The 144179-nt window shown below is 41.7% G+C and overlaps 2 protein-coding genes across 5 annotated transcripts; both read right to left on the bottom strand.

The window, feature by feature from the left end:
* Positions 1–33189: 33189 nt before the first annotated feature.
* Positions 33190–97633, bottom strand: CDC5L (cell division cycle 5 like). The gene is made up of 16 exons (XM_034962199.3): positions 96270–97633; positions 93773–93876; positions 91157–91318; positions 90420–90547; positions 87540–87639; positions 79962–80180; positions 77515–77659; positions 75346–75534; positions 64709–64857; positions 61519–61681; positions 59745–59909; positions 58141–58221; positions 57600–57842; positions 54419–54616; positions 38415–38627; positions 33190–37675 (listed from the first exon to the last, which is right to left on the bottom strand). Exons 1-16 carry the CDS (start codon positions 96312–96314, stop codon positions 37571–37573), a joined length of 2409 nt encoding a protein of 802 aa, XP_034818090.1. The 5' UTR covers positions 96315–97633; the 3' UTR covers positions 33190–37570.
* Positions 97634–104488: 6855 nt separating this feature from the next.
* SPATS1 (spermatogenesis associated serine rich 1) lies at positions 104489–142573 on the bottom strand. Of its 4 annotated transcripts, none has more exons than XM_003833217.5 (9): positions 141301–142573; positions 140827–140965; positions 131198–131345; positions 123510–123634; positions 122088–122249; positions 115622–115742; positions 114021–114083; positions 107656–107771; positions 104489–107080 (listed from the first exon to the last, which is right to left on the bottom strand). In XM_003833217.5, the coding sequence occupies exons 1-9, from the start codon at positions 141505–141507 to the stop codon at positions 107052–107054; spliced, it is 1110 nt and encodes a 369-aa protein (XP_003833265.2). In that variant the 5' UTR covers positions 141508–142573; the 3' UTR covers positions 104489–107051. The 4 variants fall into 4 exon arrangements, with proteins under 4 accessions (XP_003833265.2, XP_057158492.1, XP_034818087.1 ...); XM_057302509.2 differs by having other exon boundaries at positions 141293–141411; XM_034962196.3 differs by having other exon boundaries at positions 104489–107771.
* Positions 142574–144179: the final 1606 nt, after the last annotated feature.

Raw genomic sequence — 144179 nt, 5'->3', positions numbered from 1 at the left:
GCTTGACCTACACACACCAACTATCAGATGGAAGTGAGTTTCTCTAAGTTAATTGGGCACAGCTGGGTGCGCAGTTAACACAGAGGTGTTCACTGCCGCACTGCTTGTGACAGCGGAAAAACGAGACACAATCTAGATGTCAACCAGTAGAAGATTAATACAAGAACTGGTATACACCCAAACAATACAGGACAGTGCAATTAAGAAGGAAAAAGAACTGTATGTTTGTGATCTATTGCTGAGTAAAAAGGCAGGATTACAGAGCAAAATGGGTAGTGTGATACCAGGCATGTAAGAAAAAGAAACCACACATATAGTTCATGTACGAATGGAAAAGTCTAGAAGGTTATAACCCAAACTGGGTTCACAGCAAACTGGAAGATAAAGGGAACTGAACTGGGAGCATGTAAGAAAAAGAAACCACACATATAGTTCATGTACGAATGGAAAAGTCTAGAAGGTTATAACCCAAACTGGGTTCACAGCAAACTGGAGGATAAAGGGAACTGAACTGGGAGCAGGGAAGAGGCTACTGCTTTCTCAATATTGTTTTAAATCTTATTAAAATGGATTAGAAAAAACTTAACATGCTGTATAAATTTGAGATATTATTACCATCATTATTTATAAGGTAGACATAGTAGCACTAGTGACTTTAGCCAGGAGAAATAATACATGCAAAACGTCGTGTCCCGCCATTTAGAGTTCCTAACCTCTGCCCAGAGCCAAGACACAGAGGCGTGAAGGCACTGCAACAGTGAGGCTGCAGGAGGTTCTCAAACTCAGCCCCGGAAGGAGGTGCGCTGCTACTTGAGTGAAGTACACGTACAGGGTAGAACATTTTCAGATGAAAGCATTCCCCTACTGTACACGTGTCTCTACTGAAATGCCACTGGCCCATGGTATAATACAGGTTAAAATGGCATCTGATTTAGAACAAAATTACACCACGCTCAGACATTTTGAGTACAATGTATCTGCATCTCCCGGTTGGGCGGGGAGGGCGGTGGGGGGCGGGGAGGGCGGTGGGGGGCGGGGAGGGCGGTGGGACGCGGTGGGGGGAGCTCCACGAAGTCCCGACTCCCACTCCCCGGTGAAGGGCCAGGGTGAGGGGTGCCAGATGAGGCCCAGAGGGCACGCAGCAGAGCACCACACCCAGCAGCCTAGGAGGCAGCCCCAGAGAGAAAGGGCACCTGGCACACTCCTCTCTCTGCCTCTGCTCAGTGACGACCAGGAAAGGCAGTCTATGCAACTCACCAAAGAAGGGAGACAATGGCAGGGGCCCTGGGAACCCCAAATCACACCACCAATGCCACCCACTTAGACCCACATGGAACACTGAGCCTGGGTTTGAGGGACAGCAGAGGAGCCCCAGAGGAGGCTAGAGGGGTCAGTCCCCAGGGGAGAGCAGGGTCTTTGGAGGAACTCGCCCCTTGCCCAGGGCCTCTGTGTCAGGCTGTCTGAGGGCACATGCAGGCAGGCAAGGGCTCAAGTCCAAGAAGCATATCTGAATATGCTGCCAGGTGAGGCAGGAATTGGGAATGGGTTCAGGCAGAGGAATGGGGGGCTGAGGACTGCGAGGGCATTAGAGTCAGGGGCAGGCTCAGCACCAACAAGCAGTTGGGCACACACAGAGACTGGGTGTTTACCAACAGCCTAGCATACTGTAGGTGCTCAGTAAATGATGGTGCACCCCCCCTTCCTCCCGCTACTGAAGAGGCTCCTCCTTCCTGCCACTTGTCAGTGCTTGAGGGACTGTCTCAAGACCAAGGATGGACAAGCCCTGATCTCCCCTAAGATAAGGAGTCCTCTCTAACCAAAAGGAAGGAGCCAGCTGGGGCCCCGGGACGCTCTGCCAGAACCCATTTCAAAGTCCCTTCTACATGTTCATCTCAGGTAGGCTGCCGGATAAAATGCAGGTAAAATATTGTATGGGACATGTTAATACTCAAAAATCATTCATTATCTGAAATTCATATTTAACTAACTAGGCATCCTACTTGGTTTTGTTTGTTTCATTCTTGTTTTGTTTGTTTGCTACAGCTGGTTAATCAAATCTCAGAACAATCTTACCAACAAACAGCAAAGACATCATTATGCCTACACTGCAAAGAGGAAAGCGAGGTCCAGGACATTTGTGCTCACCTTCTAGCGGGGCAGGGGCGGCTCTCAGGTTCTCAGGTTCCCAAGCTGTCCTTTCCCCCCCACACCAATAGTTCCCAGTCTGCCCATGCAGCATCTGGGAAGTGTATGAAAAATAAAATGAAGGCTGAAGAGGAAGGTGCTCCAAGATACACCCCAAACTGATGGTGCCAGTCTCTGGGGGATAGGCATGGCAGGGGAAACCAAAGACTGGGTGCTTTTGTTTCATACAGTCCTTATTGCTTGAGTATGCACTGCTTTTGTGATTCTAAAACTAAGAAAATAAATGAGCAAATGTTCCGTATTGGCAGGAGACGGGGTGGATACACTGGGGGGGAGTAGAATCCAGCACAAGGAAATGAGCTAAGCTAAGTGTTTAAAACTCTACTCTAGAGTTTTCTCACACACTTGGGAACCCATCTCGAGGAAATAATCAGACATGCAGACAAAGATTCCCTTATGCGCAGCCGGTACAAACCACGCTTTCAAAAAATATTAAATGTCATGGGAAAATACTCATGATGCTCAGAGGAAAATGACACCAAACTGAGTGTGCAGCACTAATCCGAATTTAAATGTATGCACAATAAAAAAGCCTGGAAGGAAAGTCGCAAAAATGTTCAATGCGAGTATCTAAGGGAAGGAACCATGATGGTTGACATTTTCTTAATTTTCTAGAGGAACATACATACTGAAGATACTTTGAAAGAAAAATAAAGATGCTTGAGTCCCACATCAGATGGACTAAGCCAGAATCTCCGAAGGCTATGAATCCTAGAGATCTGTACAGCACTTTTAAAGTGTTTGGAACTCTTCTGTGTCTACACCATGCCAGTGCTTTATAACTAACTGCTAAGAATCCACGGCCGAAAGAGGTCTTGCTCCCGCCTGTGCAAGACTCTGTCAACTTGATTCGCTTGGCCCCTGCAGGTGGTTCTAAGGGAGGGAGTGGCAGGGCAGAGGGCAGCCTGTGGGCAAAGCAGGGCACTTCACAGGCAAATGCTCCCTGGCATGTGACTTCCTCTGACTTGGAAACAAAGAGATCTCCATGGCTCTATGAAAATCGCTTTGCAAATGAAACGGAAAACAGGGCCTTGGAGATAGCCAACCCCAAAGCACACCCCTAGTCACTCACCTGGAAATACAGTTATAGCCAAACACACAGCACCACCAGGTGTAATTCGATCAGAGTGTCGCATCTGTGAGTTGACAAAGTAACAAAAACATTTCACACATTGCTCTGCCATGGGGCTGCCATTTTTAAACTTACAGTCGAGGAGGCCCTTGTGCTTCCCAAGAAGAAAGATATTTGGGTGCAATACAACCTAGTTACTCATGAGGCCCTCTTTAATCACCGCAGTTAGGGCCCAAGTGGCGCCTTGACAGGCGGGAGACAGAACAGGCAAATCCGAATGGCCCCGGGGCAAGCTGACCCTGGAGGTCTCCTCCAACCCCTACTCGGAATCTCTTCCCACTCCCTCACCTCCAACTGCCCAGATCCCTACCATAGGTTCCCCCAAGGCTGGGTCCCACTGAAGGTCTGTTTAGCAGAAACTCTCTCTTAATCAATCCTTTCACCCACAGTGCTAGCCCCTCAGTGGAAAGGGCTTGAGTACATAAGCAGAAAAAAATCAGATTAATTCATACTAAGGTGTGATTGACTGATGAACTGACCCCTGAGAGCCACAGGAAATTGGCTAGCCATGGAGAACACCTTGGCCCCAACCCACACTGGGCTTTGAGACTCCCGCGTCCTCCTGAGAGGCTGGAAGACAGCAAGGTTCCTCTGGACAATTTCAGCCCACGAGAAGGGAGGCTTCTTCCCGGGTCTCCTTGGTGAGCATCCGCAGGCCCGAAGCGCTGAGGAGAAACTCTTGGGGCAATTACATCAGCACAGGACGCCTTTGTTTTGAGCTAAGGCTGGTTTTCCCACAAGCGACTGAAATAAATTAGAGCGTTTTCAACGAGGGCGGTTGAAAGCGGTACTCTTGGAAAAATCTCAGCAGCTGCTCTTTATTGGATTATAACTAGGAGCAAAACACCCCAAACCACACAATCGCCTGCAAAGAAGGGGGGGGAAATCAAATCAAATACAACATTGTTGTAGGCTCTGGAAAATGTTTCCCCAGGAAACCCAGCCTGGGAACCTAGTCAATGTTCTCTTGCTCGGCTGCGAGGGGAGACAGACACTGCTTCTCGGGGGTCAGATACAGTTTGTCTACTTACAGGCAGCCAGAGACACCGACAGACAGCCACACACAGGCAGGCTGGAGACAGGGGACAGACGTCCCAGTGCAGGCTGCTGCCAGAGGGATGCACTGAGGCCCAAGGAGAATGTCCCGTCTGCTGGGGTGGCTCAGCCCAGAATGAGACACGCCAGGCTCTCTGCTGAGAGGTCTTTAAAAATAGATAAAACCACCCTGCTTGTGGGGTGAGTGCAGCCCGTCGTGCCCTGGAGCCCAGAGGTGGGATATGTTCCTTAGGAAATCCACAGAGGCATTGATCCATTATTGGTATCTAATTTGGCAGATGGCCTGAGATGGAAAGAAGGAGCTAGAAGACCAGAAACCTGGCTGGGTCTAACACTGCTAATACTTAGCTCTGTGAGCTCAGACAAGCCATTTCTCTTTAGCTGAGCCTTCATTCCCTCATCCATAAAATGGCTATAATCTGAGACACATGGAGGGGAACGGCACACAATGGGGCCAATCAGAGGGTGGAGGCTGGGAGGAGGGAGAAGATCAGGAAAAATAACTAATGGATACCAGGCTTAATACCTGGGTGATGAAATAATCTGTACCACAGATCCCCATGACACAAGTTTACCTGTGTAAGAAACCTTCAGATGTACCCCCCTGAACTTAAAATAAACATTAGAAAAAAGAAAAGAAGAAATGGGTATCACCACATTAGTCTTCCCTCTTTCCATGGTGGAGGTGGGAGATTGATTAGAAGCCTCAAACAAGAAGCAAAAGGAGACCAAAGTCAGAACAGTGGTTGTTTGGTGGGGGTGGGAATGGCCTGGGAGAGGGGCAGAGGGAACCCTCTGGGCTGAACGTAAAGGCACTAGATCTTGACTGGGGTTCCTCCGAGTTCCTCTGGCATATGCGTTGTCAAAATTGATCAAGCTATACATTTAAGATCAATGCATTCCACTGTATGTAAATTACACCCCGGTTTTTAAAAATGAGAAGTAAAACGAAAGCGCTGAACAAATGAAAGCTACTTCTGCCATAAAGGAGGCTTTATTGGCCTGCTGTGAACAGAACACTCTCAAGTAAATAAAGTCTCACTTTGCCCTCGGATAGGAGATTATTTTGAAGTTCAGGTTCAATAGTTTCAGAAAACACATATGTTTGTGTCTAGTTCGAACTGGTTTGGTAGGTATTTAAGAAAAAACATTAGTTCAATTCAGAGTTCAGTCAAAAAATAATAATATTTGGATTCGGTTTCGGGTTCAGTGAATCAGGGCAGTGTTTTCCAATTTGGGGGTCACGGTTCGGTTCAGTTCAAGTTCTTGTTAGAACAGCCCAGCATGGGGCTTGGCCCCTGGGACACAGCCAGCCTGGCCCACCAGCCATTGTCCACACACTCCCATCCCTTCCCGATCAGCAGCAGTCAAGGGGGCCCTTTCCAGCCTCTTTCCTGCACCTCCCAAAAGGAGAAACCAGAACTTAAGAGGAAAAGAAAATAGTTAAATTTTTTGGCAAATCAAACCTCGATCTGTACTCTTGCACACGTGGGTGAGGCAAGACTTGGCCCCTCAGATGCTGCCACCCACCAGGAGGAAGAGTAAATAATCAAGGCATTGGGGCAGTTTACGCCCTGGGCCCTGGGTGGGTGGGGGCTGCTATACCCTTTTGCAGGTGGAGGAACTAAGGGAGGGGGTGTGATTCATCCAGTGCCTCAGTCAGGGGTGGAGACTGTGCTCATACCCAGGTGTGCACAAGCAGTGGGCACGGTATGAGAAGTCCTCCCAGACCACCCCAAGCACAGCAGCAGCGGCTTACTCTTCCCAACCCCCCACTGCACCCTCTGTCCCCAGTTAGTCCCAGCAGACACATGTGTGTGGTCATGACTTCCCTTTTTAGCCTTGGCATTTCTGCTTAAGAGTAAGGCTCCAACTTCTGTTTCCAAGATTCCCAGCAGAAGCTGGCACAATGGGCAGAAGACAGAGCTCAGAACTATTGCTGGAGGCTTCTGGGAATATCATTGATGTGGTATGGAAATAAGCCTCTAGAGGAGCCTACGAAAAGGAAGGTTACCTCCCACCTGGCTCTCCCTTGCTGCCCTCTTCCCTCCAGCCTGGCACATAGCTCCCTGAGCCTCAAATACAGAACAGCCTACAGAAGACCAGGCCTTTAACTCTGGCCCCTGCCCACCTCATCTCCTGCTGTCCCCACCTTGCACCCTACTCTCTAGTCAATGGGGAAGTTTTATGCCCCTGTGCATTTGCACGTTACATTTCTTCACCCAATGCACTTGTCCTCCTTATCCTCCTGTATAGCTTCTCCTGGATGCTTCCTAGGAAGAGTTGACCACTCTGAGCACAGAAGGGACCAGATGGGGAGGGCATCACCCAGGTCTCAGGTACCTCCTGCTTCCCGCCTGCAAAAGAGTTATCAGTCCTTGATACAAACAGCCTCTGCTGGCAGGACCGTCATGTACAGTTGTGCAGTTTATGCACTGCACAAATGTGTCCAGCTAAGAGGGTTAGCGGGGACTGAACTCCACTTGCAAAGCTGTGCTGCTGAAGGTTGTGCCCATCCAGAGAGGGCTCTTTTTCCTAATTCTCCCTGTCAAGGGAGCAGCAGCCTTGCCCAGCAGACATGTGCAGATCCTAGGAGGAGGCATTTGGTGCCTTGACCAGCCGTCTTGATAAGCTTGTCACTCATCCTCACTGCAGTGACTTGCAGAAAGGCCTGTCTGCTGCTGGGCTGGTTGCTTTCTTCCACAGGCCCTGGAGGGCTGGGGCTTCTCTCTGTAATAGTAGCCCTGAGCACAGCATCCAGCCTGCCAGCTGCCTGGCTGCTACAAGAGCTGATTTTACCCAATGAATCGAGGACCTGGCGAATCCTTTCATTTTGGCTTCCATGCTCAGGCTGAATGTCCATCCAGCATCTGTCAGAAGCTGACACCATTTCATGGCCCCCTGTGGAAGTGGCCGATGCTGTCCCTGGCCACCTGGCAAAGGGAGACTGGGTGAACTCCTACCAGCATCTGCTTCTGCCTACATAGCCCCCACCCCGGCCAGCCAGACACCGCCAGGTCCTCGGCTCACCAGGCTTAGGGGTTTGGCTCTTGTCCTAAAAGATATTTTAGATAAGCGTCTGGGCCGTGGAGGAGGCACGTGCAGGTATCGGGGCCTTCTTGACGGTGGTATCCCCCTTCCAGGCCCTGTCAGCCTGGCTGTGCCCCCTCAGCCTGGCCCAGTGTGTGCTTTTCTGCTACCTGTGCTCTGACCATGGGGTCCTAAAAGTCCCCACATCCCTTGTTTCTGATGTGCTGCTCCCCTCAGACCTCCATGCCCTCAAGGGACTCCTGGGCTGCTGCCCCAGTTCAGGCGACCACCACAGCACACAGCATAATTGTCCATGCCCGTGGCCCACAGCTGCCTACCATTTGGGCATCACAGATTCATGCCTGTGAATGCCACTTCTCATCTCTCAACCTCAGAGGCATCCAGGAGAAACAGCATAGGTCAGGTGGTCCTAAATTCAAATGTCCACTCTTCCCTCCCCATCCAGAGAGTTTGGGCAGCTTGTTTAGCCTCTTCCAACCTTAGTTTCTCTTTACAATGGGGAGACAACACGACCAACAATGTGCATTAGGCAAAGTGATGTCTGAAAAGTGGCCGGTACCTGGCCCGAATGACCACCTCGTTGGGTTGCCCAGGATTTTCTGAGTTTAGCACCAAAGCTGTGCATCCAGGAACTCCTCAGTGATGAGCAAACTAGAACAGCCGGTCCGCCTACAGCCCCACACACGGGAGCCGCTTCCTCTTCACCCACCACTCAGAGGAGCAACTGACAACCTGGAGCAAGACCATCCGCGAAGCCTTCGGAGTGAGGAGAGGCGGCCAGGAAGGAGGATTCACCGTGCCAGACCCAGGCTGGGCCTCGCTTTGTAACACCTACCAACACCCCTTCAAGTTGCCCCATGTCCCTGCAGAAGTATGAAGTCCATAGGGCTGTGGGCCCCAGAGCTCCCAGGGCAAAGCCCGGCAGGCAGTGGGTGCCCAGGAGCCCCAGCTGCTGGGTGCTCCCACATGCCCTGGCCAGGCCAGTGAGGGGGGCGCAGCCCAGCAGGCCTCCATGGGGTCCTTTGGAGGGAAGGAGGAGAAGGGCTTTTACTCCTTTCCTTGGGCAGAAGTGCAGGTAAACAGGCTCCTAACCCTGCTGTAAGGTAAAGCCTGTGAAGCAGGAACAAAGCGGTTTGTTCTAGCTCACCGTGTCGCCACAGCCCGTGGCCGGCCGTCTCTGGGGCAGCAGTGACACCTGCTGGCCGCCGGATGCACCTTGCTCCAGATTCCCTGCGGGAGCCTCCTTGCCTGCAACCCTAAGGAAGCTCGGGACCTGGTCAGCTGCACAGGAGAGGCCAGTTCGCCCAACCCTGCAGCCCTGGGGGGCATCGGCTACAGACAGCAGCTGGCTGGAGATGCTGCTGGAGCTGCGGGCTCTGGGTCCTTGGGGAGGGGAGGACAAGTGGCCGCTGCATCTGTCCTCTTTGGAGCGTGGGCCCCGCACAGCCTTCAAGAACTTGGAGGAAGAGGGACCTGGACAGAGCTGAGGGTGCAGGGAGCTAGACCAGCTTGCAGTGGCAAGCACCCTCTCCTAGATTTACCTATTTCCTCCCCTAAATGCTCCAAGAACACATCGTTTCCCCCATAACACTTCTTGATTCTAAGAACAATCACTTTCTCAGAATCTTCATTTTCTCTTTGTTTCAATCCTAGTACTAACAGCTGGTTTTCTCTTCAGTGCTTCCTCCAGAAGCAAATGTCTCTGCAGCTCATGAGCAGGATGGAACATGCCTGAAAGGTGGTACCATAAAAGTCTTATGGGGACAAGGGCACCCTGTCGTCAGCCACCTCCCTGGTGGCCAGCTGATCACTGCCCACACTCCAGCCTCAGACGAGCAGCTATTTAAAAACGAGGCCTCAGCAGAATCTCAGGCTCTCATATGCCTCAAAGTCCAAAGGTCTATGCTCTTCCTAGTAGACATCTGGGGAAATCGAGGCTGAGAGAAGTAGAACGGCTTGTCCCAGATCTCACAGCTGGCTCAGCCTCACCCTCTGTGCCTCCCACTGCTCTGTGCCTGCTTCAGGCTTCCAGAAGAAATCATGTATTGTGTTTGGGGATGCCTTGATATCAAAGGGAAAAACTGAATACAACATTAAATGTTTATCCATAGGGGGACTGATTACATAAATAATCTATACCCACCCACTGGAATGCTGTAAAATAGCACACTGGCCTTAGAATGGCCACTCCTCTGTTTATTTTGTGACTGTGAGCAGATTACCCACCCTCTCTGAGCCTCTGTTTCCTAATCAATAACGGGGTGATGCAGTAACATCCTTCTAAGGGTTTATCTGAGGCCCCCAGGACTTCATGACTTTACAGGATATTTATATATAATAACTCCTTTTTACACACACACACGCACACACAGATTACAAAACAATATATGTGCTTATTCTCAGTCAAGATTCTGAAAAACTTGGGGTGGGGTGACTTGAAAAGAGTTTACTTATAGGGTTTAAGGAAATCAACAAGGGAAGAAGGGCCAGTAACCATCCGCAGGGCTGAAGGGTAAAGGGAAGAGGTCATTATGGGAATCCAGAGAGGGAAAATGTGTGAAGGGGCCACCTGACAGGAGCTACGACTCCCAGCAGAGGGCCGCCACTAGCCCCCTGACCATGAGGGCTGCCACCAGCCCTCTGACCCCGGGGTCTGCCACCAGCCCTCTGACCCCGGGGTCTGCCATCAGCCCTCTGACCCCAGGATCTGCCACCAGCCCTCTGACCACGGGGTCTGCCACCAGCCCTCTGACAACGGGGTCTGCCACCATCCCTCTGACCACGGAGTTTGCCACCATCCCTCTGACCACAAGGTCTGACCTGGCACAGAGGAAGCCAGCGAGAGGAATATCCTAGCCACACGTCCTGCCCCTTGCAGAGGCTGAGCCCTTTGATGCAGTGCACACCGGTCAGCTTCTGCGCAGAGAGTACGGTGGAGGAGGCAGCCAGGGTACAGGCCCAGACAGCTTGTATGCATATGAGAATGTCCAAAAGAGACACCCCAACATGTCCAACTGTGTTCATCTTGGGTTGGGGGCCAATTGCGGTTGCCAGGAGTAGGGGAAATGACACTTGGATCTTTTACCTCCTATTTCTCTATATTTGCATTTATAACAACTAGCAGATATAAAACGTGTCATCGGCAGCAGTAATTAAAATGTTCCATTTGAGGAACAGCACCTAGATTTCAGTGAGGTCCTGGTGGAAAGAGCCCCATTCAGGGGTCCGCAGTCTCAGCAGCTGTTCACGCCTCCTTCAAGAAGTGAGCCTGCCCCCTACTCCAACCCACTTGCGGCAATGGCTGCACAGAGCTCCAGGTCAGCTTCAAGTCGAAGGACCGTACCTCACGTTGGGCTGCTCTGTACCGTTCTACTTAAATGAGGCATGTGTATCCACAGCTAGACAGCGGCCACCTCAATGTCCTTTTCACAGCCCTGGGCTGGGCACAGAAGAGGTGCCCAGGAATATGTGGCCACGACAGACTGATCGAATGCACCAGCTCCGTGTCTTACCAGTGGGATGACCTGCGGGGTAAGCCATTTAACTTCAGCGTCCTCATCTCTCAGGTGCAGAGATGGATGGAGGCCTTGCTCACCTCCCAAGGCTGCCAGGAAGTGAAAACATTCTGAAAAGGCAAAAGCACATGCAAAACCGATGTGTCAGGAGCACACTTGGATTCATGCACCTTTGCAAATGCTTTTCTTTTCAGTGTTTAAAAAAAAAAAGTGTGTTTAAGAAGAGCGATCACTTCTCTTCATTTCCTGCCCTCTCCCCTTCGCAGGGGCATGAGACATTTCATTCAGGGTCACAGATTCTGTTTCTGTCTGGGGGAGGCCGGCCTCGGGGGATTGGCGCCCTTTAGGAATTTATACTGGGGGAAATATAATCCAGTGTTTTTCAGCCACCATTTAGCAAAAAGTTGTCATCGGAGTAGTTTCCTCCCAGCGATACTGCCTTCACCTTACCCCCACCCCGCCCCCCAAAGGACCGACTTGGTGACTCTCTTCATAGTTACGAACAAGCAAATCTGCGAAAACTTAGGAGGCCTCGGCTGAACCAAAACGTTTTTCAAAGAAACACTTTCCAGCCTAAGAAAGGTAATATCCTGGAGGGCTGCCCGCCTTCCTGCAATTAACTAGAATACCACCCAACGGCGCTTTTGTTGGCTACCATTTCCCATGGAAATACCTCAAATGCTTTTCCTCCTGGTGGTTCAGCAACCAGAGACATGGAAACAGGCTGCAGCTCTAAAATGGGACCTTTGTCTTTTCCTGTTCAAGTCACAGAAGGGTAGTCTGGACCAGAGAGCCCTTCCTCTGCCACCCACGGCAGCCTAGGCATGGGCAAGGGGCAAGGGTCCTGGCTCCCGGGTGGGCTCTGGGCCCAGGCCTGAAGCAGGATGGGAGGGGAGGGGGCGATGTCATGAGGAGGGGCCTAGGGACTGAGACTCTACCAAAAGTGTGTTCAAGTCCAGCCCCACCACAAAGCCTCCAGCTCTGTGAACTTGACTGCTTGACTGTACCTCCCTAAACCCCCAGGCCTCCACTTTCCTATCTGTTAACTAGGGAAGCAAAACCTTGCAGGGTTGTAGTGAAGATTAAATGAACAACACTTGTGCAAGCTCCTGATACCCAGTAGGTGCGTGTTACAGCATAGTTTTCATTTTACTATTTGAGTTAGAGTGTCTGCTCCACTGTCTCCTTTTAAAATATAAATGCGGCAGGAGGAATAATCTTTGAAGGTTTCTAGAAGCCCATCAGGAAGAGGAAAGGAGGTGGTGGTGCCAGGTGGAGGGGGCCAAAGGAGAGATGTCAGAAAAACCAAGCCACAGAGCAGCTGATCTATCCTATCAGGGGCAATGGCAGAGAGATCTTCCAAAGAAAGTGTTAAGGCTTCTGAACCCCCCTGGAAACATAATGCAAGGGCTGTCCCCTGACCAGGTGGTCTGTACCATGCCATCAGTGACAAGGACACTCGGAGTTTCACCACTAACAGGATCCAGAAAAGGAATTGGTATGCAAAGTATGTCCCTCCAGCTTCAAGCCTGCCCTGAGTGTCCTCCATGACCTCAAGCCACGCCGCTGCCCTCCTTCCCGGCCAACGCCAACACCGGTCTGCAACTGCACTGATACTAGGTTATCAGCACCAGGCCTCTCGCTTCCCAGAGGCACGCTCTTGTCCACCTAGAGCAGCCTGACCAGCCCTGGGAAGGACCTCCGGCCCCGATGACCTGTCCAACTGAGTGTCTGCACCTGAAATTCTACCAGCAGCTGTTCATTTCTTTAAGCAGGAACTGTACAGTTTTGAAAATGTTCAAACTATGGAGGAGACTAGATAAGTAAAAGGAAAAAATGGGGTGGGGAAAAGGGAGTTTGCTATCATTTACAAGGAGCACGAAGATAGAGGCGTGAAGTAATTTTGTAATTTTATATCTCGTGCTATCTTTTGCTCACTGAATCATCTCATTTGACATTATCTCTGATCCTTTTTGGACTGAGACAATGTATTCATTTGTTATTTAATATCAAGTTGAATATATTACATTTAAAGATACTTAGCAAATAATAAATTTGCCAATTGAATTTCATTTTTACTTCGTTTTAAAATGGGGCTACAAGCTGCTAATCTTCTATAAATCTGGCATCTTGACTTTTGTTTCTGAAAAGCAGTTTTTATAAAATCATAATCAAGAAGGCTCAGCTATCACAGAGCAAAACTTTGGATGTGTGCATGTCCTTTGATCATCTTCAGGGAAGGAACAATTCTGAGCCCCAAATCAAGAATAAAACAACTGAAGGCCAGGTGAATGAGGAAGAGGTCACAGCACACCTTTTTGTACAGGAAACTCACAAGTGGCAGCATTTGCACCACGGGGAACAGGAGCAGCCACTGGGACATGATAACGGGCAGGGCAGGGCACAGGGACTAGAATGAGGAATTTGGAAGGTAAAATTTGTGTAACTTGCAATTTTGCTAAAGAATGCTGCTGTTGCCAAGTGACATTTTAGTAGTTTTCTTTGTTTATGCTGATTTTTTAAAGATATCCTCTAGTCTTTCAAAAACGCATTGGATGATCCAAATTGTCTCTGAGAATTTTTTTAATTTATTACAAAGGAGTATAAAGAGTAACAATGCTCATATCCACGCCACTTTGAGTTAAGCGTTCTTCATTTTTGGAGGCCAAGGCAGGTGGATCATTTGAGGTCAGGAGTTCGAGACCAGCTTGGCCAACATGATGAGACACCCCGTCTCGACCCCCATCTCGACTAAAAAAATACAAAAATTAGCCAGGCGTGGTGGTGCATGCCTGTAATCCCAGCTACTCAGGAGGCTGAAGTAGGAGAATCTCTTGAACCCAGGAGATGGAGATTGCAGTGAGCCGAGATCATGCCACTGCACTCCAGCCTGGGCGACAGAGTGAGAGTTCATCTCAAAAAAAAAAAAAAGAGTTCTTCAATTTCACTGGGAACATTACTACGGGGCATGAACTGCTATAATCATGCCTATTCAGCTTTTGTTACACATCCATGACAAGGGATCTGTGTTTGTGTAGTGCCCAGCTGTATTAGTTGGCAAAAAATCAAAGTTCTTACGTACAGGTTGGTGAATGGCCCTCGCCACCTGAGCCTTTCCCCAGGGCTCCTGCACCTGGCTACAATCCAGCAACTAAAGAGTTGACATCTGTCACGGAGCCTCCAGCACCTAGGTTACTGTCCCAGAGGGCCTGGCTGGGGAGCCCCTGCACCCACTAAACCTCTGAAGCTCCTGCGCGAGATTCTATCCCAACATGCCTCTTTGGCCCAGCAGCCTGGACACTCCTTGGCAGTGGTGCAGCCATCCCCTGACCCCCACACCCAAAGGCTGTGGCTGCCCCATAAACCGGCACTCTCCTGGCATCGCCCTCACGTGGCCACGTGTGGAACTGCGGCCTCTGAGCTCTGCCAGGTAGGAGAGCAAGTAGCCAGGCAGTGACTTGGCCGGCGCTGGTTAATGCTGCTGGTTCTGACAGCAGAGGCACCCGTGCGACAGAAGGAGGGATGCGGGCCCAAGTCTGTAGGGGCATTGAGGGCCACGTCCCCTCAGGGGTAGGTCCCTCTTTCATCAGGGGTAGGTCCCTGTTGAATTTCATCTTTTTTTTTCTTTTTTCTTTTTCTTTTTCTTTTCTTTTTTTTTTTTTTTTTTTTTGAGACGGAGTCTTGCTCTGTCGCCCAGGCTGGAGTGCAGTGGCGCGATCTCGGCTCACAGCAAGCTCCGCCTCCCGGGTTCACGCCATTCTCCTGCCTCAGCCTCTTGAGCAGCTGGGACTACAGGCGCCCGCCACCACACCGGGCTGATGTTGTTTTTGTAATTTTAGGAGAGACGGGGTTTCCCTATGTTAGCCAGGATGGTCTCGATCTCCTGAACTCGTGATCCGCCCGCCTAGGCCTCCCAAAATGCTGGGATTACAGGCGTCAGCCACCGTGCCCGGCTGAATTTCACCTTTTTTTAATAAAACACGTATTAAAACATTGAAACACCCGCCCATCACTGGCATTAAGAATCTAAACTTAATAAAAATGAGAGCTGACATTTATGTAGTGATGCTCACTGCCAGGTACCATTTTAAGTGTTTCCTGCCTCACTAAGTACCATCCATATCATCACCATCATCACTGCCCCCCTTTACAAATGAGGAACCTGAAGACAGAGGTAATCAAAACTGACGCAGGAGAATCAGAATTCAAAACCAGGCAATCTGGCAACAAAGCCCACACATTGAGCATCTTCTCTCATCCACCTGAAAGATTGGACTTGATCTAATTAAATATGACGTTTCAAGAAAGGAATGTCAATGATTTCATCACTCATGGAGGTATGGAATATATGGAAACTTCTGACATTTTTATAGGCCTCGAAAATGTTTTATTTAGCTGCCGTTAGTTTAGCAGAAGCTGAGAAGAAATCAACACCACTTACAATATCTGATGTTCCAAAAGATTTTCCGCTTATTGAGACTAAAAGTTACCTCATGCCTATAATTTCGTGGGGAAATTCTTGGAAGAGTTTGCTGCCATCTCTTGTATCAAAGCATGGCCCAGACCAGTGCATCACTTACCGAGAGTCCACCACATCAAACAGAAGCTCACACCAGCAATTCCTGAAAATTAACAACTTGGAAATTATAAGATGTATTTGATAAACCATTTTTGCTAGAATTTAGGCAATAAAAGAGAATATTTTTAAATATTGGATGTATTTATTAAATTATGTAATTTACATTATCACTCCAGCTAAATATTTGCATATCAACTTCTGTCCCTACCAATAATAAGAAAGTTTCACCTGTGAATTAGATTGTCACAAATGCTCTCTTGCTAAGTATGTCATTCTGCATCCTCTTTTTTCTCAGTGGTCGCTTTTGATTGCTGCGCAGCAATTCCTCTTGAGACCCTCCCACATTTTATTTATTCTTTCCCTACTGATGGATGGAACGTCCAAAGGTAGGGAAAGAATAAATAAAATGTGGGAGGGTCTCAAGAGGATTTGCTGTGGAGCAATCAAGGGGGACCACTGAGTGGGGAAAAGTTAGAAAGATTTAATCGTTTCTAACCTTGTACACTTCTCCTTGTGCACAAGTTGAAGAATTTATCTTGTGTATAAATGCTGAATCAGAGTTGTTCAACCACAGAATACACCCATTTCACTAGATTCTACCAAAGTACTTTCTCTCACCCTCAGTGGATGAGATTGCCAATTTTCTTCTTTATCCTCATCAATCCTTGATATTATTAGACTTCAATTTTTTCAATCTGATGAGTGCAAATGGCAGCTCAACTTTTTCTTGTTTGTTTGTTTGTTTGTTTTTGTTTTTGTTTTTGTTTTTGAGACAGAGTCTCACTGTGTTGCCCAGGCTGGAGCGCAGTGGCACGATCTCGGCTCACTGAAACCTCTGCTTCCCAGGTTCAAGCGATTCTCCTGCCTTAGCCTCCTGAGTAGCTGGGACTGCAGGTGCGTGCCACAACCACTAGCTAATTTTTGTATTTTTACTAGAGACAAAGTTTTGCTGTGTTGGCCAGGCTGGTGGCGAACTCCTGACCTTAAGTGATCAGCCTGCCTCAGCTTCCCAAATTGCTGGTATTACAGGCATGTGCCACCGCACGCGGCCTAAATTTTTAAAAGTTCTTAAAGCACCTGGAATTTATTCTTGTGAATGGTGTGAGGTGGGGAGATAAGGTAAGGAGACACACAGAAGGGAATTTAGGAGCAAGATGACAGCCACTAAAAATAATATTGCAGAAAAAAATGAATTCCATAAAAACTTACCATGTAACATTTTTTAAAAGCCAATCACAAACTGCATGTCCATTACTAGTGCATTTTTATTAAACATTTATGTGTATTTTCAAAGGCTAAACCCAGGTCATTTTTAAATGTCTCCCTCCTGTTAGTCCCCCCTCTCCCATTAGAGTCACTATATCTCCCCCACGCACCTCTTCTCCCTCTTCTCTTCTGAGAAAGGAGGAAGAACTCTTTCCCCAAAAATCATCCTTTGACCTTTGGTCAGCAATGGAATGTCCTGGTTTGCCTGCGATAGCCCAGTTTTCCCAGATTTCCCAGTTGTTTAATCTGATGTGTCCCATACTATGGTATTTGTACCACCACCATGTACCACCAGTGGTATTGTTACCGCCATTATAGCATTGGTACCACCAATACCACAGTATGGGATACATCAGATTAAACAACTGGGAACTAATACCCCGACTCAGCATATGTGATACCCAGAATAAATCTTAGTTTAATACATCCCACTTTTTACATGTTGAAAATTTTTCAGTTATCAAATAAAAATATTACAATTCACAGTTTGCACTGTTTCAGTGTTTAGATTCTGAATACAAATAAAAATTCCAAGTGGTCACATAGAATGACAATTAAAGTAGCTCAATTCCTTTCATCTTTATGATAATCATTGCGTTATCATTGTTTATTTCAAATCTATTGTTTAAATGCAGGAGTAGGCTGGGCATGGTGGCTCACACCTGTAATCCCAGCACTTTGGGAGGCCGAGGTGGGCGGATCACCTGAGGTCAGGAGTTCGAGACCAGCCTGGCCAACAAGGTGAAACTCCATCTCTACTAAAAATACAAAATTAATCAGACATGGTGGTGCACGCCTGTAATCCCAGCTACTCAGGAGGCTGAAGCAGGAGAATCACTTGAACCCAGGAGGCAGATGTTGCAGTGAGCAGAGATCACACCACTGCACTCCAGCCTGGGCAAAAAGCGAAACTCTGTCTCAAAAAATAAATAAATAAAAATAAATCCAGGAGTTCTCTGCCAGGGGTTGGAGACATGAGCTGTTCACTAAGCCTGATGACTTTGAATAATTATGAATTTATTCACCAAAAAAATGTGTATAGTGTATGCCAGGGGTCAACTGTGTAACTGGGTGTTTGTCTAATTAACTTCCATGTAAAATATGTTTATTTAGTAAAAGGTAAGAAATTAGGCCAGGCGCAGTGGTTCACGCTTGTAATCCCAGCACTTTGGGAGGCTGAGGTGGGCAGATCACCTGAGGTCAGGAGTTCGAGACCAGCCTGGCCAACATGATGAAACCCCGTCTCTACTAAAACTACAAAAATTATCCAGGCATGGTGGCGGGTGCCTGTAATCCCAGCTACTTGGGAGGCTGAGGCAGGAGAATCGCTTGAACCTGGGAGGTGGAGGTTGCAGTGAGCTGAGATTGTGCCACTGCAGTCCAGCCTGGGCGACAAAGCTAGAGTCCCTCTCAAAAAAAAAAAAAAGTAAGAAATTAAAACAAGCCAATTTTAAGCTTACATGTATATTAACACAATAGTAACCACAGCAATTGTTTAAGAGTTAAACCAATTAAAGATTTTTTTTAAAGGAGGGGGTAGGTTATCACTGATATAGTTCAGAATTGCTGATTACTGCTGCATGGTGATAATGAAAAGCAGACCAATTCTTACCCATTTATATAGTCTTTAGTGAATGTATGTCCTGCTGGACTGCTTTCACCACCTGCACTGTTACCACTCTCAGAAGTGTCCCAGTTTAGATGATAAATTATTAAATATCTGGTCAGTGGTTTATTTGAATCTTTGTTTTTGCTTATATGGGGGCAGGAGGGGAAAAAATTGCTGTTGGGCACAACTGAGAGAGGAAAGAAGCCTGGAGCTACACAGCAAACAATGAGTTAATACTTTGAGGTCTTCTTGCTGGACTGGAATCTGCTTCCATGGCCCTGCTTCTCTTCCTCGGGGTCACGTGAAAGAAAATTAAGCCTCTTGCATGTGACAGCCCTTCAAATTGGGGAAGAGCTTGCTACAGTTTGAACTGTGTCTTCTCCAAAAAAGATGTTAGAGTCCTAACCCCAATACCTGTGAATGTGACCTTAACTGGAATAGGGTCTTTGCAGATGAGAAGGCTAAAATGAGGTCATTAGGGTGGGCCCTAATCCAACACACCTGGTGTCCTTACAAAAGAGGGAAGCATGGACAGAGGCAAGCACACAGGAAGAATGCCATGTGAAGATGAAAACAGAGACTGGGGTGATGGAGCTACAGTACAATGAATGCCAAAGATTGCCAGCAAACTGTCAGAAGCCAGGAGAGAGGCAAGGAACAGGTTCTCCCCCACAGCCCCCAGAAGAGCCAGCCCTGATGACACCTTGACCTTGGACTTTTAGCTTCCAAAACGGAGAGACAGTAAAGTCTGTTGTTTCAGCCCGCAGTGTGCAGCACTGTGTTACGGCAGCCCGAGGCACCTAACACGGGGCTCTTACGTCACTTTCCCACGCCCCACCAGCTCTCCGCCCAACCATGACTCCCATCTCTTCGCCCTGATGATTCTGTTTCCCCCAAAGTTCATAACTGAACACAATTCCCCTTCTAGTCTTATACAGAGGCCATTGGTATCTAGGAACCAAATCTGTCAGATTCTTCTATTCATCGTTATCTCATTTCATACTGTTACATTCAGCTCATTATTCTGTTTGGTCAAAATACTTTTTGCATCCTGCAATATTTTTCAAATCATGAGCTCTCCTGACCAGCTTCAAATCATCCCGGAATGTAATAAGTGTGCTTTTTAGGCTTTCCTGCAAGTGAATGCTTGGAATGTTAAGCAGTGCTGGGTCAAGGGCAGAGTCTGGGGCACACCGCCAGATACCACCCTTGGGGATGACACTATTCCCTTAATCAGCACAACTTTTTGTGCTGACCTTGTACCTTGGTGCTTTTATTTCTTTAAATATTGTCCTATCTTGACCATAGTTACATCAAGTTTTATAAAACAAAGTTTTATAAACACAAAGGTAGTAATTAAGTCTTTCTCTTGACTTTTACCATTATTTAATGAAAAGCTTTACTTTACATGAAAAGTAATATTGGCCGGAGTGTTCCCTCTTCCTGTTTCTCTCCGTTATTCACAGTTGGCCCAACCGCATCAGGCGCTCCTGAAGGCCTGGTTCCACCACCAGCAAGTTAAGTTCTGCATTGGGGAAAATAATTATGCTCTTTAGGGATATCTTTGCACATTCAGAAAGTCCAGAGATGGTCAATCCGGGCTGGCGTGGCACTCCCTGGTGTATGTGGACCTGGGCCCCTGCTGTCTTCTCCTCCCTCATGCCTGGCCACCCTTCCCAGTGTCTCCTTGTGGCAGGTACAGTGGCCACAGGGCTGCGAGCCTCTAGTGTCTGCCTCTAGCTGGCCGAAGAGAATAAGGAGGGTACAGCCTCTCCCATCTTAAGAACACGTCTCTTGCACTCATCATTCCTGTGCTGTTCCACTGGCCAGGACTTAGACATGCCACCTTCTTAATATGGGCTTTGAAGACTGACTGTTAAAGACTGCAGAGAATGTCCATTGAGAGAGTGCTGGTGATTTTGCTAAAATATGAAACACATTTGGAGACTAGGCCATGTATAGGAAATGTGGGGCTTGTAACTTTGGATTCCTTTCCAAAGTGTGGAATTTATCTGTAAAGTAAGTGTGTTCGTTGGAATTTAGTTCAGCTGTAACAGAAAACCCCGCAGTAACAGTGGTTTGCTTCTGTTTCCCGTGTATGAATGTTTTAAATGACAGTAATGCCTACCACTGACTGAAGGCCTACTGCGTGCCAGGAATGGCCCTAGATACTTTCCATTTCACCTTCTCGAGACCCAGTAAAGGAGGGCCCCCCTTTACAGGTGAAGAGCTAAAACTTGGAGAAGGGAAGTAACCTGTCCAAGGTCACACAGCTCCTTCATGGTAGAGCCTGCAGGAACTCAAAGCTCTTTCCACTCCACTGACCACACCAGAGGATGACAAGTGCCACCCTCACTGCACCCAGGTCAACTAGGTGGAAAGGGACCTCGCCCAGCTGACTGTTTGGTGACAGAAGCACGTTTTCCTGGACATGTGTGCTAAATGGTGAAAACTAAAATTGAAATGTGCATCCACACTCATCACCCCACACAGGCTCTTCCTGTTAATTTTTTTAAATACCACAGAGTGACTTATTTGGGTTACGCTTCTGGTTCACCAAGCACAACTGTGAACCAGATATGAGACACAAACCAATGCCAAGGACGTCTGAGACGAGACCTCATGGAATGATGAGTCTCCAGGCGCTCAAGTCCTCTCTTCCTCCCCAAGTACCAAGTTTTGGTCAAAACAACCAAACTCGTGGCCCTGAATCCGGTGTGAGGCTCACCCCTGGTATCTTTCTCTATGAACTAAGGCCCAGTATCATGAAGGGCATGGGCGGTATTAAAGCTTTCCAGGTGGGGGCACTTGGGGGCTCAGAGGCAAACAACCTGACTCACGACCCCTTTTACTCAAGCAGTAACAGCTGCACTTCACACAGGGCAGTCAAGGTCAGAGACGCCAAGTAATTTGTCTCAAGTCACACAGCCTAAAAATAACAGAGTCAGGACTCAAACCCAGGACTTCTGACTCTGAGAATAGAGCTTGTTCTTGTTCCCAAGAAGTTCCTCCTCAATGTCTCCCCCTCTTCCCATCCCCTGCTGTGTGGAGCAGCAAAAGTGGTGATTTCCAGAGTTGAAGCCCATCCATTGTGTGGGCGCTGGGGATGGAGACTGCAGAGGGGGCCTGATGTTTTATGGCCAGACATGCTGGGGGACAAGAGGGAGAGAGACAGAGACAGAGATGGAGAGAGAGGCTGAGCGAGCGGTCCCCTTTCTGGGCAGATAAGCAGAAGGCGTGATCTAAAGAAGCTTATGACCTAGCTAAGAAGCGAAGACATGACACAGGAAGAAACCACGACACGATGTGAAAGCCATGGACTGCCAGTCAGCAGACAGTAGGGCTGCCCTTCCACGGGGGTTCTGGGCAGAGGCTGGGCTGAAGCCGGCCCGGCCAGATTTGAACAAGGGAGAGAATGGAGAGGACCCAGTGAGAGAATGGAGAGGAGACTAGCCTGGAGTAGGGGATGACCCGGGAAGCACTCTCACCCTGAGGGCGGAGGCAGCACAGTCCTCCATCGTGTGGGTGTTATCATGAGTTTAATTCACTGAAGGACGTTTAGGTTGTTTCAGTCTTTTGTAATCACAATGCAATAATGATGGATTTCCCTTCCAGATCAATCCCTAAATGTGGAATTGCTCACTTAAAGAGCAAAAGCAAACAGTGTTTTCCAGGTTTTTGTTTGTTTGTTTTGTTTTGTTTTTATTTTTTGTTTTTGTTTTTGTTTTTTTTGAGGCAGGGTCTCACTCCAGCCCAGGCTGGAGTGGCAATCATAAGCTCACTGCAACCTTGAAATCCTGGGCTGCAGCCATCCTCCCAGCTCAGCCTCCTGAGTAGCTGAGACCACAGGTGTGTACCACCACACCCAGCAAATGTTTTAATTATTTGCAGAGACAGGGTCACCCTATGTTGCCCAGGGTGTTCTCAAACTCCTAGACTCAAGCGATCCTCCCACCTCAACCTCCCCAGTAGCTGGGACTATAGGCGCATACCACCACACTTGGCTACTTTTTGTAATTTTGGTAGAGATGGGGTTTCCTCACATTGTGCATATTGGTCTCAAACTACTGAGCTCAAGTGATCTGCCTATCTTGGCCTCTCAAAGTGCTGGGATTACAGGTGTGAGCCACCGTGCTGGCCTTTCCCAGGTGTTCTAATTGCATTCCGTGTTGCCGCATTTGATGGGTTTCTTCTGCCCTGCTCAGCTCTGTCTCTGCTGTGCTAAGACAGCCCCAGAGCTGCTGTCCTGCTTCTTGCCAGCTCAGTGAGGTGGTAATGTGTGAACTGAATATCTACTTTTATTTAAATTTATCTAATTTAAATACGTTTTTTGTTTGTTTGTTTGTTTGTTTTTGAGACGGAGTCTCACTCTGTCACCCAGGCTGGAGTGCAGTGGCGCCATCTCAGCTCACTGCAAGCTCCGTCTCCCGGGTTCACACCATTCTCCTGTCTCAGCCTCCCTAGTAGCTGGGACTACAGGCGCCCGCCACCACGCCCGGCTAATTTTTTGTATTTTTAGTAGAGACGGGGTTTCACCGTGTTAGCCAGGATGGTCTCTATCTCCTGACCTCATGATCCACCCGCTTCAGCCTCCCAAAGTGCTGGGATTACAGGCGTGAGCCACCGCGCCCGGCCTAAATTCCACTTTTAATAGCTGCACATAGCTAGTGGCTACCATATTGGACTGCAAACTTCTGGAAGAACCAGAACCTTTCTGAACTTTGATTTTTCCTTGGTTTTTTCTGACCCTTTGTCAAAGCACAAACATGGCAACTGTGGGTACAGCAAGAGTCCTTGTTCTCCCCTCCCTCACCCCAGCTCCCCTGCCCTTTCTACATTCCCCCTTCCACCCAACACCTTTAGAGCTTTCTAGGACAAAATATTATTTCTAATAACAGAACTTTCTCATTCAGTTATAATCACAAATCCCTCTGGGAAGAAAGTCTTATAGTGCAACAAATGGCCTATCCAAAGATTTCAGAAAATTACTTTTTAAAAACTCTTTGGAGTGGACTACGCAGGGAAATTAAATAAGTATCAAGTTGGTTTAAGTAAGTTATCACATATGCCCCATGAGTTTCAGGGCATGTTTTGAGAAGGCTTTTTTCACTGGTTGCAAATAACGGACAAATTGTTAATATCATGAGTGATCGAAGGAAGGGCCAGTTGCTGCCTTCAGAACAGGAAGACCTCTGCAGGGAGGAGAATATTAATCAAGCCATCTGGAGAGCAGAGGACAGCCAGGAGAAAAACAAGCTTTTCCTTCATCATGTATAGGCAGCTCCTGGGTGAGGCTCCAACAGTGTTTCCCAAACTTTCATGTGCATGCACACCACCTGCATTAAAAGGCAAATTCCCGTTCAGCAGAGCTGGATGATGCTGACACCATGGCCCATAGTGACGCTGCAGGCCTCGATGCCCTGAAGTTCACAGTGTCCACATCTTCCAGCCCTGACTCTCGGGTCTACCCTGCCTGCTGAAGGCTAGCTTCTCTTGAAATGAGCATCTTGAAGCCTGTCTCCTTCTAGGAATTCAGCTCCGCTTTATAAACTCACCTGCTGCAACTACCAATCTGCAGATCTCCAGGAAGTTTCCAGAACCCATCCAAATTTATAGGATAGGGCTGGGCATGGTGGCTTATACCTGTAATCCCAGTGCTTTGGGAGGCTGAGGCCAGGAGTTCAAGACCAACATAGGCAATATAGCAAGACCCCATGTCTACAAAAAAATTAAAAATTAGCCAGGTGTGGTGGTGCACGCGTGCAGTTCCAGCTACTTCCCAGGCTGAGGAAGGAGGATTGCTTGAGCCCAGGAAGGTCGAGGCTGCAGCAAGCTATGATCATGCCACCGCAGCCTCGGTGACAGAGGGAGATCCATTCTCTAAAACAAACAAGCAAACAAACAAACTTATAGTTCAGAAGCCCTGAGAGATTAGCTTTGGGAGATTTATATATACAGTCATCTTCCTGGATGCCCATGTACGTGAGAAACCTGGAGGTCATCCCTGATGCTGCCTGTTCCTAACTCCCCACAAGTTGTTGCCCTCGCCTTAGTGCCTCTTAGACCTGTCAGCGTCTTGTTCACCACCACTGCTGCCCCCATGGCTCAGGTTTGCATTGCTCTCTGCTCACCTGTAAGCTGGCCTCCAGCAGTCTTTGCCCATGCTGACTCCTCTTCCTTACGCCTCTGCTGGAAACTCTCCTTGTCCTCTAAGTACAGTTTTCCACCATTTTTTTTTCAGTCTTTCATTTTGGCGCTAGCTGGAATGGTTTGGTTCCAAGTAACAGTAACCAATACAAGAGGCCAGGTGCGGTGGCTTATGCCTGTAATCCCAGCACTTTGGGAGGCCAAGGCCAGTGGATCACCTGAGGTCAGGAGTTCGAGACCAGACTGACCAATATGGTGAAACCCCCGTCTCTACTAAAAATACAAAATTAGCCAGGCGTGGTGGCACATGCCTGTAATCCCAGCTATTTGGGAGGCTGAGGCAGGAGAATGGCTCAAACCCAGGAGGTGGACATTGCCGTGAGCCTAGATCACACCACTGCACTCCAACATGGGCAACAAGAGCAAAACTCCATCTCAAAAAAGAAGAAACCAACACAAGTTAGCTGATGTGTAGGGGCTCTCGCAGGAACCAAGGGAGGTCTGCAGCTAGTTTTCAAGAAGATCCTGAAAGCAAGACTGAAGCCACTAGAATTCTCCTTAGGTCTCATCTCTGCCCCTTTCTGGAGACAGCTTTCTATGTTCCTCTGTCCCCATGAGGAAACGTGGCAGCTCTTCTGCTCCTGGCTTTACACATTCATGCCACCATTAAGGGAAACTGAACTCTCTTTCAGCTCCAGATTCCCAGTAGAGAGGATTTTATTTGCCCAGATTAGGTCAAGAGTGTCAAATCAACTATGAAGAAATGGAAGAATAAAGAATTTTGGGGCCCTATTTCATTGTATGAAATTTTCATATAATGAAAATTTAGGGAAATAACTGATTGGAAATGAAGACATCAGGAAGGCTCTATGGAAGAAGTAGAGCTTACAGTATCTTTTAGGCACACACAAGGAAGCAGGGGGCCCGGTATCCCCATCACTCACTTGGCTTCACTACCTCCTGCATGTCCATCCCCACTGCCCCATATGGATCCATTACTGGGCTACCCACTGGAATTCTTGGTTGCAAGCCACAGAAACCACTACTGACCAGTCTCAGCACAAAGGGAGTTGATAGCTCACACTCTCTCAGGCAGGCCCAGAGAACCGGGCATGGTGGCTGTGTTGCCCGGAACAATGTCCAAAAGACACCCTGCAGAATCAGTCCTGTGCCCACTGGGTAGACACCCTGAGGCTCGCACCACCACCACCTCTGCCGGACATTCCTCCAGTGGTGATGGCTGTCTCTGAAACTGCATGCATGGGTCCTTCTGAGGTGGAAGGTGTGGATTCCACACAGCCTGGGCTCCTGTGCATCCCTGGTTCCTGAGCCAAAGTCCAGCAGCACCTGACTGGGGAGCTTTCACTGCCAGGAAGACGAGGAGAGCAAGTTTTCAGCTTCTATGGTAGGAAGCAAGGAGGGGATTCCACAAACGTACCAAGAGACTGTACATACTATGAGGCCGAAACGAATGATAAGCGTCAAGTCCAGCCCTGAAATCCTGAACTTCTCCCTGCCCTATCCACCCTAGGGAACCCACAGTGGCTGTTCACATCGCCATCCCTTTACTCATGCCTCAACCTAAATGAGCTTCTCTCCTCTTCTGCTGGTAAAAGCCCATCTGCCCTTCAGAACAACAAACACAACCCCACATGCACCACCTGCCCAGTCCAGGCTGCAGCTCCCGCCTGTGTTCCATGGCCCATGACTCTTAGCTCTGTTTTACAACCTGCTACATGATATTGTCACCATGTTGCCACACCTGACCTCCCCTCCCCACCTGCGGAGCAGACCTAGTTCCTCTGAACCAGGAATCGCATCTTGTTTGTCTTCTGAATGCAGCGTCGGCAATCATGTGTGCCCTCTGCAAGTTACTGAATTGTATTGGGAAGGCATGGGGAACACTCCTTCTCCATTCCTCTGCTTTCTAAGAGAGGGGTTTTCCCTAAACTCTCCTGGCCTCCTGCCTAGAGACGTAGGAGTAACCAGACTGGCGGGTGACAGCCAAAAGCCAAGAGTCCCAGGCCTCTTTCTCCTTTTCTTCTCGTCCTAGACCAGAATGAGGCATCAGTCTGGGTGAAGGAGTCCACTCTGCAAATTCACCCTGGCCCATAAGGGGCAGCTCTGAGGCCCAACAGTGGTGGGCGCTCTAGGAAGCCACTGCTAGCATGAATCTAAGCCCTATCTGCTTTTATCAGTAACCATGTTGATTTTTAATCTGTTTCTTTCTTCTTGTTTCCTCCTCTCTCTTACTTAATTTAGTCTTTGGTAGGAAGGAAATGGGTGGAATTTGCCCTTTCAAACTTGATCTCCATCTATAAGAGGAAGACAATCGAGTACTGACACTTCCATTTTGTGAGGATCATATCAGACAAGGAACAGGCGGGTTTAACCTCATCCCTAGTATGTCAGATGATTACTCAACACAAGCCATTAGAATTAGAGGTACCTACAATGTTTGTTCTATGTACAGATCAGTCTCCAAAAACGACCTCCCTCTTAACCTCCAGATCCATATTTTCCAACACCTGCTTGACATTTCTACTAATAGCAAACCTTTCATCTTTTCTCCAAAATCAGTTTCTCATGCCCTTCTGTCAGAGGTATCATTATTGTCCATCAGAGACATATCCAGGCACCAACACCTTCCACTCTGCCTCCCCAAAGCTCTTGAATACACCCCGCTTCCTTCTCCATTACCCCACCCTCATCATCTGCTCGCAGACTCCTGCAATAACTTCTCACGGTCTTCCTGCCTCAGTCTCTCTTTTCTCCAAACCCATTACGGGCCCTGCCTACAGGTTAGTCTTCCGAGCACTGCTGGAGGCATTCAAAACAATCCCAGTAATCAGCTCCAAAGATGTGGCACTTTAAAGTCACGTCCCAGTGACTCATTGCCTCCTCCACACCCCTGGAGCCCCCACTAGGGCTGGACGCTCAGGCTTCAGCAGTAAATACGGTGAGCCCCACCCTACACGCTCAGTCTGTTTTCGGGAGGCTTAAATCCCAGGTCGAATGAACCTCTGTTTTTCAAAGAGCATTGGTTTAGTTTAGGTTTTTCCCTGCACTTATTTGCTATGGTTTTGTCATCAAGCAAAAGCATTGCTTTTGTTTCATAATCTGCTAGGGATTTTAAGACCCGGTATTGTTTTGGAATTCATCTAGTTCAAAATAAATATTTTTTTAAAAAAAGCAAGTTTGCTTAAAAATAGTGATGACAGTTGAGAATGAACATGTTCTGCTTCTCGGATTTGAAGGTCAAAAAATCTTAACCCAGTTCTTGGTCCCTCGGTTAAAAGCCATTCCTCTGTTTAACCACCAGATGGCACTGGAGCCGCGGTGGGCTGGGCCAGCTGGCTCCAGAGTTTAGGACCACACCCCAAGAAGGCCTGGACAGAGAGGAGATGGGTGGAATTTGGAAGAGATGTCCCACCACTTCCTTAACCAACCATACAGGCATGTCACTTTTATTTTATTTTATTTTACTTATTTTATTTTATTTTATTTTATTTAAGACAGGGTCTTGCACTGCCGCGATCTCAGCTCACTGCAACCTCCGCCTCCCAGGTTCAAGTAATTCTCCTGCCTCAGCCTCCTGAGTAGCTGGGACTTCAGGCGTGTGCCACCACACCCATCTAATTTTTGTATTTTGAGTAGAGACGGGGTTTCCCCACGTTGGCCAGGCTGATCTGGAACTCCTGGCCTCAAGTGACCTGCCCACTTCAGCCTCCCACCACGCCCAGCCAGCATGTCACTTTAGAACCGATTTTTATTAAAGACAAGAACAAATATTAATAATTGATTACCATCGAAGCAATAGTGGGAAAAAAAACCCAAATATGTGATTTAGAAAATCCCAGTCTGTGGCTCACACAGTCTACATGTCATGATTCTCTTTAGTTCCACCTTCTTGTTCCATCTCACCCCCAGAAAATGACACCTTCTACAGAAGAAGCTGGAAAAAAAAATCCCTCTAGTTTAGTGCCTGTCCCATCTGCATGCTTACCACTAAGATCCTGCCATCCCTGGGAGCTCAGTTCTCCAAGGCTCAATTCCCAAGGTGTAATCCCTGAAGCATTTAGTAACTGTTCATCCACATGGGCTCCCCCTAACTCAGCAAGCAGAGATGAGGTGGCTCGCTCCCACCAAGCCTCTCGGTTCCCTGCCACTTGAACACTAAAATAAAACATGACCTGGCGCCTGTAATCCCATCACTTTGGAAGGCCCAGGCCGGTGGATCACTTGAGGTCAGAAGCTCAAGACCGCCCTGGACAACATGAGGAAACCCCTTCTCTACAAAAAATAATGTGGGCAGCTGCCATCCTCCTTTTTCTTCCACCAGATTTTCAGAACCAATTAAGAGAAGCTTGAGGGAAGACACTGGAAATTTCTATGGACGTTTGAAACTTCTAGCCTAGGCAGGGTGTGGTGGCTCACACCTATAATCCCAGCACTTTGGGAGACTGAGGCGGGAGAATCCTGTGAGGCCAGGAGTTCAAGACCAACCAGGGCAACACAGAGAGATCCTGTCACTACAAAAAAACTAACTTCTAGATTTCTCAAGCAAGCAAAGCCTACATCTGGGCAGGTTTTCTTGATCTCTCCTTCCTCAGATGAAGAGTTTTAAAACCCAAACTATAGTTGACATACCTGACCATTTTTGTGGGGAAGCAGGAAGCTCACCTTGGAGTAATCAAATAACCATCTCCCACATATCCTTTCTTTTATAAATTTTGTGTTTAACATAGACAACATGTTATGAAATATATGAAATACATATAGATAGTAAAAATCACTACTATAGTGAAGCAAGTTTGACATAGCCATCATCTCACAATTACCCTTCTTGTGTGGCAAGAGCAGCAAAAAGCTACTCATTTAGCAAAAATCCTGAGTACAATTCAGTATTAACTATAGTGCTCATACTGTACATTAGATGGCTAACTTGTCCATCCTACAGAGCTGCTACTTTGCATCCTTTGAATTAGATCTCCACATTTCCTACTCCCCCAATCCCTGGTAACCACCATTTTCATCTCTATGTGTTAGACTTTTTGTTTTTAGATTTCATGTGAGATGGTGCCGTATTTTTCTGTGTCTGCCTTATTTCACTTAGCATAATGTCCTCCAAGTTCATCCATGTTACAGCAAATGGCAGGATCTCCTTTTTTAAGGCAGAATATTACATCGTGTGTGTGTGTGTGTGTGTGTGTGTGTTCCCACATGAATCTGTCGATGGGCAGTTAGTTGTTCTTCTGTGTTTCCTATTGTGGATAATGCTGCAATGAACATGAGAGACCAGGTATCTTTATGAAGCAGTGATTGCATTTCCTGTGAGTGTATACCCAGAAGAGGGATTGCTGAGTCATATGGTAGGTTTACCTTTTACTTTTTTAGGAACCTCTGTACTGTTTTCCATAATGGCTGCACTAATCTACACTCCCACCAACAGCATACAAGGATTCACTTTCTCCACACCTTCTAGTTCCACCTCACCCCCAGGCTGGTCTCAAACTCCTGACCTCAAGTGATTTTCCCACTACAGGCTCCCAAAACACTTGGATTACAGGCATGGGCCACCACACCAGCCAGAATATGTTATTTTAAAAATCGTTAAGGGAGACAAAATATATCTAGAATTCATTAAGTGGAAGTGGATCATCATGAAGGTCTTCATCTGCATCATCTTCACATTGAGTGGGCCGAGGAGGAGGTGGAAGGGAAGGGACTGGTCTTGCTGTATTAGGGATGGCAGAGGAAAAAGAAAATCCTTGTATAATTAAACTGCAGTTCAAACCCATGTTGTTCAAGGGTCAACCATACTGTCATTTCAACATGTAAGCAATATAAAAAAATTGAGCTATATTACATTTACTTTCATATTGTCTTCAAAACCCAGTATTTTACACTTAATAGCATACCTCAAATTTTACAACAGCCATGTTTCAGGCAGTCAACAACCACGTGTGGCTAGTGGCTCCCATACGGGACAGCACAGCTCTACATGGTACATTAACACGTCTCTTATAACTGGTAATTTTAATACACATATATTACTAAGTTATTGTCTTTTTTCAAAGAAAAAAATCTTGAGACAGAACAAAGCTTTTGAAATATTTAAGCCTATCTTTAAAATGTTAGTCTATTAACCATTGAGATTACTAACCTCTCTTCAATGTTTTAGTGAACAATAGACATGTATGACAACGTCCCCATGAAGTTACAGCAGAGTTGAAAAATCTGTATCACCTAGTGATGTCATAGCTGTCATAAAGTGTAACACAATTACTTTACTTTTTAAATTTAGTGTAGCCTAAGTGTGCAGTGTTTGTAAGTCTACAGTAGTGTAATGTCCTAGCCTTCACATTCACTCACCACTCATTCACTGACTCACCCAGGGCAACTTCCAGTCCTGCAAGCTCCACTCATGGTAAGTGCCCTATACAGGTGCACCATTTAATCTTTTACACCATATTTTTACTGTATATTTTCTATATATATATATTTGTATACCTAACATAGGTATATTTATGTATGTATACCTATGTAAGGTATACAAATAGTTGACTGTTACACTTGCCTACAGTATTCAGTACAGTAACGTGCTGTACAGATTTGTGGCCTAGGTGTGTGGCAGGCTGCATCATCTGGGTTTGTGTTAAGTACACTCTAAGATGCTCCCACAACAACAGAGTCACCTACCAACACATTCCTCAAAAGGTATCCTCCCCATCAAGTGATGAGTAACTGTACTTTCTGATCTGATAGCAGAGCTGGCTAATGAGCCAGTAGTATACACAACCCGGATACACTGGACAATGGGATGATTCGCCTCCTGGGCAGGATGGAGTGAGACCATGAGAGATTTCATCACACTACTCAGAACTGCGTGTAATTTTAAAAGCACGAATTACTTCTTTCTTTCTGGAATTTTTGAGCTAATATTTTGGGGCCATGCTGACTACAGATTATAAATCTCAGAAAGTGAAACCTCAAGGGGGGACCTACTGTAATATTGCCTGAACTCCCCTCCTTGGCCTTATCTCTGGCAGCAAATGTGCAGACGAGACCCAAAGAAATAATGTAGGACTGCAGGAAAGATGAGGAACCAAGGAAACACTTTCAACAAATAATCCAAGCCCAAGAGGCCAGGCAGAGGTGAAAAACTTGGACCCAAACCAAGAGATTGGCCACCAGGGACAACCAGATGAAATAAACAGCCTTAAATAATGATGAATAGGATGCATACCCTGGAGATCCCCCAGAGACATATATAAGCCGTCCCCTGACCACAGTATAAAGGAGCTGCTAAAGGAATTAAAATTGGCTCAAACCACTGCTTCATTCTTTACTCAGAAGTCCAGAAAACTACAGGCTTGAGTGTGATTTTGAAAAACAACGGTTATTGTGCCAGCTCCAAATTCACCCTGCTTTATGATACAGGAGTTGTAACCTAGAAACGTTTCCGTTTTGCCAGTGGATCCAACAGCACAGCCACTGAGGGACAACAACAAGTGGAAGCGGCTTCACTTCTGGTTCTGGCGCTTTTCCTTCTTGCTCCTACTGTGTCACTGTCAGCATGTGGCTTCCTTGCCACCAGTGGCACCTCTCTCTGCCGGGGAGGCATGGGAGACCCAGTGGTGTGGGCGCTCTGGAGTTCTGCTAACGCCCCAGGAGGCAGGTTTCCTCCAAGTATCACGAGCACCCTCAGCAAGTGACTTCCTAGCGAGGTTCCCTGGCACCCTGGCACCTCAGCAAACTTCTCCACCCACACTCTCTTCAGTGAGATGTGAATCTCAGCCTTTGAGGAGGCGGGAAAGGGCTCTTCCAAGTCTTTCTTCGGTTACTCTGTCTGCATGTAGCAGCTGCTCCCTACATCTGCCATTCCTGTATTATTTAGAGATGTCTTTGTCCCTCTTAGTAGTTAACTCCCTACTACTGGTCAGTAATCTTCATATTGAGTCTTCCTTGTTCAAATTACTGGTTTGCTTTCTTTCTCCTGAACAGATCCTAAACCCTGAATGATACCATAATTATTTGTAAGATTTAAAAGACGATGTATATTTTCTAAATCACTAAGAAAATTAAAACCAAGAAATTACAGTCCATTTACAGACATCAGTGAGAAAGTATAAGACATGATTACAGAAGACTAAAGTCATTAATTAGCATGAAAAACAAAACAGACCCTATTAAAAGACAAAGACTCTCCAAATGGTTTGAAATACAAAATTCAACAAGGTATGCTGTTTAAGAGACAACTAAAAATTATATATGAAAGTTGAAAATAAAAGGATAGACAATTTATCATGCAAATATAAGCAAAGAAAGAAGAGAAATTCTAATAAAGAAAGTAAAATTCCAGGCAAAAGGCATAAACAAAACAAAAAGGATAGCTTTAGGCCATGAAGTCTTCCTTATGAATTGTATGTAACAGACACAAGTATTTTATACTAAATAACACTATCAAAATATACAAAGCAAAAGCTCTAGAGAAACAAATGAAATTGAGAGAAACAACTATAATCAGAGACTTTAAGAAAACACTATTCTAGGGTATCTATAACAACAATAAGAACATTAAATTTGAATAAATTGATTGAATGAATACACATTCACCTCTGTCCTATATAAACTAAATAAATCTTCATTTATAACATCCATAGAACACTTTTTAAAGATGCTAGGCCCCCAAACCTCAATAAACAGAAACTACATAAACCACATTTTTTTCCCACAAGGTAAAAATCCCACAACTAGCAAAAAAAAAAAAAAATTTAAGCCAACCATACAGATATTTTGAAAAACTTAATTATTGAACCAGAAATTTAAAACACAATGATAAACTACTTAGAAAACAAGACTACTGCATATCAAAATGGCTGGGATGTGAACATATTTGAACTTAAAGGACAGTTCAAAAGTCTTCAACACATTCATTTGTATACAAGCAAAAAATAAGCATCAGTCTCAAAAAGTCAAAAAACTACAGAAAACAAAATAATAAGCCTAAATTGAGAAATTAACATATTTTAAAACAAAATCACAATAGATAAGCCAATAAAAACACTAGTTTTCTGAACAGAAAATGTATATCCTTAACAAGTCTAGTCAAGTAAAAAGTGGTAGAATTAAGAGAAGGTAAATTTCCTAGAACTTAGAAATGGCAAAGTTAATAGAAAAGAAATTGCTATTAGAATTTTCTGCTAACAACAGATGTTTAAATTTGAACAAAATAAAAATATTTCTTAAAAAGTATACATTACCTAAATTTACTAAATAAACATAAAAGGAAGAATATATTTTAAAACAATTTTTTTAATTTAAAGTTGCTTAAATTTAAAAATAGATAACATAATAGTCACAAAAGAAACTGACAGTTATAAAGAAATTATTTCCAGAAAGCACTGTGAACTCAAAAGTTCTATAAGTACAGACTTTCAACCTTTCATGAACAAATCATTCCCATGTTATAACTGCTTAATGCACAGAAAAAGATATACAGTTATCCTATTTACTTTAGAGAGCTAGCAAAATCCCAATATCAAAATACAATAACCAGGCTGGGCATGGTGGCTCACACCCGTAATTCTAGCACTTTGGGAGGCCGAGCTAGGTGGATCACCTGAGGTCAGGAATTCAAGACCAGCCTGGCCAACATAGCGAAACCCCATCTCTACTAAAAATACAAAAATTAGCCAGGTGCGGTGGCACATGCCTGTAGTCCCAACTACTTGGAAGGCTGAGGCAGAGAATCACTTGAGCCCAGGAGGCAGAGGTTGCAGTGGGCCAAGATTGCACCACTGCACTCCAGCCTGGGTGAGAGAGCAAGACTCCATCTCAAAAAAAAAAAAAAGTACAATAGCCCAAAAGACCAATCTCACTAATGTAAAAATGTAAATTTCCTAAATAAAAGATTAGTAAATCAAATTCAAATGCGTTTCTAGGGAGGATGCATGGTTGGCCAACATTAAGTCTGCAGTCACTGTAGTGTAGTTTTTCTTTGATGTCGTTTTTTATTAGACAGCATTATGTCTCTAATATTTCAAAAAGGACTCTCCCTTGTGGTGGTTTCTTTCAGCTTTTTATCACATTTTATTTCTATCCCAAAGTTACTGAGACTTTAACATGCTTAACACAAGTTTTAACAATACCTTAATGAATGCCTTAACAACCAATACCTTAGTGAACAATACCAATGTGAATGTTATTTTTATTATTATTTTTTAATAGAGACAGGGTCTCACTATGTTACCCAGGCTAATCTTGAACTCCTGAGCTCAAATGATCCTCCCACCTTGGCCTCCCAAAGTGCTAGGATTACAGGCATGACTCACCACCCCTGGCCTCAGTGTGAATGTTAAAATAGTCACCAAAATCGCTGTATGGTGCTGGTAAAGAATCCTGAGCTTTACAGGATACTGACAAAGGATAACAGTGTGTCTGTTCACCATTTCAAGTGGCACCACTACCTGGCAAATGCATATGCAGTTTACAATGCGCCAGTTTTGAAATTTTGTAATTCCTGCCGATTTTTTTAGGCTGTAAGTATGTGAATTACTTCAAATTTTGAAAACAAAGTGAGCCTTTATTAATATTAGATCAACTTTTAAATCCATATAATTCAAGTCTACAAAAAATGCAAATAAACTATAAATCCTTTAAAATTTCTTTTAAAAATTAATCTACCTGATTCCAAGAGTGCAAAGATGATTTAATGTGGGAAAATCTATTAATATACCTCATCAAAACATCAAATGAGAACAATTATATGAATGCTTTAATAGATGCCCAAATGGTATATTGTTTAAAGTTCCAGAGCCATTTCTAATTCAAACTCTTTAAAAACTAAAAGAGAGACACTGTCTTTCAGATAAAGACTATCTAACTCCCAACAGCAAACTTAAAACTATGGACATTCCCATTAAAATAAGAAAAAAAAAATGTCTAACATCATTATTGTTAACATTGTCCTAAACATTTCAGATAACAAAACATGCAATAAAAGTGAAATAAAACTATCAGAAGAAACACTATCATTATTCACTGATGATACTGAAGTTTTTCCTAGAAAACCCAGAACTTACTGAAAAAAGTATTTGAATTAAGTGACTATACACCAGGAAAATATCAATTTATCGTCTGATAAGACTATTAAGTATATACCTATCATGTCTCTCCACATATCTCCACTACTATTACCTGGACTCTAGTTAGAATCACTATTATTTTTTTGTCTGGATCACTGCATCAGGCTCCTAATTGGACTGGCTTCCCTATCTCCAGCCTGGTGAGATTTTACACACTAAGGAGATAGTGATGTTTCTAAAACCAAATCTGATCATGTCATTCCTTTGCTTAGATCTTCTCATCGATTCTTACCATATTTAAAGTAAGATCCAAATTCCTTATTATAGCCTTATTTATGTGGCTCTATACAACGAGGTCTTATATACAGAAATGCCATTCTTGACATTCTAGCCGCATTGTCCTTTTTGTTCCTCAAACATACAAAAGAGGCTTTATGTTTGCTATTCACTCCACCTAGGATGTTCTTTCCTTGAATCTCACAAGGATAGCCCATTCTAAAATGTCAATCACATGTTATCTTAAATGTTACTTCTTTAAGAGGTCTCTTTGGCCGTGCAGCTTATAGTGGTACGGTGCGGCATAGTGCAGTGGTATAGTGGTGAGCATAGCTGCCTTCCAAGAGGTCTCTTTGATTGTCCAGTCTAAAATAGCCACTCATTCACTATCTCATAATCACCCTACTTTAATTTCCTCCACAGAATCTAAAACTCATGGTCTGATACTTTCCCTGGACATACTTAGTATCTCCTCCCCACTAATGTCACCTCCATGAGAGCAAGAACTCTGTCTTAATAACTGCTTATCTCCCAACACTTAAGTGTCTGACACATAAGAATCACCAAATAAACATTTGGATTTTAATTGTCTGTCATTCTCAAAAGACTATAAGCTCTACTAAACAAGAACTAGGCCTATTTTGTTTGTTGTTCTCTCTCTAAGACTCTGGCACAGGGTATACATTCAATATCGAATGAATGAATGAATCCCTTCCCTTCCTATAGTCCCTAGTATTCTAAGACTGGGCAAACGTTTTTGGTGATGTCAAAACATTGCTGGCCTATAATGAGCTTGTAGCCAACCGATACTGTAACTAAATCAATTTATATGAATTATATAAAATTAAATATCTCCACCTCTATCCATTCCCCAAATTCTACACTGATGTAACTGACTTCTTACGTTAAACATAGAGTTTTAAGTTTGATGGCCTTCTTGAAATTAACTTTTAAAATGCCTTTGTCAAAAAATACTTATAAGAAAATAATGGGGCAAGGAAGTTAAATCTTTTAAGCCCTGACCCATAAATTATTTAAGTAGCTGGCAGACAAGAGACCTTCTTTAAAGTGATATTTAAAAAAAAAAATTTTGAGGTACTAAAAAGTTAATCTAACTTGTCAGTGTATACAGAAATGACCACTCTTTGCTGAAACTAACAAAGCCACAAAGAACTGCCTCTTAAGTGTTTAAGATACTGCATCACCATTTTGATTACCCAAGAGTTACTCATTAAATATGACACAGAGTACATAGCTGCTGGTTTGCGGGCACTCTTAAGTATCTAATTACTTCAAACAAAAGGCTACATTCTCAATTTTTTATATTTTGTTTTTATTCAAGAGTTACTCACAGGCAGCACTTTAAAATTAGGCTTTTTAAATTAAAGGCCAAAACTAAAAAAGTTTGCAAATATGACATTACTAAAAGAATGATAGCCTTAATAATTTAAACTCTAAAATGTCCGTCCTGTGGAGTTAAGGTCTTTATACACAGAATGTGTAAGATCGATATCATTTAAAATAAACAACTGAAAAACCACAGATGGTGGGTAAATTTGTCAATGAAGATAAACATCAGTTTCAGCCTTCTAGAGTATGAAAACCGGCAATTAATTAATCCTGTGACAGAATATAAACTGTACTTCAGAATTTTGACTTTAAAGTCTCTTTCTCCAGCAGCAAATCAGCATATCTATGTTGAAGTTCCTTTTCTCTTTCTTGTTGTCGCTGAACGTCTTCTTTTAGACACTTAAAGAAAAAAAATTAAGTAATTATTTTAGATGTAACTATACTGAAAAAAATCTACAGTACTTTATTATCTTAAAAACCAGCTGAGTTAAATCATGATTCTTAAGAGTTAAATATTTCTCAAAGAGAAACAAACATATCAAATACTTTTGCTATAAAACCAGTATCACAGCCATTCTTTGATTTGGTCATATGAAATCCTGCTGCTACTTCAAATAAACAAACCACTACTGTCTTATCAATACCCACAAATGCACTTCAAGAAGCCCTGACTGCCCTTTAGCTGGACAGGAGCTATTATGCACATTTGGGAGATAAATTCAATCCAAACCTGGTCATAGGAATTTGATGGTTTGGAAGGACTAGCTATGTTCCCAGCAACATAAGGTATAAAACAAAAAGATACTGGTTTAGTTTCCCCTCACTGAGCTACATGAATGGGATGCAATTAAGTTTCAAGGGGACAAATTACAAGGGCTAAGTATTCCATTTCACAGTGTATCTACATATTGGAAACAGAAAATGAGTAAGGGAAGGCCTTTGTATCTACAACTTGCCTGGTCTATCCATCTACACAGAGGCAATTCTAGATTAGAAAGTCAAACACTTTAGGCTCTCATTTTTAAAAGCCTTACAGTACCAACTTCAGAGACAGTCTACATAGGAGAAGTAAAAGAGGACAGCCCTGATAATTCTTTGCAGCACTCTTTTTAAGCAACAGTTCAATATATAACATTACCTCTAGCCTCCGGGGAATAGCAGAATCTTCATGTTTCTTGAGTTCTTCAAAAGTGCGTAACTCCAAGTGAGCCTGTTCAATTTGGTCCCATAAGTCATTCAACTGTTTCATGAGCCCCATAGCACGAGACTGGTAACCCCCAAGCAAAATTTTCATCTTCTTTTCCATCTTTGCAGCCCTCTTGGCTTCTGTCGTCATGTGACCCCTGTTTATCTGGAGAGCAGGGGAAGATCACATCAGCATACATGAGAAAAGCAGGCTATTAAATAACAGGGCTAAAAAGGTACCATGCGTTCATGTATGTGTCTCAAAGCAAAAATACACTAGAACTCCTTATAGCTCAATTACTGTAACAAAATATCAAGCTTAAGAAGGATTTATCTTGCACCTAAAGGGTTTTATAGGTGAGTCCTAAATAATCTATAATCTATTTATAATAATTTGACCCATGATTGAACTTCAAAGAGGGCTTGAATGTCACAGTATGGGAAAAACTAATGTCTACTTTCTGAAAATGACTTCTGCTATCATTCAACGTATTTATTTTGGGACTAGCTGCAAGCCACCTTCATCATCTATATCCCAAAAATTTATTTCTGGGAGTCTGTTCACACATCAAGACCCCAACTTTTATAATTTCCATCCAAGGGCCTGCATCCTAAATCTCCTGGCTCTGGGAGCTGAGGGGTCTAGTGCAAGTCTTCCTAGATCACTAAATCCCTAGAACAAAAGAGATACTTTTAATTAAGCATGCAAGTACTTTCAGGGACTGCACCCTTTGGGGGCAGTGCAGAGAAGCAGCAAAGAATGTGAAGCTCCACATTTCTCCCTGGAAGGGGCTCATGGCACAGTCTACCAGTGGCTACTCGACAGCCTGGCTTTTAACTTGCATGGGGGAGTTAATGGGACAGTGCAAAAGTAGCCTTCTGGCAGCCTAAGCAGCAGCTGGACACTTTCCAAGCCTTTCCCCCTGGCCTGCCCCAGCAGTAACTTTAGGCCTACCAATTCCTCCTAGAAGGAGTTTGTCCACACATCAAATGCCTCAATTTGTACAGCATCCACCCAAAGGACTATATCCTAAATCTCCTAGATGTGGTAATGGAAGAGACTAGGCATATGCATGTCTCTCTAGATCAAAAAAACAAGGAGGTGGTTTTAAACAGGTGTGCAAATACTTTCTAGGGCTACACTCCCTGGGAGCAGTGAAGAAAAGAGTCTGGAACATGCAGCTCTCATTTTCTCTCCAAAAAGGGTTTATAACTGCATACTCTTCCAGTCGCTACTTGACAGCCTGGCCTCTAACTTGCATCAGAGAGCTAATGGGGGAGACAAACAGTACCCCTCAGGCAGCCTGAGCAGGAACTTGGCATATCCTGAGCCTTTCCCCCAGCACATCCCACTGATAATTCCAGGCCTACTCATTCTTCCTAAAAGGAGTTTGTCCACAGACTGAGTGCCACACTTTTATAGCTCCACACAGACAAGGGACTGTACCCTTCACAACCTAAGCTCTGGAAGTGACAGGGCTTTGCATTCCTGAATCTCCCTAAACCACAGAAAACAGAGGTGGACATACTACAAGCCCACTTCCAGCAGATATCTCCCCAGGATCGTAGAGTGCAGCCACAACACAAGCATAGGCATTTGCCACAGAGACGGCTTAGTGTAGAAAGAGTGGAAGAATCAAGCACTTGACTTCAACATGATGACAGAAGGAACTAGGACACATACCCAACACCTCAACCTTCCCAGCTACATCTATGCATCTGGCTTCTGCCTTACTGATCACAGGGTACTAATGGAATATGGCACCAAGAATAGAGACAACAGTCTGAACAAATACAAAGATTTAAAAGGTATCTTAAAATCTCTAGCTGGATGGATTGGTGAGATCCTTCTGCTACACAAGGCTAAGAAGACTGAGAGAGGCAGTTGTCTCATGTAATGCACAGAAACCAACACAGAGAGAGTCAAGAACGATTAAGAAATAGGAAAATATATTCCAAAAAAAAAAAAAAGCAACAAAATAAATCAACAGAAACCAACTCAAGTGAACTGGAGATATATGATTTACCCAACAGGAAATTCCAAATAATGGTCACAAAGATGCTCACCGAGGTCAAGAGAGCAATGCAAGAACAAACTAAGAACTTCCACAAAGAGACAGAAAATATTAAAAAGTATCAATGAGAAAACATAGATCTGAAAAATACCAAAACTGAACTGAAAAATTCAATATAGGGGTTTGACAGCAGACTAGATCAAGCAGATGAAAGGATCAGTAAACTACAAGACAGGTCACTGGAAACCATCTAATCTCAGGAGCAAAAAGAAAAAATAATGAAAAAGAGTGACTTAAGAGACTTATGGGACACCATCATGGAGAACAACTTATGCATTATCATGTGCCAGAAGGAGAAAAGAACAACTAACATATTCAAATAAATAATGGCAGAAAAATTCCCAAGGCTGGGGAAGGAAATGGAAAGCTAGATCCAGGAAGCCCAAAAGACACCAAATAAGATAAATTCAAAGAGACCCACCAAGACACATCACAATTAAAATGTCAAAAACTAATGGCAGAGTATTGAAAACTGCAAGAAAAAAGCATATCACCATGTATAAAGGAACCTCCATAAGACTATCAGATAATTTCTCAGCAGAAACCTTTCAGGCCAGAAGGGAGTGGGATGATATATTTAAAAATAGAAAAAAAAGAAAAGAAAAGAAAAGGAAGGAAGGAAAAGAAAAGAAAAGAAGGAAGGAAGGAAAAGAAAAGAAAGAGAGACAGGGACAGGACAGGACAGGGCAGGAGAGGAGAGGAGAGAGAAGAAAGAAAAAGAAAGAGAAGAAAGAGAGAGAAAAAACTGCCAACCAAGAATACTATACCCAGCAACCCTGTATTTCAAAACCAAATGGATGATAAAGACGTTTTCAATCAGAAGCTAACTTTATCACCACTAGACCTGCCTTACAGGAAATGCTAAAAGGAGTTCTTCAAGCTGAAGGAAGAGAACACTAATTAATAACATGAAAATTTATTAAAGTATAAAACTTTTTTTGTATATTTTGGATATTAACCCCTTATCCAGGTCAGGGCATGGTATATACATTGTCATATCCAAACATTCTAATACTCTAATGGCAGTGAGTAAATCAATTATATCTCTAGTATAAAGGTTAAAAGGCAAAACTATTAACAACTGAAGTGCAACAATTTGTTAAGGGAATAAATATTATATAAAAATTTTAAGTATAACATCAGAAACACAAAATATGGGAGAAAGGGGTGTAAAAGTGTATGGTTTGTGTATGCAATTAAAATTAAGTTGTTATCAACTTAAAATACCCTGTTATATAAGCTGTTTTATGTAAGCCTCAAGTTAACCACAAAGCAAAAGTCTGTAACAGACAGACAAGAGATAAAAAGATAAAATCCAAAGCATACCACTACAGAAAGCCATTAAGACACACACACACACACACACACACACACACACACACACAACATACACACACACACAAGCAAGAGAGGAGGAATAGAACAAAGGATCTATAAACAGAAAACAATTGGCACTGGTTAAGTCCTCACCTATCAATAATTACTCTGTAAATGGATTACATTCCCCAGTCAAAAGGCATAGAGTAGGCCAGGCATGGCGGCTCATGCCTGTAATCCCAGCACTTTGGGAGGCCGAGGTGGGTCTATCATGAGATCAAGAGATCAATACCATTCTGGCCAACACAGTGAAATCCCGTCTCTACTAAAAATATAAAAATTAGTCGGGCATGGTAGTGGGCGCCTGTAGTCCCAGCTACTCGGGAGGCTGAGGCAGCAGAATAGCTTGAACCCAGGAGGCAGAGGTTGCAGTGAGCCCAGATCGCACCACTGCACTCCACCCTGGCAACACAGGGAGGCTCCGTCTCAAAAAAAAAAAAAAACAAAAAAAACAACAACAACAACAAAAAAAGAACAAGACCTTACAAAGTGCTGGGATTACAGGTGTGGGCCACCACTCCCGGCCTGGATAAGGGGTTAATATTCAAAATATACAAACAAACAAAAAAATTCAAACTACTCAATAAAAAACAAGTAACCCTATTTTTAAAATGGGGAAAGGACCTGAATAGACATTTCTCAAAAGACGACATACAAGTGGTCAACAGGTACATGAAAAAAATGCTTAACATCTCTAATCATCAGAGAAATGCAAATCAAAACCACAATAAGGTATTACCTTACACCTGTTAGACTGGTTATTTAAAAAAATGAAAAACAGTATGTGTTGGCAAGGGATGTGGAGAAAAGGGAACCCCTGTTCACTGTTGGTGGTATTGCAAATTAGTACAGCCGTTATGGAAAACAGTATGGAGGTTCCTCAAAAAACTGAAAACAGAATTATCATTCAATCCAGCCATTCCACTTCTGGGTATACATATCCAAAGGAATTGAAATCAGTATGTCAAAGAGATGTCTGCACTTCCACGTTCTTTACAGCATTATCCACAACAGCCAAGATACGGATTTTTAAAATATGGTATACACATACAACGGAATACTATTCAGTCTTTAAAAAACAGGAAATCCTGTTATTTGCAACAACAGATGGACATAGAGGACATTCTGCTAACTATGATAAGCCAGGCACAGAAAGCTAAATACCATATGATGTAACTTGTATATGGAATCTAGAAATGTTAATCTCATAGAAGTAGAGAGTACAATGGTGGCTACCAGAGGATACTGGGGTAAAGGGTAGATAGGGAAAGGGGAGATGTTGGTCAAAGGTACAAAGTTTCAGTTAGACGGAAGAATAGGTTCTGGTGATCTATTACATAGCATGGTAATCACAGAATCATGTTTATTTCAAAATAGCTAAAAGAAGGGATTTTTAGGCTGGGCATGGTGGCTCACACCTGTAATCCCAACACTTTGGGAGGCTAAGGTGGATGGATCACTTGAGGTTAGGAGTTCACGACCAGCCTTGCCAAGATGGTGAAACGCCATCTCTATTAAAAATACAAAAATTAGCTAGGCAAGGTGGCACACGCCTGTAGTCCCAGCTACTCCAGAGGCTGAGGTGGGAGAATCGCTTGAACCCAGGAGGCAGAAGTTGCAGTGAACCTAGATCACACCACTGCACTCCAGCCTGGACAACACAGCAAGACTCCATAGCAAAAAAAAAAAAAAGGATTTTAAATGTTCTCTCCACAAAGAAGTGGTATGTATTTGAGGGGATTAATATGTTAATTAGCTGATTTAATCACTTCACATATGTGTATGGAAAAAATCACATCTTACTCCATAAACATATGCAATTATTATTTGTCAATTAAAATAGAACTTTTAAAAATATGGCCAGGTGCAGTGGCTCACAACTGTAATCCCAGCACTTTGGAAGGCCACGGTGGGCAGATCACCTGAGGTCAGGAGTTCGAGACCAGCCTGGCCAACATGACAAAACCCCCATCTCTACTAAAAATACAAAATTTAGCCAGGCATGGTGGTGCACACCTGTAGTCCCAGCTACTCGGGAGGCTGAGACAGGAGAATCACTTACACGCAGGAGGTGGAGGTTGCAATGAGCCAAGATCAGGCGACTGCACTCCAACCTGAGCAACAGAGCAAGATTCCATCTCAAAAAAAAAAAAAAAAAAAGTCTAAGTCAAGCCCATGGGAGGTGGAGGCAGGGGAGTAACACTGCGTGTATGTGCCTTACAAACATGAGATGGATCTAAAATTAATTTAAATGAAGAAGCTCCTTTAAAACCATTCATTTCTTCAGATTTTTATAAAAGTTAAGCTTTTATTCCTCTGCAATTTACTTGAACAATAAATTCATGAAAACTGTTAATGTCCTTTATAAATGAACCTCTGATAAATCAAACCAAGTTCCATGGCAATGATTATATGTCTCCTAAGGGAGTTAGGATATACTGGTTGAAGGCAGGCAGCACAGTACAGTGGGGTTAAGAGTGAGTCACTCTTACAACCCAGCATTGCCGCCCAGCTGTTTTGAGCTGATGCAAGTTATTTAACCTATGTGTCTCCATTTCTCCATCAGTAAAATGGCAGTCATTGCTACAAGTTGTTATGAAGCTTAAATAAGATCATAGACATAAAAAGCCTCAGCTGTCCAGTGCCTGGCACAGAATAAGCAGTCAACAAATGTCAGGTCTGATTACCATTATTATTTTCCAGATACTAAGAGTTCAAACATTTTGCTCTTTTCCCTAACAACTAAGGGAGTAAAAGGATGAGGCTTTAAAAGCTTCATTAAAATTCCAACTTCAATATAAGTCTATGTGGACCCTTTCCTGGAAACACAGCAAGGAAAAACAGCTGGTCCTTCTTTTAAGTGAGGAGTTTGCCCCTTGTGGACCACAAGACCAAACAACACACACTGGACCTCTGTCCTACAGTGTAAAAATAGCGTTAGAACATGGACTCGTGGTGCTTCCCAACTCTATGGGAAGATTTTCTAACCCTGAAGTTCAAATGAGGTGAAGGAAGTATCTAAGTAATTCCACTCCCAGTATTTCCCAAGAGAAATGAAAACATGTCCACACGAAAACCTGTACACGAATGTTCATAGCAACATTATTCATAATAGGTAAAAGTAGAAGCAACCCAAATATCCATCAACTGATAAATGGATAAATAAAATTTGGTATTATCCACACAATGGAATGGTACTCAGCCATAAAAAGAAATACTAATATATACTACCACATGGATGAACTTTGAAAACATTATGTTAAATAAAAGAAGCCCGTCACAAAAGACCACATATTACATGATTCCACTTATGTGAAATATCCAAAATAGGCAAATCTATTGATACAAAAGGTAGATTAATGGTTTCCTAGGGGTGAGCAGGTTGGGGGGAATGAGGAGTAACTGCTGATACAGAATCTCTTTCTGAGGTGATGTAAATGTTCCAATAATGGTTGCACAACTATGTCAATTTACTAAAAGCCACTGAACTATACACTTTAAATTGTCTTAACTTTATGGTATGTAATTTATATCTCAGTAAGGATATTATAAAAATAAGGTATACAAGGAGTAGAAACATTACCTCCACAGGAGAAAAAAAAATTCCTCATCTTCAATTCTTCTGGATACAAAATGCAAAAATACTTTTCCCCAGAAATCAAAAGCAGTACTTTCTAAGTTCTAGAAAGGCGGTAGTGGGATGGAGTTAGAGTTTAAAAAAAAAAAAAAAAAGACAAAACTTCCACCACATAAATTTTACAACACCATCAAGGAAAGAAGACAATAATTTGTACTCACTCTCTTCCACTTCAAATATTTCTGGAGTATGTCTTTTTACGCCAGTGGTTTTCAACCACAGCTAAACTTCAGAATTGCCAGTGGAGTTTTTAAAATCTACCAGCACCAGTGCCCTAACTCCAGAGACTCTGATTTAAATGGCCTCAGATCTTTGTGTCCTTAAAAACTCCCAAATGATTCTAACAGGCAATTAGGATGTCAAACTCTGTTTCAGCCAGAGTCATTACACAAGCTAGGTATCAGTTGTTTTCTCAACTATATCTACCAAAGAGTCCTCATTTCCAATAAGATATGAACAACTAAATCCATCAAGTTACATTCAAGTTCCTTCTTCTATAATTTAACATGTTCAGCCAGGCAACAGTGGTTCACACCTGTAATCCTAGCACTTTGGGAGGCCAAGGCAGGTGGATCGCTTGAGCCCAGGAGTTCGAGACCAACCTGGACAACAGAGTGAAACACTGTCTCTCAAAAAATACAAAAATTAGCCAGACATAGTGGCACATGCCTGTGGTTCCAGCTACTTGGGAGACTGAGGCGGGAATCACCCAAGCCTGAGAGGTTGGAGGCAGCAGTGAGCCATGATCGCGCCACTGCACTCCAGCCTGGTCAACAGAGAAAGACCCTGTCTCCAAAAAAGTAAAACAATTCAGCATGTTCTAAGAATACCCATTATTACATACTCCAATCACATTTGGATTCAAACACACATTCCAAAACCTTAACAGCAAAGAATTTCAAATTAATACATATAATGCTTTTTAAAAATTAATCATACGAATTAACATTTTCATTGATAACTCAGCTATACACTATGTTCCATGGATAGTCCATTTCCAGTTTGGTTTTACAGCATAATACCTATACTCAGAAACTGCTTAATTAGTCATCAAGGTACGTTTAGTATTATCAGTACCCATCAGTACCCTGTATCTTGGAATTACCTCACCTCATCCAATGGAGTCATTTCTTATTCTCAAACCATCAGAGATTTTAAAACTTCAAAGTTGTTAGCTTTCATTTAATGCCAACAATTTTATTTCATTTAGCTCAAGCTTTGTAAGTCTTCTGGCTCAAATATTGCGCTAAGGTTCCAAGCAAATATGGACATAAATTGTACAAAAATTAACTTAAGCACAGAAAAAAATTAATTTAGCCAAATAACTATATAGTCATTAAACGTATAAAGAAGAAATGGACTACAGCTTTTAATATTCAAGTTGAACTTAGTTATCTTACGCCTGTCATTTGATTATTAAAACACGAAGGAGGGTATCTGCATGCTTTGTAAAATGCTCAATCTATGACTGCTCAATATGCTTTAAGAGGAAAAATCCTAACCTACAGTTTCTGGTCTTTTTCAAGCCAATAAACCTCAAGCATGAAATGTACATGCATACAGGGACAGGACTAGCTTAAATCAGCCCAGCTCCTCCCAACACCCATCCACACACAGAAACAACACTGAGGTACAAGACAGTATAAAACTTTATTTCCTAAAATTCAAAGAAAAAGGGAAAATCAGACTCAGATTTAACCAGTCAGATTTCTAAATTAATTTTTTAAAACAAGCACTAGCAACTGCCCTGATGGACACCTTACTTTAGAAGCCACCACACTGTGCTTTAAATATGTACTGACAAAAAATTTCTAATAGTCTTAAATAAAATGAAGTTCACTATCACTGATAGGAATTTAAAGTAGACCGACACTTGATATAATTAAAGCTGACTTGATCAAATATGAAAGGGTAAACTTCAATTCAAAGCAGGAAATTAAGAATATATCCACATACAAATCGGTAGGAAGGCCAAGCTGACAAATTTCACGCACCGTAATTCTATTTCATAATACGGTATCTAAAATTTGCTTCAAAATAATAGCGGAAGGGGGGATAACAGGGGAAACAAGAGTGGCTATGATTGATGACTGTCATAGCTGGGTGAGAATACATGAGGATTCATTATACCAGTATACTCTGGGGTACATTTGAAAATTCTTTCAAGATTTTTTAAAAGTCAAATTCAATATTGTATCTACTCTAAAGGCTACTTTCTCAAGACCATACACCACAAACCATGAAACATCAATGTAGTGAAATATAATGAGACGTTAAAATTTACAAATATGTCAACTATTTCAACACACCAAAATGTATACATGAAATGTTAGATTAAAATCCACAATGATGTAAAATCTATTTACGCTAACCAAAATCTGAGTTTTAAGCTACACTCAGTACAACAATCTCTCTCCTAAAATCAGCCCATGTCTCAAATTTCAGACATTCCTCAAAATTTACAGAATATAAAAACTTAGCCACCCGATTGTTTAAAGTGAGGTTAGTTCCTAATACCTCATAGTATCAAACCAAGTATAATCCAATTTAGGTAACTCTAAGGGTGTTATAGACTTGAAGAGACATGGGAGGAGAATTCCCATTTACTAAAACCTGCTATTTGCTAATCATACAGTATCTCATTTAATCTTATCTTATCTCAAACTCATGCTTCCATCAAATAAAAACAATTACTCGGCTGGGCACGGTGGCTCACACCTGTAATCCCAGCACTTTGGGAGGCCAAGCTGGGTGGATCACTTGAGGTCAGGAGTTCAAGACCAGCCTGACCCATGGTGAAACCCGTCTCTACTAAAATACAAAAATTAGCCGAGCGTGGTGGCAGGCACCTGTAATCTCAGCTACTTGGGAGGCTGAGGCAAGAGAATTGCTTGAACCCTGGAGGCAGAGGTTGCAGCGAGCCAAGATCGTGCCATCGCACTCAGCCTGGGCAACAGGAGCAAAATTCTATCTCAAAAAAAAAAAAAAAAAAAACTATTACTCACCCAATTTTACAGATAAGGAAATGTGAGACCCAGAGAGGTTAAGTAGGGCACAACTGCATGGCATCATCCCCTGGTGGCTGTGGCCTAGGGCAAGCCACAAAGCCACTCGGTGATGATGCCAGCAGTTGTGCCCTACTTGAAAGTCCAATACACTGGTCACACCACTGCTGATAAACTGAATGTCCCCCTCCTTGGCTCAGCCCCCTGAAATGCAAACATGCCTGAAAAAATTTAAGCTGTGGAAATGAATGGCTTAAATTTCACCAGACAGCTCCCCGAAAAATAAATTATTCTAGACACATGTAAACAAGAAATAAGACCTTAATTAGCAATTCTGCCCATCATTCTTACCCTGATTTAGACTCTCACCTACATGTACCCACTTATAAGAATTTTGACACCTGAGAAAAGCTTTTACTTTCTTCAGTTTGTATTTTAAAATTCTAAATTCTTTTATTAACAAGCTATAAAACTATAAGAAAACAAATATCTCTCAAAAAAATTATACAGAAAAAAAGGTTCCACTTACCACCTTTTTAGAAGTAGGGTGGAATATAACTAGTGTTTAATCATATTTACAACTATTAAATGAAAAATGTAGAATATGATCCCAGTTTAGTTTTAAACACCTTCATCCAAACATTAAAAAAAAAAAAAAAAAGATATATGGGAGTATGGGGGGGGGGGGGGCAGGGTGCATATATACACCACAATGTTTAAGGTGATTATGTCTGGATAGTAGGTTCCTTTTCTTATGTTTTCTACTTCTTTTAAAACTTCTACAAAGCACAGGTATTATTTATAGAAAGATGCCTAGAAATGTTATTTTTTTAAATGCATAGAAGAGAAACTGTCTAAAAAAGACTGGCCAGAGACCAATGGAAAACTGATGGTCCCCAGGAGATGAATCAGTGGAACCATAAGTGTTTCCTCGGGTCATTACAAAAGGGAGCTGTATGGGACTTATGAAAGTGTAACTGTTACTTTCAAGCTCACTAAGTTTGTTAAGGTTACTAAGCTTAAGTAATTCCAAAATAAACACATTATCCTTGGGTCTCCAATACTGTCTTCAGTAAAAGTCCGTTACAGTGAGGTTCAGAAACATTAAGAGCACCCCTCACTGAAACTCTTGCTTGGGGGCCCAGAATATAACCTTATACCACTGGAAAAACAGGTTTAAGGATACCCAAAATAAACAGGCAGTCAATGGGAGCTCCACTTCCCAGTCCATCAATCAGCAATATGATCCCATATAATAGTCAAGATGTGGTTCAATCACCAAAACATTTGCAAACAACAGGAGTCTATGAGTGATTCTCCTTTAATCTCTACACCAATTACCAGCATTTTTATCAGTGAACCTTCTCTACTCTGATGAGATGCAGGTCCAAGGAAGTAATTATTGTTTGCATCTATGAGTTAGCAACCATCAGATTGCATCCCTGAAAAGCATGCTAACCAGGAAGGCAAAACCTTACTAAAAACCTTTATAAGGACAGTAATACATGAACAAAGCAATACAAGAGCACTGTACATCTGCATACATTAAGAAGTGAAACACGTAAACTGCATAAAACAAATTCAATTCATGTTGAGGTATAACAGAAGCAACCTGGTTGTATCAGGATGTCTGTTCCAGCTCATAAAGTTCTTACCAGAGACAACTACGAAATCTGTCAGTGCCTATAAGGGTCATAGCAAAGAACAGAATTTGGGAAAGAGAGAGTATTCCAAAGTACTGTGAATTCCTCTCCTGTACCACAAGTCACTTCCCCCACCTCTACACAAGGCAACATAAGCATAAACCTGCTGATATCTGACAACATATAGCACTCTACCCAGAACTGTCTACTAACTAAATCCTTGCCCTAAGTTTTCCCTCTTTAAAGTATTAAGGAAATTTTTTCCTGTGTAAAAATATCTGACTTTATAATGAAAATCACTGAGAAAATGAGATCTACTGTGCAGCCAATTTTGCAGAAATATAACCTTCAGACAAGTCAGGGGTCCTCATAAGAGCTACAAGTACACTGAGAAGGATTTTAAGTGTGTTATCTGTGTTCTTTAAGTTACTTTACTTCTAAGAAGTCAATGTTATATAATATTTCTTGACTACAGTTGACTGTGCCAGTAAATTACAGGGAGAAGTAGTATTACTTCTGGACCTACTTTCTATCTCTAAGGAAAGCCTTTCCATTTTTACAGCTAACATGACAAAATCCACTTTTCAGCCAAACTTCCTCAACACAGCAGTTTAGATACTATTTCAAATACTATTAAATTTAACGGCATGCCTAAATTCAGACTTCTCATTTCACTTTTGCACCCACTGGAAATTATTTCACTCAAAATAATTATGTCTTCAGATGATTTCCTATTTCCACTTAAAGTAGAAACAAATTAGAACACTTAAAATTCTATTTGCACTTCCCAAATACAGTAATGACTCATTTATCTGGCATCATCAGAAAACGAGGTTCTCCACACATTAAGCATTTTCCAGGTAACTGAAGCCCACAAACACAGAGAACTTGTCTGCCTTGTTCCTTGCTGTTATCCCCAGGACCTAGAACAGTATCCAGTACGTGGTAGATAGGCAGTAATAATTACCGAATGTGTGAATAAATAAAAGTACTAAAGCTCTTTTATTTTTAACCATTTGTGAAAATGTTTCCTACACTGAATTATAGCCATCCCGCCCTTTTAAAAAAACATGACACTGAAAAGAAATAAAGTTTTTCTTATTAATTTGGGATACCACTATAAATAGCAATCACTTTACTCCCCTACAATGTATCTTAGTGTCTTTAAAGCTATTAAAATACACTGGGCTTTTTGCCACCATGTAAAAATGGACTCAGCATGGTATGCTCTCATAACTTTTCCTTTCCTTATATTAACTGTCATTGCTGTGTTTGCTCTTGCTGTCTTATTTTACACACAAAAGTCTGGCAAGGTTCTAAACTCAATTCTGCCTCCAAAGCAGAATAAAATACACGGACTTGGTTACAATTCAGAAGTCTTTTCCACTTATTTCTGAACTGTAACTACATTCTGATTCTATTTAGTTAACAAACTCCTTGCACACACACATCCTCTACCACATTCTACATAAAACCTAAGATGGTTCTATTAGTTTTAAATGAGTATCTTAAGGATTTTCACTTAAGTGCTAAGTTTCAAATATTAATCATGAGTAATGAATGGCTCAAAGACTACCTCCAATATAAACCTCAGGGCATTTTTTTTTTTAATCCATTCAGGAGACACCAGCCACGACAAAGCTGGACTTCATCTTGCTTGATAGGCAGTGATAGGGCCATAATTTAGATTCACGGTTCCAAAGTTCATGGCAGCAAAAATCAAACACACTGGCAGCCATGGCATACAGTGCTTACAGAGAAGGGCTTATCTCCTGAACCTAAGAGTGGAAAGGATAATTTAAGTATAGCATTTAGTTTATACAATATAACTGGAGTTCCTGCCCCACAACAAACTTTGAATAATGTTTATAATTTAGCAATCAACTGAAATGAAAGAATTACCACAATTGAAATAAAATATTTATGTATTTCAAACCAATAGAACTGTGTCTTCAAAAACTAAAACAAGCTAAAAGAAACCTAGTTCTGAATTAGCGATGGATACAAATAAAATGGGGGTTTGTTTATTCAAGTCTTTGAGCTGCTTTTCTTTTTTTAAAAGATTTCATGAACTTTCATTTGAAATAAGCACAGTTTACCAAATTAAAGGACTTGATTAAGTATTCTTTAAAAGTAACTAGCTGGGTAAACAATAAAGTAAGTTATCCAAGAGTCAAGAAAAGAAAAATGACTTCAGACTGCTTTATGAATATTCTCCAAAATCACCAATCCTTCAACAAAAATAGTTCAACGGAAGATTTCAGTTCCTGGTACTGAACTGAACAAAGAGAACCACATGTTTTTAATGGTTGCTCATAAACGACCCAAATAAATCTCCAAAAGAACAGGAGTGGTTCTTTCTGTATTTTTCCCTTTAAAATTCATAAGACCAATTCAACACAGAAATAAAAATTACTATACTTTATGGCACCACTCACTGTGTGACACATTTATTTGCTGTCATGAAAGTTAGTACCTCAACAAAGTAAATGAGATTTAGGGAGAAAAAAATTTTCTACCATTTAAAAAAGCACAAAATGTTCTTGCCATTTGTGGCAAAAAGAGTTTACCCACCTCAAATGAGAAGATTTTCATACTAAGTAAGAAACCTAAGTATTTATATATAAATAATACAAAGAAGCTTTCCAAATAGCTTTTCAATCAATGATGATGCTGACCTTAGATCACAATTACACTGCTAACTACCATTTATAAGAAATGAAGCCTACACAACAAAAAAATGTAACTTACAATTTAACCACTGATGTTCTATTTTCCCTGGCTTTAACACTGAACCACAACACAGAGCAACAGCACACCCTGCTGGAAGTTGGTAATACAAATAATTAGCAGCACTGAACTAAGATTTTACCCAAGATGAGAATTACTTCAGAACCAGTCATTTCTCACTGAGAAAAAAAGAGGTTCACAGGCATTAACCATCAGCTACCTATATATATGTGATCTTAATGGTTAAATTAAAACTCAGAATAACTCAAATTAAAAGATACTGCTTTTTCCTGCTCATTTCCTCAGCCCCATACAGCCCCAACCACCCCAAGTGATTTTACTATTTCTGGCTTTAACCCTAAATAAAAATATTTTCAAATGCACTTTTTGTAAAGAGAAACTGGTAATCACATAAAAGAGGAAACCAAGACGATTTTCTGTATATGACTGCCTGAAGTACCCCTTCTCTCCCACCCCACCTTGGCCTTAGAAATGCCCCTAAAGATTACCATTAAAAATGCACAAGGCATAGCCGGGCATGGTGGCTCACGCCTGTAATCCCAGCACTTTGGGAGGCTGAGGTGGGTGGATCACGAGGTCAAGAGATCAAGACCATCCTGGCCAACATGGTGAAACCCTGTCTCTACTAAAAATACAAAAATTAACTGGGCGTGGTGGGGCGTGCCTGTAGTCCCAGCTACTAGGGAGGCTGAGGCAGGAGAATCGCTTGAAACCAGGAGGTAGAGGTTGGAGTGAGCCAAGATTGCACCACTGCACTGCAGCCTGGCAACAGACTGAGACTAGGTCTCAAAAAAAAAAAAAGAATGCACAAGGCAGCCTGGTGGTCTGTGAACCACAATTTACATGCCATTGGCAAAATGCCTACACAGATTCTGGAATTCAAAATATGCAAACTATATTAAGAAACCACATGTCCTGAAACTGCATCTAGTATGTTTTCAACATTTTCACAGACATGAAAAATCATGGAAGCCACTATCTAGATAATCCAGCTCTGCCCTCCCTAACTCAAACTCACAGTAATCCAAGGATGAACAGAATTGTATTTAAGTTTTGTAAATGTACTCTCTTTGCTATAAAAAGAAAACTCCTCGTTACTGCTGAGATTCCTCTTTAGAGAAAACAGGCTATGCTAGCAATCACCTGCCTGTTCTGAGTGACTAGTATTGGCTTCTTGGCTCCTTGCTCCCACATCTAAAGGTTCTGATTGACCTCTGGTCAACTTGCAGGGCACTCTTTAGTCATGAAGGCCAACAATTCTTTAAAAAAAAACAAAAACAAAACAAACAAACAAAAAAAACAATGAACAAGGCCAAGAAGATCCAACACTTAAGTATAGTTTTCTCCAAGAACTAAAAAGGCAATAAGCACCTCAGGTGTATTTTTCTGAGATTGTCTTCAGTGGCATTATTTAGTTCATTATCTCAATCAAAGTACATTTAAAATTAAAATTTTAAAAGGATACCAACCTCGAGCCTCTTTTCAAGTGATTCAATTCTGTCCTTTTTACTAGCCAGATTGGCCCGTGTGTAGCGGCTCTGCCCAGGAAGATATAAAACTTGACTGTAGCATTCTTCCCACACCTGGTTATAAGCTTCACTTGAGAGCTCTCCATGGCTCATTCCTTGTTTAACCACTTCCATCTCCTGCACCAAAACATCCTGGGCCTGTTTACAATAATAATTTCAATAAGTTTAAGTACTACAGACACTTGCCATATCCAGAGAGCTTTAGAAGACTAATTTTTTCCCTCATGCCTTGAGTCAAAGCCAAGATGTGGTTGGTTGTTTTTTGGAAGGGTGGATAACAATACCTAGGAAAAATAGCTTAAGAAGCCTTTGAGTCAATGCAGACTGCTTTTTAAAAATCAAGCATCCATGTTTCCTCAAAAGTATAAACATCCTTTGTTTTCACTCACTATAACAGCAGCTATCATTTCTCAGGTACCTATTATGTGTGTAAGAAACTAGGTTTAAAAGTTTTACCTACATTATATCCAAAGATCACAATCACCTTACAAATTAGCCAATATTAACCTCATTTAAAAGCTAATGAAATTTGGCCAGGCACGGTGGCTCCCTCCTATAATCCCAGCACTTCGGGAGGCTGAGGTGGGCGGATAACGAGGCCAGGAGTTCAAGACTAGCCTGGTTAACACAGCAAAACCTCGTGTCTACTAAAAATATAAAAATTAGTAGGACGTGGTGGCACATGCCTGTAATCCTAGCTACTCAGGAGGCTGAGGCACAAGAATCCCTTGAACCCAGGAGGTGGAGGCTGCAGTGAGCTGGGATCGTGCCACTGCACCCCAGCCTGTGCAACAGAGTGAGACTCAGTCTCAAAAAAAAAAAAAAGCTAATGAAACTAAGGCTCATAGAGATTCAACCACTTGTTAAGACCACATCGTTAGTAGCAGATAAGGCAGAATACAAATGGCACCACTGGGTGTGCCCCTTCCACTCTCCCACTCCACCGTGTGTGCAGGACCTCACGTGATGGTAAAGGGGAGCTAGGCATCTTTTTGTCACATGGCATTTTTCTCATCCTGAAGGAATGCCCTGACATTGCCAGATAATGAGACTGGGGCACGAATTAGATGATAGATCATAAACCAGTTTAGTTCACTACTAAAGAAAATAGTGTAAAATGACAGAATGAGAGGGAAAGCTGGACAGGCCTGGGTTCAGATCACAGCTTTACCATTGAAGCAGCTCTTTGAGCTTGCTTAATTTATCTGAGCCCATTTCTCAGGGCTTTTTCAGCCTGGAAAGCTGAAAAACAGCTTTCCAAGCAATGATGATGCTGACCTTAGATCAGATGTGTTTGTTATTAGGATTAAGTGAACAATATACTATAGAGCCTAGCCCAATGCCAGACACACAGAATTCCATAAGCATATGAATTTTTTCCCAGCCCTTTGCTTCATGGCTTATGAAAAACTGGGAACCACCTTCTGTGCCTTACAGAAGGCTTTCAGTCTTTCCGGTAATAATGAAAATAAACACATCAAAATCTACAAAATCAAGAGAAATGATTGATAAACAAAAAATTTTAACAAAGGAAATGGAAAATCATCTCTATAGAAGAAAAAATGGACACTTAATACCTTAAGGGAAATAATGGAAACAAATCAATTTTAACATATCTTAAAGTATATTAAAGAAAAAGAAAATCTGACAGTTTATTAAAAGAGAAATGCTATTTCACTCTGAAACTGCACACAGTAAAAATTTACAAGTTCAGATCTTATAATCATTACGAGAGAATATGGCTAAGTTATCTTTAAACTATCCATAAATAATCTGCTAACTAAATAGCTGCTTCAAATTCTTTTTGGAACAAAGAGAGATATACACAGATAACATATGAGAGAATATTTAAGCTACTTTGTTTCAAACAATTACAAACCAATACTTAGAATTATTATTTTTCAAAAATTGTGTTAGGGTTTACCCTCTACAGAATCTCCAAAAGCAACAATGTGATCCTTGTTTTAGGTTTCCATACATACAATTTAGGAAAATTTATTTCCTAAATTCCTCTTCCCCTCATATTTTCACTTTAAAAAGAGGAAACTGTGCAAGTATCAATTTCGTAGCCTGATTCTCAATCCCAGTTCAATGATTAAATGTGCTCGACAGAGTAGGCAACTCAACAGATGTTAGTTTCCCTACTGCACTTACTAAAAAATGAGTGACTCAGTTATTCTGAAATCAGGGACAAGTTGTTGAAATATAAATCGAAACCCTCCTTCCTTTCTCTATTTTCTAAAAATCCTATAATAAATATGTATTACTTATGCAATAAAGAAAACACAAAGAAAGAAATTGTGAAAAGCGAAGAAAGAGGAAGAATGCAGGAGAGAAGACAGGAGAGTTTGTAAGAATCTTGTTTGTTTTATCCTAAGTATACAGCAGCTCATTCCAAATCCATAGGTCTATCACTGCTCCTCAGGGCTGAAGGCTAAAGAAAAAAAGACTTTTAACCTAATGACTAATGACCACTCTGCTTCCAACTATGAGACCCACTGTATCTTCTTATACAATTATGGAGATTTCTATTTACAATCACAGTTGTTTGCTCTGTCAAAACAGAAGGAATAAAATGCATATAGAAGAAAAGACCAGATACAGACTTCATACAAGAAATCATTTCTTCATGTCCTTATCCAAAAGAGTAGGGGGAAATCATGTGAGGGGAATATATTCAGTAAAAAAAATACTTCCTTCCTTTCAATAGGTAAAAGGTTTAATCTATAAACATTTTTATATTAGTCTCTCTCACCTCTTCATATTATTCTAAATAAGTGATGTTTAAATACTAAAGGCATCTAATTTTTATTCAGAGATAGCAAAGCTGAATACAGAAAACGGCAACTGTAACAACTGTCAACGAAGCCATTAATACCCATGAACCAAAAACACCCTGGCGGTGTTTATTTGCTAAAGGTCTATCACACTGAACACGGGGGATGGAGGTATTTAAAGCATGTCCTTTTCATAACACTTAATCTAAACATGCATCTCCTAATCATACATTTCAGTTGTTTATGAATACCAACAGGGAAAAATAAGTTCATTATTTGTCCATGATACACAGCACCTAACAACTACCTAAATCTCAAGAAGAAATATTCCAGCTCAATCATACCTTTTTCAGCTCTTCTTTGGAGAACTTTTCATAAGGATTATGTTCCAGATAGGTAATGTGCTCTGAATTATTGGTACCAAACCCTACAGTTTTGCCTTTTTTATTTCCAGATGGTTCATAAGGGTGATGTAGAAGGTCATAATGAAGCATTGTGATCATTTCTTTTTTGATTAGTTCTTCACTTTTCTGTAAATCTGTTAAAGGCGGTTCTACATTTAAGGGTCTTAGAATAGTTTCATTTACCTAAAATTTTAAAACAAATACAATTACCAAACATATCACTATAATATATTAATGTTATTACCTGTTACAGCATGAATTAAACAGCGGTTTTACATTTTCAAAAGCAATTTCCATTTTTTTCCTTCTAAATTCTTTCTGGTACTACTGAAACATTTTAAAGATTGGATTTGAGAACTACTTTGCTATATTCCAGAAAGTAGATGAAATTTTGTTTTACAGTCTTTATGAATGATGTAAAACGCAGCAATCATATAAAAAGAAACTTAAAACTTCCTAAACCAGAAATTCTAACACTTACTTCTGATGGTCTTGGCAGATCTTTCTGGACAGCTTTATGCATTCGTTTCATTTCCTTTACACGCTCTGCATCTCGTATGGCCTAAAAAATGATTTTTATATCCTTTATTGCAGCTATAGCATATTTGATATCTCTCAGTAAAGCTAAAAACACTTTGGTATGTAAGATCATGTGTGTTCAATAGCTAAAGTTTAGAAATCGGTTTAAGTTTGTAGAAAGGCAATGCTAAGGCAACAGAAATGAATCAGTCTATTCACTCTCATTATAATAGAAACTAAGAGCTTCCAATGTCTACTAGAGCATTCTCCAAACTTGCATGGATCCATATCACGTAACAAACTTTTCTCATCTAAAAGGAAAACCTAAACTCCAAAGAGACTCCCACGACAAAACTCTTTCTTCCCTTTCACTCCAAAATTACTGACTTTTAACTCAAAAAGCCAGCCAAAAAATGTATTGTTTCCTGATTCTTATGAATAATGTGGGATAACACATTAAAATTTCATGCCATTTCTGAAGGAGTAAATGTAACTCAAAGTAGCTGAGAACTAAACACAAAAAGTATCATCCTCTGTTCCCCACTGAAAAGCACATTTACATGGGTCCCCTCTAAAATATTATTTCCACTGATGTCATTCTCACTCCAATCCCCCGAGATTCAAGGTCCCTAAAATCATCCAGCAATGGACTGCAGCAAGACTTACTGAAAGGGGTCATAAAATATCAGTTCTAGTTTAGGATTCACCACTTACCCACCATGAGACCTGAGAAAGTTGAGACCATGAGACCTCAATTCATCTGAGCTTGTTGAGTATTCCTTACTAGAAATATCTGGGCCCAGAGTATCTTGGATTTCTGATTTTTTCAGATTCTGGAACATCTGCATTATACTAACTCTAATCCAAAAAGCTTCAATGAGCATTTCTTTTGAGCATCATGTCGGCACTCAAAAAGTTTTGAATTTTGGAGTATTTCAGGTGTTGGATTTTTGGATTAGCAATGTTCAACCTGTAATACCGATCCTATTTGTATCACTGTGCTGTTACGTGCAAATGAGAAAGTAATTACGTATAAGATATATTAGTACAAAGTGTTACTAATATTATTTTGACACACTCTATCTAAATTTCCAACTCCAGTTTAGATAGAGGTCTTACTATGTTCCCCGGACTGTATTCAAACTCCTGGGCCCAAAGAATCCTCCCACCTCAGCCTCTCGAGCAGCTGAGACTACAGGCTCGTACATCGCACCACCCAGGAACCAAGATGTATTTGTTTTTAAGACTAACCAATAACATCTTTTCTTTGCTAGATTGAAGCAATGTCTAAAAGACTACCTATGTGTATTTTAGAGAAGCATAATGAATTTGACAGAATGTATTTAAATTTCCATATATATATTTTTAAGAATGTCCATCAAAATATTATGAGTATATTAATTATGTGAGGATACATTATTAATGACATAAGTTATTTACTTTAGAAGTTTTTTCAATATTAAAAAGGACTAGGTAGAGATCTTGAGACATTTAATGGCTATTCTTCATTCTTCCAGCCTACTGACACATTCAGCCAAACTCACGCTTCTTTCAGTAGTTACCCACCTGCTTTCGAGCATCCACATCAGCAGCATCTTCAATGTAAGTATCATCTATTTCATGTTCTTCCAGCTCCTTCTCAGCATTTTCTGGTAGAACAATTTCAAAATCATTCTTAGGGGCAGGAAGGCCCAACAACCCTAAACGGAGATGTTCTCGGGATTCTCTTTCCTGTAGAAAAGAAGTGGTCCTTCTCAATTCATGCATATTAAACATTCCACCAGTATTTTATGAGTCTCTTAAAAATTGATAGCACAACAGGGTGACTCTAGTCAAAATAACTATACATTTTAAAATAACTAAGAGAATAATTGGATGGTTTCAAACACAAAGGTTAAATGCTTGAGGGGATGAATACCCCATTTTCCATGATGTGATTATTACACATGCATGCCTGTATCAAGATACCTCATGTACCCCATAAATATATACACCTACTATGTATCCACAAAAATTAAAAATTACAGAAAGAGAAAAAAAGTCTCAAAAAAATCAGCCTAATATTAATTCTAGAAAAATAATCCTGACTTCAGAGCTAAGACAAGTCTTATGTTTATTTTCTATCCCCCCTTCTTCCCAACATTAAGACCAACCAAAAACTTTCACTTGTGATCACTGAAGATACTCTGGGATATTCCAACAGGAGGTCTGAGGCCAGGGCAGAAAAAAAGACCACTTTGAGGGAACACATTTCTGACACCGAAAGTTAACAGCAAATGAAAAGAACAGGTTCAAAAGTTAGTTTGTCCTTGGACTAATAAAACCCACTCTAAAAGATACTTGAATTTGTATGTATGTGTTTATTTTTAATGGAAATACTAAATCCCATGCAGAAGAAAGAAAGTAGAGTCCTGGTTCCCAAAAAAGTCTCCTGGTACCCAGAGTTTTCCCATCCATCCTCAGTACTTACATGTACCAGGTGTGAGGAACAGATGAGTTGCTATATCTGAAACATCCTCCATGCTTACTCATATTGCAGTCTCCATCTGAGACAGCCCCCACCCTCCTTCAGAACATAGCTCCTCTAATAAGGCTTTCCTGTTACCCAGCAAATGTGATTATTCCCTTCTTTAACTACCCTAAGCACATTGGTTTTACTCAAAGGGCTTATTCTGTCCTGATATTGCAATTATTTTTGGACTTAGTTTAGTACTGTCAATCTCCCCAGAATATAAATTTCCTTAGGACAAAGGACATCTTTATTCAACTTTAGATCCCCTCAAATGTCCAAATGCATGCTCTGCATGCATGAGGTTCTTAATCTATTTAATTCTTATGTATCCATTCAGAGTTGGCTTTAGTTCATATCAATTTGAACTTTAAAAAACATATATAAATCAACCAAATATATACATGAGGTTAGAATTAATTTTAAACTGAAGACAAGCCAGTATCATTAGAAGTTTTTTTTTTAATTTCACAATGATTTCTGTGGCATTAGATAATAAGGCCCAATAGCAAAGTAATAAACGCAGTAACATGGGCAGAAGCAAAACCTAACTTTTACAGTTAGCTTTCTACCTCACCTTGCTAAAGAAAACTTCAGTGAAATCAACAACGAACATCAATATTCACAAACCTAGTAAGCATAAAGAAAGGTGGGTTTTGAGCCCAAAATATTCCCTTTCATCAAGTCTTACAAATCATTCTTTTTCTGGCATCCACAGGTGTATAGATTCTTAAGGTATATGTGATATGCACTAACAGGAGAAATTTTAATTTGGCATCCATGAGATATTAAAAAAAAATTTAAGAGTATTAAAAGGGAATTGACATTTACCATCTGCTTCACGTAAGAGGGATCACTATAGTCTGCCATTCCATCCTCGGGATTAATGTTTAACTTGTCTCGAAGAGGAGTTCTACCCGGAGTAGAGTTAATAACTGGTTTGGGAGTTGTTCCACTCCGGGGAGTCAGCCCTTCAGCTCCATTAGAAGGAGTCCTAGAAAGACAGGAATCCCAATTAACAGAAGTGCCACTTACATTTGGATTGTGCTTTCAAATGTTTTTCACATAAATTATTTCACAGGAAATATAGAAAAAAAAAGAATAAAGATTTCAGAAATTCTGTCTAGCTGGTTTTGTTAGGATCTCTAGGTTAAAATCAATGTTTGGTCTAGCTAGCATGGTATTTTTATTTTACTGACTTACAATAATCACTACGTTTGATATTTTCTTGCCTTCCTAAACTACGTCCACTAAACATTATTTCAACCTTTTCTTGGCACATTAGGGCGACTAAGAACATGCAGTGGGCAGGGAGGTGGGCCACCACACTCAATGACCCCAGATGACTCTTTGAGTTTGGTGTATATTTGTCTCCTCCCTCCCTATCAAGCTGTTGGTTCTCACATCACTATCACTGTCATTATTACCAATGTACACACTTTAAATAGTTCCTCCTTTTACATTTTGTTTAGAAACCAAACAGCACACTTTTAGAATCACATCTAAACATGAGTAAGTTCCTGAGTGAGGCCTAAGAGATTCTCCTAGGAATAAGATCCACAGATTTTGCAGCAACCTATATTTTAATTATTCAAAGTCTTTTTTTTTCCTGGTTGCCTATTTCCTGTATATTGGTGTGTTGCAGAACGGTGATGCCGCCAGACAGCTATTCCTGATAGGTAAGGTGTCATCACATAAGACATGGTTCCCACCCCCAAGGATTTTACAATCTAGGTGAGAGACAAGACATACAGTTGTCCCTAAGTATCCACCGGGGATTGGTTCCAGGACCAATACTCAACTCCCTGATATAAAACGGCATCGTATTTGCATATAACGTATGCACATCCTCCCATGTACTTTAAATCATCTCTAGGTTACTTATAATACCTAATACAATGTAAATGCTATATAAATAGTTGTTATATTGTATTTTTATTTGTGTTATTTTTTATTGTTGTACTGTTTGAGTTTTTTGGAATATTTTTTATCCACAGTTGGTTGAATTCACAGATGTGGAATCCTCAGATACAGAGAGCCGACTAAACATAGGAAATGAGGGATTATGCTCTCTTACAAGACTCTCAAGAAGTGTTAAATGTTTAAGACTGGCTGCCAGTGCTTCTTGGTTCTGCTGTCATGATATGTGTAATAGCCTGAAGTGCTTTCTCTACTAAATAACCAGTAGGAAGACATATCTTAACACTTAAAATTCAAAGTAAACCCCAAATATTTCCAACCATTGTAAGTTCCAATTCCATTTTCCTACTACATGCTTCCATAACATTTGTATTTTAAAGATTCTTCTTAAAAAACAGCAGCTTAAAACCAAGCAAGAGTTATAAAGAAATACTGAATTCTAGTTAACGCATGTGGAAGTGTTTTGGGATCAAACAAACTGCTATCTGCAAGTTACTTCGAAATACATTAAAAAATATGATGGATTGGTGGATGGATATGTGATAAAGCAAATATAGTAAAATATTAACGATCTTAGAATCTAAGTGGTGGGTATATGGATGTTCACTTTACCATTTGTCAACTTAAATGGGTGAGAGACTGGGTCTCCAAAACAAAGAGTTTATTCAGGAACGGCAAGGGATTACAATGTGGGATATGTGTGCTATGACAGACCATAGGTACAACTGAGGGTGCTGGGGCAAGGAGAAGTTTTTAAAGATACAAGGGAGGAGTCTATGTAAACTGTTCTGAAACAAAGACCATTGGTTACAGGGACTTATCACAGGAGGTGGCATTTGTTTTCATTGCCGGTATAGATAAGAGTATCCCTTATCTGAAATGTGGGACCAGAAGAGTTTTAGAGATGGGATTTTTTCAGATTTGGGGATAATTGCATTATACTTACTGGTTGAGCATGCCAAATCAGGAAATTCAAAATCTGAAACGTTTCAATGAGCGTTTCCTTTGAGTGTCATGTTGGTGCTCAAAAAGTCTGGATTTTGGCCGGGTGCAGTGGCTCACACCTGTAATGCCAGCACTATGGGAGGCCAAGGCGGGTGGATTACCTGAGGTCAGGAGTTCGAGACCAGCCTGACCATCACTGAGAAACCCCGTCTCTACTAAAAATACAAAATTAGCCAGGCGTGGCGGCGCATGCCTGTAATCCCAGCTACTCGGGAGGCCAAGGCAGAAGAATTGCTTGAACCTAGGAGGCGGAGGTTGTGATGAGCCGAGTTCGCGCCACTGCACTCCAGCCTGGGCAAGAAAAGCGAAAGTCCGTCTCAAAAAAAAAAAAAAAGTTTGGATTTTGGAGCATTCTGGATTTTCAGATTTGGGATGCTCAATCTGTACTGGCTGTTGGTAGGGCAATGTCTTCACAGAAGCAACTTATCTGGAATTTGTGTGGTTTTCAGAAGGTCCCTGCAATAATTTCTGTCATAGGCATACGCGCATGAGGGTTCCTTTTTCATTAAAATGTAACATAAGTGACTCCATTTCAATACTGATAACTTCCACACATTCTTTCAACCTTTCTAAATGCCTGAAATTTTCATAATAAAATGCTGGAGGGAAAGCAATAGTAATACATACATAAAAGGATTACATAATAAAATTCACAAAGTAATCATTAAAAATGAATCAATCTACTCTAAAATCAAATACAAAGTATTCAAAAATAACGTGATAGGATCCGAAGCTTTGCAAAAGAACACTCCAATTAGACAAGCATGGTGGCGGATGTCTGTAATCCCAGCTACTCAGAAGGCTGAGGCACGAGAATCGCTTGAACCCGGGATGCAGAGGGGTTCCGTAAGCTGAGATCGTGCTACTGCACTCCAGCCTGGGTAACAGAGCGAGACTCCATCTTAAAAAAAAAGAGGGGGAGGCACTCCACAGTATTTAACCATTTCCTGGACACTATTATTTATTACTATGAAGAAGAAATCAGAGGAAAATTCAACACAATAAGTAGTCATTCTCCGTAAACATTACTAAAGCAAATATGCTAAGTCCTTGAATTCAAGTTTTTCTAAAATAAAAACGTGTTCATTTACAATACCTGAATGGAGTAGAGAGAACTGTGTTTGGAGTCTGTACAACTTGTCGCTGTGGAGTTACACCTGAGAAGTCACTCTCATGCAACGGGGTATTAAGTCCACCTTTCAATGGGGTGTCCACATTGGTGAGGGCCATGAGGTTCTGGGCTTCCTGATTAACAAGAAGACAAAGAAGCAAGTTTAAAAGTTTAGACAGGCTTGCAGAATCTCTTCTGGTCCTACTATACAAATCTTGAAGCAGGCAGAATCCTTACTCATTTTCTCAATGAAAGCTAACAGAGAAAATGAATACCAGTCATGGCAGATTTCAATGTTTCCATTCCTTCTATCAATCTAACACATCACATCAGAAGTGTTATACATCATGGGAAAACTGGCTAGCCATATGTAGAAAGCTGAAACTGGATCCCTTCCTTATACCTTATACAAAAATTAATTCAAGATGGATTAAAGACTTAAATGTTAGACCTAAAACCATAAAAACCCTAGAAGAAAACCTAGGCAATACCATTCAGGACATAGGCATGGGCAAGGACTTCATGTCTAAAACACCAAAAGCAATGGCAACAAAAGCCAAAATTGACAAATGGGATCTAATTAAACTAAAGAGCTTCTGCACAGCAAAAGAAACTACCATCAGAGTGAACAGGCAACCTACAAAATGGGAGAAAATTTTCGCAACCTACTCATTTGACAAAGAGCTAATATCCAGAATCTACAATGAACTCAAACAAATTTACAAAAAAAAACAAACAAACAACCACATCAAAAAGTGGGCGAGGGATATGAACAGACACTTCTCAAAAGAAGACATTTATGCAGCCAAAAAACACATGAAAAAATGCTCATCATCACTGGCCATCAGAGAAATGCAAATCAAAACCACAAGGAGATACCATCTCACACCAGTTAGAATGGCAATCATTAAAAAGTCAGGAAACAACAGGTGCTGGAGAGGATGTGGAGAAATAGGAACACTTTTACACTGTTGGTGGGACTGTAAACTAGTTCAACCATTGTGGAAGTCAGTGTGGCGATTCCTCAGGGATCTAGAACTAGAAATACCATTTGACCCAGCCATCCCATTACTGGGTATATACCCAAAGGATTATAAATCATGCTGCTATAAAGACACATGCACACGTATGTTTACTGCGGCACTATTCACAATAGCAAAGACTTGGAACCAACCCAAATGTCCAACAATGATAGACTGGATTAAGAAAATGTAGCACATATACACCATGGAATACTATGCAGCCATAAAAAATGATGAGTTCATGTCCTTTGTAGGGACATGGATGAAATTGGAAACCATCATTCTCAGCAAACTATCGCAAGGACAAAAAACCAAACACCACATGTTCTCACTCATAGGTGGGAATTGAACAATGAGAACACATGGACACAGGAAGGGGAACATCACACTCCGGGGACTGTTGGAGGGTGGGGGGAGGGGGGAGGGATAGCATTAGGAGATATACCTAATGTTAAATGAGGAGTTAATGGGTGCAGCACAGCAACATGGCACATGTATACATATGTAACAGACCTGCACATTGTGCACATGTACCCTAAAACTTAAAGTATAATAATAATAAAATTTTTAAAAAGTTTTATACATCAAATAAAGTTTTATGTGTAGAGGTGTGTTTTGTGGCCTCACATATGAAATTACTATTACAAGAATTCAAATTTCCCAGCTTAGGCCAAATGTCTGAATGCCTGGGTTTTAGTCTGGCTTCACCACTGAATTCTCTATCCAGTCTTCATTAGTATCTCTGAGGTCTGTTTCTTCTACTGGGAACTTAAGATACTCCCAAGCAACCTTTCCACTGCACAAGAAAACAACTTGTGGGGGTCAGGTCCCTTTCAGAAGTCTTGCTGATCTCTTTAGGCAGAAGTGACCACGTTCTCTTTAGCCCCTTTACTGTAACCCTGTCCTCAGTGCTATCTTTGTACCCATAAATCTCTTTATGTCCAACTTAGGGCCTGTGGCAAAGTTTATTTTCCAAAGATGGTCACAACCTTCTCTCTCATGTTTCATGTTCTTAAAATCCAACTGTGATACTCCTTCCATCAAGAGGTAGGGTCTATGTTCCCTCCCCATAAATCTAGGTGGGCTTGTGATTCACCTGAAACCAACAGAACACAACAAAAGTGACAATGCTTGACCTCCCAGGTTAGTTTAGAAAAAATAACGCAGCTTCCCACCGCACTCACAGTGGAGCCTTGAGATACCACGTGAGAAGTTCAACTGTTCTGAGACCACTACACTATGAGAAAGCCCAAGCCACATGGAAAGACCACATGCAGATTCACTCCACATTCCCAGCTGAGGACCCACCCCACCAACAGCCAGCATCAACCACCAGACATGGAAAGACAACACCTCCAAATGACTCTATCCCCTATCCATCAAATCACACAGAACTGCTGAGTCCTCCTAAGGCCCTAGACATCATGGAGCACAGACTAACCACTCCTTCTGTGCCCTGTCTGAATTCCTGACTCACAGAAGTCATAAGCATAGTAAAATGCACTAAATCACTAAATTTTGAGGCAAAATGAAAATAACCAGAGCAAGACTTATTCCATTATTCTGTATATCTTTATTCATGAAAAAAACTTGAATTTCACATTATCAAAGGCCCTGTGTGTGTCCTTTTTGCTATTCCAAATATAAAGCATTTACTAGAAAGAAACGTATGTAGGCTTAGATCTTCTGCATAGGAAAGAGGAGAAATAAGAATCAAATGGCAAAAGTATATATTCCTGGAAGAGTGGGTGACGTGAAATACCATATGTGCCAAAATTACAAATAGGCAACACTCCCAAAAATGGTGTGGCTAAGGAGTGGGGGAGTTTGGCCCAGTATGAGATTGGCCCAGTAAAATGCCGGTGCATCTGAGAGCTATCTCCTATGTGGTGAATTATCCTTTGTCGACCTGGTTACACTGGGATGTTTCCCAGAATCCTCTTCCCTCTTGGTACTGAGTAGAGTTCATCAAAAGTAAAACAGAGGTAGAGGCAGAAGGAGAAGCAGAGGTGACAGAGGTGAAGTAGCAACCACTACACTCTGAAGGCCATCATTGGTCAGAGGTAGTGACAGACTTGCAGAGGAGCTGGCAAGTTTCAGTGTGTCCTTGCACCCCACTGGCTCCATATATCCAATTCTCCTCCTTTATAGGCAGCCCTGGTGACCAGACTTCTGCTTCAAACTCACAGAAACAGTAGTGACAAAGAGTCAACAACCCTCCAGACTTCCATGCCTGGCCTCCAGATTTCCCTGTAAGCTACGACTCACTCCACACCAGGGCTGGTGACCTTTCTCCAATCTTTAACACTCCTTTTCAGACCTTTAATGCCCTGCTTTTCCCATAACTGTATATGGGACTAATTCCTCTAACAAATTCCTTATTCCATGATTTTCCTAGTGGTTCTGTTTCCTTAATTAAATCTTGACTGATATACCCTAGACTACATCAGAGGAGGCCAAGAGACAGAAGCAAAACTCCTCTTATCCCTAGCTACACACAACAGCAGCCAGAGGTACCACCTTTATCACACATAGAACAGACACTGAACCAATAAAAGCTCACGAAGTGAAAACAAAATTTATCAAAATTTTACAAAAAAATATGTCACAGACTAGACTAAATCTCAACTTCTGTCAGTTCATCTTAGAGGTTCCAAAGGGCTTCAACCAATCATAATCATTTTCATTAGTAGATACTTATTTTACTGTGGCAGAGACTTCTTGTCACCAAGCACCCATTCTCTTCCTCCATAGTAACAGAAGCCTCAATTCTTAACCAGCACCTGGCTACCCAGAACAAATATCACATGTCCCAGTAGCTAGGACATGTGTGCCTAAGTTCTGGCCTGCAGGATAGACAGAATGATGTGTGCAAGAGATGCGTTCTTAAGAAGGGAAAGGGTGTGCCCTTTTTCCTCCTTCTTGCAGGCTATATGCAAACATGACGGCTGGCCCTGCAGCGACTGTACCTGCCACAAGGAGAAACTAAGAAGAGAAACCTGACATGGGGGAGGACAAAAAAGCAGGTGCCCAGGTCCCTGACACCAGGGAGTGCCACACAAGCCCCAGTTTGATTTATCTCTCAACACTTAGAACATGAAACAGAAATAAACCTCTATTCTATTTAGGCCACTGTTAGAGGTTTTCTATTACAGCTAAACCCAATTCCAACAAATATATAACTTCCCCCACATCTTTTAGAAGAGAAATCCAAAGTTACAAGCCCCAAACTTACTGCATATGGCTCAGGTTCTAAACCTGTTTTGTGCTTTTTCAAAATAACTACTACGCTCCCAGTTAACATTCACTCATTACTTCAATATTCTTTAACAATCAGTTAAAAAGCCTATTAAAAACACAAAAGGATACTACAAGGCTATAGGAATTAAGACAGTGTGGTACTGGCACAGGATAGATAATAGATCAATGAGATAGAATTGAAAGTCCAGAAATAAACCCTTACATTAATGGTCAATTGATTTTTTAAGGGCTGCTAAGAACATACAACGGGAAAAGAACAGTCTTTACAACAAATTGTGTTAGGAAAACTGGATATCCACATGCCCAAGAATGAAGGTAGATCCATACCTAACAGTACATAAAAAACTAACTCAAAGTGGATCACAGACCTAAATGTAAGCACTAAAACTATAAAATCTGAGGAAAAAACATGGGAATAACTCTTCATGACCCAGGGTTGGAAAGAATTTCTTGGATAAGATTAAATGCATAAGCAAAAAAGAAAAAGATAGCTAAACTATACTTCATGAAAATATAAGCCTTCTGTACTGCAAATGAGAACATCAAGAAAGTGAAAACACAACCTACAAAATGAGAGGAAACATCTGCAAGTTATATATCAGATAAGGAACTTATATCCAGAATATACAAAGAACTCTTACAATTATAAAAAACCCAGTCAGGTGCAATGGTTCACGTATATAATTCTAGCACTTTGGGAGACTGGGGTGGGAGAATCTTGAAGCCAGGAGTTCAAAACCAGCCTACGTAACACCAGCAAGACCCTGTCTCTACAAAAAATTTTTTAAATTAAAAAAAAAAAGATAACCCAATTTAAAAATGAGTAAAGAATATGAATAGCTATTTCTAAAAAAAAAAATATATATATATATATATACACACACACACACACACACACACACACACACACACACACACAGGCCAGGCCAGGCACAGTGGCTCACGCCTGTAATCCCAACACTTTGGGAGGCCAAGGTGGGAGGATCGCTTGAACCTAGGTCTTCGAGACTAGCCTGGACAACATAGTGAGATCCCATCTCTACAAAAATAAAAAATTAGCCAGGCACAGTGGTGCACACCTGTAGTCCCAGCAACTTGAGAGGCTGTGGTGGGAGGGCTGCTTGAACCTGAGAAGTTGAGTCTGCAGTGAGCCATAATGGTGCCACTGCACTCCAGCCTGTGTGACAGAGCAAGACCCTGTCTCAATAACAACAACAACAAAGATATAAAAATAACCAATAAGCACATGAAATGGCATTAGCTATTAGGGAAATGCAAATCAAAAACACAAGATATCACTTCACAACTAGGATCTGTTTGACTACAAGATGGCTATAATCAAAAAGACAGAAAACAAGTGTTGGTGAGGATGTAAAGAATTAGAACCCTTCCACATTCCTAATAAAAACGTACAATGTGCTAGGCACGGTGGCTGATGCCTGTAATCCCAGCGTTTTGGGAGGCTGAGGCAGAAGGATCACTTGAGGTCAGGAGTTCAAGACCAGCCTGGGCAACACAGTGAGACCCCCCATCTCTACAAAAAATTAGAAAATTAATTGGGCCTGGTAGTGCATGCCTGTAGTACCAGCTACTCGGGAGGCCAAGTTGGGAGGATCGCTTGAGCCCAAGAGGTCAAGGCTTCGGTGAGCCACGATTGCACCACTGCACTCCAGCCTGGGCAACAGAGCAAGACCGTGTCTCAAAAATAAACAAATAAAATGGTGCAGCGACTTTGGAAAACAGTCTGGCAGTTCCTCATAAAGTTAAACATAATCACCATAGGACCCAGTAATTCCACTCCTAGGTATATATGCAAGAGTAAGGAAAAAAACACGTCCACACAAACATCTGTTCAAAGCAGCATTATTCCTAACAGTCAAAAGGTAGAAACAACTCAAGTGTCTATCAGCTGATAAGTGGATAAACAAAACATGGTATATTCATACGATGGAATATTATGCAATGACAAAAAGGAATAAAGTACTGATATAAGCTACAACATGGATGAACCTTGACGATATTATGCAAAGTGAAAAAAGCCAGTCACAAAACATCATATATTATATGATTTCATTTACATATATGTGCAGAATAGGGAACTCTATAGAGACACAAAGTAGATTAATGGGTGCCTGAAAACTTGGCAGGTTTGAGGGGAATGGGGAATGACTGCTAATGGGTATGGGTTTTCTTTCTGGATGATGAAATTATTCTAAAATTGACTGTGGTGATGGTTATACAACTCGGTAAATACAGTAAAAATGGGTGAATTCGGTAAGAATGGTATCTCAATAAAACTGTTTAAAAACCATGAAAGGAGTTCCATTAAATGTCCCTTATATTGTCCTATAGTGTAATTTTTTCCCAAAATTAAAAAAAAAAACTATTTTTTTTAATTTCAAGTGTGAATATTCACACTTGCAAACTTCTTCAAACAGCACCACTGAAAAAAGTGGGGGGTCAGGTGCAGTGGTTCATGCCTGTAATCCCCAGCACTCTGAGAGGCCAAGGCGGGCAGATCACTTGAACCCAGGAATTCGAGACCAGCCTGGGGCAATATGGCGAAACCCTGTCTCTACTAAAAGTAAAAAAACTGGCTGGGCACAGTGGCCGTGATCATGCCACTGCACTCCAGCCTGGGTAATGGGAGTGAGACCCCGTCTGAAAAAAAAAAAAGTGGGGGACAGGTTATTCCTATCTGTCACAGAAGTGGAGACATCTGAAAGGCTGAGGCGTGGATAAAGTGACAGAACCAGGAAAGCATGCTCTGTATTTTAATGAAAGGGCTGGATAAGTGCTGCACATGCATGAGCAATACTAAGCCATGTAACACTGACAGAGCCTCTATCAGAAGCGTCTCCATCACTTCAGGGCCACCAGGAGAAGCTGGCTAGTGGGATTCTTACAATACCTATAGCCATTATTGCCCCCTGTTATTAACAGGTCTATACAGTTTAAGTGGATTCCTGTCTGTATTCTGGACTGTTTAGGTCCCTCCATATTTCCTCTGTGAGTGGTTAGGTTTTCTCTTTCCCAGTCTGCCCGAACAGGCTTATCTGACACTTTACCTGGCCTTGAACACCCTGAAACACATTCCTTACTTGTGTTCAGAATCCAAGGAAATAAATGCAAGATCACATTATTGTTTTTAAAGCTTCTGATATGCTAGATATTTTACTTATTTACTTGAGAAACCCTATGTTCAGACCTCCTCAAAGCCTTGAGCTGGCTAATAACTAGTGTGCCATAATTTTGTAAACTTTCACGAAACAATATAAAATGAGAAGAAAAAGAGTGATAATAAAAAACAAAGTCTATAGGATTTTTAGTCACACACACACACACACTCTCTCTCTCTCTCTCTCTCTCTCTCTCACAGGATTTACAAAAATCAGAGGGGCTTTACTCTCTGAAGAGAGTACAAAAAAGATTTCTAAACCAGAGAATACCAGGAAGACTTAAGAGCAAAATTATCACTATGAAAATAGAGAAATGAAGCAGAAGTTTTTATTTTAGATTGGAGACATCCAGCCTTTTTCCCCAACTAGGTTCCCAGAGACTGGCCAACTTTATACCCTGTAGATAGGAGACTGGAAATTACTTCTCTGAGGAATATGACTAACCTAAGCAAAAACAACTAACACTGATCCAAAAGAACTAACACTGACATCAAGAACTCTCCCAGTGAAACATCCCAGCCAGATCAGCCTCCAGGGAAGCCAGGAGTCAAGGAGCCCTACCCACACCTAAGGAGCTTCCAATCAGCTTGTGATTGCCCCCCACCCACTTCTAGACACAGGCAAAGAGCACCGGACATTTGAGGAAATACCCATAAGGAAAGACAGAAAGGAAACAAAACAAAAAACTTAGAAACTATGCAAGGAAAAGAAAACTTATAAAAACAAAACCATCATTAACAGCCTCAGAGAAATAAGATACTCATGAAATAAGAGATGGTAAAAAAAAAATACTGAACAAAATTTTAAAAAGCTCTTAAACATTACATATATGATAGTAAATTAAAAACTGAATAAAGATAAAATTGAGAAAACCTCCTACAAATAAATCAAAATCAATAAGATAGAAAACTGCAGAGGAATTAATAGAAAACCTGGAGGTTCATAAAGAGATCAATGAAAGGGAGAAAAACAATTTTAATTCAAAATAATTTTACAAAATTGAAGGCCATGAGTCTCTGGAATGAAAAGATCCAAAGTGGTTGAAAAAGACCTTCACCAAGAAACATGCATCATAAATCATGTAAGATAATGTAAGCTTCAAGAAAAGAAAAAACGAGGTTTACTTTTAACAAACTCAACAGTATAGGAGGTCTCAAGAGCAACAGTGGAAGCCAGAAGACCTTGCAGTGCTACCTTCAACACAGTGAACAAAAACCACTGCAATCTGGGATTCTATACCCAGTTATACTATCAACCAAGAGGGTAGATTAGTAATTTACAGATATGCAAGATCTTGAAAAATTCTACTTCTGGAAACAACCTAAGGGTCCACCAGTGGAGAAATGAATTTAAAAATATGTGATACGTAAACACAATAAAATACTATTCAGCCTTAAAAAAGAAATCCTGTCATTTGTGACAACGTGGATGAAACTGAAGGACATTACATCAAGTAAGCCAGATAGAGAAAGACAAATTCCCCATGATTTTACTTATTTGTGGGATCTAAAAAAGTCAAACTCACAGAAAAAGAGTAAAATGGTGGTTACTAGAGGCTGAGGGGTGAGGGAACCAGGGAGATATCTGTCAAAGGACACAAAATTTCAGTAAGACAGGAGAAATAAGTTCAAGATATTATACATTACAGTGATTATAGTGAATAACAGTACACTGTACATTTGAACATTGCTAAGGGTAGATTTTAAGTGTTCTTACCACAAAAAAGTGATAAATATGTGAAGTAATGCACATGTTAAACAGCTTGACTTAGCCATTCCATAAGGTATACATATATCAAAACATCATACTGTACACCATAAATAGATACAATTTATCCTTATCAATGAAAAAAAACTAATAAAAAAAATTCTACCTCCTATGAACCCTTTCTCTGAAAGCTACTGAATGATATTCTTCATTGAACAAGGGAGTAAACCAAGAAAGCCAAAGACATGGGAGCCTGGAAAGAGGGGATCCAAGGGACTCTCTAGGGTGACAATGAAGGGAAATCAAAAGAACAAGCTATAAACAAGCCCTGAAGAATAATGAGTCCAGGCAAGAACATTCGGAAGTTCTAAGAAAGATTTCTTCAAAAAGATGAGACTATCTAAAGTCAGCACAGGTTAGAGAAAACAGACACAGCCAGCGTAGTCTAGAGTTGAATTACTGCTTAGTCAAAAAACTTAGCAACTGTATAAAACAAGTATTAGCTCCAAGAAAAACAAAATACTATACCACAAAGTACAATGGTATGCTATGGATTACATACTATATGTACGAATATTACGTATTTGTATAACTTACACAAATTATAAGGTAATTCATGGTTTAGCAATGAATAGGATTTACAGAGTCATAAGATAAACCAAGAATATAAAGTTAACCAAATTATAACAGACAATAGGGGAATAGAAAATGTATGCATGACGGACACAGAGGGTGTGAAAGCCAAATGTCAAATTCTATGTGGAAAAACAACAGATAATGCCTAAAACTGAAAATGGTCAATGAGTAACAAAGATCTTTTAGCGGTAAGTAAAACAAAGAGTTGTAACAGGCACCTCTATGGATGAGGGGCACAAGTGTTTTTCTTGCTAACCCTTACACAACTGTTTGCTGCGAATCAAAGCCTTAAAATTATATTCCTGACTATTAGAGATGAGGAAATGAGATGTAAGTGTACCAAAAGACCCAACTATGTTTTGTAGGTTTGGATATTCTCTGGTATACAGACACCCTGGGAACACACAAAGCTGTGTCTACCCCACTTGTTAGAGAGAGGGAAGAAAGTAGAACTGCGGGCACACTATGTGAAGCTAAGTACAGAAATGCAAGGAAGTATTTCTTTCTTTCTAGGATTGGTAGGCAATGTCAAATTTTACAAAACTATGCTTTACTGACAGGTACAAAAGACTAATGAAGGTAGAAGGGCTGGCTTCAAAAAATTACGAATTTTAATAAATGTGAAAATAAAACTACCTGATTGCTGAATCTATTTAGCTTCCCTACTACAGAAATATTGCAAGATCTATGCATTCAGGACTCAGTTTCAAACCATTTACACTAAAAGAAACACAACCAAACCGCTTAGTTCTCCTGCATGATACTTCTAAGGACAACAAACAAAGTAAAAGGCTCATTCTACTACGTGACACGTTACCTGCAGAATTCTGTCCTGGGAAGCTGGCGTTCGTGGTGTTCTAAGAGCAACGCTGTTGTTGGTGACATTGTACTCAGACAAAAGTGTACTGGAAGCAGAATTTGTTATGCCAGATTCCTCGGCAGTTTGACGTGCAATTTCACTCGCTTGGCCTACTTTTACAACTTCCTGGAGTTCTGCATCTGAAATCTAAAAGGACACAATTATCATAGTAAGCAACATTTTAACTGAGGCCAGGCACAGTGGCTCACACTTGTAATCCCAACACTCTGGGAGGCCTAGGAGGGCAAACTGTTTGAGCCCAGGAGTTCGGGACCTACCTGGGCAACACAGCAAAACTGTCTCTATTGAAAAAAAAAAAAAACCAACATTTTAACTGAGAGCTGACACAGCTTTAAATTTCCATATTCCAGAAAAATGAATTGCTGAAGCTGTGTGATTAATATCACGAGTTCACAGTAGTACTCATCTTTTTTGTGGCTTTGAAAGTTTCCATAATATAGCTTTAGAAAGCCTTCCCTACAGAATGTGAGGGGAAAATTCACATATGATATAGAATCAAGCTACAAAGGCTGTATCTCTATCCTGAAATTCTTTCAAATCAACATATCAACGTACCAAGAATGTAAAATAGCAGTATTTATACAAAATTGGAGGAGGAAGACTGAAAACCAACTAAAATATCACACAGAAAGAGTCCAGTGAGCCACAAGATCCCTAAGAAAATCTAAAGGTGTTGTGTTAGTAATTTTACCAAAATAAATATCCTAAGGTGTACTAAGAAAAAAATTAAAGACAAAATTTCAGTTTAATAAATATCCCCACTAGGAATGTCAGGATATGACAAAACTCGTTTATGCCCAAGAATCTTGTGTTGATGCAGCCAATATGCTCATGTGGGAAAAGAGTTCTTCTGGTCTCCTAAGTCCTTTCCTCTGCACCATTAAATCTGTCCAATTCTACAAAGCTGTACTTACTCAAAACAGAAAAAAAAAAGGGTTAGCTGGGCACGGTGGCTCATGCCTATAATCCCAGCACTTTGGGAGGCCGAGGTGGGTAGATGGTAGCTCACGAAGTCAAGAAATCGAGACCATCCTGGCCAACATGGTGAAACCCTGTCTCTAGTAAATATACAAAAATTAGTGGGGCGTGGTGGCGCACGCCTACAGTTCCAGCTATTTGGAAGGCTGAGGCAGGAGAATCGCTTGAACACGGAAGGCGGAGGTTGCAGTGAGCCTAGATGGCACCACGGTACTCCAGCCTGGCGACAGAGCGAGACTCCGTCTCAAAAAAAAAAAAAAGGTTACCCTAAGGTCCCATGTTTCTGACCAACTATAGTAAGTCAAAAGAATACAGCCTGTAATAAGCTGAATGAAAGAATGTTTGTATCGCTTTTCTCCACAACTCCCACATTGACTTTCACAACTGTTGTCTCAAAAAAGAGAAGCATACCACAACAAAACATTCCCTGGGAGAAGGCAGCTTAAAGTCCACAAAGCCAAACCACACCTTTACCCTCATCAGCTACAAAAAGAAGCCTAAAGCCCTACCCTGTTGACAAAATGTTAAGAGCTGATAATTACTTACCAAACCATCATATGAGCAGTTTAAGATCTGATACAATAATTTATACAGAGAAGCTGAAGCTATCTTATCATACTATATCACAATTACTTGTGGGTTTTTTTTTTTTTTGGTTTTTTTTGTTGTTGTTGTTGTTTTTTGAGACAGAGTCTCACTCTGTCACCCAAGCTGGAGTGCAGTGGCACCATCTTGGCTCACTGCAACCTCCACCTCCCGGGTTCCAGTGATTCTCCTGCTTCAGCCTCCCAAGTAGCTGCGATTACAGGTGTGTGCCACCATCCCGCCTAATTTTTGTATTTTCAGTAGAGACAGGGTTTCACCACGCTGGGCAGGAACTCCTTCTGTCTTGAACTCCTGACCTCAGGTGATCCGCCCGTCCTGGTCTCCCAAAGTGCTGAAATAACAGGTGTGGGCCACCACAGCCAGCCCACAATTACTTGTTTTTATGTGTGTCTCACCCATTAAACTGTGAATTTCTTAAGAGCATCCAGCACAAACCTGGTACACAGGCCTTCAAACATTTGCTGAATAAATGATATAAGCATATAAATTCACATAGTGAAAAATTTGCTTTTATCAGATTACCTGAGGGGCAGGAAGTACTAGTTTGCTTCTCTTTTTAGTAAATTCAGAAACACCACTAGTTTGAAGAATAGCTGATGGTAAATCAGATTCTTTTTTCCTTTTCAAATGCTGTTTGTCTTTTTTTCTATCTCTTCCTTCTTTTTCACTGTCATGGATCAAAGTAGAAAAGAGATTTTTAAGTTACATATAGCCAAAAACATTAAAATCCATACAAATACTTAAACCCTTTGAACAAACAACCTCATTTCTAAAAAAATAACTGAAAAGGCCAGGCGCAATGGCTCACGCCTGTAATCCCAGCACTTTGGGAGGCCAAGGTGGGTGGATTACCTGAGGTCAGGAGTTCAAGACCAGCCTGGCCAACGTGGCGAAACCCCATCTCTACTAAAAATACAAAAATTAGCCAGGCATAGTAGTGCGTGCCTGTAATCCCAGCTACTCGGGAGGCTGAGGCAGGAGAATCATTAGAACCCGGGAGACAGAGGTTGCAGTGAGCTGAGATCGCACCACTATACTCCAGCCTGGGCAATAGAGAAAGACTCCATCTCAAAAAAAAAAAGAAAATAGCTAAAAAAAGGTAAAAACAATATACATTAAGTAGTCCCCTACACCATTACTGACTATATTCAAGATAAAAGCAAACTCAGAATAGCAACAAAATTATTAATAAGGTACCCTAATTGAAGTACTAAATATTAAAACATATAAGTATGAAGATTGTGATAAACAAAACATTCCACATAATGTCAAAACAAAAACTATTCCTATATTATGAATACATTCAATAAAAACGTGTGCACATAGGAAAAAGTATGACAAGTATGTAAAAAGGAAAACGTGTATGAAAGAAATAAAATTAAAACATAATTTTTAAATTTCCCTTTAAAACTTGTTATTAAATTGTCATGATTCTTAAAGTTCACAACTTTTTTAAAAAGGCTGTCTTAATACTGACAAGCGACATCTAAACATGGTTAGGAAGCCTAAAGACAGGCTCAAAGCAGTCTTTCAAAGCTCCAGGAACACCTCCTCCCCTTCTGTGTGTCTTTCTTGCCTCCCCCACTTAGTACTCCTTCCAAATGAATAGTTTTCCTGTTCAATCTCTTTATTTGTAGAGCCTACCTAAAGCAAAGTCCTAATCTGAGGAATAAATACAATGGAGTACATCTAAGAAAATCCTATTTTACAATGGCTGATAGCTGTTGTTTCGTAACAATTCATGTCAACAGAAATGAAAGGTCAACGGAGTAGAAAACTTTAAAAAATCCTTGACAACCATAAAATACTCTCCCTACAATATTCAGATATGAGATTTAAAGAAACTAAAAATCTCAAGAAATAGGGAAAATCTGCTATGCCCTAAAACATAAAGATTTTATAAATGTATATTTATCCCATCAAGTGAAAGGATCAGTAAGTTTTTTCTTTTAATTTCATCTTAATAAAAACAAGGTAAAATTTTTCACTAGAAAAGACTAAAAGGGCCAGGAGTGGTGACTCATGCCTGTAATCCCAACACTTTGTGAGGGACGCAAAGGGAGGGTAGCTTGAGCCTAGGAGTTCAAGGCCAGCATGGATAACATGGCAAGACCCACCTCTCTACAAAAAATAAAAAATTAGCCAGTCATGGTGGCACACATCTGTACTCCCAGCTACTTGAGAGGTTGAGGTGGAAGGACTGCTTGAGCCTGGGAGGTGGATACAGTGAGCTGTGATCATGCCACTGCGCTCCAGCCTGGGTGATAAGAGTGAGACCTTGTCTTAAAAAAAAAAAATTGTTTTTTAAGGCTAAAAATACCACTCAATTTTGACAGATTCCTCAGCCACTAGTAAAACTAACCTACTCATAAATGTACATAAAAGTTAAGATGTGATTCAAAGAGTAAACAGTCAACTGAGAGCCATGCATTTCAACTCAAGAGCCATAAACACCATTCTGTGCTAAAAACATGATAGCCACAGTCCCTGATTTTCTCAGAAAGATGAATCCATTAAATAAATAAAACCATATGTAGGCCACATTGTACTAATAAAAATCTAGGCCAGGCACAGTAACTGATGCCTATAATCCCAACACTTTAAGAAGGATCGCTTGAGCCCAGGAGTTTGAGACCAGTCTGCACAACAAAAGGAGATCCCACCCTACAAAACAATAAAAAAAAATTAGCTAGGTGTGGTGGTGTGCACCTGAAGGCCTAGCTACTCAGGAGGCTGAGGTGGGAGGATTGCTTGAGCCCAGGAGGTCAAGGCTTCAGTAAGCCGTGTTTGTGCCACTGTACTCCAGCCTGGGCAACACAGCAAGACCCTGTCTCAAAAAAAAAATTGATTTTAAAAAATGTAAAATAAATAAATAATAAAAATCTGGCTCTGACAAGGATAATACTTGGCTCTTCGTAAGACTCCTCCTACTATTCCTTTCCATTTCCAAAATGAGAAAGGCAACTTACGATCTTAGCTCCCCATCAAGATCCTGTTGTCTTAATTTCCTGAAATCTGCATCAAGAGCTTGGTAGTTTTCCTCGGAAGTATCATAAAAACCAAGGGCAGGCTTTTTTTCAAATGGGATTTCGGCATTATAATCAACTCCTCTCTTCCTTTTTCTTTTCTTCTGAATTTCTATGCCAGCTGCTCGAAGTTCTCTTCTTTTTTGGAGGGCAGCAAGACGTCTGAAAAGAATGCAAAATCACTTTGAAAATCATCTGCCATGTGACAGGGATAAATTATCCCATACAGTTAAAAAAAAAAGTATCTATTTATTTGGGGAAGAAATATTTATTTAAATCTCTTACCTCACACCATTCACCAAAACAAATCCTAGTTTTAATTTAAAGGTGCACACACACATACACATAATAAGGCAAAAAGAAAAACCAAAAGGAACTACAAGTAAATACATATCTTATCTCTGGATGGAAATGTACTTACTAAATATAAATTAAATAAATGGCAAATGAAAAAAATCAACAGCTTTTTTTTCCTTTTAATCCACTCATCTGCACATTGAATAGCTTTGAGATATAAAACTTCTAACTGTAACACTATGAAAATTTATAAATGAAATTAAAAGGCAAATAGTAGGAAAAAATATTTGCAACTAGTATGATGGTTAAATATAAACAGTCTAAGCAAAGTTTTTTTTTTTTAATGCACTCAAAGGGTGTAAAAAGAGCAAAAGGAAACAATTCACAAAGCAAAAAATGCAGGTAACTAAAATGACAAAAGTTTTATTTAACAATTAAAGAATCACAAATTAAATTAACAAGTACCATTTGTGCATATCTAATTAACACCATTCAGTTTTTTGTTTTGTTTTAACGGCAAGGCTGCAAAAAATGGACAGTCTGCTGCACTGGTAATGAAAAAGTATATTGGTGCATCTCTTCCCAAAGAGAAGTTAGAAATACACATTCATAGTCTAAAGATTTTCATATTTTTTGAGCAGCAATTTCACTCCTTAGCCTTTAGCCTGAGGAAATAAGTTACACCATGAACAAGGACTTAATTACAAAGCTGTTCACTAAGCACTGTTTATAATAGTAGATAGCTGGATACAATCTAAACAACTATCAGTAAGAAATTAAATGAATTTATAAGATATTATACAGACATTTACATAAACTTTTAAAAGGCTATAAATCTACTCTGATATGGAAAGAGGCCCAAGACATACCACTGTGTAAAAAATGTTAGAAAGTTTACATGTTACAGAGCAACACATAAGAACTGTATGCATATCTATCAATGAATATGTGCCTGAGGAGATATGAAGGATGTCCATCAAAATATTAATAACGATAGTCATTGGAGGGTGGAATTCCATTTAATTTTTACTTTTTTTTCTTTGCATCTTCCTATGTTGCTATAACTGTAATGATTTCGTGATAAGAAAAGCTATTCACAATATGAAAGATGGAAAACAAGTTACAAAACAGTATCTATGAGTAACTTCCAGCATGACGGCATGAGGAACTCCATAAACTCACTACCCAGGGAGAATGGTGAAAATTACATATATTTTAAAAACAACCAATTAAAGTCTCTGAAGAGGATCTGAAGCAGATACAGCAAATATATAAACATTAAATCAAGAAAATCTACTTTAACTCGGTAAGAAACACAAGAATATAATATTTAAATCATGAAAAAGTCAGGAAACAACAGGTGCTGGAGAGGATGTGGAGAAATAGGAACACTTTTACACTGTTGGTAGGACTGTAAACTAGTTCAATCATTGTGGAAGTCAGTGTAGCGATTCCTCAGGGATCTAGAACTAGAAATACCATTTGACCCAGCCATCCCATTACTGGGTATACACCCAAAGGACTATAAATCATGCTGCTATAAAGACACATGCACACGTATGTTTACTGCAGCACTGTTCACAATAGCAAAGACTTGGAACCAACCCAAATGTCCAACAATGATAGACTGGATTAAGAAAATGTGGCACATATACACCATGGAATACTATGCAGCCATAAAAAATGATGAGTTCATGTCCTTTGTAGGGACATGGATGAAATTGGAAATCATCATTCTCAGTAAACTATCGCAAGAACAAAAAACCAAACACCGCATATTCTCACTCATAGGTGGGAACTGAACAATGAGAACACATGCACACAGGAAGGGGAACATCACACTCTGGGGACTGTTGTGGGGTGGGGGGAGAGGGGAGGGATAGCTTTAGGAGATATACCTAATGCTAAATGACGAGTTAATGGGTGCAGCACACCAGCATGGCACATGTATACATATGTAACTAACCTGCACGTTGTGCACATGTACCCTAAAACTTAAAGTATAATAATAATAAAATTAAATTTAATTTAAAAAAGAGAAAAATATATATATTTAAATCAAGACCCACTCCCTCCTTCCCCCCAGCTCAGAGGAATGGAGATTCCAATCCACACAAGTGCAGCCAAGAACCCAGGACTCCTTCTCCCCTCCAGCTCCCAGTATACGGCTTTCATTCCAGGAGGATTAGGACATCAGTATTTCTGGTGGCAAAGTTCCATCAAGAGTGGCTGAAAAGTGGGCTTCCTTCCTCCATCCAAACAGAAGTCCTAGCTTTGGACACAGTGCTGCTGAGAATACTGGAGCCCTGATAGCCTTTGCCCTGGCTTATGAGATGAGGGCTCCACGCTGCGGATGGACGGGGAGGGCAAGCCAAGGAAACCTTGGGCTGCTGTCCATCCCCTACTTCCCACCAAACACTCAGCTAATAAAGTAGGGCTGTCACTTGGAGACATGTCCTGTCAGAGCCCTGGGGAAGAAGCAGGACATAGAACTGAGAGATCCACATCTCTCCTCAAACAAAAGGACTTGATTGCAACAGAGTATAGAGAAGTTCTAGCCTAAGGGTACTATCAAAAACAGTGGAAGTTCTGGTAAAAGGCAAGTTGGGAAAAAGCTTGACAGACTTAATGGAGATACCAAATCTGTAGGCCTACTAGTTTGCCAGAGAGAAACAGGGAATAAGAGCTGGGAGGAGCCCTTCTGGGGTAAGAATAAATCTCAAACACTGATATCAGGAAGCATCCCTTCAAAGGAGCCCAAATTTGACTGGATCACTTTGTAGTGCAACTTATGCCCCAGGACATTGTTGAAAACAACACAGTAAACAGCTGGCAATCAGTGAAACTTAACAGGGAAAGGAATGTCAAAGAGAGCCCTGCCCAAACCATGCTATCCCAGGGTGTCTGTGAGCATACCCTGTGAGGAGCAATATCAGATGCTTCACATTTCTCACAGGAGGTAAGGGAAGAATAGACTGACTAAAATTGGCCAGACATGCTGGCTCATGTCTGTAATCCCAGGACTTTGGGAGGCCAAGGCAGGTGGATCATCTGAGGTCACAAGACCAGCCTGGCCAACATGGGGAAACCCTGTCTCTATTAAAAATACAAAAATTAGCCAGGCACGGTAGAGAGTGCCTGTAATCCCAGCTACTCTGGAGGCTGAAGCAAGAGAACTACTTGAACCCAGGAGGTAGAAGTTGCAGTGAGCCGAGATCATGCCACTGCACTCCAGCCTGGGTGACAGAGCAAGACTCCGTCTCAAAAACATAAAATAAACCAGTCGCCAAACAAGTAAACAATCAAATAATAAATGAAGGCTGGGGGAGTACCCAAAATTGCTACAATATATCATCTAAAATGTCTAGTTTCCAACAAAAAATTATAAGACATGCAAAGAAACAGGAAAGAATGACCCATATGCTAGAAAAAATGCAAGCAACGGAAACTGCCTGAGAGTGCAACCAGATGTCAGATTAACAAACTTGGAAGTAGCCATTATGTTCCAAGAACAAAAGGAAACCAAGAAGTAAAGGAAGGTATGATAACAACGTTGCATCAAATAGAGAATATCAGTAATGAGACAGAAATGCTTAAAAAGAACCAAATGGAAATTCTCAAATTCAAAAGCACAAAGCTGATCAGCTAAGTTAGAAAAGGAATGGAATAACAAAAATGAAAAAAAAAATTTATTTAATTAAAAAAAAAATAAAGTAGCCAGGTGTGGTGGCTCACACTGTAATCCCAGCATTTTGGAAGGCCGAGGCGGGCAGATCACGAGGTCAAGAGATCGAGACCATCCTGGCCAACATGGTGAAACCCCGTCTCTACTAAAAATACAAAAAATTAGCCGGGTGTGGTGGCGGGCACCTGTAGTCCCAGCTACTCAGGAGGCTGAGGCAGGAAAATGGCGTGAACCCGGGAAGTGGAGCTTGCAGTGAGCCTAGATCGCACCTGCACTCCAGCCTGGCAACACAGCAAGACTCCATCTCAAAAAACAAAACAAAACAAAGTACAAAGCTGAAATGTAAACTTCACTAGAGAGGCTCAACAGCAGATGTTAACTGGCAGAAGAATTAACAAACTTTAAAACAGAGCAGTAACAATTATGCAATCTAAACAGAGAAAAAGAATGAAGAACATGAATAGAGCCTCAGAGAAATATGTGGCACTATTAAATACATCAACATAAGCAGAACAGGGATACCAAAAGGAGAGAAGTGAAAGGAGCAGAATTAAATATTTGAAGATATATAATGGCTGAAATTTTGAAAAATTTATTGAAAAACATTAATCTACACATCCAGTAAGCTCAATGAACTCCAAGTAAGATAAACAAAAAGAAATCTACAGACACATCATATTAAAAATGTTGAAAGCCAAAGACGAGAAGATTTAAAACCAGTAAGACAGGCCAGTCACAGTGGCTCGCACCTGCAATCCCAGCACTTTGGGAGGCCAAGAAAGGAGGACAGCTTGAGGTCAGGAGTTCAAGACCAGCCTGGGCAACATAGCGAGACTCTGTCTCGACAAAAAAATTTTAATTAGGTGGGAATGGTGGTGTGCATCTGTAGATCCAGCTACTCAGGGGGCTAAGGCAGAGGACTGCTTGAGCCCAGGTGTGCAGGGCTGCAGTGAATTCTGCACTACAGCCTAGGCAACAGAGAAAGACCCTCTCTTAAAAAAAATTAAAATTAAAATTAAAAGCAGTATGACAAAAATGATTCAACACTTACAAGGAAATCTCAGTAAGATTTACAGCTGACTTCTCATTAAAACAGTACAGTATGATCCAACTTTGTATAAATGTTAGTGTACATATATACACATAAATGCACATCTATGTTGAGAGAGAGAAAAGTTTAGAAAAATGTATTTCAAATTTTAAAGTAATTTCATTCTTTAAATAATGGAAATAAGGACTTCAATCCACATTAGAAAACCTTTACACAATAATGCTAAATGAATATAACCAAGCCATATAGCATTATATTACCTATGTCCCAAAATGAGAACATTAACAATACTAGAAGGAAAAATGTGTTACTTTTATAATCAATAAAAAACTGCTTTAAGTTACAAGGTAGATTTGTAATTTAACATTTAAAAGCAAATAGCCCTGCACTGCACTTTGCATAGAGGCCAATCCAGCCTGTTAGAATATAACTTACAAAGATGTGTAGATTCTACAAGAATGCCTACAAGAAATTACAGGGTAAATTAAAATCTGCAAATTTTATTTAAAGCAATCAATGCTAGCCACACTTGGAGATTTTTCACATATGCATTTGCTGTGTCCCTGGCCCAATCCACACGGTTAAAGGGCTCTAAAAATTTGGTCCCCTACAACCATGGATAAAAATGGAAAAGTGATTTTTTTTCAACCTTACTCACAGTACTTAACTCTGAAGAGTATACAGAATAGAGAGGTGGCCAAGAATGGTGGAAAAGTTAGTACCTCCTCTTGGTTTCTGTTTACTGTCCCCAGCAGCTAATACCCCCAAATAAGCTAACTATTCTAGGCTAGCAATTGGCCAGCTCTGCCAACATGCATCCTCAGACATTAAAAAACCCTCCATCCCAGGACCTGGCACTTCAAAGCCATTAATTACAACATAATGCTGGTCATCAGGTCAGGAAGAATCAGCAGGCCAACCTGGGGGCCACAAGGGGCACTGTACAGGACAGGGAGGTTATTCTAGGGCCTGAATCCCAGAAGCTAATAAGCTGTTACACAGTCCAGATTTGCCCTTTAGTGACATCATCTTGGTTTCTGGGCTATTAGAACTGATATCAATCATGGACTTAACCAAAAGGAAAAAAGGGGAAAGTGAAGAAAATCCTGGGTGAAAGACAATGTGTAATATATATTCATTTACTTTTTAAATAAAGATTTCTATGAGGGCCTAAAATTTGGTTCTAAGCTCATTAATTCCCTCTTTGTTCAGCCAAGTTTCCTGTTTCACAGCCAGTGCCTTCCCAATACCAATCAAGGAAAGTAACTAATTGGCAGTCATACAAAAGACACATAATCTTGTGTGTCCTACAGTCATCTGACTCCAAAATAGCTACAACAAATGAAACTCTCATATGCCAACAGAACACACTCAACATACTGGATAAACTGGGCATTACCTCTGCCATAGCTTAAATTTTTTTAAAATATGGTTTTCTATAAATATTCTGAAATGGTTGGGGGAAAAAAATACAAGATAGTTTCAGAGAAATAAAGAAGGTAAAGAATACTAGCAAAATAGGAACTGGACAATTCCAATTATTATTCACCCAACAGGGTTAATAAATCACGCAGTTTTATTGGTCCTAAGGATGCCTAGACTAATTATTGAACTATGAATGGAGACAAGCACACATTGTGAAATAATGTATTTGGTCTTCATCCGTTTCCAACAATGCAACTCCTAAAATCCTGGGACTCTTCCAAGTGAAAAGTGTCTTTCTGCATGTTAATGAGTTGACTGATAGCTGGCAGTCACCAGAAAGACCACGGCAGGATTAGAGGGCTTGGGACTTTCAGCCACACCCCCCAACCTCAGGGGAGGGGAGAAGGGCTGAAGGTTGAGTTGATAAGCAATGGCCAATGATGTAATCAATCTTGCCTATTTAATGAAGCCTCCATAAAAACCCAAAAGGACAGAGTCTGGAGAACTTGTGGGCAGCCAAATACATGGGGGCTTCCGAAAAGGTGAACAAGAACACACCCACTTGCTGGGAGGGTGGCATATCCCAACTTCAATGGGACATAAGCACCTGCACTCAGGACCCTTCCAGGCTTCACCCTGTGTATCTCTTCATGGGGCTATTGATTTGTATCCTTTAAAATATCCTTTGTAAATGTGGGTGTTTCCCTGAGTTCTGTGAGTCCTCTAGCAGATGAATGGAACCCAAGGAAGGGGCAGTGGAACCCAGCTCGCTGGTCAGAAACACAAGCAAAATAACCTGGGGTTTAGGGTCAGCATCAAAACTGGGGTTCAGTCTTGTGGGACTAAGTCCTCAACCTGTAAGATCTGGAGCTATCTCCAGGTAGACAGTATTAGAGTTAACTGAATTAGAGGACACCCAGCTATCCACTGCAGAATTGATTGCCTGATTGCTGGTGGAGAGGGGAAAAAAAAAAAAAAAACACATATCTGGTCACAGAAGTATTCTGTGTTGATTGTTATGTGAGAAAAACACTTTGCTTTTTATTCCTATATCCACACATACCTTGCTTCTTCCAATTGTTTCTCTCTTGCTTTCCTCTTGGCCTTCTTTCCCTGAGTATTAGCCAAGCGGGCTCTGGCTTCAGAAAGCATCTCAAGTTCATCTGCAAAAATTAAAAGAAGAAAAACGAAGTATTTTCTTAGTTCTTACATACTCTAGAAGCAAGGTATGTAAGAGACACTCTATTGCTCAAAATGAGAAAAAAACATAAAAATACTGATTTTATGGTGTAGCATAATGGAAACAGCTTGAGTTTTGAAGTCAAAGAACCTAGGTTAAAAACCAGGCCCACCACTTGCTAGCTATGTGACCTTAGTCACGTACTTACCCTCCCTAAGCATGGTTTCCCTATAAAATTCGAATAACAATTCCTATTTCACAAGGATTTTGAGAAGGGCTAAGTAAAACAAAATATGTAAAGCATCTCGCAAGCATTCATTAACCAGTGGCTACAATTATTGTATCCTTCATTATCATCAACTAACTGGCACAGCACAAATTGTGAAATAGGGTAAAAACTATTTAATTATGAGAGAACAGCTATCATTAGATACTTTTTTTTCCCCTCAGAACAATTTCTCTCATCCAGTACATTTTTCGTGGCTCTACAGAATGGAATAATACATGCCACTATTGATGCCTTAGAACAATTCCTATGCAAGGCTGTCCAACTAAATCACATGAGAACTTGTAAAATACTCAGATTCCAAGATCAGTGCTCTTCCCGTGCCTCCCACACCACCCCAGATGTACTGACTCAGTATATACAGGAGAAGCCCTGATATTTCTATTTTTAAATGCTCCCCCTGTGATAATGATGCAGCCAGCCTAGCCACAGCCTGCCTTTGGGAACCACTATGTTCAAACTTTACATTTTAGAAACTTAACAAATATTCACTGAGTGCTTCACAACAACCCTGCTAAGGTAAAGCAGGTATTAGTATTCCCCATCTCGCAAGAAAGGGAATCAAAGCTCAGAGAGATTTTATGACTTGTCTAAGGTCAAACAGCTAATAGGTGGCACACACGGGTTGAAAATCCAATTCCTGATTCTGTTAACTGATACATCATACTTTACATATTTATAGGGTACATGTGAGAGTTTGTTACATGCATAGAATGTGTAATGATCAAGTCAGGATATCTGGGGTACCCATCACCTTAAGTATTTATTTCAGACCTCTCTTCCAGCTACTTTGAAATATGTAATACACTGTTGCTAACTATAGTCACCCTATTCTGCTATCAAACATTATAACTTATTTCTTTCCATCTATGTTTGTACCCATTAACCAACCTCTCTTAATCCCGCTCTCCCACCCACACACCATACCCAGCCTCTGGCATCTATCACTTTATTCTAACTCCATGAGATCAACGCTTTTAGCTCCCACATATGAGGAAGAATATGCAGTATTTGTCTCTCTGTGCCTGGCTTATTTCACTGAACATAATGACTTCTAGTGTCATCCATGTTGCTGCAAGTGACATGATTTCATTGCTTTTTATGACCAAATAGTATTCGTATGTGTGTGTGTGTGTGTGTGTGTGTGTGTGTGTGTGTGTGTGTGTGTATATACCATTTTTTTTTTTTTTTTTTTTGAGACAGGCTCCTGCTCTGTTGCCCAGGCTGGAGTGCAGTGCTTGATCTCAGCTCATGGCAAACTCAGCCTCCCGGGCTCAAGTGATTCTCCCACCTCAGCCTCCCCAGTAGCTGGATCTACAGGCATGCGCCACCACACCTGGCTAATTTTTGTATTTTTTTATACAGGCAGGGTTTCACCATGTTGGCCAGGCTGATCTTGAACTCCTGGGCTCAAGTGATCTGCCCACCTCAGCCTCCCAACGTGCTGGGATTACAGGCGTGAGCCACCATGCCCAGTCCACATTTTCTTTATCCATTCACCCATTAATGGACACTTAGGTTGATTCCATACACTTTCTATTGTGGAATTCCTGATTCAATGCTTCCCAGAATCACTGTTAAGTCTCCATCACCGTCTCACAGGTTGCCTTCTCACACAGAATAAATAACTTGCCTATAGTCAAATAAGTAATTAATAGGAGGACTGAGGTCCAATATTCTGACTTGATGTCTCTCTCCATGGAATAGGAATGAGAAACAGGATCTTCAAGGGCTCACCTCTAGCCTCTGAAAAATCTACTCAGTAGAATTACACTACTCAGTTTTAAAGACAGGGTCTCGTTACGCTGCCCAGGCTGGCCTCCAACTTCTGGGCTCAAGGGGTTATGTTGCCCAGACTGGCCTCCAACTCCTGGGCTAAAGAGATCGACCCACCTCAACTTCCTTAGCAGCTAGCACTACAGGCACACACCACCACACCCCGTAACACTTAATTAACTTAATTAACTGAATTGAAGAAACAGAAGATGAAGTGGCGCTGTTCAGAAAAAGCAACTAGTCTATAACAGAAAACACTGGACATATTTGGAAAGATACTTAGAATAAGAACACTGCTGACAGAATTGGGGATCAGGTATGGTGGCTCACACCTATAATCTCAACACTTTGGGAGGCAGAAAAGGGAGGATAGCTTAAGCCCAGGAGTTTGAGACCAGCCTGGGTAACACAGGGAGACCCCATCTCTATAAAAAAATTTAAAAATTAGCCAGGTATGGCGGCATAAACCTGTAGTCCCAACTACTCAGGAGGCTGAGATGGGAGGATTGCTGAAGCCCAGGAGGTCAAAACCGCAGTGAACCATTATTGTGCCACTTCATTCCAGCCTGGGTAACAGAGCAAGACCTTGTCTCAAAAAAAAAGGGATTCTAAAGTAGAGGAGTTCAGAAAGGAACTAAAAGAGTGAGGCCCAAGGAGTTTACAGTTACCAAAGAAATAAATTCCTCAAGGCATACACTTACCCTCATCCATATCAATTGGATCAGGCCGCGCTGGTTTTGTTTCTGGATTTGGATCTATTTCTCCAGGTTTAAGTTTTCGTGGATCATCTGTTGTTTCCTCTTCATTGTCTCTTTGGGCAGCTTTATCCCTAGAAAAAAGCCCATAGGAGTTAGTCACACTACAGTACCATTTAGAGTTAAAATTACCAGATTTCCAAGTTCTGACGATATTTTTCCCCCAAAAAAACCAATGGATGGGCTTTAACAACATAAAGTCTTTTTACTATCACTTCATCTGAAAGAAATGATATTAAAATTTGCTAATTTCAGTGACTGGTTTCAATCACTCTAAAATAGAACCCAAACAGATCCTAATCACAAATGCAGTACAGCCATACAAATTAAAAAAAAAAAAAAAAAAACTATTAGTAAAGAACCAAAATGTTCCAGTAGTTAATTCTTAGCAGTGTGATTATGGGTGACTTTTATTTGCTCTTTTACTATTTTTTCCCCAGATTTTCTATGATGAACATGCATGACTTGTATAACTCTTTTAAATTATTATTTTAGGAAGTATATGACAGAAGGCATAATTTTGATCAACCATCTGAGATTTGGAAAATATTATCCAATGGCTTTAGCTTTGGGTTTACTCACATCCATAATTAAAAGTTTAAAGACAGAAAATACTCAAAGTTTATGCAGCCTCTTTCAGAACATATACATATATTCTATGCTCTTTCTGAAGACTCACTTACAGAAGAAATTCATAGTGTTCTAAGCACTGGGCCGCTGTTCTTCCAATGATTGGAGCAATGGTCCTCCACTGAGTTGGCATCAACTTGGCCAAGTGCAAGAGTTTTTCCTCTTCTTCTCTGGACCATTCTGTCTTCTTAATGCTTGGATCCAGCCATTCATACCTATTAAAAATAGATCATTTTATATATTAATCAGTTACCTGGCATAAATATCCAATTTGCACAATGGATACACTGACTTGTGCTCTCATCCTTCAATTACAAAAACTGTTCTTTTTGACAACAGAATATTTGCTGTGTGGTTACACCTACCCCAGTCAATATTCCCCATCTCATCACATTCTATTTTATTTTAATTATGCAAGATTAGTAATGGTTAAAAAAGGTTACTTCACTGAATCATGATCATATGCCTTCTTTCTCATCTATCATGTTTTTATTTATTTACGCTTTTCTAGAAATTTTGAAATATTTGGAAGACAATACAAAATCACGTTTCTTACAGTGTTTCCAGTTTTCATACTATTTTCTCATGCTTTGATTCTCACACCATGGCTTATTTCTTTAAGCATTTGACTTACACTCATTAAATTCACCATAACCTTTCATTTGATATGTTTTAAAATTTAAGTAAAACTACTATGACATCCCCTCTGTCTTTCCTAATTCCCCACCCAGCCCACCTTTTCCATCCAGTCTACTTAGCTGGATGACAGGCAGGCAAACAGGACTTAAGTCCTACCAAATATGAGAGCAGGAACTGGTACCACTAAGACAAACAGAAATCAGAACGATTTCTTCAGCCTAAAAATCATCTTCCTCTTAACAGCCAATTTCTACATTCAAAAAGCCTCGCTCTGTCGCCCAGGCTGGAGTGCAGTGGCACCATCTCAGCTCACTGCAACCTCCACCTCCTGGGTTCAACCAATCCTCCCACCTCAGCCTCCCAAGTAGCCACCATGCCTGGCTAATTTTTGTACTTTTAGAAGAGACGAGGTTTTCACCATGTTGGCCAGGCTGGTCTCGAACTCCTGACCTCAGGTGATCCCAGCCTTGGCCTCCCGAAGTGCTAGGCTTACAGATGTGAGCCACCACGCCTGGCCAATTTCTACATTCTGATCATTTCCCCTAACCAAGTGCCTAGGAAATTAGGTCATTCTTACACAATCCAAAGTATTTTCCTAATGCCACATGACTTGGGGATGGTGCTAAATAACTCATGCCAAGAACACCCTAAATAGCTTCACGTGTCCACTACCCTATGATTTAAGAGGTGACACCAGCTGAGCGCGGTGGCTCACGCCTGTAATCCCAGCACTCTGGGAGGCCGAGGTGGATGGATCCCGAGGTCAGGAGATCGAGACCATCCTGGCTAACATGGCAAAACTCCGTCTCTACTAAAAATACAAAAAATTAGCCGGGAATGGTGGCAGAAGCCTGTAGTCCCAGCTACTCGGGAGGCTATGGCTGAAGAATGGCGTGAACCCGGGAGGCGAAGCTTGCAGGGAGCCGAGATCACGCCACTGCACTCCAGCCTGGGCAACAGAGCAAGACTCCGTCCCAAAAAATAAAAATAAAAAAGAGGTGACACCACAGGTTCAGAGTTGACTTATATGTTTTAATATATATAACATATTAAATATGTTTAATATATAATATATAACATATTAAATATGTTTAATATATAATATATAACATATTAAATATGTTTAATATATAATATATAACATATTAAATATGTTTAATATAATATATAACATATTAAATATGTTTAATATATAATATATAACATATTAAATATGTTTGATATATAATATATAACATATTAAATATGTTTGATATATAATATATAACATATTAAATATGTTTAATATATAATATATAACATATTAAATATGTTTAATATATAATATATAACATATTAAATATGTTTAATATATAATATATAACATATTAAATATGTTTAATATATAATATATAACATATTAAATATGTTTAATATATAATATGTAACATTAAATATGTTTAATATATAATATATAACATATTAAATATGTTTTATATATAATATATAACATATTAAATATGTTTAATTTATAATATATAACATATTAACTATAAATATATATAATATTTCAACTGTATTATGAGGAAACTCAACTACTGTAGGCTTACTTAGAAAATTAGCCATTATTTATCATTTATTTCTTTGAGCAAGTAATTTCTAAAACAGCTAACTTATGCACTTTTAGAACACAATTAATTTACAAGCTGGGGCTCATCTGTCCCTGAAAGTAGACTTTGTATGCTTCACAAAGCACTCTCAAATACATTAACCCATTTAGATGACAACTCACATCTCTATCAGTCAGGACCAAGTATTATTATCCCTAAGTGGGAGAAAACAAGGGCAGGGTAGAGGGATAGAAAAATGGCCTGCCTAAGATCACACAGGAAGCAAGTGACAGCTAAGTCAAACACCCAACTTCCATCTCCCACTCCATGCCTTGTTATATTACAATGTCTGCTTTCTTTGATAAGGTTCACAGAGTTGACATTTTCCATCATCATAATTAAGCTCCTTTTCTGTTTTCCACTTATTAAACTGATACATACCATCTGGCTTTGCACTGCTTTGCTGATTTTCTATGCAGCAATGAGGCAATCCTAGACCACTGATTTTTCCCATATTTCATTACCGCTGCTTTCAGAATTTCATCCTAAAAAAAATTGCCAAAGAGTACATTCAGTCACAAAACTCCAAGTGGGAAAAGACAAAATTTAAATTAACTCTGATAGGGCTATTGGAGAAAGAGACACATAACATGCACATACACACCCCCTAGGTTAAAAGACTAAGGATGAAAACCTCATTAACTACAATAACAGCAACCAAGAATTGAGAAATTAAGAAGAAATCCCTTAGAAAGACAGCTACCCACCCTTACACCACACTCTCCAATAAATTGGGAGTGGGAACAGCCCAATCTGAGAAACCCTACTTTATGACAAAAATTAAGAAAAAGTATTCTTCAACGTGTGGCTGTCCTTCTCTTCAAAAAGGATAACTAAAAAACACAACAACGACAAAAAGGTATAACTCATTCATTTATACACTCACTCAAAAAACACTTCCTGAACATCTACCTTGAAACATCTACCTTTCCCTTGGGGAAAGGTCTTATCAAACAGGACATATCCAGGCCTCAAGAAGCAAGTTGGGACTCTGGTGAATATATTCTCCAATCCAAGCCTCCTGTCTCAAGTTTATACATGGCATTTCCCCTCCAGCCCCTTAACCCCAACTATGACCCAAGAATCCACATCTCAGGTCTAACCTAAGAATTACATATTTCTACCTCAACCCCACTAGTCAGCTCTCCTTCCAATTTCCCCCCGTCTCTAGATACCATTTCACCAGGGCACCCATCGCCATGTGGAATGCGCCAACCTCAAGGAAGCCTGGCAAGCCAAGCCAAAGACAAGAAAGTTAATGGAGCCATAGATGCATGTACTTAGGCGATTTTACTTCTAGGCTTTTTTTCCCACATTGGATTTGAGGTACGTGCCTCTTGAGATACCCCACTCCATCCTCTACATCTCCCATGATCAAAGATACTTTTTAAAAAGACTGCAGAGCTTTGACCACTGCATAGGAATCCTACTGTTACTTGATTTTATATCTGTCTCTCCCTCAGAAGTCATCTCTTCTCCAATTTAAACAGTCTGGTTCCCTCGGTGGAAGCTGAGGCAGTTTTCATTGTCTTTTTTGTAACTTGGTTGCAGTACAACTACACTTAAACACATTTTCAATTAAATAGATACAGCAGATACCTACTCTACTTGATTCATTCTGCAAACACCTGTCGAGCAACCTACTTCATGTTGGTTACTGTCCTAGGTTCTAGGGATACCAAGATCTGGTCCTCTCGCCATGCTGTCTGGTGAGGTGAAAGAGAAACTAGCTCTTACTCAGAGGCTACTATGTGCCCTACTCTGATCTAAATATTCCAAACGTATTAACTCGTGTAATCCTCAAGAGAGGTAAGTATTATTATCCCAATTTAGAAAAAGTAGAAAACTGAGGCTTTCAGAAGTTAAGAAACTTTCCCAGTACCACACAGAGGATGTGATGCTTACAAAAAGACAAAGCAAGTTTTAACAAACGGAAGAAAAAGGTATCATGAGAATACCGGGGATGCAACTAATTCTTACAGAGATTCCAAGAAGTGTTTCCGAACTAGGTTTGAAGGATGATCAGAAAGATGTCAAGCGCTAGGAAGGCAAAAGATGTAAAAAAAAATAAAAAATAAAAAAAAGAAGCCATAAAATGTAACGAAAAAAAGACAGAGCATGAAAAGATATGATGTGCTCCAGAAACTGATAAATTCGGTACACTCTGAACACAAAACGCACTAAAATCTAATTTCTATTTCACTCCCACTCTACTGCCCTTTGGCTCACCAATGGCACTATCCACTACGTTTCTGGAAACAGAGACTATCCTAGGCCAGTTTTTCCTTTCTGGCTTCTATCTAGGCAAAGGCAGTGACAGAAAGAGATAGACCTTGGGATCTGTCGAGATGGCAGACAGGTTATGCCCTGATAACAGATAACCAGAGAGATGCGGGCATAAACGGGCTCTCTGAACCTGGCACTCAAACTGCTTCCCCTCTGCAAGGAAGTCAATGAAGACACAAAGTTGTGGCCACGGCAACTTCTTTATTTCTGAGTATGAGACAGAGTCGTGGTGCCTGGACTAAGAGTGGATGGTGCCCCGGGGGACCAACTCTGGCTGAGTTGGAACTCTGAGTTCCTCCTGGGGCCGGGGTGGGGGTGGGAGGGGGCGTATTCAAGTCAACAAATGTTCACTCAGGGCCTAACAAGTGAGCTTGGAGCTGAGTAGCCAGGTGGTGACATCACGGTCCCTGTCCTACTGGCGCTCGCACAACACGGGGCCGGACACACGGAAAGGGCCCCGAGGGTCAGCCCCCGGGCTGCCCTCCACGCAGACCCCACAGGGTCTCCTCGTCGCCTCCCCGACCTCCGCGCGCGTGCGCACAAGCTGCTAGAGGGAGCGGAGGGCAGCGGACGGCGGGAAAAGGAGACTTACCTCGGTATTCCTCCATACGCCCCCCTTGATCATAATTCGAGGCATCTTGGCGGCAGGGTGTCTAGGCAAGCAGCCGAGAGGAGCTTCAGGGAAGTAGTAACAGCGCTTGGGCCACCGGACTCAAACCCGCCACTTCCTCCAAGCGCGACCTTCTGCTTTGAAGATCTGCGCAAGCGCAAGGTGGGAGGGGGCGCAGAATAGCAAGTCTCGCGATATCTTGGGTGGCTGAAAGGGAAAAAGTGTCTTGTGGAAGCTCAGCTGTAGAAGACTGACACAAAACCATCAAACCACTCTGGCCAAAGCGCCTTACGCCCCGCGCATGTCCAAAACAGAATGGAAGAAACTACGGCTCTCGCGAGATAGCGGCGGTAGCGCTTGGCTGGGAACTTAGTGGTGGGATTGATCGTGACGTCACCGAGTGGCAGAGGGTGGGAACGTCACGCGTACGGAATTTCAGCACAGTTGCTCCGAAGGCTTTGTTAATTTATTAATCTAGCCCTTTTAAGTATTTCAGAAATAGGAATTTATTCACAGAATACTCAGGAAAAGCCAGTAGTTTATTTAAGGCTCAGTTTCCTAACCTGTAGAATAGAGATCAGAGTAATGCCAACCTCACAGGATTGTCGTAAGGACTAAATGAGATCATAGACCCAGCACAGTATCTGATCCATAATAACTGCTGCAAAACAATAGCAGCTATTACTGCAAGGAGGGCAACGCCAACTTCACCCCGTCCCCAGGTGATCCAGGCTTGTTCCAGAAACCTGCAGAAACGTCACGTCAGAGTTTTTAATTCATCGCCCAGTCTGGATTAATAATGCCGTTGGTACGCACTGGTATTAGACAAAGTCGAGTTAGGTTGAAATATTGTGAAATCTTGGCTTTCTCATAAGTTTGGATAATAACCTTACTGAATCTCAGTATCCTCATCTGAAAAGTGGAGCTAACAATACCCGCCTCAAATGAGGAGGCAGATTAACTGAAACATAACTAAAACCCAGTGAGGTAGGGATTGGCAAACTCTCTGCTACCCCACCCCAATTACTCATGCAGTCTCCTTCATCCTTCCAGAACATCTCTGGCTCCATCCCTGGAAAATATCAAAATATTTAGTGGATTGGGAAATGCCCTATTTATAGTACTTAGTATTTATATAGTGCCTATCTCTTTATATTTCTTCATTTCTCCGTTTGCCTCTTCTGGAAGAGCTACAGAATTTTCTTTTTCCTTTTAGCTTTTATTTACACACATTCTGTGCAATTATGGTCAGCAAGAGGGCATTTTCCATGGCCACCCTGGTAGTGTTTGCCACTCAAAGGTTTATGCTGGCGGGCAGCCCGCCCTTGAGCTGTTTACCCACTGCGTGGTGGATAGGAAACCATTGGACCTGTGGCCAGTTAAACTCAAACAAAATGTTTTCATCTGGACCTCTCCTGTAATGGGGCGGGGTTTTTTTTAATTTGTTATATTAATTTTTGTGGGTACATAGTACACATTTATGGGGTACATGAGATATTTTGATACTGGCATACAACACATAAGAATCACATCAGGGTAAATGGGGTATCCATCATCTCAAGTGTTTATCCTTTGTTTTACAAACAATCCAATTATAATCTTTTAGTTAATTTAAATGTACAATTAAATTATTTTTTACTATAGTCACCCTGTTGTGCTATCAAATACTAGGTCTTCGAGATTTTAACACTGGAGCATAGAGGAGGTCAGTCTCTACTGACTGCTGAACATCCAACACATGACACCCAGGAGTTGTCTACCACCATGTTTTGGACTAAGGGAAAAAAGCAGGTAAAGAGAGAGATGTAAGTCCTGACCATGTCAGAGTACCTGGATCCAGCATGTTCCTGAGTCCCAGCTGCATTCCTGTCCTTGCATTCTGATTATTAGTTTCCTATTTGTGTTAGCCACTTGGAATTGGGTTTCTATTATGTGTAAGGAAGAGTCCTAACAATTCCAGAGATGGACCAATACTCTGTCAGAGGCCTTTCAGATCTCACATTCCAAGAGTTGATGATGGCTTCTCCCTCCCACTCAGGGCCACCTCTTTACCATATGTTACCTTTGTGAGAACTAGAAAAAGGTGCCCCTTCCTCAAGACACTTTATGCCACCTGCTGGAAAATTGTCACAAAATACTGGTGTTCTGAGAACAGGACACTCTATTACAAGAAAATTAGATCTACCATCTCCACTCTGTGAATTCCACCCCTAGACACATGCATTGTACAACTTACTCATCCAGATAAAACAGCCCTGTCAACTGTCCCTCATTTCACCTTTGAACATGCAGATTGTATATTCCCTTTCAGAATTCAGAAAAATGCAACATCATGGAAGTTCCAGGATGTCTGAAACCAGAGCACTGTAGCCACAAACATCAGAACACAAACACACTGTCCTCCAGGATGGCCTGCTTGGCCAGCCTCCCCCACCATACTACTGCAGCCTCACCAGCCAGGTATGGGAACCCTTACAAAGAGGCCACAGGGACTGCCAACAATCTCTTGAGGGACAGCCATAAGAAGCATCTATCGTTAGGCAACCAGACTATATGGTCAGTCACTGTGAATCTTTGGTAAAGTGAGTGGCCACTGCTAAATAGTCTCCTCACTCACCCAAGGCATTTTTCCCCAAACATGTTCCTTAGAACACCAGTTACATAAAATACTCCATTTAAAAAAAAACAAAAAATAAAAAAAAACCTGGTTTTTATGTCCTCCCCTCTTGCAGAGTCACAAATTAAAGCCTGTAAGAAGCTGTCAGATGAAAAAATCTGTTTCTCCGTGTTGAGAGTTGAATTGTACTCCCCCCAAGTAGATATGTTCAAGTCCTAAGCCCTGCTACCTGTAAATGTGACCTTATTTGGAAATAGAGTCTTTGCAGATGTCATCAAGTTAAAATGAGATCATACTGGAGTAGGTTGTCTCTAAATCCAATGAGTAGTGTCTTTATAAGTGGAGAAGAAAAAAGATACAGACACACAGGGGGAATATCATGGGAAGAAAGAGGCAGAGATTGGAGTGATGCAGCTCCAAGCCAAGGAATGCCAAGGATTCTGGCAGCCACCAGAAGCCAGGAGAAGGCATGGAACACATTCTCCCTCTGAGCCCCAAGAAGGAGCCAGCCCTGCTGACACTTTGATTTTGGACTCCCAGCCTCCAGAACTGTAAGAGAATACATTTCTCTTGTTTTAAGCCACTTAGTTTATTGTGCTTTGCTGTGGCAGCCCTAGGAAGCTAATACACTCCTTTGTTAATACAGCAGATCCTTGAATAACATCATTTTGTGCAAGATCGTTTCATGATCACATTGATGAGTCCAGGCATGGTGGCTCATGCCCGTAATTCCAACACTCTGGGAGGCCAAGGCAGGAGGATTGCTTGAGCCCAGGAGTTTGAGACCAGCCTGAGCAACATAGTGAGACCCCATCCCTACAAAAATATTAAAAATTAGCTGGGCATGGTGGTGCACACCTGTGATCCCAGCTACCCATGAGGCTGAGATGGGAGGATCACTTGAGCCTGGGTGGTCGAGGCTGCAGTGAGCCATGATCACACCACTGCACTCCACCCTGGGCGAGACCTCATCTCAAAAAAAAAAAAAAATCCGCTTGAGGCCAGGGCCACTGTCTGTGTGGGTTTCTTCCAGATACCCTGGTTTCCTCCCACATCCCAAAGCTGTGCAGGTGAGGTTCATTTGCAAGCCTGCAGTCTGAGTGAGTGTCGGGGTGTGTGAGTGTGCCCTGCAATGGGATGGTGTCCTGTGTGCTGTCCAGAGCTGATTCCTGCCTTGTGCCAGGATAGGCTCCGGCCACCTGTAACCCTGAACTGGAATAAGCGGGAGTACATATCTTGTTTTTATTAATCTTTCTTTTCTTTTCTTTGAGACAAAGTCTCACTCTGTGCAGGCTGGAGTGCAGTGCCACAGTCTCGGGTCACTACAGCCTTGACCCCCACCCCACTGGCTCAAGCAATCTTCCAACTTCAGCCTCCTGAGTAGCTGGGACTACAGGCGTGCACCCCCATGCCTGGCTAAGTTTTGTATTTTTTTGTAGAGATGGGGTTTCACCATGTTGCCCAGGCTGGTCTCAAACTCCTGAGCTCAAGTGATCTGCCCTCCTTGACCTCCCAAGGTGCTGAAATTACAGGTATGAGCCACCGTGCCCAGCCTAATCTTTCTTAAATGTATGCATAGCTTACACTTATTTCAATGTTTAATATTAGAAGTGTTTTGGTCTTTGTTTAGAAGTTCGTTGATGTTTTGTGACCAGAAATATGCCATAGAAACTTAACTCTTGTTTATATCAATTAGCCTATGGTAAAATTGATTACATGACACATCCTTTTGCTTAAAGTTGCAGTTTCCAAAAACCTAACAATGATAAAAATGAGGACTTGCTATATAGCATTTCCAAACTAATTTAACCCTAAAAACCTTTTTTGTTATATATCCATTGACACTCAGGAAACACAATTTGGGAAACTCTGGCTCAGGAAAAAGAGGTTAGAAGTCCATCCGACTTACAAAGGGGAGCCAGAGATGTTAGCAGGAGGATTTTTAGGTTGCATGGTCCCCATTTCCCTACCCCTCACCCGTCTCTGGGTAGCTGGTTCTGAATGGATTGACATTTACTTAGCAGAGAATGCAATCAAAATTCTAGTTTCCCTTTCATCCAGTTTTTTCACCACCAAGAAACTATGCAGGAAAGGGCTAAAATTAGGGGCAAAAGCCTATGGCAACAGCAAGGCATAGTTTAGAGGCAGGATTAATGACTCTCACAATCTTCGTCATCTCCCCAAATAAACATGCATAATAATTTAAATAAAAATACTGTCCTGCTTTGCAAATGCAGTCATGTGTCAATGACAGGGATATGTTCTGAGAAACGCATCGTTAGGCGATTTCACTGTTGTGAGAACATCACAGAATGTACTCACACCAAATCTAGATGCAGTAGTCTATTACACACCTAGGCCATATGGTATATATAACCCTTTGCTCCTAGGCTACAAACCTGTACAGTATGTTACTGTACTGAATACCATAGGCAATTGTAACACAATGGCATTTGTGTATCTAAATACAGAAAAGGTACAGTAAAAACATTTATCAGTAAAATGTCTTCTAATAATTGTTAAAAGACATCTGCAAAACAATAAAAAATAAAGAAAAGATACAGTAAAAATATGGAATTATAATCTTATGGGACCACCATCATATATGCAGTTTAGAGTTGATCAAAATGTCGTTATGCATTGCATGATGATATCATTTCAAGACAGGTCCTCTAGCCCCAACCCATCCACCAGATTGCCATCCATAAGCCCCTCCTTCCCATTTAGAAATTCCTCAACCAGCATTGGGAAAAGCTAATGTCCTGGTGTCAAGTTGCTACAAAATGATTTCCAAGCATCCTAAATCCTGATAATTCATGTTGTATTGCTGAAAACATCACCTAAATTGGCTTGAGTTTCATCCATTGACAATTCCTTGTGGTGGATCCAATTGTGGTTTTATAGTTCTTTCTCAGGGGTTCACCTTTGTGGGTGTTCTCTAGGGAGTCCCCTGTGCCCTGAAGTGGAGAAATGATCCCAAGGAGAATTTGCTTTTGCTCAGGCCCTGAGGTTTGAGGGTCTTTTTGAGCTCATTGCTCAGTTTGGGATGGATATTCCAATTGTGTAATTTATATCTAGCCCCTGCATCTACATGTCACAGGCTTAGAATATACATTTCTCACAGGGGACTTTATTTTTCACATGCATATATCCAGACCCCAGATTTATATGCCCGACTACACCCTAGATAGTTCCACCAGTGTCACAAGTTCCTCAATGTCAAATTGCCCAACATTGACCTCCTCCCAAAAAAACTGTACTTCCCCAGCATGCCTCATTTCAGCAAATAGCACAAGGCTGCTGCGTATGGTTGTGTAAGAAGTTCACTGCACAACAAGGACATGGGGATTTAAATCCAGCTTGCACACTAAGCTGTGCATCCACAGGGCTGTGTCCACCAAGAGGGCATCATTCTCTAGTTGTACAAAGATGCTACATGAGGTCCAGATGGCCCTGGCAACTACACCATCATCCATCCAGTTGCCATTTCTCCTTCTCGTATATTTTTACCCCACCCATTCCCAAGTCATCCCAGAGTCTCACCACCTTGACCTCCTACTTAGTCCTCAAATCTATCTCCTTTGTACCACCTGCACTATAAGTTGCCAGTTCTGACAAATAAAAATGCAGAGCTCGGCCGGGCGCAGTGGCTCACACCTGTAATCCCAGCACTTTGGGAGGCTGAGGCGGGCGGATCACAAGGTCAGGAGATCAAGACCATCCTGGCTAACACGGTGAAACCCCGTCTCTACTAAAAAAACAAAAAAAATTGCCAGGTGTGGTGGCGGGTGCCTGTAGTCCCAGCTACTTGGGAGGCTGAGGCAGGAGAATGGCGTGAACCCGGGAGGCAGAGCTTGCAGGGAGCCGAGATGGCGCCACTGCACTCCAGCCTGGGCGACAGAGCGACACTCCGTCTCAAAAAAAAAAAAAAAAAAAATGCAGAGCTCCCATTTAAATGAATTTTAAATAAAGAACAAACAATATTTAGTATCACTATGCCCCTAAATCCATTCTGTCTCACAGAATCCCAACTTTTACTCCAGCCCAAACTGTGCCCAGACAAAAGAACACATTTCTAGCCAGATAAGCATACCCTTGCTCACAGCTTCACCACTGGAAGCTGGATCCGTCTGCTGCCCCCACACCACATTTGGTGGAGGCAGACACATTTCCTCAGAAAATAAGACATTGGGATATTTTGGCTGCTTGTTTGATATAAGGCTAGGACCCTTCATGCACACCACAAAATGTTTACTTTTCATGTAAGCGTTATAGCCTGGATTTAGGAGCCTCAGTGTTGGCTCCCAGGTGAGTCAGTAGTGGCCTCCCCATTCCTGAGGGTGGCATCAGGCCACAGTCCCTCTTGGGGCTCCCCAGCATGGGAAGGACACCAGTCATCTCAAATGGGCTCCCACATCCTCTCCCAGAGTGTGCCGGGAACTTGGCTCGTAGACCCCGTAAAAAGGTGCACCATCCTGCATCAGGCATGTGGCTCAGTTCTGGGTAGAGGTAATTATATACCCAAGTACTCTCTCCTGATTTCCCAGCCAGGAAAGAAAAGCCTCTTTAGGACAGGGACATGATCTTGAAGGACTCCAACTCTAAAATACTTCACCAAGTCAAGTCCTGTAAACAATGTGTTTACCTGCCTAGATTTTGAGACCAAAATGCCTAAGAACAAAACAAAACTAACCAAACTGAGTGCCTCGTATTAGAAATGTGGACAATTAGTGGAATCCTACAGTATATTCCTAAATTCCTTGTGGAATTTTAGAAGTTTAATATCCTACTATCTTAACATTTTGGTAACTTGGAGTTCAGAGATCACTAATTCGAACGTTGGTGCCACTAGCTGAATAATACAATGTTTCTTCATGTCCACAGAGGCCATTTTTCGTTTATCTCAGGATCCAAAATTAGAATACCTCTGTGCAATGTAAAATTGCACACTAAGAAATTTACTTGTACAGTTTCACATATAGTTTATTTCTATTGAACTTCAGTTATTGAAAGTAAGAAATGAACACACACACACCTCTGCACCCACATGTTTTTATTTACCAAAGACCCTACAGTGAGGTGAAGGGGATCTTTACATCTAACAGGTTCAACCTCTTTCTAGCTGGAAAGAAGCAAAAGCTGGAACAGCTATGATATGCACATATTTTTCCCATGTGGCCTTTCTCTATGCCTTTGTCTCCCCACACATGTAGACATACTCATGCTGTCCAAAGTTGGCAGTGGGACTCTACCTGACAGCTATTGAGGTGCCGTGGAATAAGGCCTGGCCATCGAGATGTACCCACAGAGAACACCAGATCCAGCGAAAACTGCCCTGATTTTCAGGGGATGAAATGTAGCTCTGCAACTCCAGAAGTTCAATCATCTAACAGTTGTGTAGGGTTTTTTTGTTTTTTTGTGTTTTTTTTTTTTTTACTCATGGTTTTTGCGGCCTGGATTAAAAGAAAAAGGAATCAAATCATATCTACTTAGAGCAGCATCTAGGAATTATATAGACCTCTTTGAAACCTAGAGACTACTCCAAACCTTCTAAAACTGTATTTTGGTTGTTTTTCTTTCTTTCTTTCTTTCTTTTTTTTTTTTTTTTTTTTTTTTTTGAGACAGAGTCTCACTCTGTTGCCCAGGCTGGAGTGCAGTGGCACAATCTTGGGTCACTGCAAGCTCCGCCTCCCAGGTTGACACCATTCTCCTGCCTCAGCCTCCCGAGTATAGTACAGTCCTGGGACTATAGGTGCCCACCACCATGCCCGGCTAATTTTTTTGTGTTTTTAATAGAGACAGGGTTTCTCCATGTTAGCCAGGATGGTCTCGATTTCCTGACCTTGTGATCCGCCTGCCTCGGCCTCCCAAAGTGCTGGGATTACAGGCGTGAGCCACCACGCCCAGCCAGTTGTTTTCCTTAATATATTTATGGTGTAGGATTCCCTCCTTCCAAAACACCAGGGAACCTTCTGAGAGCAGTTTCCTGTGCCACCTAGATAATCTCACCAGGAAATCTCTGCAGAATCTTTTTTTGTTCTATATTGTGTCCTCCATTACTAACCCACCTGGTGGTTGCAGTCGACTTTTTTTTTTAGGGGTGGGGCATTGTTTTTGACTAGGGGAAAGAAGACTTTTTTATATTTAAGTAATAGAGGCACAAAAAATTATTATCTTTTCAGAAGTTAATGTGTCCTGGAAAATCTCTTGGCAGCCTCTGTCTTTTTAAAAATTATTTGGTGTTTTTTTAAATTATTATGTTGGGAGCAGGGGTGGACCTGTGACCCAGGGGCCAGAGGATTAGCACGGATGTATGCTGATGTTAACCCAAGGAGTGGTCAGGCACAGCAGCTGGCAGTAGGCACCATGCTCTCTGCCAGTTAGTCTAGAGGCACATATGAAGGTGCCATGAATGCATTGTGGTTTTTGTTTGCTTCTTTGTTTTTGGGATGGAGTTTCGCTCTTGTCGCCCAGGCTGGAGTGCAATGGCATGGTCTTGGCTCACTGCAACCTCTGCCTCCTGGGTTCAAGCGATTCTCCTGCCTCAGCCTCCCAAGTACCAGGGATTACAGGTGCCCACCATCTTGCCTGGCTAATTTTTGTGATTTTAGTAGAGACAGGTTTCGCCATGTTGACCAGGCTGGTCTCGAACTCCTGACCTCAAGTGATTCGCCTGCCTCGGCCTCCAAAAGTGCTGGGATTACAGGCATGAGCCACCACACCTGGCTAAATGTATCGTGTTCTAAACCTGCTTCATTCACTTTGGCTGTGACTGGAGACAACAAACATTTTGGGAAATAAATCATGCTCATGTCATAGACATGTTGAGTCTCAGCATGGACCCCAATCTCTTTCCACTTTAAGGTTTTGGAGAGACTAGATCTGCAGCCTTCATTAGCCAGCCAAGGGGGTTCCCTAGTGGAGAAAGAGATTGGCTGTAAAAATGCCGTGAGTCACTAGTTTGACTGTGTCAAAGCCTGTGAGGCAGCTTTTGTTTTCACCTTTTCCTCCAAATGTTTGCTTCTTGTCTGATTGACAGGAGGCCCTAAAACTCATGACTGGTGGTCACTGAGCTCTCACCCTGCTTGGCTATTGTAGATAGGCAATACTAAACTGGGGAATGCAGCTACAGGGCAATAGTATTACCTGGTATAGATCCAGCCTTCATGTTTTTCTGACATGTACCAAGTCAACATTAGAGAAATATTCCAAAAGGTATTAATAAAATGAAAAGTTTTACCAAAAGCAATGAAAGTTCACTGCTATGGTCTAAATGTTTGTCCTCCCCACCCCAAAATGCCTATGTCGAAACCTAATCCCCAAGGTGATGGTATTAGGAGGTAAGGCCATTGGGAGGCGATTAGGTCATGAGACCAGAGCCCTCATGAATGAGATTAGTGCCCTTGTAAAAGAGACCCCAGAGGACTAGCTCACCCTTTCTATCATATGAGGACACAACAAGAAGGTACTATCTATGAGCCAGAAGGCTGGCCCTCAGCAGACACTGAACCTGCCAGCACCCTGTGCTTGGACTTCCCAGCCTCCAGAACTGTAAGAAATGAATTCCTATTGTTTATAAGCCATTCTGTTTATGGCGTTTTGTTATAGCAGCCTGAACAGGCTAAGACACTCACATAATGTCTGTATTTTATGATTGATTTGAGGGCATCCTTAGAAAACTAAATATAATTGACTAAAATTGAATGTGGACTAAATGTTAATAATATTTTATCAGTGTTAAATTCTGTGAGTTTGGTATTTGTGTTGTGGTTGTTAGACAACATCCTTGACCTTAGAAGATACATGCTGAGGTATGTAGGTATACAGGTGTAAAGGGTTACAATATCTGCCACTCACTCTCAAAGAGTTCAGCAAAATGGTAACTGTAATATTGTGAGAGAGAGAAAGTTTGAACAAATATTAACAATGATAGAATCTATGTGAAGGATATGCAGGTGTTTGTTGTACAATTCTTGCAACTTTTATGTAAATGTGAAAGTTTTCAAAATATAAAGTTTTAAAAAAGCAAAGCACAACACTTCCTCATAAGGGTCAAACACTGGATTTAGAACAGTCACATGACAAAAAACAACTGGAAAAGGGTCGCCAGAGTGCAGTCAGCACATGTTTTGTGGGCCTGTTTATGCTCAGGATTGTCTTGGAAAGTCCAAAGCACCTGTGGATAGAGGCATGGAGTTACAGGTTTTCTTCCATTACAAAACTAACAATTCTCAATCAATACACTCGACCCCCAATGCTTGGCTATGACATCTGCCCATGAGACCACCTCGGGACAGAAGACACATCCACTCCAGGAGATACTTTGCCTGCCCTCCTTTCCACTGTGAAGCCTCTCAAAATCCTGTTCTCTGGACTCCTCCAGTTTTGTTTTGTTTGTTTGTTTGTTTGTTGTTTGTTTGTTTTTGAGGCAAAGTTTCGCTCTGTTGCCCAGGCTGGAGTGCAGTGGCACAATCTCAGCTCACTGCAACCTCCACCTCCCAGGTTCAAGTGATTCTCCTTCCTCAGCCTCCTGAGTAGCTGGGATTACAGGCACGCGCCACCACACCCAGCTAATTTTTGTATTTTTAGTAGAGACGGGGTTTCACCATGTTGGTCAGGCTTGTCTTGAACTCCTGACCTTGTGATCTGCCCGCCTCGGCCTCCCAAAGTGCTGGGATTACAGGAGTGAGCCACCATGCCCGGCGGACTCCTCCAGTTTTTACACTATTCTTTGAAGTTTCTTTAACCCACCAGGAAGGAGTAGCATGTGCATTAAGGGCACTGCTGGCTGCCAGTTGTCAAGCTCCTCAACCTCTTGTATCTCATTTTTCAAACTGTTGGCCTTCTCCTTCACCCAGAAAGGCAAGCTGTGGGAAGAAGACAACACCCTGAGTTGTAGTTTGATGCAAAATTTACAAACACCAACAGCGGATAAGAAATTATGTGCTCCAAAAGTAAAAAGACCTCCAATTTAGGAGACCAGCTTCAAAATAAAATATGTTAGTTGTTCACCATTTGCTCCTGCCTCAGACTCTCTTGTTCAGCCCTTCTCTGCCAAGAGGCTGACCTTGCAGCTAGTATCACCTGGGCTCCTCTGTGCTTCCACATTTTTTTTTTTTTGAAACAAAGTCTCACTCCATCACCCAGGCTGGAATGCAGTGGCACAATCTCAGCTCACTGCAACCTCCGCCTCGCAGATTCAAGCAATTCTCCTGCCTCAGCCTCCCGAGTAGCTGGGACTATAGGCACATGCCACCACATCTGGCTAATTTTTGTATTTTTAGTAGAGACAGGGTTTCACCTTGTTGGTCAAGCTGGTATCGAATTTCCGACCTAAGGTGATCCACCTGCCTCGGCCTCCCAAAGTGCTGGGATTACAGTTGTGAGCCACTATACCCAGCCCACATTTTTTTGTTTGTTTTTTGAGACAGAGTCTCACTCTGTCGCCCAGGCTGGAGTGCGATCTCTGCTCACTGCAACCTCCGCCTCCCGGGTTCAGGTGACTCTCCTGCTTCAGCCTCCCAAGTAGCTGGGACTACAGGCACATGACACCACGCCCAGCTAATTTTTGTATTTTTAGTAGAGATGGGGCTTTACCATGTTGGTCAGGCTGGTCTTGAACTCCTGACTCCAAATGATCCTCCCACCTTGGCCTCCCAAAGTGCTGAGATTACAGGCATGAGCCACCGTCCCCACCCGTGCTTCCACCTTTGAGCTGGGCTTGGCTGATGGCACCGATAGGAGATCAGAAGGTGGACAGAAATTAGGGCATTTCTTACCTAGTTCCTCCCCTGATGTCCTATCTCCCAAGGCACCCCAATTCTGGCAGTGCCACAGCTCCTGTTGGGCAGCCCTTCTCCCAGAGCTCCAGCGCTTACTGTTCTGCAAACTGTGATCCCTCTTCTTGCTGCTCAGACCCAAGAGTAGTAACGCTTCCCACTGTCATGAGCCTCTGGGTGCTTCACCCTCCCATGTGGGTTCCCCCAACCCTGCCCACACACCCATAAATAGTCCCTTTCCTTAAGCTGTCTTCAGAATCCCAGCTGAGTGTGCTTTCTGTTTTCTGCTGGGACCTTGGCTAATGCAGATACCCAGAGTCTTCCCAGAGCCACTGAGACCTGAAAGGACATTTCTGGGCTGCATGTGGTCCAATAGGTAGTAGGAAGTGTGACTCTGGGATGAGTTGGAGCAGGCAGATGCAAAATGTTTTCATCTTTTGGAAGCTAGAATTCTCGTGCTTTAGGGGAGAAATATACCACAATTGGCAAAATGCCCTGATAAAACTGCTGGGGGTAGGGAAGTCCCTGCAAGAACGAAGAGGACGGTTACCACATAGGTAATTGGTGAAAGTCAAAGTTATCACTTAAAGCCAACGAGCCAAATAGTAGAAACCCAAATAAGAAAAGCAGGACTAAGAGCAATGTATAAAGATACTAGCATAAAGAACTACTAGAACAAAAACACGAGCATTTCTAAATATCAAAAGAAAGCATTTTTCAGCCTTTGTTGAAACAATCAAACACTGAAAGACTCACACTAAATGTAATACAGTACACCTAATAAATGTAACAAATAATGTAACAGAACTGAAATCAAATATATCAGTCTAATCAATAAATACAAGTGGCCTAATTCACCTGAATTAAAGAAAATATTTTCAAGCTGGCTCACAGAGCAGAATCCAATTCTACCCTAAAAGCAAAGTGCTTCAAAAGCAAAAGAATGGGCAAAAAGAATGGGCAAAGGTCAGATGCAAATAAAATAAAGTAAGAATTAGAACCTTAATAACTGGCTAGGTATACTTTAGGACAAAAAGTATTAAATGAGAAAAATAAAGATACTTTCATAATGCTAAAAGACACAATTAACAACAAAAATAGTCGAAATGCTAATATTCAGACACCCTAACTCTCACACTAACTCTCAGTCCTAACTAGGCCAAGTGAACAAAAGTAAGGAAATATAGGGGCTAAACAACATAACCAATAAAGTCAATCTTCTGTATATGTATCTAACTTTCCATCCTGATTAAGTGGAATACACTTTCTTTTCAAGCACATGTGGAAATCTAAAAATAAATATTAAGTGACCTAATATAGATGCATCCCATAATACTTTGTCCTTGGAAGATACATTAACTGCAATGCCTCATCTAGGACCCAGATCAAGTACCACCTCCTCTGCAACATGTCCTCAACTTCCCCCATGTCTTTCCTCTATGTACACATTGTACCATATTTGCTTTCAATTGTTTTATGATTACTCATCTAGTGGTCTCTCCCCACAATAGACAATGAGCCTTGAAACAAATATCATATCTTATTCATCTTTGTGATCCCTGCCTCCATTACCTCACCACCTTCCCATTTCTCCTGTAGATTAAGTGCATAAACGGTACTCAAAGGATGTCTGCTGAGTTGAATAAATAATCCCTGTAAACGTACTGCACATTATAGGGACCTTTTCAATAAGTAATCTTACCTCCCTAATTTTTATTCTAATTCTGGCTCTCTCTGTCACTAACTAGAGAAGACTTGGCAACTTTATCTGGTTCTGGTTATCAGGTTTTGTTCTTATTTTACAGGTGGATTGTTGCATTTGCAGATTTAACATTCTTAAATTTCCAAGCACAATTACTACACTATTTAAAGATATGAATAACTTTGATGACAGTAATGGAGCAGTACAAAACTGATTCATCAAATAACTTGGGAAAAAACCTACAATTTTTATTAATAGATGATAGATAATAACATTTCTATTCATAGATAATAATTCCAGCCATAATGAAGTAGCGGGGATCAGATTTACTCTCCTGACTTAAACAAGTAGAAAACTGGACAAAATGTATGAAATAACAATTTTCAGAATGAGACAACAGGCAGCACAGGATTGTGATCCTAAAGAAAAGGAAAGCAAATGAAGAGATTCCTGTAATCACCCAGCTTTGCCTGGAGGCACATTCAAGACCACAGCGCAGGATGAGCAACCCCATACAGAGCATGGCATTCTCTATGAGTTTGAGGAGCCGAAGATCCAAGTTCAGAGAGTCTTGGAGGACTGGAAGCTGCAGGGCAGAGTTCTGGGGAAGAAGGAACTTTACAAAAAAATGAAAGTAAGAAATTTACACAGCACTTCCTTTGAGTCTTTGCTGAATATTAAGACACACATGTGTAGGGTAGAACTCCACAAGATCAGACAATAGAGTGACTGGGAACTGAATGGGCTCACAAAGGGCTAAAAATCATTTTAGTTCCCACCAAATAAAGTGAAGACTCCTCACTGATCACTCAAGGTATTCTGCAGAGACTCTAAAAGGGCCACATCTTACTTAGTAATGGAGTTAAACTATCCCTAAAGACTGCTTTAGACACGCCCTAACAAAGCTTGAAAACAAGCCTCAAACCAAACTGCAAGTGACTTAACTGCCTGCTACAGCAAAGACCAGCACTCTTTAAAAGAAGACCACAAGGCCTGTTGCGGTGGCTCACGCCTGTAATCCCAGCACTTTGGGAGCCCGAGGCAGGTGGATCACGAAGTCAGGAGACTGAAACCAGCCTGGTCAACATAGTGAAACCCTGTCTCTACTAAAAATACAAAAATTAGCTGGGTGTGGTGGCACGTGCCTGTAATCCCAGCCACTCGGGAGGCTGAGGCAGGAGAATCCCTTGAACCTGGGGGCGGAGGTTGCAGTGAGCCCAGATTGCGCCACTGCACTCCAGCCTGGTGACAAAGTGAGACTCCATCTAAAAAAAATAAATTAAATAAAAATAAAATTAAATTAAATTAAAAAGACAACAAAATCCAAATACTCAACAATATAAAATTATAATGTCCAGTATCCAAATAAAAATTACTAGACATACCAGGAAGCAGGAAAATGTGACCCATAATCAGGAGAAAAATCAGTCAGTAGAAACACACCCAGAAATGACACAAATAATAGAATTAGCAGACAAAAATCTTTTTTTTTTTTTTGAGATGGAGTCTCACTCTGTCGCCAGGCTGGAGTGCAGTGGCGCGATCTTGGCTCACTTCAACCTTTGCCTCCCGGATTCAAGCGATTCTCCTGCCTCAGCCTCCCGAGTAGCTGGGACTACGGGTGCGCGCCACCATACCCAGATAATTTTTGTGTTTTTAGTAGAGACAGGGTCTCACCATGTTGGCCAGGATGGTCTTGATCTCTTGACCTCAATCTGCCTGCCTCAGCCTCCCAAAGTGCTGTGGTTACAGGCGTGAGCCACCGTGCCCGGCTGCAAACAAAAATCTTTTTTTTTTTTTTTTTTTGAGACGGAGTCTCGCTGTGTCGCCCAGGCTGGAGTGCAGTGGCACCATCTTGGCTCACTGCAAGCTCTGCCTCCCAGGTTCACGCCATTCTCCTGCCTCAGCCTCCCGAGTAGCTGGGACCACAGGCGCCTGCCACCACGCCCAGCTAATTTTTTGTATTTTTAGTAGAGACAGGGTTTCACTGTGTTAGCTAGGATGGTCTCAATCTCCTGACCTCGTGATCCGCCAGCCTCAGCCTCCCAAAGTGCTGGGATTACAGGCATGAGCCACCGCGCCCAGCCTGCAAACAAAAATCTTTAAACAGCTATTACTATGTCCAAGTATTTAAGGAAAACATGAAAATAGGAAAGAACAACAGATATAAAAAAGAATCAAATAGAATTTCTAAAGATCGAAATACATAATCACTGGATAGGACTAACAGCAAACTAGACACTACAGAACAAAATAGAGAATCTAGGAAACAATAAATGCTAAATCCAGCAACAGAAGCCTTTGTCACTTCTGCCATGACTAACTGGTTAGTAGACTTTTTCATTAGGGTGACTGTCCCTGAGGAAAGGGTCCAAGTCTCACAATTGTCTTATTGACCATAGCACAGAGGAATATGCTGATCGACTTCTCTCTCTTTTTTTTTTTTTTAAATTTGAGACAGGGTTTTGCTCTGTCACCTAGGCTGGAGTGCATAGCACAATCGTAGCTCACTGCAGCCTCGAACTCATAGACTCAAGAAACCCTCCTGCCTCAGCCTCCCAAGTACCTAGGACTACAGTTGCATACCACTATGCCTGGCTAATTTTTTTAAAAAATATTTTGTAGAGATAGGGTCTCACTATGTTGCCCATGCTGGTCTCAATCTCTTGGCTTCAAGCAGTCCCCCTGCCTTGGCCTCCCAAAGCGCTGGGATTATAGGTGTGGGCCACTGCACCCAGCTAGCTTTGTACTTCAAGAAAAAAAAAAAAACCTTTCTTTTTAGGAAAACCAGACTAATTGGTATTCTGGGGTTTATACATGTAAAAACATATTTGCATATGAAAGGTAATGTACAAAAGCTAAAATAGTAGAGTGATGAAATTTAGGCAATTGCTATTATCTGGAATATTCTAGAATAGTGTTTATTAAAAATGTAAAGTACGGACATGAGAAGCCCTAATCGTGTGCCATAAGTAACAATGCAACATAATAAAGACATTAAAATCTCAAGTTTGGAATAAAAGGTTTTTATTCCCACTGAGCTCCAGAGTGGGTCAGACCCTGGGACACATGCCCACTCATAGGAGACTGTTTTGTATTAGAAAGTTAAAAAAGAAAGAAAGAAAAGAAAATATCTCTTTATAGGTCAGAAACCTGCTTAGGTAAATAAGTGAGGTTCAGAATGGAGTGAAGCAAAAGTATGAAATTAAAGGAATGATATTTCCCTCAAACACAGAAGTGCTCTGTTAGCTTTCTTTCTGCCTCTTGAAACTCTAACCATTCTCCCCAGTTGCAATCATTTAAGTATGTGTCTTTTTTTCCCAACATACTCATGTTCTAGGAATCAGGAACCCTGTCTTTTTGTTCCATGTGAACTCTCCTATAGTGCATGGCTAGCACAACACATGGCAACTGGTAGTTTGTCAATTACATCTGTTGACTATGTGACCATCCCAATTGCAGACTCTACAGAATGTCTATCCAAACACCTTCCTTACAAACTGCCCCACCCTCCTGCTGGGATTCAAAAGGGTCCTGTGTCCTGGTTATCTACCTGCTCCTCCACATAAGGAAACAATAAAATAATCGATATTTAATAAAGATGGGATAACACAAAACATGGTAAGAGAACTCACTTGGGAATTTGTGGAAGAGGCTCAAGTGGAATAAATGTATCAAATTTCTTTTCATAAGGCACTCTGAAAAACAGAAAAGGCAATCATAAAACTGGTATGCCATCTACAGCAAAGAGATCAATACATCATTGTATTCAATAGAATGTCCTGTTTTCCAATTTTAATTTTCAAGTATTGACTTCAAAACTGTAAGAACCGCAGATTTTATTTTATTATTTTATTTTATTTTACGTATGTTTTGAGACAGGGTCTCACTCTGTCCCCAAGGCTGGAATGCAGTGGCACAATCTCAGCTCACTGCAGCCTCAACCTTTCAGGCTCAGGTGATCCTCCCACCTCAGCCTCCCAAGTAGCTGGGATTATAGGCACGCACCACCATGCCCAGCTAATTTTTTGTATTTTTGTAGAGAAGGGGTTTCTCCATGTTGCCCAGGTAGGTCTGGAACGCCTGGGCTGAAGCAATCCTCCAGCCTCAGCCTCCCAAAGTGCTAGGATTACAGGCATGAGCCACTGTGCCTGGCCCACAGATTTTATATTATTTTATTTATTCTGAGATGGAGTCTTAACTCTGTCGCCCAGGCTAGAGTGTGGCACTGCAATCTCGGCTCACTGCAACCTCCATCTCCCAGGTTCAAATAATTCTCCTTCCTCAGCCTCCTGAGTAGCTGAGATTACAAGCATCTGCCACCGTGCCCAGCTAATTTTTGTATTTTTAGTAGACACAGGATTTTACCATGTTGGCCAGGCTGGTCTTGAACTCCTGACCTCAGGCGATCCACCCCACCCCACCCTTGGCCTCTCAAAGGGCTGGGGTTACAGGCGTGAGCCACCGCGCCCGGCCCACAGATTTTAGTTTTGATCATTCTTAGTCAACATCATTATATCCCACATGGTTAATTTTTTTAAATAATATTTTAAATGTAGTACACCAACTACCCAGCACTTTGGGAGGCCAAGGCGGGCGGATCACGAGGTCAGGAGATCAAGACCATCCTGGCTAACATGGTGAAACCCCATCTCTACTGAAAATACAAAAAATTACCCAGGTGTGGTGGCGGGCACCTGTAGTCCCAGCTACTCGGGAGGCTGAGGCAGGAGAATGGCGTGAACCCGGGAGGCAGAGCTTGCAGTGAGCTGAGATGGCACCACTGCACTCCAGCCAGGGCGACGGAGCGAGACTCCATCTCAAAAAAAAAAAAAAATGTAATACACCAACTATTTTTCTTTTAATGTAATGATCCTCCCATTTTTCTCCATCACTTTGGTCTAAGTTTATTTCCAAGTTTAAGTCCACCCACAGAGTAGTCACTATGGCCAACAATCTGATTCAGTATGAAAATTTAAAAGTTTTCAAATCTGTGATAATAGAGATAGGAACAAAATTAACAACCACTTTTTTGTAGTCCAAGTCCTGTGTGTAATTTTAATTATACACATGCATGTGTGCAGACATTAATTAACTAAAGATGAGCTTTTCAAGGAATTTTCATCCAATCACATCTTGTTGACATCTATCCCTTTTAAAATATAATTTCTGTATAGTAGAGAGACACAATTCCTTTAAAGTTAACTATATAATGCTAGTATTAACATACACTTACATTGAAAAATTTACTGGTGGGAGCGTTGATCCTGCTTTGTGGAAGCCTTTACTCTGTTCTGGGTACATATATGGATTGTCCCCTGGAGTTAACTTTGGGATTCCATTCCTGGGATCAATATCTGTGGAGAAGATTTGAAAACAAAATCATACAAGGGCTGAAGATGATCCACAGATTTGCTGTAAGTATTGGCATGACAATGGAAATAGGATATTTTAGTATTTTATTATAAATTACATAGAAGTTTCTCAAAGTTCTGTTTGTGATTATCTTGCCTTAAGGAGATGAGCCTATATTTGGGACATTTTCCAAAACGTGTTGTTATAACTACCTCACCCTGGAAAAGAATTGTTAGATTCAGATGCAGTGTTTTGGTTTAAAATATAAGGTGAATCAGAGGTTTCTTTGCAATGATCCAAAAATCTCTGACCTAAAAATCTCTTCATTCCTGAGCATTAGTGCACTTTGAATCCCTGAGTCTTAGGAAGCCGAAGAAACAAGTGTCCTTGGGGCTCTGCCTCTCTGACTGGGTCCAGGAAGGAAACCAACTAAGGATGTCTTGCTCCTTCTGCCTCAAGGACTGGGGCCATGCAGCAGTGGGAGGTGGCTTCCTGGAGAAGAGCAAGATTACTCAGCAGAGGTTCTTACACCCAGCTCAGCCCCTGCTAAAGCCCTGGGAACAAGAAACTAATCACGGGAGTGGAAGGCATCAGCCTAGTGTAGGGTGATCATTTAAACCCACACACCTAAAGTCCTTAAAATTGCCTATTTAAAAAATTAAAATTTAAAATAAATAAATCAACCCACACACTTACACCAGATGCATCTCCTAAGAGAATAAGCCTGGACTACGAGACTCATCACCCTTGGGCTCAGAAGCAGGGACACGTGGCTGGAAGCATGACCTCCATCTTTGCCACACACCCAGATTCTTCTAGCTAACTCGGAAAAGCCATCAGCGTGACAGGTGGAAGTTCTTGGGTTACCAGAGTATTTACTTTTTTGTCTTTCTCTTTCAAAAACCTTTTCAATAACTGACTGTATTACACTTTTGATTAGCTCTTCTGTGTAGTGAAATAACATCAACTGCACCCATGCATTGAGTGCCTGCTGGGTATGAGATGCTGAGGATTCAAAGCAGAGAGAGTGGAGGTTTAAAATATATACTGAATCCCCTTGAGGCCAGGAGTTCTAGACCAGCCTGGCCAACACAGTGAAACCCTGTCTCTACTAAAAATACAAAAATTAGCTGGGTGTGGTGGCACACGCCAGTAATCCCAGTTACTCGGGAGGCTGAGACAGGAGAATCGCTTAAACCCGGGAGACGGAGGTTGCAGTAAGCCGAGATCATGCCACTGCACTCCAGCCTGGGAAACAGAATGAGACTCTGTCTCAAAAATTTAATTAATTAATTAAATATACAGTGCATCTGAAACCTTTTGCATACCAAACCAGGGCATTGACAAGTAAGAGTTGGGTGACAACAAGAGGTGGTGGGAAGGGTTTGGACTTTGGAGTCAGTCGCACCTGAGTTCATACTCACTCCTGCAATTTCTAGTTCTGTGCCCTTGAGCTATTTATTTAACCTTCCTAAGCCTTTTTAACCTCATTTATAAACTGTTTATTTCAAATGGCTACTTTGCAGTTATCATGAATACTAAATAATAATGACGTGAGCATATAACAAGCACCCAAGAAATAGTAGCAATTATTATTATTTGAAATCAGAACTGGACTAATACCCCTCATCCCAATTATTTTTTAATCTGGAGGATACGATTGCTGTATAGCTGAGGTATAAACTTCTCCCCAGGGAATCTTATCTAGATAGGGAGACATATGTAAAGACGAAGGTAACACTACAAAGCAGTAAATGCCATATACTATAGAACAGTGGTTCCAAAATTTTAGCACACCTGAAAATCACCTAGGAAACTTGTTTAAAATGCAGCCTTTAACCCAAGAAATTCTGTTTCAGAAGATCTCTAATAGTTCCCAGAACCAGTAATTTTTATAAACTCTCCAGTTGATTATGATATAGGTGGTCTAAGGAGAACACCTAGAAATAGACTATGGTGGCCAGGCGCAGTGGCTCATGCTTGTAATCCCAGCACTTTGGGAGGCCGAGGCAGGTGGATCACCTGACATCAGGAGTTCAAGACCAGCCTGATCAACATGGTGAAATCCCGTCTCCACTAAAAATACAAAATTAGCTGGGCATGGTGGCACATGCCTGTAATCCCAGCTACTTAGGAGGCTGAGGCAGGAGAATCGCTTGAACCTGGGAGGCAGAGATTGCAGTGAGCCGAGATCGCACCATTGCACTCCAGCCTGGGCAACAAGAGCGAAACTCTGTCTCAAAAAAAAAATATATATATATATAGACTATGGTAAAAGATATCACAAGATAATGTCAGGAGGAAGAAAAAGAGGCAATGGTGTGATGTCAGTATAAGGTGTTACTTTTAGGGGGAAAATCTCCCAAACAATACTTCTGAGATAACATGTTTGTTTAAGCTATTAAGTACAATATGGGGCCTTGGTATAATTTCTGGATATCTCACCAAAACAGGTATCAGCCCAAAGGGCTGGCCACTATGTATCAATAGCTGATGGACCCATAACACTGCATGATCAGTTCTAATGCTTGTTTGTTTTTAGACAGACCATCCAATTTCCTGGATGTAGACATTCAGGAGGTAGAAAATGGGAAACATACATTTAGAGACAAATAGCCATATAAGGGAGCGAACCGTTCACCAAATAACTTACTCTGCCCCACATTTCAGTGCCCCGATGCGTTTAGGTAGAGCCATGTTCTGACTGATAGATTGTGAGCAGAGATGATATGTGCCACTTTAAAAAGAAGCATTTAAGGAGCTGATGTGAAAAACCTTCCAGCATTTTCTCTTTACCCTTCTATGGCAATCTTAGAAGCCACAGGTTGAGATGGAAAGGTCACAGATAAAAGCAGACGGCATCCTTGGAAAGGAGCTGTCCTGGAGAGCTGCTGGATCCACAGTGGACTTTACAAGAGAAAGGAGCAAACTTTAGTGCTTAAGCTGCAGAGATTTCAGGGACTGTTACTGCGGCAGAATCTATCCTATTCTGACTAATACAATATGCTGTACTGTGGGAAGAGCTACACAATAGAAAATTGTATTTTCAGATCTATTTCCCTACCACCTACAATCATAGATGGCATTTTGTTCTGTGGCAACAGCTAGGCCTTTAGGGAACTCCACCAATATCCTGGTTATGGCTGATGGATAACAGTCAACCATTATTTAAAGATATTTTGATTGATTTTTTGATATAATAATGCGTTGCATTCCAGTTTAAAATGGCAGCTGGTTGGCAGTCCCTGAGCCTACCACTTCATCTCATCCAAGAAATAATGAGTGGGGGCCAGGAGTGGTGGCTCACACCTGTAATCCCAGCACTTTGGGAGGCCGAGGCGGGTGGATCATCTGAGGTCAGGAGTTTGAGACCAGCCTGGCCAACATGGTGAAACCCTGTCTCTACTAAAAGACAAGAATTAGCCGGCAGTGGTGGCACATGCCTGTAATCCCAGGAGGCTGAGACATGAGAATTGCTTGAACTCAGTGGGCGGAGGTTGCAGTGAGCCAAGGTCACGCTACTGCACTCCAGCCTGGGTGACAGAGCGAGACTCTGTCTAAAAAAAAAAGAAAGAAAGAAAGAAAGAGAGAAGAAAAGAAGAAAAAGAAAAAGAAAGAAAGACAGAAAGAAAAAAAGAAAGAAAGAAAAGAAAGAAAGAGTGGGGAGAGAATTTCACAAAGGAAGAAGTGTCCAGTGTCAAGCTTGACAGTATCAAGTGCTGCAGTGAGATCAAGGAAGAGAAGAAATGGAAAAAGACCATTGCGTTTGATGTTTAAAGAAGTCACTGTACATCACCTAAGAAGTAATCATACTAAAACGAATCAAGCCTGTAGACCCAAATACCACTTCACAGGAAATACACAGGAAAGAGGAACCTGTTAAATGATACCAAGCAATGTAATCAGCAAAGTCCTGATCATGGTGAATACTGCAGGATAAGGCCTAGTTTCTTCACCATACAAATTGCAAGAAAAAAGGAGGGAGAAAGAAACTTAACAGACATACCAACCAATTTCAATCTGTGGGCCTTACTTGGATCCTGATCCAAACAAACTAAATATTTTTAAATTATGGCATTTATGAGACAATGGGATATTTGGACACTGACTATATTAAGGAATTACTGTTAATTTTAAAAATATGATATTATGATATGGAATTGTGGTTATGTTAATAAAATAATCCTTATCTATCAGAGGCACATATGATATATTTAGAGATGAAATAATATGATGTCTGAAATTTGCTTTAAAATAATCCCTGGGAGGAGGAGTAATGATGAAACAAGTTAGCCAGGTGTTGATCATTATTGAAGCTAAGTGGATGAGTACATCGGGTTTCATTTTGCTATTGTTTGAAAATTTACCTAATAAGTTTTTCTTTAAAAAAATGTGAAATATGGGTTACCACTGGAGTTGGGGGAGGAAAGATGGAATATTCAGGGAAGAGGATATTGGAGGCTTCAAATATAAAGTTAGAATTTTATTTCTTAAGTGGAGTAAAAGAATGCAAGTATTTGTGATATTTCATTTTATATAGTCAACAAATGTTTCATAAATATATCATTGCATTTACTCAGTATTTATAAAACCCTAAAGGAAGAAGGGAAAGAAGAAATGAAAGGATGGAGAGAGGGAGGGAGGAAAGGAAAAAGGAAGGAAGGAGGGAAGGAGGGAAGGAAGGAAGGAAGGAAAGAAAGAAAGAAAAAGAAGAGGAAAGGAGAAGAAAGAAAAAGAAAGGAAAGGAGAGGGAAGAATCATAAACATAAAATTCAGGATAAGGTGGTTTACTTTTGAGCCAGGAGGGCAGCGATAAGTCAAGATTAAGATTTGGGTCATTATGATAATCCCATTTACTTTTGATAGGTACTTGCAGCTCAAGAGTGCAGGGTAGGCTGGCTGCAGTGGCTCACACCTGTAATACCAGCACTTTGAGAGGCCAAGGCCGGCTAATCACTTGGGCCCAGGAGTTTGAGACTGGCCTGGGCAACATGGAGAAACCCTGTCTCTACTAAAAATAGAAAAATCAGCCGGGCATGGTGGCACATGCCTCTAGTCCCAGCAACTTAGAGGCTGAGGTTAGAGGATTGCTTGAGCCTGGGGCTGGGGGGCTGGCATTCGGAACTGCAGTGAGCCAAGATGGTGGCACTGCACTCCAGCCTAGGCCACAGAGCAAGACCTTGTCTTAAAAAAAAAAAGTGCTGGGCACAGTGGCTTACGCCTGTAATCCCAGCACTTTGGGAGGCCGAGGCAGGCGGATCACCTGAGGTCCGGAGTTCGAGACCAGCCTGACCAACATGGAGAAATCCGTCTCTACTAAAAATACAAAATTAACCGGGTGTGGTGGTGCATGCCTATAATCCCATCTACTCCGGAGGCTGAGGCAGGCGAATGGCTTGAACCCGGGAGGCGGAGGTTGCTGTGAGCCAAGATCGCGCCATTGCACTCCAGCCTGGGCAACAAGAGCGAAAGTCCGTCTCAAAAAAAAAAAAAAAAAGTGCAAGGTGCAGGGCTCCTCACAGATTTCCATATCAATGACCACTCTCCCAGCTCATTTAGTATGGCTTTCTACGTATTTTTCTACCCAAATAAATAAAAGCCTCAATTCTCAAAACTATTTGTCTCTGTTGTGAGTTTAAGTCTATTTTAAAACTCAAAAATGAGAACAGTCTACTTCTTTCTCTTTGTATTCCTGCTACAGCAATCCTATTTATTTCTGGAGCAATGGTTGCCTCCTACACAGGGATTTATATAGAAAAATGTGTCATAAATGGTCGGTTGGTACTCGGCAACTTTTGAGGGTCTTTCGGTAAGTCTATTATGAGTAGGTTGGGGCAAAGAACTCACTGAGCTACAAACCAAGGAGATATAGATACACAGGTAGATATATATTCATTTCAATAGCCTTTAATTAAATCAGCAATAAAATAAAAACATGCACTTCAGGCTGAGGTTTATGGGATGTTTTCCTTGTGGAGAATATAAAGTACAATTTAAATGTGTATGCCAGGCAGCATCTAATTGGAACATAAATTCTTTTCTTCAGACTTCAATGGAGGTTTCTATTAATAAGTATCTGAGAGAACTTATCTGATGACTTAAATGTCACATTTGCATTTTATGAAATTCAGAGAAAAAAGAAAATGTGGATTAGCATCTGTTGTGAGCTCTTTGCCAAAACGTGCAGCCTGCTAACTGTCCCCTTCACTTTTCTGTCTTCCTGGCTGCACTAGGGGAACATGGTGACTCTACAGGGCTGCCCCCAGCTACAGAACGCAGGGCCTATAGAATCACGACTCGAGAGTTTTTCGGGGACTGCACAGTCAAGACCCAGAAGGAAACATCACCGTATTTCTTTCTCCCAAAGCACTTGTCCACCGTCCTCTCTGATAGAGACCTCTTGTTGCCGAGGAAGACTCCATTAAAGAAGCACTGCTTTCCGACGTGGTAGGTGTGGATGTTGCTGCTAAACCTTGGGTAAAATGTCCACTCAGGACGATGCCCATCTTCTGCAAGACACCAGAAAGCCTTCCATTAGCACTGTTCCCAGCCTCATAATGCAACTGGATGACAAAAAGCTGTGAAAACTCCACAGGCACTATCTGGCTATACAACTTTAATTAATGTGTATAATCCCTTGGTTCTACATCAGAGACAGTGTGAAACTCTGTGGGACTAGACACAAAAGGAAGGGAAGTCAGGGGAGAGCTATCTAAGAGGCCGTCTTTGTTTTTGTTTGCCCTCTTCGCCCTCTCCTTCAAAAATAAAGCCAACTTTATGTTTGGAAGTTAAGTATTGATTGGGAAGCTCAGAGACAGTCTTACAAGTACCTGTGATACAATCTTCACTCTGATAACGGTGTAGGAAAAATAGAATGCCATCAACCAGCAAATGGCTAGGCCAGTGCCATCCACATGGCACCTCAAGTGGAGGAAACATGGCGTTGGCTGCAACAGTAGCACGCGCATGTGCTACGGTGACACCGGGAAATGGACCCGTGATAATTTCAAATGAGAAAAGCTGTCGTGAGACCCCAGGCTAGTTTCTGGACCTTGCAGTGCCTTTGTTTCATCATCTGATACTTTTCCTGTAAGATGGCTAACAGTGACTTTAAACAATAAAAGATCCCCTAGCAGCTCTAGGGGTGCTTGAGAAATGTCGGCTCTGGGATATCCAAGAAGAGCACAGGCTTCGAGGCAAGCAAGTGTGGGTTCTGATCCCATTGCTCTACTTCCTGGCCATGTGGCTTTATGGATGACTGAATGTCTCAAAGCCTCAGTTTCCTCCTCTGTAAAATGGGTATGTCTATATTAACCATATAGATCTATATGTATTGACACAGAAAGAGGTCCATGATCTATTTATACCAGTTTGTATACTAACCCATTTATTTTATATCTATATATGTACACGTGTATGTATACACACACACACACATTTCAAAATATTGGAAAAATATATATCGACTCTTCACAGCTATGGGGCAGAATAGGGATATTGTTGAAAAATATTGGGGAAGGGGTTTTTATACTCTATGTACTTCTATATTATTTTAATGTCTTTCTGCAGTATTTTAATGGGTTTTATATAAAGGCATTTTATTTTTGAAAAACATATAATGGCTTCCTGGCAGAGGTTTTGTGAATTTTGAGATAAAGTACATCAAATGCTTGACAGTTGTGGGCCTTCGATGATGGTGGCCAACAGTATGGCAGACTTCTGAAAAGACCTGGGGCACAGAAGCATGTGGAGGAGGGTCTGTGACTTACTCGTCTGCAACTTAAGCAGGCTGAATTCCTCAGGATATTTATCCTTTTGGACTTCAGGCAACGACATTTCAGAGGAGTGATCAGAATGTGAGAAGGAGAGTTTCCGATCCAAGTCAGCAGTGGTGCTGGAAAGAAAGCAGAAGGGTTCTTCCACGTGCTTAAACTGGTAGTTACAGCCTGATCTCACATAGTTTACCCTAGAATTGCCCTCGCTTATGAGAACTGGGACTACTCCTCTATAAAAGTCCTTGAGCATATCATTTATTTACTCATAATTTGAGGGGACTGAAACTTATTGAAAAGATGGGTATTCAGTGGCACACGCCTGTAATCCCAAAACCTTGGGAGGCTGAGACAGGTGGATCACTTGAAGCCAGGAGTTTGAGACCAGACTGGACAGCATAGTGAGATCCCGTCTTTACTAATTTTTTTAAGTGTTTAAAAATAATTTGGTGGTTCCTCAAAAAGTTGAACACAGAATTACCATAAGACTCAGTAATTCTGTTTCTAGGTGTATACCTAAAAGAACTGACAACAGAGATCCAAACAGATACTTGCATGTGAATGTTCTTTGCAGCATTATTCATAACAGCCAAAAAGTGGAAACAACCCAAGTGTCCATCAAGAGAAGAATGGATAAGCAAAATGTGGTACATAACACATACAATGGAATATTATTCAGCCTTAAAAAGGAATGAAGTGGCTGGGCATGGTGGCTTATGCCTGTAATCCCAACACTTTGGAACGCTGAGGCAGGTGGATCACTTGAGCTCAGGAGTTCAAGACCAGCCTGGGCAACATGGAGACACCCCATCACTACCAAAAATACAAAAATTAGCCAGGCATGGTAGTGCATGCCTGTAATCCCAGCTACTCAGGAGGCTGAGGCAGGAGAATTGCTTAAACTCAGGAAGTGGAGGCTGCAGAGATCTCGCCACTGCACTCTAGCCTGGGCAACAAAGTGAGATCCTGTCTCAAAAAAATAAGAAAAAAATAAAGGAATGAAGTAGTGATGCATGCTACAACATGGTGAGCCTTGAAAACATTATGCTAAGTAAAATAAGCCAGACACAAAAGGACAAATATTATGTGATTCCACTTATATGAAATATCTAGAATAGGTAACTTCATAGAAAGTAGATTACAGGTTACCAGGGGCTGGGGAGAGGGGAGAATGGCAAGTTATTGCTATGGTCATAGAGTTTCTGTTTGGACTGATGAAAATGTCTGAAAATAGACAATGGTGATGGTTACACAACATTATGAGTGCAATTAATGCCACTGAATTGTACACTTAAAAATGCATAAAATCAGGCAGGCGCAGTGGCTCATGCCTATAATCTTAGTATTTCGGGAGGCCAAGGTAGGAGGATCACTTAAGCCCAGGTGTTTGAGACCAGCCTGGGCAAAATAGTGAGACCTCATCTCCACAAAAAAATTTTTAATTAGCCAGGTGTGGTGGTGCACACCTGTAGTTCTAGCTACTTGGGAGGCTGAGGTGGAAGGATCACTCCACCTCATTCCAGCCTCCAGGAAGTGGAGGCTGCAGTGAGCAGTGACTATGCCACTGCACTCCAGCCTGGGCTACAGAGTGAAATCCCATTTCTTTAAAAAACATTTTTTAATGGATGAAATGGCAAATGTTGTGCCATATATATTTTACTACAATTTTTAGAAAGGAATGATATATATTACAACATGTATGCACCTTGAAAGCATTGTGCTAAGTGAAAGAAGCCAGACACCAAAGACCACATATTGATAATCCTATTAATATTACATGTCCGAAATAGGCAAATCTATACAGACAAAAGTAGATTAATGGTTGTCTCAGACTAGAGGGATAGGAAGATGGGGCTGCAGGGGGATGATTGCTAAAGGGTATGGATTTCTTTTTGTGGTGATGAAAATGTTCTAAAATTGATTGTGGTGATAGTTGCACAACTTTATGAATACACTAAAAACCATCGAGTTGTGTGCAGAGTTTAAGTGGGTGACTTTTAAGGTATGTGAATTATGTTTAAATAAATCTGTTACCAAAAAAAGCATGTTTAATAAAACCATTAAATGCAAATAAAAAATCAATAAGTATATAAAGAAGACGAAGAAATAATCAAAAACAAACCTAGGCTGAAATGATTACAATAATAGAGCATTATGTTTAGCGCTGAACTTCCTAGCAGTTTATAAAGGCCCACAACAAACTATTATAGGTGTCAGCTGAAAATGCAATCACTTCTGGTTTAAATGGCTTTGCGTCTGAAACCTGGCCTTGGACAATGTTTTCAGGTACAATGATCTGTTATCAAGTCACGGGATCTTTTTTCATAACAATGCGTCACTCATATTTAAATGGCATCAAAGCAACTTCATATTGCTTGTCTTGTTTGCTCCCTACTAACAATCCTGTGATGTAGGTAGGACCAATAACTCAGTGCCCCCACCCCCGATTCAGAATATAAGCAATTTTGGAGGTGTGTTAGTTTCCATGACAAGAGTATAGCTGGGGACAACTGGAATTGGGGTTCAATGTCTCAGAACTGTCACTCTCCTCTGCTTATCCTGACACCTTGGCTTCCTTTCTGCCAATTGCAGATGAGCTTCTTCACAAGAGCAAAAAGGCCACTGACAGACCAGATTCAAATTCTCATGTCTTCCAACCAATTTTTACCTGTATCTCCAATGTGAAAAATCTCAGGGAAGGACTCACTGGCTCAGCTCAGATCACACGTTCTCCCTTAAATCAATCACAATCAAGACGTGGAGATAAGTAAGATGATGGTAGCTCCTATTCAGAATACTCATTAAAACTGGGTAGGCAGGAGTTCGAGACCAGCCAGGGAAACATAGCAAGATCTTGTGTTAAAATGTTTAAAAACTGCATAGGGAAGGGCTGGGCACAGTGGCTCATGCCTGTAATCCCAACACTTTGGGAGGCTGAGGTGGGTGGATCACCTGAGGTCAGGAGTTCAAGACCAGCCTGGCCAACATAGTGAAACCCCATCTCTACTGAAAATACAAAATTAGCCAGGTGTGGTGGCATGCACCTGTAATCCCAGCTATTCAGGGAGCTGAGGAGGGGGAATCACTTGAACCCAGGAGGCCAAGGTTCCAGTGAGCCGAGATGGCGCCATTGGACTCCAGCTGGGACAACAGGAGCGAAACTCTATCTAAACAAACAAACAAACAAACAAACAAAAACTTGGTAAGGAAGGAGTGAAAATCAATTCCCCAGAAAAAGAAGAATAGCATAGACGATGCCACTGGAAAGTCAGTGGAAGCCAAGCAGCTTCTACAATATGTGAACACAGCAAGGCATTGGAGGAAGCCACTTCAAGCAAAGGAGGCAATGTGAGCAAAGGCATAGAAGGAAGAAACATCAGGGAAATGAAGAAATTTGATGTGGTTGTGGCAGGAGTTTTTGAGATAAAGGTGGAGAAGAGAAGGAGACAGATCTGGAGAACTTGCAGTTCATATGAAGGGGGACTCTTTTTTATCAAGCTTTAATGGGATATCATTAAATAATGGTAAGCAAGAACATGACATGGTCACATGTGGTTAGAAGACTCTGGAAGTTGTGAAAGGAATGGGCTTTGAGAATATAAAATTTAAGTCAGGGAGTCCACTTAGGAGAGTGTAGCAGGCAGCCTCTGACATGGCTGCCAGTGATCCCTGACTCTTGGTATTTATTCCCTCCTGTAATCTTCTCCCTTTGAGTATAGGCTAGACCTACTGACTCACTTTCAACAAAGAGAAAACAGCAAATGTTATGGGATGTCACTTCCCACGTTAGGTTACAAAGAGACTGTGGCTTTGTCTTATGTGCACTCCTGCTTGCTTGTAAGGAGAGACAGCTGCTATGTTGTGAGATGCCCTCTGTAGAGACAAGGAACTGAGGGAAGCCTGTGGGCAACAGCCAGTGGGGAACTGAACTCTCAGCCCCAGCAGCCTGTGAGGAAGTGAATCCTGCCATCAACCATATGAGTGAGCTTGGAAGTGGATCCTCCCACAGTTGAGCCTTCAGATGAGCCCACAGCTCTGGCCAACACCTCGATTGCAATCTTGTGACAGAGACCTTGAGCCAGAGGCACCCATCTAGGTTATACTCAGATTCCTGACCTGTAGAAAATGTGAGATAATAAATGTTTGTTGTTTTAAGTAACTAAGTTAGGGTGATTAGTTGTGTACCAATAAATAACTAATCTAGAAGGTATTACAGTGGTCCAGGTAAGAGATGATCAGGGCCTTGAGTGGGACCATGGTAATATAGATGGAGTAGAAGAGATGGACTTATACGGTGTTTCAGGGCTTGATCCCCCATTGGATGAGCGGCAGGAGACAAGTATGATCTGTCAATCTATACCTTTGGAGCTGTATGAATACTGAGATTATCAACTGAGACAAGGAACACAGAAGGATTTGGTTTGTAAGGATGGGTGATGAGAAGTTCAGTCAAGGCATGTTGAGTTTGGGGGCCTGTGGGACATCAGGTGGAGATATCTGGAAAGCAGTTCAATATATCAATCTAAAGCCTGAGGCTATGTCTAGAGTGGAGATTTAGATTCGGCTACACATGCTTTGACTGAGTTAGGTCCTCCGTAACCCAGGCATCATGAAAGATAAAGGGGACTTATTTAGGTGGGAATTAGGAATGTAGAAGTGGCAGCAATCACCCAGTTCCCCATCCTACAGGATGTGAACCTCACATTCCGGGCTTTCTTTCCCTCCCAATACATGGTCCCACTACTGCTGCTAGTGATATACACCTGTTGCAGAGGACCTAAAGAGGCAGAGCTTAAGAATTATGCCAGCCTCTTCCATGTCTAGTGCTGGGGGCAGCAAGTCCACTTGGAGAAGATTTTATGATATAAAGAATCACTTGAGCAACTTCCCTTAACTTTGACTGAATAAATCCATTTCTAGGAATTTACTTTTATGATATAACCAGAGATGGGCAAAAGCTGAATGTACAGGGACACGCATTACAGCACTATTTACAATAGCAACTCTTTAAAACTATAGGTCACTGGTTAGATTGTGGTCTATTCATCTGACACTCAAGCACTGTAGTCATTGAAAACCATGTTCTTGAAAAACACTCAAAGGTATGAGAAAATTCTCTCCACATATTGCTCAGTGGAAAAGCTGCCTTTATAAGATGTCCTTCAGTGAGTGAATGAATAAATAAACTATGGTACATCCAGACAATGGAATATTCTTCGGCAATGAAAAAATGAGCTATTAAGTGGTGAAATGACATGAAGGCAACTTAAATGCATATTATTGAGAGAAGCCAATCTGAAAAGGGTATATACTATACGATTCCAACTATATGTCATTCTGGAAAGGAAAAAACTATGGAGACAGTAAAAATATCTGTGGTTGCCAGGGGGTGGGAGGGGTGGGAAGGGATGAATAGATGGAACACAGGATTTTTTAGGACAGTGAAACCATAATGTGCTGGGAGCAGTGGCTCATGCCCAGCACTTTGTGAGGCTGCAGCAGGTGGGTCACTTGAGTCCAGGAGTTTGAAACTGGCCTGGGTAGCATAGTAAGATCCTGTCTCTACAAAAAAAATAAATTTACAAATTAGTTGGGCATGGTTGCACACATCTGTGGTCCCAGCTACTCAGGAGGCTGAGGCAGGAGGACTGCTTCAGCCTGGGAGGTCAGGGCTGCAGTGAGCCATGATCATGCCACTGCCTGGGTGACAGAACAAGACCCTGTCTCAAAAATGTATAAATAAATAAAAATAGAGAAGCTACTACTATGATGGATACATGCCATTATACATTTGTCCAAACCCATAGACTGTGCAACACCAAGAGTGAGCCCTATTGTAAACTAGGGGCTTTGGGTGATTATGATGTATCCATGTAGGTTCATCCATGGTAATAAATGTCCCACTCTGGTGCAGGATGTGATAGTGGGGGAGGCTGTACATGTGTTGGGGCAGGGAGTACATAGGAACTTTGTACCTTACTGTTAATTTTTCTGTGTACCCAAAACTGCTCTAAAAATAGTAAAACCCTTAATAAATCTTTTTAAAAAGTAGGTTTTACAAAAGAGTAATATAATATGATCTTAATTGTAAAATAAATATATATTTTATGTGCAAAAAATGTTTACTTGCACATATAAAAAACTAATATCAAAATGTTAACATATTCTCTAAGATGTGAAATTATAGTGACTTTTATTTATTTATTTATTTATTTATTTATTTTGACACAAGTTCTCACTCTGTCGCCTAGGCTGGAGTGCAACGGCTCGATCATAGCTCACTGCAGCCTGGAACTCCTGGGTTCAACTGATCTTCCCAACTCAGCCTCCTGAGTAGCCAGGATTACAGGTGCACACCCCCAGGCCCGGCTAATTTTTGTATTTTTTTGTAGAGTGGAGTCTCACTGTGTTGCCCTGGCTGGCCTCGAACTCCTGGCCTCAACCTCCCAAAGTGCTGGGATTATAGGTGTGAGCCACCATGCCCAGCCATGTGACTTTTTTTTGTTTTTTTTTTGTTTTTTGAGGCGAAGTATCGCTCTGTCGCCCAGGCTGGAGTGCAGTGGCGCGATCTCGGCTCACTGCAAGCTCCGCCTTCCTAGGTTCACGCCATTCTCCTGCCTCAGCCTCCCGAATAGCTGGGACTACTGGCACCCACCACCACGCCTGGCTAATTTTTTGTATTTTTAGTAGAGTTGGGGTTTCACCATGTTAGCCAGGATGGTCTTGTTCTCCTGACCTCGTGATCCACCAGCCTCGGCCTCCCAAAGTGCTGGGATTACAGGCGTGAGCCACCTTGCCCGGCCGTGACTTTTATTTTCAATACTGTCTTCATCTGTTCAAATTTTCTACAATAAACTTAAATTACTTCCATTGTAACAAAAATTATTAGAAAAGCATTTTCAAAACTTTTTATTGTAAAAGAAATATAAACAGGGAAAGTACATAAAACACAAAGTCAATTTTACAACTAATTACAAAGCCAACATCCTGGTCAAGAAACAAAACGTTAGCCCGGCCCAGTGACTCACACCTGTAATCCCAGCACTTTAAGAGGCCAAGAAGGGAAGATTGCTTGAGCCCAGGAGTTTGAGGTTAAAGTGAGCCAAGATAACACCACTCTACTCCAGCCTGGGTGACAGAGACAGACCCCTGTCTCTATCCAAACAAAAGAAACAAAACATTGCCAGTCCTTCCCTTCCCCACTCCCCAGAAACCATCTGTGTGTGTCCCTTTCCGGGAAAAGTAACCACTACCCTAATTGTGACTCTTACGATAATCATTTATTTGCTTTTCTTTAAGTTTTACCACCCATGTATGTATGTACATATCCCAAAAATATATAGTTTCACTTATTTTTGAACTTCGTAATAGCAAGCACTTACACAGAACTTGCTGTGTGCCAGGAAGTCTTCTAAGCTCTTTCCAGGTATTAACTCAATTAATCCTCACAACAATCCTATAAGCTATCATCAGCATTTTACAGATAAGAACACTGAAGCCCAGGGAGGTGAAGTAATTTGCTCAGATTCACACAGATACTAAGTGGCAGAACCGGTATTTGAACCCACACAGTCTAGCTCCAGAATCCATGCTCTTGCCAAGCATACCATGCTACCTCTCAGACTATTGGCTTCTTGGTCAGAATCTCCCCAACCGTGACAGCTCTGCACCAGACCCTTACTTACTCTACGTAAGCAGACACTCTGGGGAGGCCAGGAGGCTCACTGACACTTGGGCCTGTTTCCACAGAAGATGAGGAACTGACACTTTTGCCAGAGGGTGTTGTGTTGGCAAAACATCCCTTAGATTCCAGAAAATCACTGCAATTAGCACCTGTAACACAGAGATATCACCATTTAATTACATTATTGAAAATACATTCCACCCTATTTTGTTTCCTAGATTATAAATAAATTTTTAAAACAGCTAACATTTATTGAGCATTTACTGTGCACTGAAGATTATGTCAACACCTTACACATATTATTCCATTTAATCCCTATAACAACCCACAGGCTTAGGTATTCCTTATTATCCCCATTTTATGGTTGAGAAAACTGAGGCTGAGAAGGCTAAGAAACTTGCCTATGATCGCATAAAAAGTAAACATCTAGGCCCGGCGTGGTGGCTCATGCCTGTAATCTCAGCACTTTGGGAGGCCAAGGTGGGTGGATCTTATCTGATCCACCCTGACTTGAGGTCAGGAGTTTGAGACCAACCTGGCCAACACGGTGAAACCCTGTCTCTACAAAAATACAAAAACTAGCTGGTCATGGTGGCACACTCTTGTAATCCCAGCTATTTGGGAGGCTGAGGTGGGAGGATTGCTTGAACCCAGGAGGCAGAGGTTGCAGTGAGCCGAGATTACATCACTGCACTCCAGCCTGGGCAACAGAGACTCTGTCTCAGAAAAACAAAAAAGAAAAAAGAAAACATCTAGGCCCATATTTGATTACAGCTCTTCTGACACTAAAGCCTGAGATTCTAAGCCCTGTACTAGACTGCTTGCCCCTACATACAGTTCACCTACTCTGAACTAAGTGGAAGACCTAGGATCTGAAGTGAGCTATATAGCACTGTACATTGTATTAAGCATCGCAATATAATTTTCCAAAGGATTTGTTTATAAAAAAACTGATGAATATAATGCTGATCACAACCCAAAGAATGCCCTCAGAAACTTCTGTGGGTTCCCCTCACAGTTCTTATTCATCTTAGTAGAATCCATAACAGTGCCTGGCACAAAGCAGGTGCTCAATAAGTGTTTGAGTGAATAAATGAAAAAGAATTATAACTCCCCAACCAACCACAGTTACAAGTAAGGGAGTCCTGAAAACCAGTGAGTGTTAGATATAGAAGAATATCCATTATCTTCACTCTGCTATACTATTAATACTTCATGAAAGCCAATTTGTTCTGTTATCATCTCATACAGTTATGTACCTCATCCAGCCACAAAAATTAAAAGTCTGATGAAAAGATTACGCATATTTCTTTATGCATAATTTCATAGAGCACTGAAGCTCAATAGATGGCAATGTAACCTCTGGTTATGAGAAAATTGTAAGAAATAAGAGCCAAACTTCTCTGATTCTTGAGTACATTTTTAGACTGACTACTATTCCACCTACACAGTATCATGCTTCACACATATAGAGTCATCTTTTGGTATCGACGGGGGATTGGTTCCAGGACCCCCGCAATACAAAAATTACAAAAATCCAAAGATGCTCAAATCGCTTATATGAAACAGTGTAGTATTCGAATATAACATATGCACATCCTCCTGTATGCTGTACTGTAAATCATCTCTAGATTACTTGTAATACCTAATACAATGCAAATGCTATGTAAATAGTTGTTATATATTTATTTGTATTATTTTTGTTGTTATATTGTTGTTTTCTTTTCTTTTTTCTTTTTTTTTTTTTTTTTGACACAGAGTCTCACTCTGTCACCCAGGCTGGAGTTCAGTGGTGTGATCTCAGCTCACTGCCACCTCCGCCTCCGGGTTCAGGTGATTCTCCTGCCTCAGCCTCATGAGTAGCTGGTATTACAGGCACTCGCCACCATGCCTGGCTAATTTTTGTATTTTTAGTAGAGACAAGGTTTCACCATGTTGGCCAGGCTGGTCTCAAACTCCTGGCCTCAAGCAATCCACCTGCCTCAGCCTCCTAAAGTGTTGGGATTACAGGTGTAAGCCACGACACCCAGACTTGTTGTTTACTTTTTGAATATTTACTATGGGCAGTTGGTCGAATCTGCCAATGCGGAACCCGTTGATATGACTGTATAGTATAAACTATGCAAATTCCCACCATCTATCAGCAGGACTGCTACTCAGAGAATTTTTTATTCATTTCCTCTCAAATTCATATCACAAGTGAATAATATCTTTTCCATTCTTATCAAGTCCCGATCTATCACCAAACCTTTCACTCCTAAGAGGACTTTGCCTGTTACTCTACAAAGCTTAAAGTTCAGCTGAGCTACTTCCTCCCTTCAAAATCCTCCCACTCTGGGGCTTCTCAGGACATGGTGCAAGGCCTATCTGCATCAGAATTACCCAGGAAGCCTGTTAAAAATACAGATTCCCAAATTCCATCGCAGACCTATTGAATTAGAATCTCTCCAAGTGAGGCCTGGGAACCTGCATTTTAAATAAGCCCCCACCCTCACCCCTGCTCTTCATTTAGGCTCACGTTTGGCAGTAATCTCCTTCTTGAAGTCTAGTTCCATCACTGCACTGTATTTTATCCAGTTCCACTTCCAGATTCCCAACTGCACAGAACTTCCTGAATTTGCCCAGTCACGAGAATCCCCTTGGGGTACTTGTTCAATATGCAGGCTCCAGGGCTCTGACTCAGACCTACAGTCTGGGAGCCAGGATATTTAAGAAGCACCTCAGGTGATTCTTAGGGTCAGCCAAGTGTGGGAAGTGCTGCTCTGGAATATGCCCTAGAGCCTAGAGCAGCCCCCAGCACAGTGAGGTCCAACTGGTTGCTTGAGGTGTAACTGGGATGGAGTCAAGCCCAGGGGAGGTGGCAGGCAAGCAGCAGGTGAGGATGAGGAGACGGGTCCCCAGTAACCAAAGGAAGAACCACCCATATACTAAGCCACAAAACAAGTATCAACAATACATAGACCACACTCTCTGACCACAATGCAATACAATTAGAAATCAATAATAAAAAGACAGCCAAAAAGTATCCATAAGCTCGGAAACTCAAACCACACTTCTAAATAATTCACATACAAGAAGAAATTGTAATGGAAATCATGAGGTGCTTAATGATCAATGAACATTGAGTACTATATATCAAAACTTGTGAGATTCAACTAAAGCAGTAATTAGAAATCTGGGGCCTTAAATGCATATGCTGTATTTCACTGAATATAAGGCACCATCAATTGTAATAGCATCGTTATTTTATGTATCACAAAGAACAAAGGCTGCCAATTAAAGTATGATACATGCTTTTATCACTTAGAATTTTTATTTTATACTTATTGATGCATTCTTTTAGATTTATTTATAGATTTTAATCACATATCACTCATGCACATATATAAAGAAGGAAAATATAAGCACAATAGACTGGTTAAGGCATTCCTAAATCTTATGCACATTCAGAAATCTGACTACTAAACCACTTTCAACTCAATCACTATTGTCCACACTTTCCACCTAATACTGACCTAATATTTCAATAAAAATGTGAGTTGAGTGATGCAGCATTTCTTTCTTTTTTTTTTTTTTTTTTTTTTGAGCCAGAGTCGCCCAGGCTGGAGTGCAATGGCATAATCTCGGCTCACTGCAACCTCCAACTCCAGGGTTCAAGCAATTCTCCTGCCTCAGCCTCCCGAGTAGCTGGGATTACAGGTGCATGCCACCACACCCAGCTTATTTATTTATTCATTTCTTGGAGACAGAGTCTCGCTCTGTCCCCCCGGCTGGAGTGCAGTAGTGCAATCTCAGCTCACTGCAACCTCCGCCTCTTGGGTTCAAGCGATTCTCCTGTCTCAGCCTCCCGAGTAGCTGGGATTACAGGTGCCCACCATCATGCCTGGCTAATTTTTGTATTTTTAGTAGAGACGAGGTTTCACCATGTTGGCCAAGCTGGTCTCAAACGCCACACCTCAGGTCACCCACCCATCTCAGCCTCCCAAAGTGCTGGGATTACAGGCGCAGTGGCGCCAGGACCAATTTTTGTATTTTTAGTAGAGATGAGGTTTCAACATATTGGCCAGGCTGGTCTCTTAGCCAGGCTGGTCTCGAACTCCTGACCTCGTGATCTGCCTGCCTCGGCCTCCCAAAGTGCTGGTATTACAGGCGTGAGCCACCGCACAAAAGTGCTTCTCTACTGTCTCTGGAGTTTTTTCCAAGCTATGAACACACGTTCTACATGCTTCAGTGCTCGTACAGCAAAAATTATTACAACTACATCCTACCTGCTGCTGGGCCCACAGACCTGGTAACATCCAGTCCCTACTTCAAAGATGCAAACTGTCTGTCCAAGAATTGATGGATTATAGTGTTCAAAATCAAAAATTCCAAAATGAATGAGCCAAGTTGTCAATTTAAGAAATAAGAAAAAAAAAAAAGAGTAACCCCTCTCCCCCCGAAAAGATTTTAAGGAATAAAATCATAAAAGCAGAAATGAATGAAATAAAGATTATCAGAACTATGGCTTCATGCAAAAGCTGATAATGTAGATAAACAAGGTTCAAGAAAAAATTTTAAACACAAATAAATAATATTAAAGCCTGGACTGTAATCCCAGCACTTTGGGAGGCCAAGGCAGGTGGATCACCTGAGGTCAGGAGTTCAAGACTGCCTGGCCAACATGGTGAAACTCCGTCTCTACCAAAAATACAAAAATCGGCCGGGCATGGTGGTGCACGCCTGTAATCCCCATTACTCAGGAGGCTGAGGCAGGAGAATCGCTTGATCCCAGGAGGCGGGGGTTACAGTGACCTGAGATCATGCCACACTGCACTACAGCCTGAGCAACAGAGTGAGACTCCATCCCAAAAAAACCAATAATAATAATAATAATAGAAATGAAACAAGGCCATAATTATAAATAAAATAGAGATAAATTTACAGATAAAGAAATTAAGCTCCAGAAATGTCAAATAACTTGTTCAGGGTTACATAGCCATGGAGTATAATTTATGAAATGTAGTCTGATGTTCAAATAATCAAGACAGTACTGACAAAAACCCTAACAGACAAATCAATAGAACAAAATAGTAAACATAAATAGAATAAAATTTTATATGAAAACAAGTGGCATTTTATCTTGGTGAAGAAAGGATGGGTTATTCAAAAAATATTGCTGGAACAACTAATTAACCATTTGGAATAAAAATAAAATTAAACCTTTCTTATCCCAAACTGGAAAATCCAGATGACTCACAGATTTGAATGTAAAAATTGAAATTAAAGATGCACCCGAAAAAAATAAGTGAAAGTTTATATAATCCTAGAGTGAAGAAGTTATTGCCAAGAAGATACCAAATACTGGCAAAATAAAGGAAAAGAGGCATAGATTTGAATATGCCTCTTTAAATATAAACTTAAAACTTTCATAGCAAACTATAAACTGGGGGAAAATCTATAACAACATGATAGAAAGAAAAAAGAGTGAGTAGTCATGACAAATTATGAGCTTTTTTTTTATACTTTAAGTTCTGAGGTACATGTGTAAAACGTACAGGTTTGTTACATAGTTATACACATGCCATGGTAGTTTGCTGCACCCATCAACCCGTCGTCTACATTAGGTATTTCTCCTAATGCTATCCTTCTCCCCTCCCCCAACCCCACGACAGGCCCCGGTGTGTGATGTTCCCCTCCCTGTGTCCATGTGTTCTCATTGTTCAACTCCCACTTATAAGTAAGAACATGCAGTGTTTGGTTTCCATCCTTGTGTTAGCTTGGTGAGAATGAGGGTTTCCAGCTTCATCTATGTCCCTGCAAAGGACATGAACTCATCCTTTTTTTATGGCTGCATAGTATTCCATGGTGTATATGTGCCACGTTTTCTCTATCCAGTCTATCACTGATGGACATTTGGGTTGGTTCCAAGTCTTTGCTATGTGAACAGTGCCGCAATAAACATATGTGTACATGTGTCTTTACAGTAGAATGATTTATAATCCTTTGGGTACATACCCAGTAATGGGATTGCTGGGTCAAATGGTATTTCTAGTTCTAGATCCTTGAGGAATTGCCACACTGTCTTCCACAATGGTTGAACTAATTTACACTCCTTGAGCTTTTATAAATTTATAAGATGAAAATAAATATCCAAAAAGAAAAAAAAAAGGGCAAAAGATGTGATCAGGTAACTTATTTTTAAAAACAGGCTGGACAAGGTGGCTTATGCCTGCAATCTCAGCACTTTGGGAGGCTGCGGCAGGTAGACTGCTTGAGGCTAGGAGTTCAAGACCTGCCTAGGCAACATATGGAGACCTGGTCTCTACAAAAAACTAAAAAGTTAGCTGGGCGTGGTGTTGCACACCTGTGGTCCCAGCTACTTGGGAGGCTGACATGAGGACTGCTTGAGCTGGAGAGGTCGAGTCTGCAGTGAGCCCTGATCGTACCACTGCACTCCAACCTGGGTGACAGAGTGAGACCCCATCTCAGAATAAGATAAAACAAAATAACACATACAAATAGCCAATATGTATTTGGGGGAAATTTCATCCATCCTAATAATTGGGTTTGGGGGAGTGGGTGGTTATTTTGTGGGGTTTTTTTTTTTTTTGAGACAGGGTCTTGCTCTGTCACCCAGGCTGGAGTGATCTCGGTTCACTGCAGCCTCTGCCCGTAGGACTCAAGTGATGCTCCCACCCCAGCCTCCCAAGTAGCTGGGACCATAGGCACACACCAGCATGTCCAGCTATTTTTTTATTGTTGTTGTATTTTTTGTAGAGATGGGGTCTCACCATGTTGCCCAGGCTGGTCTCAAACTCCTGAGCTCAAGTGATCCACCCACCTCAAAAGTGCTGGGATTACAGGCATGAGCCACTGTACGTGGCCCCATCCAAATAATTGAAGAACGGAATTTAAAATGAGATACCATTATTTGTTATCCGTTTGCAAACACCCAGGTTTGGCACAGCTTGGAGGAATGGCATTCCTATCATTGCTGGTGGGAATGTCCCCATCTTACTGAAGAGCAATTTGGCCATATATGACTTCCGAAGCCTATGAGAAGTGCATATCATTTGACTCAATAGTTCTACATCTAGAAATGTATCTATGAAAAAGGCATGAAATGCATGTTTGGAGATGTAGAATGGATTCACATATGTGAATGAACTGAAATCAAGGCCAAAGATGTCCTCTATGTCAATACTTGCATGTGAGTTCTGAGGTATTTACGGTAAGATTTACTTATGGTAATTTTTGGCCATAGGTTTTAACAGTGGCTGCCTTTCATAGCATGTAAACATTTTAATTGTATATTGCCACTATAGGACTTGAGAGTTCACCCAAGCAAGAATTGGTTGGCTCTATGGATGGTATCAGAGAGGGTCCTTTCCCAAGCTTTTTGTTTGTGTTAGGAGCAAAATGTAAATGTACTGCATTTCCCTAAGCAGCGAGCAGTGAAACACACCTAAAACTTTAGCACACTTCCTTGCTTGCTTGAAAAGTTTTGTGGCAGCAGCACTCTAGAAAGTGGCCTGTGGCCACTGTAATGGGGAAAGCTTGTCTGATGGACAAGGATGGGAAGAGCAATCTCTTGCTAAACTGGCAAACAGCACACTCTCTAGATCAAGCTGACTACGGCATCTTCCTAAGGGTAACTCAACCTCAAACTTGAGCTGGAGACACTTAAACATGTCCTCAAGATGCCTCCCCACCCCTCCCCTGGTAAAAGAAGATTAGCTGGAAGAGAAGCTGGAATTGCAAGCCTGAACACTTACTAATACTGACGCTAATACTAATACTGATGCTCCCACTGCATAGAGTACCATCCAGCTACTCCGAGCAAGTCAATTACTTCTCCACGCCCAGCTCCCAGTGGCTGCCCTCTCCCCCATCTAGCTCAGAAGGCTGTGGGGAGACAAACACACTAAGGAGATACACCCTGCTTGAAAGTTTCACCATTTATCATGAAAATTGTTATTCAAGTGCAATAAATGTCAAGTAAGCCAGAAGTCAGAAAATTCTAACAAGTTTCTAAAACACTGAAAAATAAGAAGAAATGATGTAATTAAAGGCCAAGAGAAGGTTCTGGTAACCAGAAAGGAATTCAAGGGAAAAAAGAGAATTTGGAAGAAAGTCTGTTTCTTTATTGCCATCTGTGGAATTCAGGATAATTATTTCCATTTTTTTTAGGCAGGAATAACACCTTACATAACCAAAGCACTTTCATATGTTTGTCATCTCAGCTGATTGTCATAATAGCTCTGTCTGGCAGGGAGAAAAATAATACATCAAGCCATGTTTGTTTAACATGGATACTCATTTAACCAAACACTATTTCCCACCCCTGCTTATCTGCTTCACAAGGGGCCTAAGGATCAAGGACAGAAGTTTTTAACCCGTTTTTTGATTCTATCCTCTCCCCCATGAGCAGTAATGAAAGCAATCGGTTCTCTGATGGAAAAATGCACACACACACACACACACACACACACACGTATCTTCAATTGGTTTGTGGAGCCCCTTCCTTGCTGAAATCCATAGACTCCATGTTAAGCTAAACTCAGATGTATTCTCCTGAATAGACTCACCTACACAGCAGGAAAGGACACCATGGGTCTTTCATTAATGTGGTATGGGACCTGGTACCCTTCTGGTACCCCTAACTCGAAAACATGGATCCTCCCTAGGACATCCTTAAAACAGCAGCTTCTTCCTTTACCCCAAACTGGAAACTGCAGGAAGGTCTGGAACTTAAAGTTAGAATCCCAGAACCCTTTTCTCCTTGCTGTTCCAGACACACTTGGACAATTAATAGCTCTAACTCCTCCAGCTCCTCCTTCTCTACGGTCCTAGCTTATATTAATAGCTGGGTGGAATGAGTTGTACCTCCCTCCTTTCTCCCCACTGTGAAGGAGAATGAGGAGATCACACACCCAGAATACAGAAGACCAGGGAGAAAGCTAAGATCTGATCCAGCAAAGTCTGGATATTTCACGACCCCTTTTTGCAGCACTCAGGCCACTCACCCATAACAGGTAAATGAGAACTTGAGCGCAGGCGCACTCTGAGCTTTTCTGGGAGACTGTGGCTGTTCGGCGCCATGACACTGTTCTCCAAAGGCAAACGTGTCCCCAAATACCCTCCTCGGCCTTAACCAATTATGGAGCTACCAGCCATTATTTAATTTTTAGAGTGTTCATAATTCTCACCTGAACTGTCCCATCCAGTAAACAATGACACAAACCTACTAATATCTGAGCAAAGGAAAGATGAAAGGACACAGGCTCGAAAGTATGGCAGACTCATGTCAAATCCCAGGCTCATGTCAAATCCCAGGCTCACCTTTTATTAACCCAAGCACTGGGCAGGTCAAATCTCTGGCTCCCTTTACTCATAGGTAATATACTTCTCCACTGCTGTGAGATCCAGTGAGGTAATTTATGAGACTCTGCTTTGGTGGCGCTCTCTGCCTAATCAAATCTTGGGTTAGCACAAACATAAGCTACTATTCAAGCAGCTCTTTTTACATGCCCCCAAACTAGCTTCCTTCTAAACTTCAAATGGTGCCCCCCACCTGCCCCCGCCCCCGGGTGTAGTATACTTGGATGTGGCCACCAACTCCACAGCCCGGATTTCTTAGAACTCAACTGTAGGTCCTCTCCACCTCGGTCATGCCAGAGTCCCTTTTTTCTGGAACCTTCTCCAGCTGTCTGCCGCAGGTCGCGCTTGAGATGGAGGGGAGACGGCAGCCCCGTGGACCGTTTCCAGTGAGCATGGATGGACTCATCTGTGCCCATGTTGATTTTAAATATTAGAAGCAACCCAGAGACAAAGAAAGACCCTCGTAAGAAAGGTATCAGTCAAAACAAACAAATTCCACAAGCCACCGAAAGTCAGGAGGGCAGGACTGGCCTCTAAACGGGAGCCTCACTCCCTCCACCTGGGCGTTTCGTAGTTTGGAAGCCCTGGGAGCCCCAGCGAGTCCGCCCCCAGCCCGAACCAGGCTCGCTGCACCCCCCATCCAGCTCAAGGTGCTCCTTCTTTTCCACCTCGGGGTCTTCCCACCCCCTTCCCCAGGGGAGGCCCGGGTCTGTGCTCAGAGGCCTCCACGGACCAACGAACCAACTGGCAACTGAACTGCCGAACGCACGCCGCACGCCGAGGGCTGAGAACCGAGAGCCTAGGGCAAAAGGGACACCGCGGCCGCCTGCTTCTCCCACAGAGGCGCGTTCCGGGGTTGCCGGGACACCGGCTCCAGTAACGCGGCGCGCATCCTGCCTGGCTCGGCTGCCGGCCCCACTGTCTGTCACTCCCCGGCTCTCTGGCCATTGGTACAGGATGGAGGCTCCCGAGAGGTGCGGAGCAAGGAGCTCCAGCTATGGCCCGGTGTCACAGGCAAGGACCGCTGCAAAAGCCACTTTGTGGTTTTGGATTTTTTTTTTTTTTTTAAGAGTTGTGGTTCTTTTCCAGGCAATTTTCATTATTAGAACTGTAGGCTCTGGTAGCAGTGAAAGATGCGCCCTCCACAAAGCTTGCAAATGCCTGGTTATAATTGGCATTGATTAGACAGGATCCACCTACCACTTACAGAGCGCCTTTTCTGGGCCAGGCGCCCTGGTGGATATTATCTTCCTTAAACAGCCAGCTGCGTTTTTCAAAATAGAAAACCAAATTTTAGCAAAGGCTTGCTCAAGGTCACCCAGAAAACAGATTCATTTCTAAGTTTCCTCATTCCAAATCCACCACTCTTTCCATCATATTGACTTAAATTTGTCTTCCTCATCCTTTCCAGTATCTAATAAATCTTGCATAGAAAGCTTTTCTCCAAGTCTAGTTTAAGTCCCTAAATTCGTGTTTAGACCAAGTTTTCCCTTCTTTTCTTACTGATTATAAGAGAAATAAATGGTCATTATAGAAATATTGGAAAATATGGAAAAGTATTATTAATATCCATGATCTCACCATACAGAAGTTAAATACTTTTTTTCTGGATAGCTATTGCTATATAACAAATCACCCTCAAACTCTGTTGTTTTAAACAACAACATTCATTTTTAATTTCTGATCCTGGTGGTTGGCTAGGCTAAGCTAGGCTGTTCATGCTTGGGGTCTCTCACAGGGTCTCAGTCAGAGGTCACAGAGGAGCTTCCTCACTCATGTGTCTGGTGATTGATGCTGGTTGTCAGTTGAGGTCAGCAGGGTTAGCGCCAGTTCACCCATGTGTGGCATTTCCATGTGCTTTCTCACACCAGTGTCTGAGTTTCCAACGTGAGCATCCCAGGAGGACCAGGCAGAAGTTGTATTGCCTCCATAGTCACAAATGCATGGAGAGGGAACTTAGATCACACCTCTCCATCATGGTCATACTGTATGAAGAGCACAGGGGACAGGGGATCTTGTGGCCCTCCTAGAAAATACAATCTCCCCTACTGATATTTAGGGGTTATTCCTTGTCCTTTTTCTATGCACATGTATGTCATATACCCCTAGTGATTTACACCCCTGCTGATATTTAGGGGCTGCTTCCTCTCTACCCTTTTTCTGTGCACAAATATGTTAACATATTATAGATAGATAGATAGATAGATAGATAGATAGATAGATAGATAGATAATAGATAGATAGATATAGATAGATAGATAGATAGATAGATAGATAGATAGATAGATAGATATAGATATAGATATCTCTTATATTGGGCTTTTAAAATTTAAGATTATAGTTGATGGCTGGGGGCTGTGGCTCAGGCCCATAATCCCATAATCCCAGCACTTTGGGAGGCCGAGGTGGGTGGATCACTTGAGATCAGGAGTTCAAGACAAGCCTGGCCATCATGATGAAACCCGTCTCTACTAAAAATACAAAAAAAAAAAAAAAAAAATTAGCCAGGCGTGGTGGCAGGCACCTGTAATCCCAGTTATTTGGGGTGCTGAAGGAGAACTGCTTGAACCCGGGAGGCAGAGGTTGCAGTGAACTGAGATCATGCCACTGCACTCCATCCTGGACAAGAGAGTGAGACTCCATCTCAAAAAAAAAAAAAAAGTTAGCCCTCCATATCTAAGGGTTTTGGATCCACAGATATGACCAACTACAGATTGAAAATATTAAAAAATATATAAAAATTTAAAATAATACAGATAAAAACAGCAAAGTATAGCAACAATTTACATAGCATTTACATTGCTTTAGGTATTATAAATAATCTAGGGATGATTTGAAGTACCGTACAGGAGGATTTGCATAAGTTATATGCAAATACTATGCCATTTTGTAAAAGGGACTTGAACATCCTTGATATGCTCAAGATTTTGGTGTGGGAGGGGAGTCCTAGAACAAATACCCCAGGGATACAGAAGGATGGCTGCATATCCTGAGCATTTCCCCTTATCGAAGTTTAAAAAACATGTTATCTCTTTATCCCACGGTAGGAGAGGTAACAGTTTTTTAATAGAAATGTTAGCTGGGCAACAGCATAGTTAGTTATTAATGGCTTGACTCAAGAGGCTGCCTCACCAGGAAGGCAGAGATTTTTGTCTGTTTTGTCCACTGCTGTACGCCAAGCAACTAGCACAGTGCCTGGCACATATAAATGCTCAATAACCATTTATTTAATGAATGAATAAATGAGTGAGTGGGTGGGTGGGTGGATGGATGATTACAATGGTCTGAGCTGAGCCCCTCCCTCTCTTGCTTGCATCCTCCTAGGAGGAAAGAGTCCAGGTTTCTAACCTGAACCACCAGGTTCCAAGATATCAAGATCTATCTGTTGGTCAGGTGATTTTGCAAGGCAGGCGAGTGAATCACAGAAGGGAAACTTTCTCATCCTTAGTGAGTCCTGTGAACTGTGACTCACAAGCCTTCCCTTACTCTGCAGCTTAAAACCTCCCAGGCCACCTTGCCCTCACTCCTTGGGCAAGTTTTAGATGCCTGTCGCACCAGGCCTGCCCTGGCAGCTGTGCCCAAGGTTTGGCGAGGCACTGGAGCCAGCTAAAGTGTTCTCA

The sequence above is a fragment of the Pan paniscus genome, chromosome 5 (genome assembly GCF_029289425.2).
Source record: "Pan paniscus chromosome 5, NHGRI_mPanPan1-v2.0_pri, whole genome shotgun sequence".
Classification (NCBI taxonomy): domain Eukaryota; kingdom Metazoa; phylum Chordata; class Mammalia; order Primates; family Hominidae; genus Pan; species Pan paniscus.
This window is presented reverse-complemented; position numbering and strand designations above follow the sequence as displayed.

Bases quoted from the DNA above. Each gene is read 5' to 3' on its own strand.
- CDC5L (XM_034962199.3), bottom strand. From the start codon at position 96,314: ATGCCTCGAATTATGATCAAGGGGGGCGTATGGAGGAATACCGAG. The intron at 91,319-93,772 runs GTATGTATCAGT...TATTTTTAATAG, and splicing joins AAGCAGTGCAAAGCCAGATG to GTATGAATGGCTGGATCCAA. The intron at 77,660-79,961 runs GTAAGTTGCCTT...GATCCATGACAG, and splicing joins CTTGATGGGGAGCTAAGATC to TGAAAAAGAAGGAAGAGATA.
- SPATS1 (XM_034962196.3), bottom strand. From the start codon at position 141,507: ATGGCCAGAGAGCCGGGGAGTGACAGACAGTGGGGCCGGCAGCCGAGC. The intron at 123,635-131,197 runs GTAAGTAAGGGT...CTTTCTTTCCAG, and splicing joins AGAGTGTCTGCTTACGTAGA to CACCACTGCTGACTTGGATC. The intron at 107,772-114,020 runs GTGAGTTCTCTT...TTCTTCCCACAG, and splicing joins CCTCTTCCACAAATTCCCAA to CTTGCCTTTCTGGGTGAAGG.